Source organism: Vanellus vanellus (genome assembly GCF_965231255.1).
Source record: "Vanellus vanellus genome assembly, chromosome: 4".
Taxonomy (NCBI): Eukaryota; Metazoa; Chordata; class Aves; order Charadriiformes; family Charadriidae; genus Vanellus; species Vanellus vanellus.
In genome coordinates this window covers 57,691,325-57,835,503 of record NC_138909.1, presented here as the reverse complement: position 1 = coordinate 57,835,503, position 144,179 = coordinate 57,691,325, and positions in this window count along the sequence as shown.

Sequence of the window (144,179 nt, the reverse complement as noted above, 5' to 3'; positions counted from 1 at the left end):
ATCACATATTACACTCATAAAATAGCTGGTAGTTATTATGTAGTAATAAAAAGTGACAGCAAAATGCTAGCTATGGAGTGTGTGGGTAAAACTAACATGGCTCTTACATATAGAATCATAGAATCACAGAATCACGGAATCATTTAGGTTGGAAAGGACCTTTAAGACCATCAAGTCCAACCATTGAGTAAACCTAACACTGCCAAGTCCAGCACTGAGCCATTTCCCTAAGCACCACATCTACATGTCTTTTAAATATCTCCAGGGATAGTGATTCCACCACTTCCCTGGGCAGCCTGTTCCAGTGCTTGACAACCCTTTCAGTGAAGAAATTTTTCCTAGTACCCATCCTAAACCTCTCCTGGTGCAATTTGAGGCTTTTTCCTCTCGACCTATCACTTGTAACTTGGGAAAAGCGATGGACCCCCACCTTACTACAACCTTCTTTCAGGTGGTTGTAGAGAGTGACAAGGTCTCCCCTCAGTCTCCTTTTCTCCAGACTAAACAACCCCAGTTCCCTCAGCTGCTCCTCATAAGACTTGTTCTCTAGACCCTTCACCAACTTCATTGTTCTTCTTTGGACGCACTCCAGCACCTCAGTGTCATTCTTGTAGTGAGGGGCCCAAAACTGAACACAATATTTGAGGTGGGACCGCACTAGTGCTGAGTACAGGGTGACGGTCATTTCCCTAGTCCTGCTGGCCACACTATTTCTCATACAGGATCTACTGGCCTTCTTGGCCACCTAGGCACACTTCTGGCTTGTACTCAGCTGGCTGTTGACCAACGTCCCCAGGTCCTTTTCTGCTGAGCAGCTTTACAGCCACTCTTCCCCAAGCCTGTAGTACTGCATGGGGTTGTTTTGACCCAAGTGCAAAACCTGGCACAACTCATTTAGCAAGGCCTGTACTACGTTATTTATGGTTTATAATAAAGTCTGTAATGTACCTTTTGTTCATTTCACCACAAAATCAACATGGAGAAACCATATAGCCACAACCGAGTCTTCCAAATGCACACAAAAAGCAAAGCCTACAGGTACATGCAAAAGTTCTGGCTGGGTTTCTGCTAAGTTCTGAAACAGGGCACAGTGAGTGCTAGTAAAGGACTTCCTACAAAATTTCTCTATCTTACTGTATGAAAAAGTATTTTTCTTACAGCTTTAAAATTGAGATACCTCAATGTCTCAATGTAAATGTTGCGTTTCCAGTCATCCATGAAAAATCCTTTATGGTTTTGAGCGAAACAATTTTTCCAGAGGTTTACAAAGCCACAATACAAAAGTAGTTATATTATCTGTCAGGATTTTACAGATCATGTCACAAAATTCATAGTACATGCATCTGCATACAGTTCTTAAAAGAAACCTCAGTTTCATAGGTGCATTATTGGGACAGGGATGAACTTGCTATTTGTTTATAATAGTCATAAGAGGTCATTCAACCTCTACATGTAGGCAAGCAGCAGTCTCCAGACTCAAAACACAAATCCAAATAAAAATAGTGAAGCAGTTTTGCTTAGCTTGTACATGCATAGATATATGTGTGTGTAGAAGAAACTTCAAATTAAGAAATGGAGCAAAACTCAGAAATAGATTGAAGACATAAAAAGAACCAATGCTAGTATATGCCCTAGGAGAAGTCTAGAGACTGTATTTTTGGTTGGGTACTGACTGGTGGATGTATTATTTCTGGTAGCTTGAATCCTGATGGTTTCAAAAAAGCAGGAATTTCTTTCTTGGAAATAAACCTTCTTAGAAATAAACCTTCTTAGAAATAAACCTTCTTAGAAATAACCAGAAATAGACATCAAAGAAAAATTACCCCATCAATTTCTCCATCCAATGGGAATAACCTACGACATCTCAAAATATGTCTCATTGCTCAGATCAAAAAGGGTAACCATATGTTTCTCACTATCTTTAATTACAAAGAAGAGTAAATTACCGAAAAAGACCTTAAATTCAAACAATTCCAATAGAAGTAGGAGTCTGGTTTATTAACAATTATGTGCATTTAGATACAGCTGTAATTCAGTTAAGCCTTTAAGGTATGGCTGTTATTACTGAAATGAAGTGGTGCCTTAGTCACGGACTGAGACCCCACCGTGGGAAGTGTTCTATGAAGAATGGATAAAGAACACAGTCTTGCCTCAAAAATCATCTAAAGATAAGATAAAGGAACAGGTTCAGACAAATGAGTCAAAGGAAACCAGGCAATATCAGATTAATTTAGTAAAAGCAGTGATAAGCAAAGGTCTCTGCAGGCCAGTAATCTAGCAATTGTCTGATTATCCACACACTACAAGGAAAGAGAAGACTGTGAAGAAGCTGTGTCCTGTTGATGTTTGTGAATGGTTTCTCCCAAGCATAATGGACAAAGCAGGCAAAGGAACAAAGGTACATGTTTTAAAATTTATTATGTGAGTATATACTGCTGAGAGTGCAATGATGTTCCTGTCAATATTTGTGAGCCAATATTTGAAAATGAATGAGAGATACTATGCAGGGTTAAGATATGTGGTCTAAAGGTTTGAAAAGACTTCGGCAATCGTCGTTTCAGTAGAATACAAGAAGTGTTGGCTGGAAGATGTTCTATGATGGAACGAGAGGAAAGTAACTCAATTTTTCTTTCAGTGAACTTATAAAGTAAAAAGTAAATAGGGCAATTGCTGGAGAGACAAGGGTGGGGAGGTGACTGTGGCATAGACTGAAGCAGGATTGTTACTGAAAGGGGCAAGTGACAACAGCTATAGGAAGAGTAATGGATGAAATGGAAAAGGGTGATCAAGTGATGGGATGGGGCTACTGGACAAAGCAGAGCTCTGAAAGGAAGAGAGCCACCATAGCATCTCTGCCTCAAGGGAAAAGGAGAGAAAACTGGGGAGGAGAAGAGAAAGCAAGACAAAGCAGAAGCCTTTGCTGATTTCCTCTCCAAAGATGTCGGTGAGATGCCATTTGAGGAGAGATAAAGGAGGATGGAAAGCTTAAGGAGTGAGTCAGAGATGTGGAAAAAGTTACTGGGATTAAGTAGATTTATGCTGAAGAACATTACTTAGGGAAATGGGAAAACTGGAGGAGAAAACACTTCTGTGGTGCAGGAGGGCATTTAGGCCACCAAGTCATATTGGGCTGTGCAAGATCAGGAAGAGACGAAAGGAGCAATGGGAGTGAGTTAGAGTCCTGCTGTCAGAGAAGGGATAAAAACAAAATGAAGAGTGGAGGACAGTGAGTCACAGAGGCAGGAATTATCGGATCAGCGAGAAAAAGGAACAGAGCGTGAGGCAGAGAGCTGTTTTCCTGCGAGTTTGCTAGTCAGGGTTACAGATTATTCTGGCCTCAGCTTAAGAAGTGGTTCATTTTCTGTGAAGCTAACCACATAGTCCTATCATGCAATCAGTTGGACCTTTAATTATTTTTCCCTGAATACCAGCTCTCAGACATGATTTCTGTAGCACCTTTAAGAGGTCAAAGTTGAAGAACAATAGTTTGGTAAATGGTCATTTGTTGCTGTTTGCCTGGTCCAAAAATGTCTCAAGTAATACAGTTAAGCTTAAATTTGGAAGCAAAATTCTTTCTTACATCAAAACTATAGAAACACAACAGAGAAAACACGCTTTAATAATAAGAAAAATGAAAACCACTTGAAACACATGTATGTGTTTTATTAGTGACTAAAATCAATGGTATGTTGCAATTTAGTTATGCAGGCTGATTTAGTATCATGTTATGTACCAGTTACATAGACATGTGCTACAGGCTTAGTCATAAAAGTGTGGAATGCACCACTAACAAATTCAATTTTTTGCCCTTAACTACTCACAAAACTCCTCTTCTTCTAAAGGGAAACCACACATCATCTCTTATAAAGAGCTCAGTCAAAAGGAACGCCAAAATAAAGACAGTCCTTAACGGCCCACTGGACCCTCACTAAAACTATATATTTTTGGTGAAAAACAAAGAAAAGAAAAAACAGGAAACTTCCCCCCCCATTCTTAGAAGAAACTGCTGTTGTTAACAAAGTTCAAATATTGCAATGAGATATCCATGTCACTTGGAAAAGCTGAATGTGTTAAGTGTCTAAGAAAATGCTGACAGACACTTTTTCTGTCATTCTGGTTAAAGAAGCAAAGTACAAGGCTGGCTCAATAGTACATTGAGGATTTCCCTCTTTAGCTTTGTATTGGGAATTATATCTTCAATTAACTCATTTATTAGGGCAGACATCTGAAGAAATAGGCCGTACTTTGGAATGCAGTGTCACTAATGCCAAGAAAATTAATGCATAGACATTTAAACAGATATGTGCCCAAATGCCCAGTCTTGCCTGCAGCCACGTCCGTCTTTCAACTGCCACGCTGCCTCACGGGAATTGTAGCGTGAGCAACTCGAGCCTAATTCTCCTTCACTGGCTGAACTTCCAATATAAATGGCCTTGAATGTGTCAGACAGTTCCTATGATACCTTGTCCAGTGAACCAGAAGGGAGATGTGACCTTTCTACACCAGGGAACCCTGACTTTAGAGGAGTATAAGACCTCTGAATTTGAAGCATTATGGCAAATGTATGCTAACATCAAATTGATCCCAAAACAAAATGTATGGCCAGAAGAGACCTCCTGGGTGTCTGAATACTGTCCCTGCAGCATTTCATATAAAGGTACTTCATAGCTTATCATACTTCAAGTATGATCAAATACTCTGATTAAAACAGACTCTTAATTCTACAGTGACTGCACACAGATCACAGGCCCTTTCTTTCCCCATAGACCACCTTTCTCCGTGGGAGAAACCAAGCTATAAGTTTATGAGCAGTGTGAGAAAGAAGAATGACTTTTATTTTGCTTTAAAACATATTTGTAAACCAGAAATTTAATGGTTATGAAAAATAAATTGCACAGATTGTTGACTTTTGGTGGAGACTAAGTGTTATGGTTTGAGAAACCCACCACAATTTATTGTCATTTAGACAATTATTCTATCACCCAATGACCCCTCCCCACCCAGGAAGGGGAATTGGGGAAAAACAAGGAAATGCAAGGGTTGAAATATAAACAGATTTAATAGAATAAGACTAAATAATTAACATTAATAACACTAAAGAACCAGTATTGATCCTGATACCAATATAAAATATACAAAGATCATACTCAGCCAATTACACCAGTAGGAAGCTGTGCACTCCCAGCAGTGGACAGCAAATGTCAGACACTGTGAGTGCTATGGCTTCGGGAGGAAGGGAAGGCCTCAGGGGTCTGGCACTGGGGCAAGAAGTTCTCTGGATTGCTGCCATCAGGGAAGAGAGAGCACTTTACGGCAAACTTTCTAACTTATATTGAATGAGACGTTCATAGTATGAAATAATCCTGTTGGCCAGCTTGGGTCAAATACTCGGATCCTGCTCCTCCTCACCCCTGCACATGGCTAACTCAGAAACACTGAGACCTTGAAACCCAGACACAGCTGGCTATGAAGTAAATATTTTCACAAGTTCAGACACTAGAGTCTCCTAAAAGTACAGTTTTCCCAAACATTAGAAAAGAAATTAGTCCTATGTCACTCGAACCAGGACACTAAGTAATCCAGAGCTACCCTGAATTTGAAAATCTGTGTCACCAGTCACAAGTTTACACTGTGACTGGCCTACGCAATTCAGCTAATTCAGACCCTCACTGTGCAAAAATCTGTACTGACCCAAGAAATGTCAGACCGTCTCTCTTAACTTATTTATGAAAACTAAGCTTATTTTAGCAAGGGTTTGGACCAATGCAACTATATAAATTTGTAAATATTTTAAATGTATTTAGTAGATTTCTTATGTAGGTAAGGCATTATACTTACTCAAATTCACTTACATTTAGATTTCCTCAAGTAGATATAGGTGGTATGTCTGAAGATGTTTACAAGTCATCCTTACTCTCATGGGGATAATATGGACACCTTCCCTGTGAATATAACTTCTGCTGAGGCCCGGCAGGATAAATTAGAGCACAAGAGTCAAGACTTAAAATATTTAGACTCAATGTATACTAGTGTGTGAGATGTGCTAACAGGGCAGAGTGTAACTAAAGTATACTTATCTTTTCCCTAGGCAAAATGTATGCACTTAATCTCACAGGAAGGTTGTGAAGAAGCTCACAACATGCAGCATCCATGGGGAAAAGAAATAACACAGGGTGTTAAAATTGCATTATAAACTGTAGGTTTATAAAGCTATTGCTAGTCTATTGCTTACTTAGGTGAAGGAAGGAATCCTCCTAAAGAATAAAAAGATTTGGCAATCCCCTGCAAAGAAGTTGGAGTGTAATCTGTGTGGCTTTGGGTCCTTTAAAAACGCCAGTATTATTACTCTCTTCTTGATGTGTTCGGTTTTGGGTTGGATTTGTCCTTGAAATAATCATGTTTCAGGAATGCCAGCAGTAATATAACAACAACAAAAAATCCTGGTCAATCCTTTTTTAAAAGCTTAAATAAATGTGTCACAGTGAAAGTTAGCTTCATGCACTTCAGAAGTTTATTGAGCTTAGGCAACTGGTCAAGTCAGGCTTGTCATTTAATTTGGTGTTCGGATGCTGAGGTCACAGAATCCACTTACAAGTTTTGCTTAGGCAGTGTCATTGTTTAACCCCAGCCAGCATCTAGGACCATGCAGCTGCTTGCTCATTCGTCCCAGGTGGGATGGGGGAGAGAATTGGAAGAGTAAAAGTGAGAAAACCTCATGGGTTGAGATAAAGACAGTTTAATAGGTAAAGCAAAAGCCATGCACGGAAGCAAAGCAAAACAAGGAATTCATTCACTACTTCCCATGGGCAGGCATCTCAGCCATCTTCAGAAAAGCAGGGCTCCATCACGTTTAACGGTTACTTGGGAAGACAAACAGCATCACTCAGAACGTCCTCCCGTTCTTTCTTCTCCCCCCCGGCTTTATATACTGAGCATGACATCATATATTATGGAATATCCCTTTGGTCTGTTGGGGTCAGCTGTCCCAGCTGTGTCTTCTCCCAACTTTTTGCACACTCCCAGCCTACTCACTGGTGGGACATTGTGAGGAACAGAAAAAGCCTTGACTGCTTAGCAACAAAGAAAAACACCAGTGTTTTACCAACATTATTTTCATCCCAAATCGAAAACATAGCACTACACTGGCTGCTAGTAAGAAAGTCAACTCAGCTGAAACCATGACAGGCAGCTTTTAGCCAAACTTTGACTAACAAGCATTTTGCACAGCAGCAGCAGAGTTGACTCCTGAAATATCTTGCTTTTTGCTCTTCAATGCTTTCACTGTCAGTTTCTGTGACGTAATAGTTACCAGTAAGAGTGATAAGGAAAGACATTTCCTATCTCATGGCAGAAAAAGGTGAGAGAACCAGTAGTTAGGATCTAAGCCTGTTATGAGAAAACCTATGTCATGTTCTGCTTGAGATGCAAAGGACTTGAATCTAAAACAGTGGAGAATGTGTCCTCCAGATCAAGGAACACCTACTGTGCACAATCTCCCTTCTCTATGCCAGCAGAAAGGTAGAGGAAGAATTACAAAAGCACTCTCTAGCCTGTATCCGGCAATATAAAAACACCTATGCTAACAATTTAATTTAACTTAACTGGCTTTTTCTGAGGCAGCATGAACGTGATTCTTTCCTCTAGCAGAGCTATGAGCAATAGTGCGCAGCCAAAAAGGAGTAGTAGCATTTTCATCTTGTCCAACTGTATCTGTGCCCTGCCTCAGGCTTCAAAATCCCCTGTGAATGAGTCCACCATCTGCTTCTTTTGAGGTGGATCTTCTCAGTCTTTTTTATAGAAGCTGTTTAAATCAATTAAAAAAAATATTTATAGATCTAAATCCTGAACCTTATTCTCTCATATCCAACATACTGACTCGTCTAATGTGGGTCATCCTCCTCCTCTTATTTTGGACAAGAATTGCACCTTCATTAGAACTGGTGCAAATATCCCACTGAGAAGTTTTGATTTTGACTAACTGACAGTGATTGAAAATGACATGACGGGAAATCTCTGATGAACTCTAGGTGTCACGTTTGCTTCACAGGCTCTAAAGATTCATAATGATTCAAAAGCAGATGAGCTCGCAGGCTGCCTTCAGGAATTGCTAGATGATAATTTTTCAAATTACTTTTCTAATAACAATAGGAACTGAACCCCACACTCTTTCTCAGTGTGCCTTTTACTAAATGAACCCAGTGGTAAACAAGTGACAATGAATTAATAAGATATTAAACTCCCAAATTATCGTAAATGGAATTTTTACTGCCAAAATAAGGTGCACTATTGATCCTATAAAATCCACACAATAATTAGGGCTTAATTTTATATAAACAACCTTATGACCCTAAGGTGATGAACAGCAATATGAACTAGAGAGTGAGTTTGGGAATCAGAACACTGAAGCTGGAGGAGTTATACACTAGCAATGTAAGAGAAGAATCAAGCACCGCAAAGCTTTCTAACGCTAAAACCGATCTTTTCTGGACCTTGAACATGTATCAAAAGAATACTAAAAGCAGCTTTCACCATGCAGAATGGAGTAATATGCTCCCAAATCAGGGTGTTAAAGCACCTGTGCAAGACAGGAGGCTAATATATCACACAACCTGTCACATATATGAATTATTTTGCCAAAAATGAGGCCGCTAGATCGCGCCCCTACTCTTTTCTACGAGCTTGCTCTTTTACTTTTATTTTATCAACTGTTTAGTATGACTTGGAAATTTGTAGGGTTAACTCAAGTGTTAAAAGTTGGATTGATCTGAAAAAGACTCTTTATAATTATGATCTCTACTAGTAGTTTTTGAAAAAGCAGTGATTCCCCCAATACTTGTGGCATAGAAATGAAAATACAGAAAATCCCTTCAATGGAAAAAATAATAGACAGTATCAAATTAAACTGATATTGACTGTGTAACTTATGATTACTATTCTGAGAAATTGAACACATGGGTATCTAACTTTCAAAGAGTCAACATGCTAGTTACACTAACATCTCCCAATATTTGAATCAAAGTACATTTTAGTAATAATGTACATGTGTACAACCATCAGAGTAAAATAAGTTTTTACTTTAAAACAGTGATTAACAGTTTGACATCTGAAGTGCTACAGTGGTTGATGTGGTTTTTTTTATGTTTCACACCAAAGAAAATTTGTTAGGTAAGTTGGTATGTTTTTTGCATCTGGATTTTATGATGTTTGGCTTCGTAATGGCTGTATATAGAACTGATTCCAGTACTTGAGATTCTGGCTAAATGTAATTAGCTTAAGTGCCTAGATGATGAAAGTTTATTTGCTTTATACTGTATCAAAGTGTAAGTAGCAAAGGTACCATGAACAGACTGTGTAAGTTACCTCCAGCTATTCAAGTTCCAAGGATCTACATACCACTAAATGACCATGGTGGCCAGGAAGTCTAGGGATGTGTGAATTTATTAAATTTGCTGTAAGAAAACATCAAATATGTTCAGGAACTAAAAAATTACAGTGAAACCACAACTAGCATCATGTTTTGTCTGATCATATTCCTTCTCAAATTTTATCACATATGCATATCATACACCAGCGCTTGCAGCTTGAACATTATAGGTACATAACCATGCTGCCAGGTTTTTCTCACCTTCTGCACTGAAGAAGACAGCAGTAATTCTCACTGTCATAAGTGCTAAAGGATTAGAGGAGGGAAATGTACAGGTGATTATTAGCATTAAATTCCACTGTCTCGGCAATGAATTATTTGAACCGTTAGTGCAGGAAAGCAGATATCACAAAACTGATTATTAAGACCCAGACACTGGCAACCTGATTTTGCTTTTTATGAATCATATGTTAAAATGCAATTGTAGCTAACTAAAATAAGATTAAGATGAAGTCAGAATGCCAAAGCAGTTCCACAAAGGAAAGATCACAGTTGATTAGTAGATGTGGAAAATATACAATAAGATAAAACCTCAGCCTTGTAGGCTACTGGCAGATGGAAACTGATCTTTTCAAAAGAGATCAGCATGCATGCTTGGATGTTATTCTTTACTTGCACAAGAAAATTAAATCACTTTTAACAGTCCTGTATTCATGTAAAACACAAGTCATCTGGCAATTTCTTTGAATTCTCTTTAGTGCTACTAAATATTGGCTTATCTATATATTATTTTTCTTCCTCCCCACTTTGATATTGGAATAACCTGGAATTTTTGCACTGTACACAATGATAAGTGATGCGACTGCCAGAACTCCCTGTTGTCTCAGTTCTGCTGGTTTTTTTTCCTGGAATTGAAGACACGTAAAAATGCATAGGGACAGATACAGAAGCTGCTTTAAAATCCAGCTTTCCTGATGGGAAGCATTTTTACAAATTCCACATTTTGATTTTGGAGGAATGTGATGGAAAAAACCTAGGCAAGATTATATTTATGATGCAAGTCAAAAGAGAAATTTTTTAGCTTTTAAACCAGAATACATTACTAGAATATATTTTTACTGAAACCAATTATATTTTCAGAAAGATTCAAACAAAGAAAATAATCCAAACAAAAACGTAAACATTCCATTAAGATGCATTAAAGTGTATTTTTGTACACCTTAATTTTAATGGAATGTGTGTGTGTGTGTTTAATTGTGAAAGCATCGGTCCTTTTGTGTTCTTATGTTGCATCAGAAAGTTTCCTCTTCTTTGACACACTCAGAGTATATCTATACCAGTAAATAAACCAGGCCACAAACTGTTTTCTGGCCCTATGATTAAGTGCTATGACACAACTCACATCTTTATGGTTGAATCCTCCTGTTAGAATCAGGTGGCCAAATCCAAACTATCCATTGATAATGGTCATTGCCCCAGATGCAGTTTGGGAGATTGTTTTTTTTGGCACAGGCCAAAACTATTTTAGGGATTATGCTAATAATTTAACATCATGGTTGACGTCATAGGTCTGCAGCCTGGGCCTGTCTTTGATTCACTAACACAGATATAGTTCTGTAGTTTTCATTGCGAAAAGAATGGATACTCACATATTTGTCAATCCTTTGTACTCTGTGGATTCAGCAGAGTGCGTTGACAGTAGCTTATTTAACTATTTAAAAATCAAGAAATATAATGTTAAGCCTCTGGGTGTTACATTGCACTGCAGATCAAGAGGTACGAATGCTTGACTTGCTCCTAATTTTTCTCCACTATTCATATTTTAGAGGTACTTTAGCGTGTGTTTTCATGAGTTGAAAGAGACTGGGTAGTGTCTTGCACCCTTCCTGTGGTTACTATGGATAGGCATCTTCTGTGCTTCTCCATTAAATTAATGGCAGTACGGTAGCCTCATTAACCACTTTCAAGTTGCAGGTTTCCCCAGAACTGTTTCACAATGTACACCGTGACAGGAGGAAGGTCCTAAGAAGGTGTGAAATAAGAGAAATAAAACTTTTACACTAAAGGGATGGCATACATATGCCTCATGTTTAGTGCAAAGAAGGAAGAAATACATGGTGTAAAAATTGGGTACACATCTTACAAATATATATCATGAAGCTGTCGGCCTCTAATCCACATCTTGTGTACAGCTAAGTCCCTTGACTATTTATGTTATAGTCTGGATTTACGCACAGCCTCTTCTTTTAGCAGAACTGAATCTCTCTAGGCTTAAATAAATGGCACTTTTTTACCCAGCACATATAATACTTCCTTTCAGAAGCTAATTAAGAGACACATTTTATTTGAATGAACAGATCAAAACCAGAAATTATCTTCGGAATGGTGTGTATTATTTATAGATATTCAGAATAATGACTATAGCAGTATATAAAAAAAAAGTAGTTGATGAAAATGAGCTTAGCAGAATAGCTGTTGTAGTTAATTCTGCACAGAATATGAACCTTAAAAGCATAAAACAGGTAATGTGCATAAAAAGATGTAAAAAAATTACAACACAGATGGTATTTTATCCTTCTTCTCTGTGTTTTAGATCTAAACCTGATATCCACAGTATCCTGTGTGTAGTCTTACATCTAGCATTTGCTTTAAGATGATATAGAAATGAACTACCAAAGGGGATGCACCGAGCCTTTCTTAGTCCCTGCCTGTACCTTGACATTTCTTCCTCTGCCAACTATAGCAATTAGATAACTACCCAATGATCTAGATTGACTAGAATTGACATAGCTGAATTTTAATTTACCAAAAGGAACTCAGAAAATGCTGCTTTTTAAAAAAATTCAGTGGTTGTTCTTGCTAATACTGCAAAGCAGTTTTGTTGTATATAAGGTACCTGGTGCAGCTACAATTAGATGCAAAGTCAGCATAAGGGATGATGTGAAAACATATTCCCAGCAGCATGGAGGTTACTATAGGGCTTTTTGGCAGCAGTCTGTTTTTAGATCAAATTAAACCACTTGTAAGACTGGAGTCTGAGGTTCATTGTACTCAAAGCTCTGCAGGCTTCATCCAGAATAAGCTGTCACGTTCCCTTCTCTGGCCATTTTGTATCTTCCCCCGTCTTTGTGCCAGCTCTGACAGAGGATGAGACGGTTCAGTGAACAGATGCAACAGAAAATTATTCTTTTCCTTTTTTCTTTTGGTGAATTACTTTTCCACAGGAACAGCGAACTGTACTAACTCACTCTTAGGTCACTTGGTTGTTAGGTCCAAGGCAAGTGATATGGCAGGGACCATATGAAAGAAGCAATGCAAGAGCAGGACAATGTCCTTTGAGGGTTACAAGTGCAATTTCATGAGATTAGATGTAACATCAAACTACATGAGAGTCATCAAACTCTCTTTCAACTCGCAGTGAACAAGTACATGACATTTAAATTCAGCCTTATATAGTCACTTCCTGGCAAGTTAGACAACCATCTTAGATTATTTCTTCTAGATAATTTTAAAATACTAGATCACATTCAAATAAATCCCTGATAATTTTACCGCCCGTTCTTATGTTTATATTGCAGTGATTGTTTTAACTTTGAAAGCTGTTAACAGTAAGGATTCCTAATTTTTTTTTCTTCACAGCAGCAACTAGAAGCTCCAATCAAGGCAACAAGTTACATGGTGTATGGATAGGCAGTTACTGTCCCATGGAGTTAACGATGAAGATAAGCTTGAATAAAATAACAGATTACATAGTCCCTTAAGACTACAGTCATTCAAGTCATTCCTTCTTCTCAAAAAGTGTTTGCAAAAGCTGTGAATCTTCATTACAGAAGTTACGGAGACTATAAAACCATTTAGTGATCTATGAGGAACAGAAGATGAAAATAGCATGCTTTGACAAAAAAGTTTTCTGTAGAATTCTGCTTCTGCAGAAGAATTTCAGTCTGTCAGGGGGAATGTCTTTATCAAGAGAATCACTGAAGATTTTATCTAGTATTAAAAAGCAACTATATTCTAATCCCCAAACTAGATAACACTAACATGTCGTATTGGTTTTCCCATTTGATGTTAGCTAAGTAAGCCCTCATATACAATGTATTGGGTACCCAGTCTGAGCTGAGAAGTGGTAATTAACTACTGAAAGCAGGAAGGAACAGCTTCTTAAACTGCTTCCTTACCCTGACATTGGTTTAAGTTCTAAAAGTAATTCAAGCTTACAGGCTTGACTTGGCTTTGAAAATGCAAGGTTCTTATGAGAAATGGTTTAAGGAGGTGCTGATTTTCAGAAAGTAGCTGCTTAGCTGAGAAATTTAGCAGTCTTTGTGAAGGCTGTTTAAGGCAAAATCAAACCAACAGGCTGCTGAAATCACGACTAAGGAGGAAGCTTTAAACTTACCTGTTTGTCTGTTACTTAAAATAGAATATAATTACTCATACAGTCAGAGCTACAGTGGAGAGATGGATTAGGAAACTGTTGCATATGGCCTCTCAGCATACGCTCATCTCAGAAAACACAGCTCCCAAATGACCAGACCATGGCTCTGCTCCACTGGTATTTCAATTGCTACAGTCTCATATGCTCAGTCTTCTGACTGCAGCTCTTCCTTGCCCCCGTTAGCAATTTGTGCTTGACTCTAGCTTTAATCATCTCATAGACTGTATCCAGTAACAAAGAAAATCAACAGGGATTCTTTGAAGTTAGAGCATTTGTTGAAAATAAAAGCTAGGTAGAAAAGGCCATACAGAGCTAACCTCACAAACACAGCAGTGTAGGAAGCATCCTGGAGTGAAGTTTTCTGCAGGCTTAGAGAAGTTGGAAGAAACAGGGCATCCTCCATCACATTTTAGGAAAGCATAGCTATACATTCTTAGCTTTGTAGCTGTAGTGTAATAAAGCATCTGAGGTAGATGGAATTTATTGCATAAGAAGATGACTGTAGTTTTTCACTGGCTATACAGGAAGTCTGGGTAAGTGGTGCAGACTAGACTCCTAACCTTTAAGCAGCTGTATATAGGTAAGATAAAACCCATATGCAGTTTCTCACTTTCTCCAGGGAACTGAGCGAGGGAGCTAAGCTGGGGGTAAACTCCTAGCCCTTTTGAAATGACAACAAAAACTTCTCCGTATATGAGCTTCCACTAAATAAACCAAATACAATTATTCAGTGACTACTCCAGTCTTTAGTGCATAGTAACTACATGCTAGTTATATATATGCTAGCTAATAACTATTTAGCTAGTAACTAAAACAAGCTCAGCTACCATTTAAGGATAATTATCATTTTACTGTTCTCTTCTTAGGTTAATTTTTATTTTCGCATTCTTGCATTCTGAGGATATATTTTATGCTTTTCAATCACCCTGAGAGCTTTCTCAGTGTCTAGAAATAAGTGTGAGCTTCATGGAAAATATGTATTTATAAACAAAGTATTAATTTTAATGCTCTGTTATGAATGCCTGAATAATTGTCCTGAATGAACTAGAAAGTGCCTGAAGGCAGGGACAATCTTGGTCTCAGACAGAGCTTTGTCTCAGCATGGAGTATTGGATAGGCTCAGGTTTTAGGTATAATCACTTGCTCAGCCATACTATGTGTTTCTTCCAGCATATTCAACACAAAATGTCCCAGAAACTGATTCCTAGTGCCCAATCAAAGGAAGCAATATATACATCATGGAAAACTCTTGCAGAAACTTTAGCCTAGGAGTAGAGTCATATCCTAGCTCAGAGTATTCTTTGTTTCTTTTATATAGTCAAAAAAGAAGGGCCTCAAATGTTTTAAGGTTAACTCTAAAAGTGCTAAAGTGAACAGAGAATGAGCAGCATGAACAAAGCAAATTGTTACTTATGTGGTCATCACTCTTCCTACTACCCACTCACTTGTAAAATAGTTCTGCCAAGATTAGACACTTTCTGTATAGTTCAGTGAATTGTATTTTGTCATTTAGAGCTTGACTTATTTTTCCCATCCCCTTTATAATCTTGAGATATCACTTTGTTTCTTTTTTTGGTTTAGTCCCGATTCATCAAAACATTAAAGCAAGCATTACAACCAGCTTCACATCCGGCTTGTAGATGGTACCATCTGTCTAAATTTCACTAGACTGAGGATGAATTTCCCCTTTCGAAGTAATGGGACATCATGAAAGTAAGGTGCTATTGTCACAGAGTAGCACAGGCTGGGTTATACTGAATTAGCAATTGTTTTGAAAATTATTATGGCAAAAAGGAAGTCTACATAGGGTTATTTCTAAAAGATTCTTGCTAATGGCTGTATTGTCACCATCATTTTCTTAACTGGGAGACACTGTTCTGTTATATCAACTACTTCCGCAGCCCCCAGAGAGCTTGCCAGTGGTTGCCCTCCCTTTTCACCTCTCATGTCTGCATGACTGCAAGCTCCCCCTCTTGACTGCAGCCAGACCTGAGAGCTAAGCCTTAGATTTTCCTACATTTTCTGTTGACTGTGACTCCACAAATGTAGGTATTGCTACTGCATATCAGGTCTATACTGCCAGGTTTTCATACAAAAATAAAAGTATAACTAGGACAGTTTTACAAGTAAATCCTTCAGTGACTTGTCCTAAAAGGCTGACCTTTAATTTACCGCCTTTGCAAAATGCAGTGCTTGGTCATTAGTCATTCAACATTGATAACAACCAAGGATAGCACTCATTACCATAGCATGCAACACATGCACTCTTAGTGTTTCTTGTTCATGATCCCGTGTTTTTATGCTTTAAACAGCACTCCACTGATTTGTAGCTGTCAATTACATTCCAAATCTTAGGCTGTTGGTAGCCTTTTATCTCTGTTCTTATCAACCTTTACTATTGAGTGGCTTCAAGAAATAGATACAGTAATCAAAGGGTGGTGCTCCTCCCCAGATTTTGATCAAAGGTATTTATTGACAGAGCAATTTGTAGCAACATATGGAAAACTAACCTATTTAGAGTGTAGACAAGATACTTCTAAGATAAAGATGTATATAAACTGCAATTTTGCAGTTACTTACTTTTTGTGTTCTGCTTTCAGAACTGTGTTTAATGAAATATGCCATGTGATCAAATTCCAATATCATTGTAATAATGGGAGATTTAAAAAAAATGAAATAATGTGAAAAACTGTGTTAAAACATTTTTATGTAAAAGCAGATATTCATATTCATATCATACATGAAGATATATCTACTGAGCTATAAAGATCAGTAATTTCCCTGTATATCCTACTGGTAGGATATTGAATTCAACTGAAGTATTTTCTAACATGCTATATGAATCTCTTGAAAAATGAGCTTTTCCATTTATTTAGGCACATAGCTACTCATTTTAGAAATCAATTACTTGGTACGCCCTGATAAAAAACTAGATTAAGACAGTGTTAAAACCAAGAAAACAATAAATTCAAGGAAAAATATTGTACAGATTTGTTTCAATTACATCAAAGTCGAAGCTGGAAAATGTGATTAAACTTAAAAGAGATCCACTCATTAAGGTAATCAATGAAGATTAAGGCTCTGAAACATCTTTGACTGTGGGGTAATTATGTGATTATAATTAAAGCATTTTGTATTTGTGGTCCTGGATTAGATTATATTTCATTTTTAAAAGCATATGAGATTCCCCAATCCAATGTTTTCTCTACTTGTGGTATCACTGAAGGGCAGAGTTAAAGTTATTTAGGTGCCAGACTTCCCTAATCTTAATGTGTTTGGATTACCATTACGTGTAACCAGACTCAAAGAAAACACTGACACTGATGCTAAATTTCTTGAAGGACAGATCCAGTTTTAAACAAATTACGGGCTAAATTAAGATAATGTATTTACCTGGAGATTTAAAAAGACTCATCCTGCACTCCAAAATTGTGTTGCAAATACAGGGTGGATTTGCTGCCTGGATAGTACATTCTCTGCTTTGGGTACACAGTAACTGAGCCTTCATGGCAGAGCTACAGCTTATTTCTCTATAAGTGCAGCGGCATCGGCATGCCCTGACCTAAATGGGTTATTGTACATGCACACACTGGGAATCAAGTGCTGTTGAAGACCACGAAAGTCTTTCTGTTTACTTCAGGGACTCTAGACTAGGTCTGTAAGCAGAGACAGACATTTGTCGAAAGGTCTTACGTTCTACATAGGACAGAAAAAATACAGGGTAAAGGGAGGATTCCCATGAACATTTTATACAGGGAAGCTGCCTCCAGGGTTTCTCTACCACCTCTCCTCTCTGCTTAAATTGGCTTGGAGGCCTATATGAAGACAAACATGCCTATTGGCGTGAAGTGCAGGTTAGCAACGTTAGGCTTGGGCAAAATGGCATGGGAAACACCTTCTGCAAGGCAAAAAAAGCTTTTACCTGATGGCAAGCCCCTGGTTATCTATGTAAAGAAAAAAAAATTAAATAGTCTGATCGATAGTGTTCCAGCAAGCTGCAATATGAGAGGTTTGCAGCCAAAAAAACATCTGCAAGCAAAAGCAGTTTCTTTATACTAGTATTTAAAAATTATTTTAAGTGAGTCTCTTGGCATTATTGTGTGCTGCTGCCCATTTCCCAAATGTCAGGGATTGTTTATTCCATTGGCAAAATGTTTAGAGAGAGCAAAACTTCTTCCACAGTCAGCTTCCACATAACTCTATTAAAGTGATGTCCAACCTTCCCATGCTCTCATTGCCTTATACTCCAACTCTTGTTCTGTTTCTTTCTTGGTTATGCTTATATTTTCACTCTCATTTACAATGCAGTGCACTTCCAAACAGGAATTTCCTACAGCCCAATTAATTTTAAGACTTGTCAGAAGTTGTGATGATACTGAGTTCTGCCGAAGAGTAAAATAAGAATGAAATTAAAGCTACAGATAAAGACTGAGCTTACAAGGCAATATCAAATGGGAAGAATATAGACAGATGAACAGGAGATAAATTATCTTTCTAACTCCTTACCAAGTTGGCAGTTTTTACAGCAATTCCTGATTAAATCTTTTCACCAAAGATTAAGCCCCCAGTTTGCACTGATTTATGAAAATACTTTCAATTGTTATTAACACACTTTAATTGCACCAATATGCTTTTCACTGCTTAAAAAGGCCTTTGTTCTTCACAAATAGTGATACAAAGGTAACAGCAATACTTTAGTGGCTTTTACTGCTTGGATGCAAAATAGAAGTCCTTAAGCTTTAAAAATCTTTTCTCTCAGAGATACCATCTTTTGCCTGGAGCTAAAGGAATTAGGGGATATTTACATGATTTAAGGCTAATTTTATAGCATATTATGTTCCCTCTCTGCCATGGAATCAAATACTAGAGGATTTGATTTTTTTAAAATGTAAATATGGGTAAAATGTAATAAAACTATTGTTTGTATGGGAAACCTTCATGTTAATCTGGAAACAATATGCAATATTGGAATTGTGTAACTTGGTGGTCAGCAACAGGAAAAATAACAATAGTTCTGGGAAGATAAGTACGTGTGATAATGCATACATAACTCATACTAGAAACTTGCAATAAAGTCAGAAATGACATTTTAGCTTTGAAACTTTATTGTTTAGGTGACAGGGAAAAACAAAACAGTCATAAAAACATTATGATAGATATGAATGAAATAGGACTAAAATCTGATAAATATAGTGGTTTAATAAAAACTATTAAACTCATAATTTCTAAAGACAATTTCCAAATCATGTATTCTGGCTATGAATTCCAGAATACTTCAGCAACATTTTGGTGATGGAGACTGTGCAATCGGTACAGAGGAGGAACAGTTGTTGCTTTTCTCTGAAGATAATGTTTAGCTCAAGGCAATTGCAGAGTAAGATCAGGCTGCCAATATATAGAACCACTGGGAGATCTGTTGTTTTATGTGGATGAGAAACAAGAAAATTTACTAAAACAGAACAAAAGACAGTTAAAGATCTTTGAGAATAAAGTCCTGTGATAAATGTTGGGACAGTTAGAGAGAACGATGTGTGGAGAGAACTATTGAACAAGGGACTGTGGGAGGTCTATGAAGAGCCAAATGCAGTGAATGAAGTGAAATCCCGGTGACCTGAGTGGGCAGAGTATGTGGTTAGGATGATGGAAGACAGACCAGTGAGGCTTATTTTGGACAGCCATCGTTAAAAGTTTCAATCCTCAGGCCAATGAAGAAGGACATGGAAAGATATTATTGAGCAAGACCTAATTGCTCGTAATATGAATCACCATCAAAGAGAAAAATATGCATTTGGCTAAAAGAGGTAGGATAATATCCGCCAAAGACATTTTGGGTCTACAGAGATGAGGGATAATAGCACACAGATTCTAGGAAATTTCATATGATTTCTCCTATCTTTAGTTTTGGAATGAATTCACAGAGAAATGATTGACTTCACTCTTGCTAGAACTTCTTAAAGAACGTTTTGAGGAAGACAGTAATGAAATAGTTAGTAGTTGTATATTCAGAGCTTAACTTTTCCATGAGTAGTTAGGAATGAAGCAGGAAGGGGATTGCTTTACAGCTGCATGTACAGACACAGGGCTCGATTTGTGACAAATGAAACATGAAACATTCTACACCAGGAAAAATAGCAAAAGGATGCCCGAGCTTTCAAATTGCATTATAACTGTTCCCAACTTTTTGTATAAGAAGAATCATGGAAGCGACCATCTGCCACAACAGTGGGCATTCAGGTCCAAGTCCTGTAAAACTCCACTAGTAGGACTAGGGTTTTTCTATTTTCTTGTTAAGACCACGCTTCCAGATGTATTCACATGAATAAGGATTTGTAAGAGCTAAGACCAGTATGAGAATCTTTACAAAAGACTGAGATATTACTCTTCTTGGTCTTTAGTCAAAACACTCATTGAAATGAATGGAGGGTCAATAAAAAAATTGCCAACACCTGCTGGAATTGTCTGAAAAGTATCTGTTTGTGTATGGATTTTCTCAGCATTTCAGCACAAAAAGACATTCTTCAAATAGTTAGAAACTAAAAAATGAAATGACATCTTGCAACTGATAATATGAAGCAGTTTCTTCTGTTTTAACTCTAGATTTGTCTGTTTAGTTATGAGCCTCCCAACACGTGTTTATGTCCCCTAATCGTTCCAACCAACGTCCTATCCCTCTCATTTACTTATACAATGAAGTAAAGGATTTTTTAACTTCTGTGACAGAAAATGTTTCAAAAATAATATTTTACTGCAAAAATGGTTGCACGTACTTCGTCAGATGAGACTAGTGTATGACCAATAATGCCACCAGCACCTAAATGAGCAAGTTTGCATCAGAGTAGTTTGCGGATCAGACGTTAAATAAACCTCAAGCATGCAAGCTATAAAAACACGTGCCAAAGCAGCTCTTACTTTTGCTTTAAAGTTCTTGTACTTAATATTAATGCTTTCAAGCCACAGGTAGTAAACCTTTAACAAAATATACTGCACTTTCTGAGTAGTCAGACTTCTAGGCAAAATGTGAAGTTGACACTTATTCATGTGCAATTTCTGATTTTAGGTTTAAACAGCAAAAGAACCTGTTATATACACTATTTTTTCTTTAGTGAAACTTCACTCATACATTTGACTTTTCTTTGTATATCACCATTAAAGCCTTGCAATCTACGCTTGCCTTTCAACAAAATGTCCTTTCACATTTGTCATTTGTCTACTTTGCACTTCTACAATCATTTTATTGTAAAATATAGAATTAGTTTTATTGTAAAATATAGAATACACTTGAAGATGCAAGTATCTTGCATCTTCAAAGCACAGCTGAGATTTTTCTGTAAGGAAAAGCTTTGTCAGAACTTCAGGATTCCTTCTACTGAGATGGTTTTATACTGGCAAAACTTTTTTGCACATTTGAAGTTCATTTTTACAAAAATCTTTACATGGTACTTGGCTTTGTCTTTACATTTAGAGTTAGGATATGTAGTAGTCTTTAAAATATCATTAAGCATTGCTGTAAAGTATTTACCAACTGCAAAACAGATTTCTCCTGTCCCCCTACTGAGCACAGGCCTGCCGTTTTCAGAACAAACACAAGAGGGGGCGTTTAGATGGTATTGTATCCGTTCTTTAAATGCTGCTCTATAAGCTCTCAGTAAAACACTGGGCATGAGTAATGTATTTATAGCTTTTGGCTCTCGTTCTCTCTCACTCACTTTCTACTAGTGTCTTCTCATAACTTCTCAATTAAATGACACCATTTTTACTTCGATGCACGAGCAAGAACCAGACTCTATTTTATTTCCTCTTGAAGAAAATTTGATGTACTGCAATGTATATTTAATTTTACTTTACACCCGCACACTCTACAGACACATGCTCATGCACCAGATCTTCATGAACTTTGAGTCAAGGCTCCTAAATTTCACAGCCCACAAATGAAAACAAACAAGCAGTTAAATCATTCCACACCCCATTTACAGTCCACTGATCAATTCTTCTTCTCAACCCCAACTACTTCCTTTCCATCACCCGCAACCCACATACTCCCACCTCAATCCAGAGCCACCAGCATACAGCCTTGTAGTTTAAACAATGTTTATTGGTTATAAGTTCCTGTGTTACAATGATTACTCTAGGGTTGGTGTGGCTTTCGTGAATTACACTTTAAGTAATTCTGCATGTGGTTTTCTGTTGGGATGTTTAAGAAAGTGAGATACAGTGAAAAATGGTAGCTGTAAGCTGTGTTTCTCTAATATTCAGGGAAAAGTCTGAATGGCTGATCTATGTTTAAGTGATTTTTTCTACATTTGGTATTAATTTTTATGAGGAAATTGCAGGATTGAAACCTGCCAAAGTGTTTGCTTTGGTGTGTTACACTTATGGATGGAGTTATGGCTGCTGTTTGGCTGTCCAGGATGTGAGTGGAGATATATGGGCTGTAGAAGAGGTAACAGAAACCAAGAAGAGTATCCTATTCATACAGTATAGGCGGAGAGACACAGAAGTACTTCTTGTCTTTTTATGGAGTATACTCTCAAGCTACTGCAGCTGAACTTTACTTAAGGGGTTTTGCTGTCCCTGTATTTTCTCGAGTGGGACAATTTGACTACTTTTAAAATTATGTAGCTCTGCTGACAGTTATTCATCTCACAACTGCTGTCAGTGATGAGTTGTTCTCTGTATTGTCCCAACAAAAGTCACGTGCCTTTTGAGTCCTACATTTCCATTACCAGGTATTCTTGGAAATCTGCGCAGGTCTGCTCTCCTCCATCCTCCCTATAATTTTGAACTTATAGGGAGTATCTGTGTTTCCAAACTATGAGATACTGCTATCGCTTGTTACAAGCCAGACTCTGAATCTGGTTCACTGTAAGATAGAGGCCAAGAGAGGATCATGCTCTGACCTGCAGCTGGGCCGTTTCCTATTTTGTGGAGCTCCTTACTTTTAAGTGACTTTACTTAACAACTGTATTTGGTTACTGAGTAGCAAAAAGCACCGCACCTGTACGAACAAACTATGTCTCCTCAGAAGAATTGGATGTGGAAGGATATATATATATACTGGATGTACAAGAAATTAGTGTTCCTGACTGATTTGTTTTTGCTTTTCTGCATTGGTTTCTTGCAAACCTTGACTGGTCACAGTGCTGTGAAGTATACAGTCACTCTTAGCAACAATGCAGTGGCCCTCTTTTGAAGGTTTATATACCCTTCAGATGCAGGTCTGGGTGAACAGGAATGTTCAAGAGCAGCAATAGTTAGCAAGATGAGACTGGTAATGAAATCGGCAGTATGAGTGTTTGTAAGGAACCGGTCAGGCATGAAAATGGATGATGAGTAATGAACAGGTGAACAGACTACACTGAAGAACCTCAATTCAAAATTAGTCAAGTTATTTCAATGGAATGTGGAAATTAATCATGCATGCGCTAGGCTTCTACCTCACTAGAGCAAAAGGATGTAAAAGAAACATTCTCAGGATGTAGGATTTTTGCTCTAAAATCTACAGTGGTATATGATCATAAATAGCATAACTTTTCCTTTGAAACATTTAGCATTTATTGCTGTTAGAATCATGATTCTGGACCTAATTCACTACAGTTACTATTCTGCAACATCAGTGTTTCTGAAAGTGTCCAAAAAATTTTAAACATTCTACTTCCTCTCATAATAGGTAAATTGTGATGCAGCAAGATGCATGGATATTTCTGTACATACTTCAGACAAAAACAGGCTAAAATCTCTGCACTGCATAAAATAAGTTTTAAAAGTAATGCTTCTTAACCCCAAATAAATTATAACACACAAATTGTCAAGAGAATGCTTCTGAAACTCTTTATCTTTCCATGTATATTTTTATACTTTGACTTGGATGGAAGCATCTCAAGTTGGCAACTGTTTTCTATTCCCCGCCTCAAATACAATCTTTGATACATGAAGGCTGGGACATTCTCACAGACTCAAATATTTTCCTCCAAATAAAGACTCTTTAAAATGAAAAGCTGAGGTCACATAGTAGGCCAGAATACATCAGTTTTCGGGTAAATTGATGGTTTCTTACACTAATCCAGTCACTGTTGCACAATTTTATCGAATGTTCACGTTTTCAACTGATAGCTGTACTTGGAAAGTCTATCAAATCAATCACCTGCTTAACAAATTGATGAGTTTTGACAGCAACTTCTCTGTGTACCTGATAGCTATTTCTACCTCTGAATTAATTCACCTGATATTATGGTAGCTCATGGTGCTAACACTTCATCCCCCCTCTGCCTTGAACTTTTTTGGGTGAAAAGGCATGATTAGATTGCTGTCCAGCACTTTTCCAAAGTCACCAAATTCTCTCTTTTGATGCACTTTTATGAGCTACAGGAGTGTCACATTTGGCAAGGATGATTCACCAGTAGTGAGAGTGGGAATAAGCTACAACAGCCAAACAAACTTTTCAATACAGTAGTGTAATTTTAACAAGGGTCACCTGATATCCTCTTTTTGCTCGTTTTTCTAAGTTGTATAGGTTAAGCATATTGCCTAAAACTGTGTTGTTCTTCTGGGTAAATGCATAGATTCATATAAAGGGTAAAGGCACTGATAAAGCATGTTCCCCTGATATGACCCGAGATGATTATATGATGCTTGCAGACCATTCAAAGCTAGACAGTTCCTAACAAAGCAGACATTTGGGGAAACAGCATGCGCTGTGAATCTTTGGGCTGGTAAGTATAATAACAAACACTGCAGGCAAAGTTGGTAGAAAAGGAAAATAAATTAATCTGTCCTCAGTCTAGTCTGGAGGTGGCTCAACTGTGGAGCTCTGCAGTCACAGCCTCTCTGTGGCAGTTGATGGTGAAGTTGTCACACTGAAGGGACTGCAGCTGTGCTGAGACAGTTACCAGACTGCATGCTCCCAACAGGAGTTGTTCTAGTGTGCAAAATGTCTCTAGTTATATTTCATATGGTCAGATTCTGAGTGGGGGATATTTCTTAATCATGATTTTTTTTTTCCCTCGGGTTCACAGCCAGCAAATTCCTCATTCACATCAACATGAAACATTTCTTCCAACTGCAGATATTCATTCAGATCAGCCTACAGGAATGAGGTCTTCAGATGGACAAAACATACTTAAATTTCTTTGAAGTACTGCAGTATGAAAAATTCGTTTCCTTTGATTATATAAAGTTGCTGTCTCCCCTAACAGCACAATAGCAGAGGAAGCTTTGGTCTATGGAGGTGCTGTTGGATCCAAGTGTAATGTTTAGACAATTTCTTCTGCTTATTTAATAATAGACACAGTTGAATCAGTTCTTTGCCTCATTAACTTTTCTTTGACAAAATTTACTTGACATACTCTGCTTAGTGTTGTGTTTTGGCTCTCTTATAAACTTTTATTTCAGACTCATCAGGGGTTTTATGAGTGTGGGACATTAAAGCAAGCCCATTTACAGTTGCATTCTCCTATTGAGAGACTGCTGGCCTCAGTTTTTATACCTCCAGTTCTAATTTCCTTTGAGTATCTCATATGGCTGGATACTAGACTCTGTTGAAACACTCCTTTTATGAAGGAAGAGCAGACTAGATGATCTACGAATCTCATCTCATTTCAAAATACACACACTTGAAAGCATGTGCACTTAAAGACATTATCTCGAGAATGTTCTTGATTTATTCGTGAGTATTGTGCGTTACCAACATGTAACTCAATGTCAGTAAACAGTTTTTCCAATGAAGTCCATGGAATTTTTTTGGTGTCTAGTAAATTATAACCAAATTTTTTTAGGTTGCATGCCAGGGTCAACATGGTGAAGATGGACACTTTTCTCCTGCAAGCTATATCTATGTAATCCTGAGTTCTATCAGCTATGACAGAATGGTATTGTGAACCACAATTAATTTCCTTTACAATAGTGTGGATAACTTCACGGCTCATTAGACTGATGATTTCATTCTGAATTGTTGGACTTGTGTAATCTTGTTTTCTCTTCAGCTAGCTTCCCAGGGTCTCATTGTCATTGCTGTGAAGCTTCAGTAATTCAATAAAATTCTCCTCATCAATCTGATGGTCATGAATTGCCAAGCCTTGTCTACTCTAGTAATGTACGGTGAGTATTATTTTATACAGTGAGCAAAACTGATCTCCCATCTAACATTTCAGCTTGCTTTATCCTTCAGACATGCTGGAAAATGTGAGATTCTGATATTCCAATAAAACAAAACAATTTAGTGGCAATTTAAACAAGTTACTGGCTAGGGAACATCGATGAGTGGCAGAACTTTGACACTGAAGTGGATTTCTCTTCTTCTCCTCTACCACTACCGACTTGATTCCTTCTGATGCTGCTTATGTAAAGCTTAGTGTCAAGTGCAACAGATGTGGCATCAGAAGTAAGGCACTCACTGATCAGCTAACTCCTTATGGATAATGAATTTGTGGTATCACAGCGAAGGACTTAAGAAACAGCCATAGAGAAGTAGAAATCATCAAGACACAAACATAAAAATATTTTATGAATATTTTTATAAGATAATGGTAACAGCTATTTCTGGTAATCAGAAGTTTGAAGAGCATTTTCTTGCCTAAGTCTGCCAGAGTACCATGTCATGACATTATTCTTGGAGTTATACCAGAATATGGTACTTCAGCCTAAACCATTCTATGATTCTATGAATGACACTAAGGTGGCTTGAATTCAGATTTTTCCATCATCTCAAAAAAACCCAGCATGAAAGATAAGGGGAAGAGTGAGAAAAAGTGAGGACCAGAACAGACAATTTTCAGTAAAAAATGCATGATGGAAAACCAAATGCATACCATGGTTAACTGCTGTTAAACTAACATTCAGATAAGGGGATCCATGTATTTTTATTTCACACATCTCATCAGAAACATTGAACTGCAGTTGGTACGTGGGGCAGCAAGCTTGTCATGCATAATTTGCTTAGAACTATTAGGTCTGTTAATACATGTAGAATTTGAGTTAGAAGTTGAGAGTAAGACTTGTCTTGTATTTTCATTATTCATCTATTTGTGTGTCAGTTCTCACCTATGAACGAGAACTAATTTATCATTACCACAGAAACTTTTAACAATAATAAATAAATCAAAGATTAAAAATATTCACATATTAAAGTGAGGGGATGCCTATATATGCCAATTCTAGAACCAAGAGCTCATTTCACTGTCATTTGTGCATAATAAGAGCATAATAAAATAAATGCTTAATGACAAAACACTTCATTTGATAACATTTTGTCCTGCTTTCAGCTGGGATAGACTCAATTTTCTTCCTAGCAGCTGCTGTGTTTTGGATTTAGTATGAGAATAATGTCGATAATATATTATTTTAGTTGTTGCTAAGTAATACTTGTACTAAGTCAAGGACTTGTTCAGCTTCCTATGGAAGCTGAGAGGGAGCATGGCTAAAGGAATATTCCATACCATAGATGTCATGGTCAGTATATAAATGGGGGTTGGCCAGCAGCAGGAATCCATGATCACTGCTTGGGCTGGGCGATTGACCATTGGGTGGTGAGCAATTGTGTTGCATCACAATTTTATGTATTCTTTTACCATTATTATCATTATTATTTTCTCTTCTGTTACTGTTCTATTAAACTGTCTTTATCTCAACCCATGAAGTTTTTTTCCTTTTTCTCCCTCTTCTCCCTATCCTGCCGGGGGGCAGAGGTGCATGTGTGAGTGAATGGCTGTGTGGTTCTAATTGCAGGCTGGGTTAAACTATGACACATTTCAAATAAAACATCTTTTCATATGATATGAACTATGCAGCATGGATTATGAAGATAATTTCAATCATCTGGTATGTTCTGTGTTCTGACAATTTAATATCATAACATCACTGTCTTCCACTGTTATAGTTAAATAATGGAGAGTTCCCAAGAAGAACTGGACAAAAGGAATTAATAAATGAGAAGTGAGAAGGATTTGGGTTACACATTTTAAATTTTTATGTCATAGAACAGAATATGAGAAAATATTGTTTAGAATACATAAATAAAAAACACTGTGGTTAAACTATATTTAGAATCTAACTTCATTATGCTGTGTTTTTTGAGTAACTGTAGCTAATTCTCGGATTTACGTACTGAACATGTAAATACCTAACTGGACTTTCACTTTCGTATTTAGCATGTATTTTTAAATCTGACTGCATTCATTATAACATTTATTCCAGAGTAAACATTGTAGTTATAGAGCTTATTGGTACTTAAATTATAAATATGAAAAAGAATAACCATACAGTGTAGTTGGTGTATTAAAGACTAATTATAGCACTTTTTGGCATGTATCAGCTAAACTGCCATTGTTTAAATACTCTTTTGAATTATATCCAGTGTATACACAGTGGCAATTGCAACGTGGCACCAGCAAGTTTATTAGAGCACCTGAATTCTGCCAAACTCATAGGGCTCGATCTTGAACTTAGTTAGGATGTCTTTATAGTATAGTGTTTACGCAAACTATTTCTATCACTGAATCAGATACCAGCTGGAAATTTCAGTTTGTAGAGAATCCTCTGATAGCTAAAGGTGGTGTCACAGCCACTGCACCAGTTTCACACACGGGGACATGCTGGGAGGAAATATAGAAACCTCAGGTAAGTCTTAAGTAGCAGCATGAGACTGAGAAGGGTCTTGCTATCACATAACAGGTTGAAGCAGCTTTGCTCTTAGCCCTGCCCCCAAAACTATGAATACACAGCCAATGACTTTATGTCTTCACCAAGATACCATCGGACAATATGCAGCCAACTAAGTTGATGGAGGCTGGTTAGTATGTTGGTATTATGTCTACATAATATCAATATCTGTACAGTGCTGGTGTAAGGAGGTCTATGGCCATTAATCGTAATATTCTGCCCCAAGATGTGTACAAAGTGCTCCCATGGAAGCTAGTAGGACCTTGGGAGCTGCAGCACATTCTGAGGATGGCTAGCCAGAAGAATGTAAAAGAACTCCTTTTATCTTTTTCTAAATCTTACAGCAATTCTTTCAGCTCTGCTGGTGCTTCTGCTCATAAATGTGAATGGGCTTGATAAAGCAACTGGTGTATTTTCAAGGCTTATTGGAAATTTTATTCAGATTAGTTTTACTATTTTCTATGCGGTGCAGAGTGCTATGATGATAAATGTGATCAATCTGGTATATGAATCTACCAGCTTTGACACAAGAGGACATTTTATTTCATTCATACAAGGGTGGTGCATTTTTTTTTTTCATTCATACAACACTGGGAAGTTTTGTAAAGGATGGTTTTGTTTTTTTTTTTACTTCTGTATAATTTTGATTTTTGTGAAAAATAAGGGAGGATTTGATTCTTTTGGAACTTCTTCAATGGTTTCTCAACTACTTTCTCAACTATCTTAGTAATTTCAGACATTTTAACACAAGTTGTATAGTGTTTTGTTGTGATCTTAGTATCTCAAATTACACTCTCTGTGGGGCAGAGACTTTTAATACTGTAGCTAAATTGTTGTTCGCAACAGGAAAAAGGGGCCTGCCTGTTTTGTTTGATCTAAGTGGAAGACTGGCCATGGCTTGCATTTTGACATTTGGAAATACTGGGTAGAATTACCAAGTTCTGCACCAGAAGTAGATTTATTTATTTATTTATTTATTTATTTATTTATTTATTTATTTATTTCAAGTAAATTACAGGTATTTTAAATGTATTTTCTTAAAGAAATTCTTCACTTTATGCTTCAGTTCTGTGACAAATCTATCACAGGCTTTTTCTTTTTCAGAGCAGGGAAGAGACTGAGATTTACTACAGATTTCTAAAGCAAGTATATATGCTAAAATGTCTGCCTCTATTTGTGTTAGATATTATTTGTAATTATTTGTAATTATTATTTGTAACTTTGTAGTTATTACATAATAATAATTATTATTGTAATTATTTTTTATTATTATTGTCTTTATTATTTGTAAATAAAGTTAGGTGCTACAGTCATCTTGCTCCAAAATGCTACATTTTATTTACTGGAGATCAAAGGTTTTGTGGGCATGAGACTTCTCAAAGGGCAATACAGGTCACTTACAATTCCCCTATAGCAAACTGTATTGAAGGCAGCACTCAACACTATTTTCTGGATGAAGTTTAAATACATTTTGGCTTAAAAAGCTTACAGTGCTTAATTTGTGGTTGCTTGAGAAGCCACCTCTAGACCCTTATTGTCTGGTTACTTCTCCATGGATAGTTTTACTGAGTTGTCTGCAATCTTGTAGCTACAGTGCCCCCTTCCACAGGGAAGGAAAGAGTACACATTTTCCTGAGCAACTTGAGTTACCATACAGCAATCAATTCATTTGCTACAGATTTTTTTCAAAATCCTTTTGGTTGTTGTCTGTTCCACTCTCAAAACAGGCATGATAGTCATAAACAATGACTTGTGCCCCAAAGGGAAACAATGCAGGCTATAGATGAACCCCTTGATATTAGATCTTACTTCCTGTTAACTATGGTAAGCAATGGTCTAGGGCATGATGAGAAGCTTAACAGGATGACTTTCAGGTCAGACTTGAAAGAAGACGGAGAAAATTTTGAATATGTTTACAGAAAATTTCTCCCCAGCAAGGGAGAAAGCATTAAAGCGCTTATTTGGGACACGTGCAAAGGCAACTTACATGGTTAGAAGAGATAAGTGACCTATTGGTACGTTATGTCATGAAGTCCTTTGTGACTGAGATAAGGAACCTATCTTAGATCTATTAGAGAAATGGGAGCCAACTGAGAGATGCCATCAGAGATGTAACATGATTGAAGTGATGGATAGAAACTTTTTGTGTTGACTTGTATGGGACAAAACTCTGTTACAGTAAAAATAATCCTGATGTTACATAAGAACTTGGATGAGAAATTACCAGTGTAGATAGACAGTTGTGTCTCACAGGTTATGGAAGCAAAGAAACCCTATAACAATTAGGCTTGCAGGTGATCTGAAGGTATGAACATATCTTGGAGAGCTAGGAGAAGATATCAGAAACGCAGTTCAGATTTGGAAGATGGACTGTTACTGACTTTGAAAACATCTTGATGTGCTTACAACAGAGAATAGAATGATGACTATTTTGTGATACAGAATCCATTTTAACTCACTTTACTGGATACATAATTTCAAAAACTTTTGCCTGATAATGAAATAGTCACATACAAGATTTCTTTCAACAAGAGAAAAAACATTTTCATTTTAACAGTTTAATCCAAGAAGCAAAATCTTCTTTTCCACGTAATTTTTTATACAATGCCATTGTTTAATTTTACTTTCCATGTGATGGGCTAAAGGAAAAGAATTTGGCAACCATTCTAGTCAAGCAACTAGCCATAAACCCATCCAGGACTTAAAATCTGTGTTTTCCAACTTTGGACACACTGTTCTCTCCTGTTTCTGACTCTGCATTTTTTTCAGCTTGAATTTCAAGTGCTCTTGCTAAGTGATTTACTAAAAGTCCTTGTTGCTGCATATCCATTTTGTTCAATACAAACTGAACTGAGGTCACCTCTGTTCACCTTAAAGCAGCCTTACAACTATAAGAAAGGCAATTTTTCAGGACACAGACAGCATGATATTCCTGTTACTCAGAACATTTCCTCTAAGTTGTTGCTAAGATATGTAACAGCGGGTAGTTCACAGTGAGGTGGTGTGCTCTACATTTACTCTTGAACCAAACTCAAGCAAAATCAACCTACCCATTGCTGTTTTTAAGAGTGCCACTAGAATATAAACTGCAGGTTTGAGGCTACATATGCACAAGCATTGACGTAGTAGTTCTTATTTAACTAGCGAAGCAAAATGTGATTCAGTGGAGTATTTCAGCAGAGAGATCATTGCTAGTAGCCATGATCTGTAAGTCCTACAGCCAGGACAGTCGCATGCATACATGCTTTAGGGAAATTTACATCCACCAGAGAACATGTAAGCAGTACAAGTCAGCCTGAGCAGTAAGAGATAAAATTCCAAGTTTTGGATGGTTAAAAAGTCTTTGATGTTCTACATGCATAGAGTATACATGGAGACCAAGTACATACTCTCCAAATTTGATTCAATAAAGCTGAAACTCTCTGCCTTGCCCTTGGCCTCACAGTGCACCCCACATTAAAACCATTCAATAAAATTTGATACATTGCCAACTGTTGCCTGCCTGAAGATTAAACTACTTAAGTTTTCAATTACCTATGTTATAATACAACAAAGACACAAGAGTAATGTCCTTAACCCTCCAGCTGAGCAATCAAAAATAAAAAAAAAGGCTATTTACACTAGAGGAAAGCCTGAGTGAAGAGATGGGCTTTACACTGTGCCCTCAAGGTCAATAGAGGGGGACTTTTCTACCCATGTAGCTTTCTAGTATAACCATGTCAGTTTGGGGACTGATTTTAAACATATATAACCTTTGACATTGATGAACTTCCACCAGTATGAAGATGCTTGATCTAAGTAGAGCTGATACAGCTATTTCAATGCAAGTGTAACTCACTGATGAGTGAATGCTAAGGGGCATGTCTGCACTATTTCCTGTTGCAGAGATGTAAGCTAACTAGTTTTTTGATGGAAGTCAAAAAAGTGTATCTGTGTTAAGACAGCATCGAGCCTTCTGAGAGATTGTTATAGTAATCCAACCACAGAATTGCGATAATGTAGTTCTGCTGTTTCTGAGCTTTAATATCTCCTTTAAATTAATGCTGCTCTGTGGACAAACCTGCACACTCTGAATTAATTGGTTGCTCTCTACTGTGGTTCTGACTTACACAATATAGACTTAATCACTGCTTCTCACTGTTTGATCTCTGTAGATCTAATCCTTAAGCTAACGTAAGTATTTTTCTATTTCTTCTCACCGGCTCTAAAGGAAGGCTAGATAATTTGTTCAGCTAGAGAAGTTCACATTGTAAATACATTACTTGAGACGAATCCTATTTTTAATGTTTCAAGCAGAAGAGTAACATAGTAAGAGCAGGATCTTAATTCCAGTATAGCTACATACCCATCACTAGGATATAACAGTAAGCAGATCTAATTAATCAAAGTGGTACAATTTCTGCATGCAGAAGATGCAGCCCAGCTGCTCTTGGAATATGGGGAAGAAAACTCCAGAGTTAAGAAGTCTGGTGAGAATTTGATGTTCTCATGTGCAGCTAAAATACTACTAAATCACTTGGTCTCAGCTATTCTCAAGAGGTATGCAGCAGTGCATGAGGAGAGAACACGTACCTCAGGTAGTTAAGTCTCAGATCATGTAAGGCTCTCAAAGTGAAAAAAGTATGCTAATTTGCACTCTGAAGGGAAGCAGTAACTAAGGTACTGCTGCAGTGTGATTCTTCTGACCAGTTTGACTAAAGAAGCGGGTCACTGCATCTGCACCAGCTGGAGCTTCTGAGTGACTTTCAGGAGCATAATATGTTTAGCAAGCAGCATGGTAATCTAATCAGTGAATGGAAAAGCATGACTGTAGGCAAAATGTGGCAGAATGGGAAGAACTTACTAGTTAAAAAAAGAAAACAAAATTAACTTCCCTCAGCATTTATGAAACTGCATTTGTTTATATATTTCCAGGGGTTAGAATTAATTTGATTCCTATGTTATAAATCTCATTGCCAAACATTTTAATATCATATCAACAGCAATCTTAAGTAACATTTTATCTTACCAGTTGAAAACTGCTGCATTGTAAATTGCTGCTTCAATGGGAGTTGAAGAAACGTGCAAAAGCATCTGGTCTTATTTGCAGTTAACTTCAATCTGCAGACTCATTACTTTGGTAAAAGTCCTAAAAGCAGCTCCTGCTGAAGTCATGCACTGGGACTGAAATTTGTACAATTTCAAAGTCATAACAAGTTTCTATTTAAGATGTCTCAAGTAGGAAACTTACATCCCAATGAAAAGACCGACTCTTTTATTCAGTGGAGAAGCGACTAAATATTGCAGAGCATAATTATGTTGAACAGTACTTTCAAAATGGTTTGATATGAGTACATTTGAATACTTTATTGTAGAGCACGACACTATAACATGTTATGAAATTACAGCAGATGTAAAATTAATATATTACTTCTATTAAGTAATATATCTTCTCTTTGGGCGAGATATGAAATATCTTATGTAAAGATAGTAGGCTTTGCCCTTAAGGGCTCTTATTTAGCTTTTATCTTATTAGGTCTAGCAGAAAGAACAGCATTGACAAAAATGTAATGCTTGTCTCACACACAACATCAAATTATCCATCCAGCCAGCCATATAGTGAAAAAAGCCCTTCTGCTGAGTTTACATACCTTAAAATGAATTAATTTTTATTTCGTAGTAATTGGTAGCGAATCAATAGAACCTCTGCTTAAAGTGTTGGACCAACCTCCAGACTTGATAACACTGGTGAAAATTTGGAATTACTGCCTTGAAATCAGAGAAGTTTCAATGAATGGAATTTGACATGTACAAAGTATATTTTGGTCCATTATCTTTTTGCAGTAAAAGGAAACTTCAAATAGTTTCCCTGTTCTGCACTGTAAATTCTTAAATCATTCTACAGATTGTAAAGGAAGACAGCACTTGGCATATTGGATCAAACTGGTGGTGTAAACCACTTATGTCAAAGGCAACAATATCATTGCTTTAAAGAAAGGTAAAAGAAACAGTGCAAAGAAGAGGTATGGAATAACCTGTCACAAGGGCAGAAATATGGGGAAATAGAGGAAAAGTGTATACATATAAAAAGAAAGGGAGTAATACAGCAAATGAATGCAAGGAGATTAACTCTCTCTTTTAAAAGAAATTTGAAAATGCATCTATGCTATATAAAGTATCAACAGTTATCCCTTTTATTAAATATTTAGAGTAAATTCTCTATCTAAAAAAAATGCTGGGTACTTCTTTTGCATCCAATGAATATTCATTGGGAAGTTCATTGGTGGGTGCCTATTCAAAACTGAAAGATCAAAAGGGAACTGTGTCAATTTTGTCCTTTTCTGGGTTGACTGCTATTTTTTGATGTAATAAATTGCCAATTTTAGAAGGGTAAAGAACAGAAATGGAAACGAGTATGCCTTTCAGGAGACTTTTGACTGTGCCATTATGAATAGTCTCCAAACAAACAGCTTGTTGCAAGCCATTCACACAGTAGATAGACATCCAATTGTTAGCCATGCAAATAGCCATATCCAATGGTCAGACAGCTGTTAGCTGGCTCTTAGAATGATTGGTAACCAGACTGTTGTAGAACTTACTCATGCCTACAGGCTGCTGGGTCTCATCTTTTTCTAAAATCTTATTAATAAATTAAACACGTTTTATGGGATCACTGATGTCTATTGCCTCCCTTCTCACCGTCTCGGTAACAAGTAGAAGACAAAACCGAAAAAAGAACAAGTAGGAAAAACATGTTTACAGGTTATCTTTATAGACCACAGGTTTATCCCATAGGAATATCGTAAGTAAAATTAAAGCCTGTTTTGTGCAACCATTGCAACACCTTTGTACTTCTAAGTGTAATTATGTTATACAGGCACACACATACACACAGAGACACACTCACAGAGACACACTCACGCATGCTGCTTATACACTTACACACATATTTCTTAGTCTCAAAGCCATATTCTGAAAAAGCACATACCAGGAGCAAATTTAGGCTTTTAAAGGTTCATGAACACTGCCACTGATATCTAGGAAACTCTTTTACAGGTGCTTTTCTAGAACACTGGGTAATTGTGCACTCTTTTGATTGTAGAAGGCTTTTCATGTCTTGGTGAAGTTTTACGTCTTGCAACAAGAATTTGTCTAATGTAAATTAACTAAAAAATACTTTGGATAAATAAAAAAAAAAAAAAGGAAGTTGAAAGCTCCCTAGATATCATGCTCCTGGTAGTGCCCAGGACCACCCAAGTGTGGCACAATTCTTTTGCTGGACTGCCCATCCTGTTTGCAGGACTCGATCCATAAGTCAAATTGTAACTGATAGTGGGATAAGGTGGGTTTCTCTCACTTTTAGCTAATTCAGCAGTTTCTGACATTTTGGTAGCCAATACTCATTTAATAAAATTGATTGTGTCTGGGCTGAGGTAATCCTGCCCCTAGCTTCCTCCCCACATTCTCTTAGATTCTCATGACCTTGTCTACCTCTTCCCTGGATGAGGCCTTCATGTGCTGCCTCCTCACTCTTGTTTCTGTTGCACTACACAGCTGGTGTCTCTTGAGTCCACACATTGCCACCTCCCTTTCCAGCTCTGGCAAAAACCAAGCATATTGGTGGAACTCCACTAACTCTTCAAAGACATTAACATGTCTCTGCACTGTGTTGCTTCCTCAGAACTCTCACTTCTGGAGGAGCACAGCTTCTGGAAACAGCTCCTTGATTCTGTACTGAATCTTGCAATTATTTCGTCGCTGAAACCTACAGCCCTCAGCAGGAACTACAGCTCAAAGGTTAGTGGTGACACAGGTGTGTTAAATTTGGCTTCCTTTTCTTTATGAAACAACCTGAGCCTTTGCTTTCTGCTACCTGAGTACTTGAATTGCAAAGTTTTAGACTGAGGTGGAGTCCTGCTGTGCATCTTTTAAAATTGCCAATTGATACAAATAACAGGCAGCAGTAAATTAGAGTATAATTAAGTAACATTCTGAGTTAGGGTGCTCAGTTAAGGAGACAGAAACCAAAGTTTTAGTCCTGCAAATGATTACTGAAAATGTTTTTCAGGTTCAGAATTAATGGTAAGATTATGTGGGTGCACACCTTCCCCATCACAGTATGTTTCTTACCTACAAGGTTATATTGTCTTTTTCTTTATATATGCTTTCTCTGTTTCTCCACATTTCTTTCTGGCTCAATGACATTTTAATCATGCCGAACAAATAGGAACAACGTCATCAACAGAAACAGACAAACAGAAGACACATATACAGCCATCTCACCCCCTTCTCAAGGCTCTGTGTAACCACCTAAGGAGGTCATTCACTGGGAGAACAGAGTTTCTTTCTAGAAGGTAGGCAACTCAGCACAGGTTTGCTGTCTGTGAATGAATACTCAAACCAGACCATGTTCTTAGCCTCCCAAATCTCCCAACTGAATGTAAACAGGATTGAAACACTTACATCTATGGGTTGCAGTAGGCAGCAAAGGCTAGGTACAGCGTTACTTGGCATCATGATGTTCAAGTCCATCTAGGGGTGACCCTCTGTGTAGCTATTTTCCATATCTAAAGTTAGGACAATTACTGGGCTATACCTCACAGAGATGTTAGAGGTAAAAGACCACAACAGTAATAGAATGATTGAAATGAGATCTAGAACTACATAACGTTCCCCCCAAAATATAAACAGCTAAAACAGAATTTGGAGGGACTGGAACCCTTAATATTCCTCTTCCTATTTGTCCCTGAACTACTTCTTTCTGAACGTCATGCATTTAGGAGCTTCTTGGAATATTACTGCTAAAATTGTGCCTTGTCCTGTGAAAGTCCCAAATGGGCTTATGTACTAATAGGTTTTCCCTCTCATCTAGTACATGAACTAATTGCAAGTGTTCATCTTTTATTTTCCATAACTATTTGGAATCTAGCAAATGCTTCCTCAGTTTTGATTACCTAAATACATCCATTAATTACTCCTAGCTGGTATTTTCCAGGTCCTCCAGATTTCTTAACAGCGTATCTTTTATTAATTACCTCAAAACCTGCTTTAATACTCCTTACAAGGTATCTGATTATCCTGTTGCCGGATGTGAGTTCACTAGGTGAAAGTTACCATGAAACAATTTAATGGGAGCTTCGATCTCATTGTTTTTTACTAATTATTATTTATATATCCAGTGCCCCAGGTGTCTATGGAGCTTAACAGGCATTTTAAAAAAAGGCCATAGCCCAATTAACTAAAACAGTAACTATTAAAAAAAGGTGCAACTATTTGAGAAAAGGGCGAGATGACAAGAATTACTGCAAGATTGAAAGGTCACAAATATACTTACTGTTACAGATGAAACTTGCCCTTTTACAGCACACTAAAATGGAAAGACTGGAACAAAGACTGAAGTGCTTAGAACTGGGTGCCTAACTGGAAGCTGAGGGCTTTGGAGAGAGATCTGAAAAAAGGAGAATCATTGTGCAGGGATAAGAAGCATAAAGCAAACAAAAGCACGTGTCTTTTGTGAAACAAAGAGGCTAAGGGAAGTAGAATCTGTCGGGCTGCTGGGGGGAAACAGGGCAAGTCAATAGTGGGGTTAAGGCAAATGTTTCCCTGGATAGTGAGGATGTGAAACTGTTTGCTAACATCCTTTGCTGTGCTTGGAGCTGCTCACTACACGGAGGACATTGTCTGGGCCACAAAAGAATTCAGTATTTGAAAGACTGATAGTTTAGTTTTATCCACTATGGTTCTTGCAGCTACCTTTGCCAAACTGCAGCTATGCCAAAACTTAAGAATAGGCTGACTTCCAGAGTCATAAACTGTTGGACTACTGAGGTGAGATCTGGACCACAATTAAAAATGTTGCATAGAATTTGTTACCCTTCCGCTTGACTTTCATATGGGTTCTATAAAGAAACTTTTTCTCCTGAGTGAAGGTGCAAGGATTCAGTGCTGTTTTCCTGAACAAACCAGCACTTTGGTTTTTGTAGTTGCAGCTTGTTCAAACATTGCTCTTATGTTTAAAATGCAGAGTCTCTTTATATGCAAATGGCATCTTTGATGATATGGGGAATTTACACAACTTCTTACTACCAACAGCAGAGATGATGTAAAATCTTCGACCAGTATACGTTAAAAGTACTGCTCTTAACTTTACGATAACTACCTTGCTTAACCACAGCTGAAAATGTGACTTTTGCCTTGATTTACCATAATATGGCATTTTAGTAATTTCATGTAAGGTTTTTGTAACTATCTCTTGGTTCTGACTTGAGTATGTTAACTGAAGTTCAATTACCACAACAGCTAACCTAAAACAAGAAAGACCTTTAAGGTTAAATTTTTCTCACAGGGACAAAAACCTGTAAAACTTCCTGGAGCTGCCCCTGTGCTGTCTGTTTCTTCAGTTATGCTTCCTCATATTCACTAGGACTGTAATATTTGTTTCAGTAAAACCATCAATGGAAAAACATAGCTGTTCCTTGATTTTGGGTGCATGCACTAGTTAGTAAGATGCATTCCTTGGTAAACTGCTTTTAAGGATGCAGGTCTAGGCTGATCCTTCATGACAACAGTGCTGCTTCGATAATCCCATGTCCAGAGGTGGATGGCTGCAGGCCAGTATCCAGTTAGCTTCCTGGATACAAGGAAAATCAAGCTATCTATCTCCTTTATTTTAAATATACCTCTCTTTTTCTAAGTAGAATCATTAGTTTATATTTATGGACTAATGCTTTGCATTTAGCCCAAATTACAATAGGAAAGGAGATGCTTAAGGGTAACTGGGTGATGAAAGGACTACATTAGAGTACAAGTCCAAGGGCTGCTGTTTCCTATTTGTAATGCTGAATCCACATGCAAGTCATATTTAAGCTATAAACGGTGGCGCCTAGGGAGCATACACTCAGATTGCCTTGAGAAACTAAATACTTTTATCAAATCACCAGATGGACTTGTGTTCAAAAACCACTCTTGAACAACATGTCTTTTCCTATATTCACCGTTAGATAATAAATGGGGCTTTCAGCAACCTTAACAACTTAATGAACTTGTTGGCCCTGATCTTTTATAGTTTTACTTAGAGATGCTTACTACACGCAATTTCAGACTATAGAAAATTTCACACACCATGCGTAATTTCAACTAGCCTCCACTGATCTGCCTTGCTTTAATAATCAGAAATATTTTGCAGTTCTACTACCTTCAACTTTTTCATCAGAGAACGGTTAGGCTGTGCCATCCATTTTCTCTCATCACAGAAATATCATTTGCAGTTGGGCAAGTTTAATGCCATGAAGTTTTAGCTTCCAGAAGAACACGTTTTATCCACTGGTTTGGAGGAAATTTCAGAATAAAGAGACAGGCCCTGACTAAACGGAAGTAACCCAGCCAGAGTGTGTGATTTTCATCATGGCAGTAGAAAGAGGCAGGATTTGAATCTCAGGATGTCTTAATTGGGCAATAGCCTGTTTGGATGAAATAATTTTCATTGTAGTAGGAGGAGCACTGATAAACATGAAGATGTTATTGAATATACTTCAAACCATAGCAGCTGAATAGAGTTCTGTTAACTCAGATGTCGTTATTTGCAAAGTAAAGGGGAAGATAGGGTTTTCTGAAACAAGAGAAGAAGAATAGTAAGGATACATGAGTTTAATTACCTCCATGTCTGTATATATATTTGAGGAATATGTCAAATGATCAAGAGGAATGATACAGCATCTGACAATGATTATGGCTTTGGAGGCATAATGGAAATTCTGACGGGTGGATTGTGAAGTGAAATCTCAGTCTAGCTATGAGAAAGAAATCAACAGAAAGATGAGATGTCCTTAGTGTCCTAACTAAAAACAAGCTCACAGCTATAATCTGACAAGTAGAATAAAATATATAAAGCTGAATGTAAAGCTGAATATAATCAGCAATAGCTGTAAAAATTGAAGGCATCTGAAAACTGTGTATTCTGTATATACCTAGTAAACATTGTGTACCTCTTGTATACTACTTTTGCACCAGCCTATCAAAGAATCCAGAGCCACATGGCCACACTCAAAGCCAAAACAATTTAAATTTCAAGGTAGTTACAAATATGACCAAATTTGAACTGAAGAATGTACATAAGATCTAAGGCACTGGAAGCTGTAATAAATTACACTCTCCATGAAAATTAAAAATTTGAAAATAATCAATAGCTAAGGTTGGTATTGGGTAGGGATGAATATGGGCAGTGATAAGGAGAAGAGGGAAAGAGAAGGAGAAATAAAGTACAGTCCAACAGAAGGTAATTTAAAATTTACAGATGGGGAAAAAAAGTTCTCTCCCTAGAAGGATTCAGAAGAAAATACTTAGCTTTTACAAGTATATGAGGAGAAATGAAGAAAGGATAGGAATTGGTGGTAATTTTCCCAACATTAGCCATGAAACTCAGTTTCCTTGATTGGACATTAATAAGAAAAAAAGCACTCAAAATGGAAGTACCATGAATTTTTAAATTATTCCTTAAAAATAATATGGAAAACATACACAGGAATGAATTAAGGTGGCACTAAAACTGCCAACATTAGCCTAACTTGGCTAACATTAAAGCCAATGGTAAAACTAATACTGATTTTGACAGTACTGGTGGTAGTCAGTGCTGAATGCTTTTGAAAATTCCTCCCTCAGAGGATAACTGAACCATCAACCACAATTGCTTGGTGAAGAGTAATTCTTGCCAGACGAGCTGTTTATTTGTTTTGTTTTGTTTTCTTTATGGGAAAACATAACAAAATTAGTAGATGATGAGAAAAGTGGGGGAGGATACTGGAGTTTTAGTAGAATGGTCAGTGTGGTTCCTCATGGAGTCTTCTCTTTAGGTCAGTTTGGCAGGGAGAGCAGCTCTGCTCCACTGATTGACCAATGGCTGTGATTAAGCGAGAGGGGGAATTTACCCGGAGACAGAGCAAGGGTAGCGTGGCTAGAGGAAAATGGTGACACTTATGAAGCTCGCTAACTTTCTTGAAATTTACTCACACATAGAGATGGACAACACTTCAACACAGTTCTGCCTTAATGACCCTGCCATCAGCACTTACAGGCAAACATAAAGTGATGCAACTACCTAAGAAATACACTGTGGTGGAGACTGAAAGGCTAGAAACACAAGCAAAGCACATATTTACCAGTAGAATGTGATTTTACCATCCAGTAACATGAGCATACTTAATCCTTATATTTGCTAGGGGTTCATCCTGAATACAATTTAGAAAAAAAAACAAACAGCTTTGAAAGTGGTTGTGCTGAGATCACGGGTAGAAATAATACTTAGTGAACCGGATGTTACATCTGGGTTTCTAAGGCAATATTTCAGCAAAAATGAAATACAGAAATTTAATCTTAACCTTCTAGGTTTTACTGAGAAATAACAATATTTGATAAAGAATACAGCAATAAACCCCTGTAAGATCATAAAACTATTGAAATTTGTGATACTGCATTGCCAAAAAGATGCATCAGCTACATAAAGCACAAAGAAAAGAAGAATGATAACCCAAGTAGTGTCATCTAGGCTACATTTTACAGAATATAAATTTAAATGTGCTAAGCAAACAAATTAATTTCTTTTATACTGGCATGCCCTGGTTTGGATTTCTTACAGAAATGATTGTGAAGAGATAATTTAACAATGTATTTTGGTTGATAATTTGTCTTTTTTTTTACTTAACAAGTTAGCTTAAGCCGCTAACTCAGTTAAAAAAACCCCACGCTTTCCCTCAGAATGAAGAAATAGTAAAAACATTTTGGAGAATATCATGCTACAAAGGCAAGGCAAAAGACGCAGTTAAATCAAGAATGAACAGTTAGTTCCTGTTTCTGATGCTGAAATCAGAAAAGGAATTCCCTCATATTAATCCCCTGAGCTTGAGTAAGTTAAAACTTCCCAGAATTCTTTCTGCTAGTTGCCTTCTTTTTGTCTGGTGTCTTGGCAAAAAAGCAGAATAATACCACATGCAATAGGAGTTATCCCAAGATGTTATTGGGACGCCAGCTTTTGCAACACTTGATGGGGTGAGGGCCTTTACATGACAGTAGCTCATTCAAGTCCCTGAGACAATCTCAAAAGGTGTGTCTGTACTGCATGAGCTGTGCCCAAGCACAGATTTTTATTCATTGTGGTTTAAGTAAATTGTGTCTGTACTGCTTAATCCACCCCTGAGTTCCTCTGTTTCGCAAATATACTTCCTTGCTCCAGGCCAGAGCCGAAGTGTGAGACAACTTATAGGAGCAGTATAGATGGCTGGGGAATTTAGTCTTGCATGCTAGCTTGAGCCATAAACTAACATGGCTGTATAGATTTACCTATAAAGTCCGGTATTATGATGTCAGCCAGTTGGTAGCTAGGGATGCTGAGCCAAATGACCTCATAGAGACCTGCATCTTGACACCACAGACACTTATAAATAATTATCAACATGATACAGGACACACAAATAGAACAGCATTTTGCCCATAGACATTTATACCTCAGCCAGGACAGGGATGGCTCAATAACTTCTAAATCCAAGACTGTTAGTCAGATTTAATTGTCCTTCATCCCGTCACTAACCACTAATTAGGAGTATTCCCTGTTCTTGTGATTTTTATCATAGTCATGATATTTGATACTTCTCTGTAAAGTCCCTGTTTTGGAGCCATGTGATTACACCACACAGAAAGTTTCCAGACTGTAAGGTTGGGTGTTTTTTTGGTTTGTTTGTTTGGTTGGTTGGTTTTGTTTGTTTGGGTTTGTTTTTTTTTTTTTTTTTTTAAGAAAAGCTATACGCCAAAACAACAAATAGCCTCCAAATTCTTAGTTTTTCAAGTGTCATTATTTCTGTGGCGCAACATGACTTTAACATCTGAGGTTAAAAATATGAAGTTAATGTCATATTAAAAAAACAAACAACAAAGCTGTGTCCCCCAAGGAACCAAAATAAATTGCTCTAACTTTTGTAACCACCAGCTGGGTTTTGATCTGAACACGGGACATTTATTTACTCGCAGTCTTTTCTTTTACCTTTCCTCCTTCCCCAAAATATTTCTAATTATCTCTATTAATTAAAATTGTTTGCTTCTTTAAACAGCCCTTATAATAATTCAGTCTTGTTGATGTTACACGGTATTCTCCATGTAAATGAAAAGAAATGTTCAGTACAGAAGAAATGTTAAGAAGGGTAGTTTAAAATATTTTATAGTGAGAAATATTTGAAACTTTCCTCGTTGGCTAGGAAAGTGCCGTTTCTAAGCCAAGGGTCCATTCCGGATTATGTAGTTAAACTCTCACTAATAGAAAAGACATGAAGACTTTTCTTTGGGATTTCTATGGCCTGTCATGCTGTTCTCTGAACCAATTGTCATTTTGTTTTGTTACACAATTACTTTTAGTGATTCACCTTTTTAATGAGAGCAGAAGGGAAACAGCAAAGAAAACATATCTCTAAAATGTTTTCAGAAAGACCCACTGGAATTTGAAATGGGTCTTATTTGGTGTACTTTGCATAATTTGTTACACTAAATACGAACCAGATTTCAACTGCAGCTGTAGTGCATGTGTTATTCAGAAGAGCTTGAGTCTCCCAGAACACAACTGTTGGCTTATTCAGAGTTTGTCAAAATTGTAATCTCTGGGCAGAATGACACTGAGTAAAACACCATGCAGAAAGGAAACAAAATAAACAGTCAGGATCAGACACTGTCCGCTGAGGATTCACACAACATTTGCTCTCCCTCACCTTTGCTTTTGGCAAACTACATCGTTACTTCATGTTAAATGTACTGAGGGAGGGAGCAGCTAATACTTTACTGATCTGTCTCATCAGCATTATTGTTATCACATGGGGCATGTGCAATGAGAGAAACATACACCTTGTCCTGTATAGGGGATTTCCCTAGTAATAGCCATCAGGGTACAGCCACAACCACTGGTCTACAGTTGCAAACCTCCTCTGCAGCCAAGTAAGGCTGTGTGAACTTCAATTTGAGCTACTGAAATGGCTTCAATTAGGCGTTACACTTCTTAGGTGCAAATGGTAACTTGCAGTAGGTCTGTTCTGTCTTTGCCAATGTGGTATGAATTCGCAACTCCAACAACAAAAGTCACTAGAACTTGTGTTGCTGTGTTGATAGCAGGTCCCCAACGTTCAGTGTTTGCCTTCTGAAGTGGAGGGTGTTCACTTGTGTCTGCAAGCGCCACCCTGAGATAGCAATCACAGCTGTTTCATATGTATATATGGCTATAGCAGCAACTAGACCTTAACAGTGAAAACCATAATCATAGATGAGATGTAAAACTGAAAGAATTCTCTATTTCTGAATAAAGATATTGATTAAATAACAATAAAAGAATAGAAGATTTACAATATAGCTTTTAGAAAACAGGAGCTGTTTTTTGACAGTGTGTTCCTCTCACCAGATCAAGGTGAGTCTCTGCACTACCACAATGCAAGCACATGATAGAAGAGGTAGATTCATGACATTTCTCACTGTTAAGATGTCTAATATTTCATGTTACAGAAGCCTAAATTTAGTTGGTCGTTATTTTGTTTAATGTTAACATCCAAGCAAAACTCTTCCTGTGATTTTCTCTGCAAAAAGATGGACCATCCTTGGTCCATTATGGACAGCAACGATCCTGTGCACAGGAAGTACATGGGGAATAAGGGTCCTTTTTCATGTTGTTACCTAGGCATGACAGAAAGGGGAATAAGAAAGTGACTTGAAGCTTTGTAGGGTATGCTCAGTGAAGGTTATGATGTTCAAATGGACAGAGGCACAGCACACGGGTAAAGAGACTAAGCGCTAATTCTGTCAGCGCTTTAGAAAATGGAAAGTAATTGTGTAATTAAAATCACATACTTAAGTGGTCAAATTAAAACTATAGAAAAAACTATGAGAAGAATTTCTTAACTGTTTTATTCCTCTTTAGTGCAGTTTGATATAATTCTTACCTATGTTCAAGAAATGCCTTAAGGAATGAAATATGTTACAGCTAAAAATTTAACAATGGGTGACTCAAACTTCAGACATGATTTTATAACTGCTTCTTTCCAATGCTTTAAAGTTTAGTAGTTAAAATCTGCTAAGTGTCTTATTCTGAATGGATTTCTACAAGGTCCATTCTTTGATCTACTACTATGACACAACTTGGGATTTCACAGTATTTGAACCTACGATCTTCACTGAGTAAAACAATAAACTCAGCTGTTGGACTACACACTGGTGGCTGATTAGTTAAAAAAAAAAAAAAAAAAAAAAAGAAAAAATGCTGACCCACTAGTTTTCACTATGGTTGAGCCAATAGGAAAGAATGTATTTATTTTTATTGACAAGGGTCCACTTTGTGAAGCATGAACAGGCATGCAGCTTGAGATGTAAATCTAAGAGCAAAAGCTTTTGCAGAGCTGTGTTATGCCTTTCTCCCTGGTGTTTTGGGGCTAGGTAAGTATTCCATCATCTGAGAAATGTTTAAGTAAGGCCTGATCTTACACCAAAGGAATTCAGTAATAATACTCCTAAGCAAAATCAAAACTTTAATTTCCAAGCCAAACCATTAATTTCCTGAAACACCTTCATCTCTTCTCCTCCTGGCAGTTGTTCCCTTTTTAACCTTCCTTTATCCTAAAGCCATCACGAACAGTTTCAGTCAGCATTATGGAAAATGAACTAGCCATTGCCAGATAGGAGCAGCTGACATGCAAACCAGGATACAGTCACCTGGATCCTAAGACAGAGGCCCTAACAGAAGGGAGGCATTTGAAATGTTGGGTATCCAGGAAGAGAATGAGGAAACAGTTCCTGCATAAACTGTACATATATAGTTACACTCTTCCCACATCCAGATGACAGACTTTGTCAAATGTTAAGAGGGAAGACCTGTGAAGGAAGAGATTCAAATACACAAATGAATCTTGAATACTCATTTTCTATTTAAAAATTTTAGGTCTTTGATTCTTATTTGTAATTATTTTTTATGTCTTTCAAATGTGAAGTGAAGTATCTTTGATTAGTGGGCTTTATAAAAACATGAATCTGAACTTGGAACATCAGAAGTGGTCTTTAGTAAGAAAGGATGAGGTGATGAGAAACAGAAGGATTTAATGGGAAACGTAAAGCCAGACACTGCCTGTCAGATCATGCTGGTCCCCAGTGTTGTGAAAACAGCAGAGCTCTGAATGGCTAGGAAGAGAAAAAGATTCAGAAATTGAAAAATAGAAATATTGCTTTCTAAATGTGATTGATAATTTTCTTTCAACTTATAGAGGACAACACAGGCTATTCTAAGGTTTAGAGTATCAGTATGTTTACATTTGCACACATTATTTTAGTCTGTTCTTCCTGTTGTTTTTCTTAATTAAAACTTACAAGCTGCAAAGTGTAGCTGAGAATTTCGTGTATACCATTCCCAAATGGCTTTTAGTCCCCCAGAAGAAATAGCCAAGTCTATCTCATTTGGGCTGCTCTGTCATTATGGTACAATCATCTGTCCCATATGTTCCTTGCAAAGGAACTGAATGGAGTATTCTGTATAGGAAGCACAGAATACAGAGAACTGATTTTAAAGAAATTTAGACCTTAGCTTGTTTCCCCTGACTTGGTACGTGTTTAAAAATTAGGTGGGTAATTTGATTAAGTTCCCCATCCACTTAGTAAAAAGAAGGCGGTAACTCTAGACATCGATTCATTCCTTCATAAAATAGGATGTTACCTGCTGAAAATGCTCAGCTCTTCCCAATGATTAGAAGATTATCAGGAGTAAGTACCTAACATTTAAGTAATAGTAAGTCCTAGTTTCAAATAGCTCTTGATTACTAATAAACAGAATTATGACCATGATGTGGAGAAATAATGGGCAGATCATGTATTGGTATAAACAGAAAGTTCTATCAAAGTCAGTGGCTCTGCTGACTTCAAAATAACTTTGTGACTTCTAATTTTATTACCAGATACAAGGTATGAGAATCAGGAATAACGTTATAATGGTATATCAGGAGTAATTTCACTTGAAGTCAATGGAAATGCATGAGTGTAAAACCTTGTGGAAGCAAAGAGGAATTAAGAAATGGGATCTGATCCAAAACTCACTGAAATCCATGTGAACTTTTTCTCTGAATCAACTGAACTTTAGATCAAGCTCCTATTTTCTTGGATAACAACAGCAGCCTGGCTTCTTAGGGTTGCCAACATTTCTGTAGTAGTCAGCCATATTCTGCTCCACTGCATCTAGAAGGGTATTGAAAGTAATGCTCTGTGGAATATATCTGTACAAAATAAATCCACATTTTCTGTGGACATTTTCTGTCTCTTTACCATGTAATCAGAGAACTGAATTGTGTATTAGAGCAACCCTAACCCTAACCCTAACCCTTTTTTTTTCTCTTGTACGTTCCTAACACCATCTATTACTATGCAGTAGAAATGATTGAGCTGCCCTTCCAAATAAGAGGGCAAAGATTTAAACCTTCCTTGTGGTCTTAAGATCCAGGCAACTGTTCACGACTCCAGGCTTTAGCAGTTTATAAACAGAAGTAAGTTACTAGTAGATGTATGAATAGAAGCTCTGCATTTGCTTTGTATTTATTTGGAGAACCGATATCCCCTTTTTGTATCAAATTTATCATCACCTTATTTCCTGGCTTTTACTGTAAAGTTTGAAGTTCAAAAAGCATAGCCAACTTTTTCTAAAATTGATGTTGACCTAGTTTGATCTCAATGAGCAGGCTAAAATATGCAATAATGCATAAAGCTGGCAACAATTATAGGAACAAATAAAACTTTTTTTCTCTTAAGGCTTGGAGAAGAGAATAGCAAACAAAAAGAGCTAGAAATTTCAATGGTTTAATGTTGTTTCGATGCTGAGTTTAAGGATAAAAGAATCTCTGAGGCTCTTCAGGATGTGCCAACAGGTCAAAGCATTTTCCAGTTGCTCTAACTACTTCTTAATAAAGTGGAACTGTTTGAGGATTTGACAAGTCCCATGGGTCAGGAAACACATATTAAACAGCCTTAGAGAATTTTTCTCTTTCAGTATTGAACCAATATTGCATGACATATAAAGGGGTCCTCCATTGTCTTCTCTGCCATACAGAGATCTCTTTCAATGTCTTTTTTGAGTGTGAGGGTAGAAGGACATTCCATTTTAAACATAAATGCTACTCAGTTCCAAATAGAAAAAAAAAAAAAAAGACCTTGTGTGGGGAGGGAGAATTAAAAGGAGGAAGTGAAGAGAAATAGAAAAGAGCAGGAAGACTGAAAGAACAAGGACAAAAATCAAGGGAAGGAAAACACTTTTTCTTTTCCTCTTTTCCTGACTTTCACTATTAGTTTCTCCCTTCTTTTTCTTTCATTCTCCACTTGCATTGTTTCATCTATTGACACTTCTTTTTCTGTTCTGTAATCTCTCTCCTGTTTTTCTATTCATTATTACTCATTTTACATAAATGCCTCAAAACAGGCATATACAATGTTTTAAATACTTGTTCCTTGAATCCACAGTCACCAACACGAAAGGTGGTGTTTTCCTGTGAGAGAAGATATTTTCTGATTTTCTATCACCTCTACCAGCAAAAAGGCAGCAGAGATCTAATTCACAGGCTGTCACCTGAAGAACTTCATGTCATCTCCAAGTGTCTATCACTTGACAGTCATCTCAGCAACCACAGAACACTATCATTTGACTAAACTGTCATATCCAGAGGTAGGGTAAAAACTCAGAGACAGAGAAGTTTACTACCATATTTACTTTATAAAATAGCTGAGTAAGTCGAAGCATTCCTCTTCCTTGCCACATAACCCTTATTCTCAACTGTTTTACTTAGTTTACGTTCAAGATTTTATTTCCCCTTTTTTTTTTCTCTTTTTTTTATCGACACCTTCCCATTATGTTTTAAGTAATTTTAATATTTCAAGGGATTCTTCTTTCTTTTTAGAAAAGAATTATCTCCCCATCAATGCTTTCCTATTCTATCTTCTCCAACATCTTTGGCAAGTAGCCCAGACATCAGATGAAATGTCTTTAAAGTCATTATACTTTGCCAGTCACTAAGATATACCTCATTTCTGCCTCTAAGTGATTTTTATGCACTGTTACGTGCCTACTAGCATATGGCTGAAGCTATTGCTTTTTTTTATATATGTATGATTATATTCACAGGCCCTGCACTCGTTTTTTTCCCTAAATTCCGCAGCAAGAGTTTGTATGTGTAGAGCAGTAGAGCCAAATGAATGTCAGAGTGGATGATCAGTTATTCACTTTTAAGGTCTGTAAGTTGTAACATAAAGTAAGGGTAGTAAAAAAAAAAGTCTATTACTTCACTTCTTTTTGTTGTTTTTGTTGTTGCTGGAAGAAGGCAGAATATTCTCATGTACACAAGTAAGGTCAGTTGCTGAGCTAGGTTTAAAATGGATTTAATTTTAAGAGGAATTCTTAGAATAGTAGAATCCTAAAAGCAATTGATATGCAGCACTCATACTTCATACTTCTTCCATGTTTTACCTTTTTGGTATTTTGAATAATTTTATATTGAAAAGTGGCTGATTTTGGCTGATGAAACACTTTGCCACTGTCATCACTCTTGAAAAACAATGTATTCTTTCAAAACTACCTCTTGTCCATTGGGTGCAAACCCTGCTAAATTTTACTGTAAATGAGCCATTTCCATTGGATAACAGTATTTGTCTAAAGACTGGGATTGTATCAGAATGCAATTTCTGTCAATCTATCTACTGTAATTCTGATTGTGATACTGCTATTCTGCTTTTCTCAAGCTATGGGAAGAAAAAAATTTTACACTGAACATCAGGGATTTCTGTAACTCACATCTGAGGGTTGTTATGTGGACAGGAATTTGGCCATTCAACTTATGTTTCTGTTACTTTGTACTACTTAAGCCAATAAATGACTTCTGCAATTGATTATAGACTAAAGATCAGGGATACATCCAATCTACAATGCTGTTAATTGTGTTCAAGGCAGAACACAATGAAGGATGCTCGCAATTACATATGAAGATAGTTATATGATGAATGCTTAAAAAGTTTAAATGTCCTTTTCTTGTTAGGCTTTAATGTCCTGTACAACTTTGCATCAGATTCTAGGGACAGAACATAACTCATTAAGATAAATGAGTGTCAACAATATTATACCTGAATAATCCACTAAGAACATGGCAAATGGAGTTTTACAGGTATCATTCCACTCCTGTGTCTTCTATGAACAAACCAAGCAGCCTGGTTATATATTGTGTGAATCAAGAAGGGTTTACACTATCATTCCATCTAGCTCTCCCTTTATTTGGGCACTCAACACTATGATTGATTTATTTTTTAACAATATGCAACGCCACTGACATAACACAAGTTACATGAATCCTGCATAACTTGCAAGTTTGTGGTTTCGTGACAGCAGCAGTTTTGCATTCACTAAGGAATAGGCAGAAGGATTATATTGGTATCTGTTTTGCCCATCTAAGTCATGAAGGTTATTAGCTTGAGTTAAATAATTGTTGAAGTACTTACATAGGACATCTTAGTCATGTCTCTTTTAGTGACGTATCACAGAATTGTGAAATAAATGAATAGTATTTCCATTAATTGGCATATCACATATTAATTGGATACGAGATCAGTGTGTTTCAATCAATAACACGAACAGCACATGCAATAGCTGTCTCTTGATATGACAGAGAAGAAACAATTATGAAAAAAAGATAAAACAGAGAGACACTTTCTTTACCTGCGGTGGTATAGCACAGACACCCAACTTAATCCTATTAATAGAGCAGTCCTACAAATAGCATGTTAAAACTGTATACAACTTTATCAAATGTACCAACACCTTAGAATGATCAGGTAATTTGTTGACTTTTAATATTTTCCCAAATTAGCTAGTTTTTAGAAATGACCATTTAGCAAGACATCAGCTGCTGAGTGAGAACCTTATGCTTACTTATCTTATTGTATTCAAGCCACTGAGTCTGTTTGTACTAAAGACGTCACTATTTAATGTAACTGTTCTTTATCTTTCTTAAAACAAAATCATTACCTCCTTAAGATTTTCACTTTATTTTTCTCCCAATGTCACAAACAATCACTTTTTCACACCTTTTCAAGACTGACTGCCCAGTTCCTGACAGTCTGCCCTTACAGCGTCCAAAGCCCAAAGAAAGCTGCAAATACAATCCCAGAAAGCTGTATTTTATTTTGACCTGTTCCTCTTTTCCTTTGGAAAAAAACCTGAAGAACAGACGAGCAAGTGTAATATATTACCTCTGGTGGCTTAGCTGGACAGCAGCAAGGGCTTGTAATAAGGATGTGGTAATACACCACAAGGAATCTGTAGACTCATAAAACTTGACCTTATAAATCTCTACGTTTATCAATTCCATACAGCAGCCACTCCCTGTGGTGGAAGTCTCAGACCAATAAACCTGCAGTTGATAACCATACAATTTATCCCCAATTTTTCCCTCCAGACCAGCTAATCATGCTACATTAATAATGTCTGTAAAAAATTGGAATGTCACTTGAAAATAAAGATACCATCTGATTCTTGTCATTACTTTGCATATAATTAAGATGTCAAGCAAACTAGTTTACAGTGATAGCCAGGAGTCCTAGATTTTTTTTCTAGTTCATCTCTCTTTGTTTAAAGTTCTCTCACCTGAAAATGGCTTTCCTGTTTTGGGGGGATTTTGTGGTTTTTTTTGTGTGTTGTGGTTTTTGTTTGTTTGTTTGTTTTTGTTGGGGGTTTTTTGTTTGGTTGTTTGGGTGGGTTTTTTTGTTTTGTTTTTTAAATTCACTTAGCTTCCTGAGGTAGACGATTCCTTTCTCTGGACAGTAAACACTTCAGAAACAGGAAAATGTATTTCTGCTGCAGGGGTCACTCAGTGCTATGCTATGCAGAGGTGTATCTTGTACATCCAGCATCTTTTGGGAGCCTGCTTCACATCACACCTGGATTTGATGCTAAAGACCATAGTCTGAATTTCTTTTGAACACAGGTCTCTATGTACTAGTGCTTCTGACCAGGATTCTGTATTTGCCTGTAAAAAGCACGTATACAAACACAGTAATTCCTTCACCTCGTAATTTCCTCCACGCAGCACTTCACACTCTGTATACGCTTGTTGATGTGCAGTGAGAATGATTTCAGATTAATCAATTTTCTTATTGAAAACTAGAATTAGAGTAAAACCCAAAACACAGAACAAAAACAAATTTAAGATATCCTGATTCAAGGCCAGGCTGGATGGGGCTTTGAGCAACCTGGTCTAGTGGAAGGTGTCCCTGCCCAGGCCAGCTGGGTTGGAACTTGATAATCTTCATGGTCTCTTCCAACTCTAACTATTCTATGATTCTATGATGTATCCTCTGATGCAGCGTTTTTTCTTGATTTGAACGGCTGCATATCTTTACTTGATAGCTGACTCCAAAGAATATTGCAAAATGATTGTGAAGTGCACTGGGATGACACAGGCTATAGAAATTTAAAATAAGACTAATGAGAAAGTAGTAAATGTGGTTTTCTTTCTTAAAGCTCTGCTTGCCTACAGGAACTCCCAGCTGCAAGGAAATTAATTAGCATTACGCAAGGCAAAGTAAAAGAGGATTGATCCTAAAAAGTCTAACTCTAGTACATGACTCCAGAGAAGCTAATGGACCCATCAGCCATCAAAAGGCACTCAAATCTGCACGCCTTACATTAAAGATGAGATTTGAGATCATCAGCAGGTCTTACCGTACTATGGTTTGCAGAAAAATAAAGTTTCTTCTATCAAAAGTGTTGCCAGAAATATAAAACTGAACTAGCTGCATATTTGAGCTGCGTGTCATCACCAGGCAGATCCTAGATCACTGGACAATATTCCGCATTTATTGCCCAAGGAATACGTAGCCAAGGAGAAAACAGAAAAGAACGTCACCCCCACTCCAGTGCACTTGAAGGTGAGAAAGTAAATATACTGCACCGAACAATAAAGAAATGCAGGGTTTTTTTCTCCTAGGAGCAAAAGAGGAGAAAGGAGACATAGAGAATGATTCTTCAAGACGTAAAACTTTCTTGGGACTTTGTTTACAGATGCACTCACACATCTCCTCTTATTAAAGGCAAGACACAGCTCACAAATAAAATTCCAGAGAATTCAGTATATTTAAGGCTTGATTTTGGATTTGAGAAAACTTTGTTCAACATACAGGGCTAAAACTTTTAAACTTGCATGAACAAGGTCACACCAGACCAACAGTCAGTCAGATTGCCAAAACATGAAACAAGACAATGCATTTGGAAGGAAATGTTTTGAGGGAAAACAAATTGAAAACAAACACATAAAAAATCCAAACTTGATTACATTTGTTTTTATTTTATTTCTTTCTTTTTGCTCAGGAAAAAAATTTGCTATTTTCAGGAAATCAGTTCACCTTTGCTATTTAATCACCAGCAAGAACAACTAAAGAAATAATAATGACAGCCCAATATAGAAGTTCTCTTTCCAGTATTATCTTTTCCCTAAAGGGAATGTAGAAGAAGAAAGCCAGGCAAACTCCTTTTTGCTGTAGCTGGGCAGTTTTAATATTATATTTTTTTCAGGATTTATTTCCCTGAAATATTAATTTTTAGTAAAGATTTACTTATATTCTAATGTTTTAATCGTGATCATTTTAAAATGCGTTTTAAAATATATGTTAACAAATTCACAATTCTGCTTATAAAAATAATGCTGTAATACCCTGGTTCCTTCAGTCAGTGACAGTTATGCCACAGATTTTAATGGGGCTACAATTTTTCTCAAAGAATTTTCGAATTCAGCATCATACATAGCATAAAATAAAGCAGTTTTGATGGAACTCGCAAATTATTTCGTAGCAGAACAAGTACTGCATTTCAGACAAAATGGAATGCTCACTAGACTTTTAAAATATATTATATTATACTACATTCTACTATATTAGTTTTTACCCTTCATCAAGATCAGCATAAAAATGAAGTGGTATTCAAACTGTTTATTCAAGCTAGTGTAGTCTTTTATTGTGTGTGTATATATATATATATATATATATATATATATATATATAACAGAAACGGTAAATTGCAAGCGCTGGATCTGATTCTGCAGTGACCACTAACCACAGAAGTTGTATCTCTGCTTTCTTTTACAGAAAGTGATCTGCCAGTCCCTCAGAAAGTAATCCTGCCTCATCAAACCAGTTCCGTGGAGGAATTTTATGTCCAATTATTTGAATGACTAGGATTACATATATAAGATCCTCAAATTCAAATGCTTGTCATTATCATATAATTCTTTGCCAGTTGATTCATGCAAAATACATCTACACTGCATAAGGGAGAGGAGTGAAAAGATCCTGGACATACTACTAGCCTGAGAAAATAAAAGGACTATCTAGTGCAGGGTATTGCTGGTGGACATGCCAGTTCATCTACACAAGGATTATTCTCCTTAGTAAAGTGCCTGGCAAATTAGATAAGATTGTTTTTCTATCTATCTGAGCTGGCTTATGCAGAAACAGTACAGGTACCAGTGCACTATGCTCACTAGTCTTTCCAGTGCTCAGGTTAGCTGTCAGAGATCCACCTCTGTCACCTCTGCATCGCCTTGTGGTCAGACTGAAGCAGCATAATCATTCAAATATTTAAGAAGTCCTATTCTTTGGCAGCGATAATGGGCTTCATGGCCTCCTGAATCATACTTTCCTCTCATCTGCACTTCTGCAAAATTATTAAGTACAAAATGCTGCCATTCCTCTGAAAGGGGCCATTAAGCCCCTGCAGCAGCATATGCAGGTCCTCAGAAGACTGCATGAGTTTAGACTGTTGATGCTAATTAGTTCCCATAGGGTGAAGAGGCAGAGGAAGAAGTTTGGTAATGGTTCTTTTTTGAAAAGCCCCATGTCATTGTAGCTGCAGCCTTTTTTCAGACATTCCAAGTCTTAGCTTTTGCTCTGGAACATCTCCAGTCCCCTGAACTCCACCAGGGCCTGTCTACATAGGAAACCACTGAAATAGTTATGGTAGAATGGCTGCTCAAGGGTAGTCTATTCTAGCAGAAAAGTGATTTAATCATGGAACAATTACTACTTTTCCAAATAAGAGTCAATGTTCTAGAATAAAACTGCTTATTCCAGAAGAGAAAGTCCACATGGGGAGATATTTCACTATAAACGCTGGTCAGTACAACCATATGGGCAAGTTCAAAATGTCACATCTAGGGAAATAAATGCCATCTCTAAAAATTTTGACATTTTTTTCTTGTTATACAGTTTATCGTTTTATTCCTCCATTAAATGTTTTTTTAGCAGATCTTGCAGCGAGATTGGGACATAACTGTGTATATGTTTATATAGTAAATACTCACAATGAAATTCTAGTCAAAAGTGAAATGGTGTCCAAGATTTTATGCTTTTTACAGAGAAACTGACCTAATATCCACACGTAAGAAGAAGGAAAAGCTTTCCACGCGTACTATGATCTTCTGAGTAAGGTGATGCACATGTGTGAAGCTCTGTTTCTTACAATGGACACCACGAAATATGAGAATTACTCAATGCTGATCAAGTTGCAGGGAGGCAAGGAAGCAGAGCTTCCTGGCAGATGGAGCAGAGGGCTGACACTGTGGAAACAGATTCTATTTCTGGCTCCCTCACTGACTTGCTGCACAGGCTTTGTGATAAGGATGATAATCATTGCTTTTGTAACATATTCAAAGACTTCTTGCGGGATGCAGATAACCATCTTTTAAAACCATTTGAGTGTATCTGTGCAATTTATATGTTCATCAAGTCTTAAGGACAATATACATTAAATATTTTTAATTCTGATTATCTTTAAATATGTCTATAATCATTAGACACTTTCTTATTAAATTGCTTCCTGTGATAACAACTGGCAAGTGTTTCAAGATATCTTGAGCCTTCTCAAAGCAGGACAGCTGTTTCATTTATGTTTGTGCAATGGAGATTATAATGAACCTTCATATCCTCCCATAATGTAACCAACTAATAACTGCAACAGCAGAATCACTATTAGTACAATCTCTTGGTGATCAGTTATAGCAAATACTACTTGTAAGTAATTTTGCTAATGAACTAAATAGATTTGTAGAAAAAAAAAACCTAATTCCTTTCAGGGTTTATTGGCTTCTGTGATTGGGTGGGGATACTAAGTCTTGAACATAACTGCTTGTTACTGTTGTACAGAACTGTGTTTTGTAGAAGTCTGTAAAGAGCTGCTTTGGACCTTGACGAATAGAATAAAAATTTGTGCTTAAAGTTAAACACATACTTAAGAGAGCAGCCTTCTAAATAGATGCTGACTCTGAGTTGGTTCATTGGTCTGTAGTTAACCCAGAGAAAGGGGACATACATCATTTCCCTGCAGGAGGAGACAAGGTGGGAGAGCGCCAAAATTGTTGTCTCCTCCTCACTGGGGAGGAACGAGGTAGCAGGAGAAGCAGTCAATACCTGCTACAAGCATGGTCATGATGCAGTGGCACTACACCTGATGGCCGGCATAGAAGAGCAGATTATTGCACAGCAGTGATTCGGCACATGCTGTCGAGAGAATAAAGGGACCATTTCACACCTTCTATATCTTAGAAAGAGTGCAGAGAGGTCTAAAACCTGTCTTTCTGTTAGCAAACACATTGGACTTGCTCTGCAAGGTATGAAATACTGCTGTGACTGTCTAGTTGATGTGCAAAATCTGCATGTTTTCTTCAGATTTTTCTCTCTTACTACAAAATGTAGAAAAAATGTGTAATTTTTTTTCCTGACAGAGTTCTAAGGAAGGTACGTTGGTTTGTTTATTTGCTTTTAGAACCAGGTTACAGAAAGCTATTGTACCAAAATAAAAGAGGCTAGGCACAATTCATGAAGGAAGGTATTGATTCGGGTTGAATGTAAAGTCCTAATTTATTCAGCATATTTTTTAGGTCTTGCATTTTATCCTTTTTTAATTAACTAATTTCTAAGCTTTAAACCTTGTACAAAAAAATTTTATTGGAATTTCATTACCATTGTTTTCCTTGGGAAGGCAGCTTATAATCTTCATGATATTATTCTAAAGCCATCACTAAGCAACATGCTTTGGCATTTGTATAAGCCTTTGTCCACCTCCTTCCCTCCACCCAAATGCAAGCATTTGCATTTACTGTTAAAATATTATGGATGCTGACACCAGTTTAGCCACAAGACCTGGTGTTAGACTGTCTCTAATTGATTTAATTATTCATAATTGCTCAGTTGGGGCTTATGTGTACTTCAGCATGATTAAGGGAGAACATACAAGTCTGCAGCTAATGATGTGTTCCATCATAATTTACAACCGTGAAGTTGCTAGAGCTAAATTGTATAGGCATAGTACATTTCTAATCCTGTTTAGAATGCTTTTTCAGACCTTGCCAAAAAAAAAAAAAAAAAAAGAAGAAAGAAATAACCCAACCACACTTTTGATGCTCTTCATAAATGAGTTTTAAGGAAGGATTGGAACAGCATGCTGTCTTTTGGTTTGTTTAAATTAAAATTATCGGTAGAATCAGAAGATCAACAGATCTGATTCCACTGCATATATGATTTCATTTCAATGCATTTATTTTTGTTGCTTCCTTTCTAATTGTAGTTGCTCATCCTTCCTTTCTACTTGCTCATCTTGTTCTAAATACGATGAAATTTTCTGTGAATTATGTTGTCATTTGTGATTATTAAAAATAGAAGTTACTTCTGTCAATATGATGCATGAAAATGATCACACAGTGGTTTCCTTAATTGTCACCAAACATGTTTTCATAATTAGTTCAAGACAAGCAATTCTGACAATGCCATGTACGTTTTATGAGACAACATCCCTGAATACTGTTACTGAGGGATGGTGTCTTTCTTGTCTTTCAACAGTTCCTAACACATGGTGAACAGCACTGGGAAAAAAACAATAGCAAAAATATTAAAAATGAACATGATTTGCAGTGTAACTGGAAAATTTCAGATAGGGCCTCTTTTTTGCTTCTGATTGGAAAAAAAATATCATTTTTTGGAAGTGTGTGTGTCAGGAAAGGAAAACAAAGAATGCTGTGAATGATGAATATTTCTGAGGTTTCTATAGTCTTAACATCGCTAGTATGAAGTTCAGTGTTTCTTAAGAATTCACTCAGACTAGTGTCTTAATCAGAGAGAGAAAGCACAGTTTACAGGATTGTATTCAGTTTAATCTTAAACTGAATGTTAAACCAGAGTGGCTGGTGATGCAAACTAGAAAATGTAGCACCATTGCCCTGATAGTAAAGGCAGTGTGGCTTTGTCTGGAGCAGCTCTAAATTGCTGCTAACACAGCATTAACTTTCTGCGCTACTTTGTATTTTGGATGACTCTGAACAAAGAAGGTTCCAAAAAAGGAAGTTCTGCCCCAAGTCCTGGTTCCTAACACACACTTTTCTTTTTTGGACCTTGGAGAGACACAACATGCAGCATTTAGAACTGCAATGTATTATCAGAAGGATGTAATTACAATTATTTATTTAAGCTGGTTCTGAACCAGAGAATCCTGATATGAAGCTGGAGCCAGTAAAGGCTTGAAAAACTACTGACAATAAGCAATTCTTCATGGAACAAAACTATTACAATAGAGGGTCTTTGATCTTGCCTGTCTCCTGTTGCCAATTGAACTTTGTCACCATGCACTGTCATCCACAAGGGAGCACTTTTGAATTAAGCAGTCTACAGCAATTTAGTCTGTTCCAGCTTTGAAGTGCCAACATCAGTCAGGCCAGTACTAACTTTTTTCATTAAATTTTTTTTGAGTTCTCTTAGGAGTTTAGCAGTCCTGGCATTTAGATAACTAAAGTCAAGAAACCAAGGCACTAAGACATCAAAAGCAAGAGGGGCCCCTAAAATACAAATGTGAACAATCATTAGGCTCTAATGGTGCACTTCATTAATGTCCACTTCAAAGCAAAAGTTTACTGACTTTGGGATTGACTAATTTACACATTGTGGGAAATTGCTGCCAGCCATGCATGTAACCACTAAATGTTTCTGGAATAAATAGAAACGCCCTCTTCCTTCAGAAATCAGGAACTGCAAACTGAGCCTTTAATTGCAAGGTGGCCTTTCATTTGAATCGGAATGGAAAACCTGTCTAGCGCATAAATCACTAAAGCTGTGCATAGTTATCATACAGACAGATGTCAATCAGCATCCTTTTGCAAATTTCTCTCCTTCCCCACACTCTGCACCTAAATAGGAGTATTACACCATAGTCTGGTTTTCTTTTGGACGTGCTCGTCTATTTAGAGTCTTCAGAAATTCTCATCTTACTTTGGAACCTAGAGCCTGAGTCTCTTCTAAGTAAAACTGGCTACTACACAGCTGAGACTGAGTTTCTTTGGGAGGAGGGAAAGAGCTGTACTACTTTAACTGTTAGTGGTAACTCTTACATGAGTAAACAAAGTACCACTGTGATAACATACTGCACTCACATTCAAAGTTGTACTAATTCAGTTATATCAATTAAAAAAAAAATCATAAACTAACCACCAGAGTTAAGAACATAGTTCAGATAATCAGAATGAAAGCCTACCATGCTAAGAAACTTCTATAGTACGCAACCTAAGCAACACTCTCATGCAGAAAAATCTATGATGAAGGGGGCCAGTTTGTAAAATAAATGAACATGTGCAAACTTTCTTATGCTGTCAGTAAGGATTGCCTACAATACAAAATGTGGTTGTATTTGGATGGAATTGTGATAACTTAGTGAGAGGACAGGAGGCCAGTCACAAGTTAGAGGTCAATGGAAGCCAGGAAAAATTGTGTTCAGCTGATGCTATGGTGAATATAATTTGTCCTTGTCTAAACACTAACCACTAAGAGATGGTAACATCCTGCCATCTAACTAGATTGCTTGCAATCTTGTTCAAGCACAATGAAATCTTTTATCTAGACAAGCCTCACTGTGGCTGCAAAATCTCAGCCCCTTTGAAAAATCAAGCTGTTGGCTCTTAATGCATAAAAGAGCCTAGAAAACGTTTTGTTTAAAACGGATCTGTATACGATTGCCAGAAATCCACACTTTAGTGTGAATGCTTAGAAAAAGAAAACTATTATGGATGTGCACTGGGCAAAATATGGAGAGATGGTTGCCAAGGGTTATGATGAAAAATAGGGAAAAGAGTTATAATGTTTCTGCTTTATATTTCAACTAACTTCCTTAAGTTTTAGCAATTACCTTCTTGTTGCAACATGTTAATAAAAGTCTGTGCCTTCATGCCTGGTAGGGAAGCTAACTTGCCATGGGCAAGAATGGCAAAAAAAAAAAAAAAAAAAAAAAAAAAGAGAAAAAAAACCACTTAGCAAACCACAAATTTCAGAAACCTAGTCACATCTGTGTTTTATCAGCTTTTTCCGGATAGTATTACACCAAACAATTGTCTGCAGATCGGTAGACAGCTGAGACTTTAAAGTGCTGAATTACTGAGAAAATGCTAGAGATAAAAAACAGCACATGTATCCTATCAATGTAATGAAACCAACCTGCTGCTAGCGCCATAGTGCCTTAGTTCTAAGTACCCTGTAGAGGAACGGAAGGCTTTCATTTAACTCTTAAGAGGAAAGCAAGGGAAAGAAGAGTAAAGGTCATCTAATACCAGCCTTAATCACAGAACTGAAATACTCTCAGATACATGAAGGGAGGAATGCTCGGTGTTCAAAACAAAACACCAACTGCAGACAACAAGAGTGTGTCTGATCATACTGGGGGTAGCATTTCCTGTTGGAAATTCCCAAGATTTAAGCTGATGTCAAGTGGAGTTACAGACATGGAGCATGGCAAAAGCTGAAACTAAAAAACCTGGGTACTCAGGCACTGCCACATAAAGGCCAATTCAATCTGGTAGAAAACTCTGCAACAGAAGGTAGATTCAGTACATCAGCCAGAAGGTACACTGGAAATGAATAATGAATATTTCCTGAACAGCGCATGGTTATTAAGTATCAGAGCTCAATGACAGATGTAAAATCTGCAGTTATGTTTAGAACTCCGAAAAATATTCCAGTGTCCTCTAAGTATAAAGAAAATGAAGAAATGCAGATATTAAAATAAAGCTCTTCTGTCACAAAAAGTGACAGTTGAATTTCTCACCTTTTTTTTTTTTTACATTGTGTTTGCCTTTTTTTATATTGTGTGCATTGCAGATTAGACATCAGGTTTACTTGGCTAAGTATGATACTCAAGTCCCTGGGGTGAAATAACTCATAGTACTCGACTGTGCTCACTGAAGGTAGTGAAGATTTCAAAGATTTTTTTTTTTCATTATTTAAAAAAAGGAAAATTAATGGGACTTTGTGACTTCATTAAAGTTCAAATTTTACTCTGCTGACTTCTACTGCAATAAGAGCTAGCCTAAAATGGCTGTATAACATGGGAGAGAACTTTATCCTTACTGTTTCATCCTACAGTTCCACTATAGCAAAGCCCAGAAATTCCAACAAGAACCAACCTGTTGTACCAGATGCTGTATAACAGAACTAAGTATGGCCTTTTCCACAAAGAAATCTTAGAAAATACAAAAGATAACAGATGAGGAAAGAAGCAGATAGTTAATATAAACCTTTTTCTATTCATATTTATTTTAATCAGGTTTTGATTAAATGTATGAAAGTAGTCTTTCTCCATCAGTCCCTCAGGCTCCAAATTACTTTCAATTAGCCATTTAGAGTTAGCTAATTTTTGTCTGTTTTGTGGCAGAATCATAGAAGAGACACATGAAAGAGGAGCAATATTCACTTCGGGCAAGAAATTCCTAGCTTTAGGAGTAGTGCTGGGGAAAGCACAAAGGCCACAGAGACATTTATGAGCAAATAGAGAAGATGCCAGCTGCAGCAGGCAGCATGGGGAAAGTGTGAGAGATGAGAGTTGATAAGCATAAAAAGTGGAGGGAGGATCTTTTTTAATTAAAAAGTGACTTTAATGTCTTTTGCACTAAAACATCTTAACATACCATTAATGTCACAAATAGCCGTAATGCTCAACACTTGATGTAATGAGTGTTTTCAGATTAAATTTCTTACAGGAACACGCATATTCTAGGAACTGGGTGTATCATGGACGCATAATTGAACTGCACTTCAATATATGGCATAAAAGAAACGATGAAGTACAAACCGCTCATTTCATGCATTTCTAGTTTGTCCCATTTTAATTCACTCTACAATTCAATCAAGTGTAAAAGTGAGAAAACTAGTATGTACTAGACCTATAAATTCACTTTATTGTCACCTAATTTAATGCATTCTCAGGGGAAGTATAGTGGAGAACTGAATAGTTTGTAGTTTACTTTTAAAGCTCCTTAATTAAATGTTCAAATTCCACAAAATTATATGGAAGTATATAAAATAGGCTTATATATACCAAAATTCTTACTAACCGTTCGATTATGAGACTGAGATATAGTGCATGACTTAATTCTAATGAATTACTGGGCTCTGCCTGTGCTGAATACTATCTTCCGTAAACCTACAAGGACACATCTGCAACACTTCATAGGTTAGTGGTCATCAACCAAGAGGAAAACAGAACTACTTATAAATTCTATATCAGATAGATAGTCTCTGTTAAGATAACAGAATATTTAGGTATATAAAGACTAGCCAGATATTGAAAGATGGGAGTAAATTTCAAACAGCTTTATGAACAGAATATGACTGGAGTCACCCTGTGTATTATGGTTTCAGGGAATGTAAGTGATGAAATTAGTCCCATCAATACACAAATATAGAAGATTTTCTTTTGTTTACAAAGCTAAGATTTCAAAAGTTTCCAAGCAATAGTGCATGTCATTCACTTATTGTTCCAATTCCTTTCTTCTTTAATGTTGATTGATTTGAAAAGATTGTCTTTAATTCAAAAGCTGTTTTCATTTTAGTTTTCATCTTTCTGTCATGTTCCAAATGAGATGAAATTGAATTACCCTCAAGTATAAACAAAAGAGTTTTGATTTTCTTATTTGCTTTATCCCCCAAAGACTGCAAAGATTGCATATAAGCATCTCTTTATTTCTCCTACCTCCAGTCTAGGGAATGCAATGAGTGGATGAAAATTCTCCAATATCAATCCTTTCTTACACCTGGTGCATCAAAATTATAGTATTTCTTAGCCCACAGGAAACATCTATGTCTTACATTTTTATTGTTAAAGTATCTTGCATCACAGTTTGTGTACTTTGTACTATGTGGTACTTGTAGCATTCTGACATACAGAGGCTGTTCCCTCCTTCAATTTCTATAACTCAGCATTTATCTGTGAATTACCTCGAAAGAACAATTCTAAGGTTAGTAGGCCAGAAAGTTGGTACACAGTCATACTTTTGTCTAGATAGTTTGCTCTTTCAGGCTCTTCAGGGCTCTCAAAGTTGAATATATGAAAATATTAAAAAAATCTGATTTTTGACAACATGGCCAAACATAAATGAGATCCTTCTCTACAGGTTACACAGTTCCCCTTTTAAGCGAAAAGAAAGAAGGAAAAAATATTAGAAAAAAGAAAGTTTCATGAACAAAATATGGGTGGAGTGAAGTATGAGAAATCAAATCTTGGGAACTTGGGGGGTGGACTAGATGACCCTTCCAAACTACTCTATAAATTCTTATCTAATTGATAGGTCATGTCCAGGGAAGGGAAAAGATAGTCATGCCAGTGCATGTGCACTTTTCCCAACTTCATGCTAGGCTCCATGGTGGGAGGTGAACAGAATGTTTCTACTTAATATAAAATAGTAATAACTTTTTACTCACTTTCTTTTGGTGACAGTGCTCTCTTGTATAGTTCTCTGTAACTGTCTCTTTTTTATGTTTTGCTACCACCCCCACTTAATTTCAGCGCCAAGACTCTCTGCTGTACCAATCCTAGCATTACATTACCTAGCCACATTGCATACACCGGCCAACTCACTTTCATTTTATGGTATTTTCTTCCATCAGTCACATTGGCTGAACAGAGCAGTGCTTGGGTTTACACAGGAAGAAATCCATATAAGTATCTTCTGCCTGACAGTCAGACTTTGACTCAAGGGAGTTATATATCCATGTCAGCATGAAAAAAAGAAAAGAAAAGAAAATCCCTTCAAATAAACCAAACATTTTAGCAGTCCAAAAGGCCAGTCCCATCCCCTATGAACTAATGTAAAGGTGCTGTAGGTCAACATTTCTGGCTTTATACCCTTGAAAATATGCTTTTCATAGTACTGAAATATCTCACTCATTCTTACTCCATGTTTAAAGGCAACCTAGGAAAATATGCATCAGCAAATAAGACTCAAGAAGACAGATGGGTCTTTCAAATGTTTAGTGCTTACAAAAGCTATTGCAAATTCTCTGATTATCACTTTTGACTTATGCACAGTGGCTAGATCCCAGCAATGATTTACTAGGATTGGCTCAGTCACGGCACTGATGACATGTATTGGTTGTTATTTTAGCAAATTGTTTTTCCTCCAAGCCAATTAATTCTATTCTGATTGAATAGCATACACTGAGTGTCAAAAGCTTTTACAGTCTCTTTTTTCTTTTTAAATCATGCAGAGGAAAGAAGTCAAAATTAATGTGCAGGATTTTGACATTGCTATGTACAATTTTATTTTATGTATTTTTTAGGCCTATGTTGACAAACTGCTGACTTAATGGTTTCTGGGTAGAATTTAGCTTGATTTCTTCCAGGGGAAGAAATGGCCAAATATGTGTTTGCTTATTTTCAGCTATTTATAAGATTCAGAGCTATTGATTTTGGAATACATTCTTATCCTGAAATACTTTTAAGGTGTAACAGCTAGTACAGAAAGCACAGCATAGATTACCTATTATCAAGACACCGTGAAAGTAAAAATTATTTTACTGGTATATTCTTATCACAGAGAATAATATATATACATTATCTCCTACTAAAACGTAATACCTGTTAATAGAAATAGAAGGAACTTCCTTTTGATTGAAAAGAAGCTAAGAAGCAAAGAGAAGCAATCCATTCACAGTTCAGAGTGCTATTTTATTCTATGACCAGCCAAGTATCATCAGACAAAAAGTTTCTGGAGATTCATTCACTGCCCATTTCAAAGCCTTGAATGAGATGGAATTATGAGAACCAGAAGGAATAAAAATGAAGCAGTGGGGACTTAAGTGACACAGTGACACGAAAAGTTACAGGATGCACAAACCCTCAAAAACCAAGCATAACTGTTTATGTGCTAGAATCCACACAAAGTAGGCTTTCATATAAGCAGCAATAAATATTGCAAAAATGCAACAACTGTGAAGAGGATTTGCATAAGCACAGGAAACAATCAGTCCTCTCTACCCAAATCTAGGAAGAAAATCTTAAATTAGTAAACAATGCAGACATACTCAGTAAATCTAGTGTAAAATGTCCCTTTCTGTCTTACACTGTTTGCAGAAGTGATGTGCATTGCCATCGTTTTTAATGCAAACACTGTGAACTCAAATAGCTGATTTTTACCTTTCTCCTTTCTTCTAAATAATCCAATTTTTTCCAGATTTGCCGTACTGTGTCTAATGTGAATGGCATTATCTGCATGTATCAAAAGCAATCAATATACTAGGTGAAAAGGAGAAGACAACATTTTTACCAAAATATTTGGGCAAATAATATTCTTCTAGTTTCTACAAACTCTTTGATATCATATTCACAAGGGCATGTAGTGATAGGATGAGGGGGAATGGCTTCAAACTGGAAGAGGATAGATTTAGAATAGATATTAGGAAGAAATTTTTCATTCTGAGGGTGGTGAGGCACTGGAACAGGTTGCCAGAGAAGCTGTGGATGCCCCATTCCTGGAGGTGTTTAAGGCCACGGTGGATGGGGCTCTGAGCAACCTGGTGTAGCGGGAGGTGTCCCTGCAAGGGGGTTTGGACTAGATGATCTTCAAGGTCCCTTCCAACCTAAACCATTCTATGATTCTATGATCAGTCGAGCTAGGATATTAGATAAGAAGGTTTGATCCTACAAATTTACAACTAAGTTATTTTTACTATTTCCTTCAAAAATAAGATACTGTGTAGTTCTCAATACAGATATATTCTTTATGTTTTATATTCTATAATCATGTATTTTTTTATTAAAGCATTCAATGTTGCTCTTAACTTATGTGATGTCAAAGAATCTTTCCCTGTGTTAAATTAATAAATATATAAAATGCTGTTATCATAAGACTTTGTCTCTTAATATACTCTCACCACCACAAAATTCATGATGAAAGCAAGATATGCATATTACAGCAAAGAAGGCAAATTATAATTGAATTTGATAATATACCAAAGAATCGTCTTAAAGTAATGGTAGTTACTTTGCTGTCCTACCTCTGAGCAATCTGTTTCAAAATGAAGCAATACTTAACCAAAGATCTGTAGCCGTAGGCAGCTTTCCTTATTTTCTTGCTAATTTCTGCTATTCCTTCTTTCCAATATCTTGCCTGCCATTTTAGTTTCAGCTAAATTGTTCCTCAACTTTCTGGTGTTGATTTGATTCTTTGTTTTCACTATTATTTTTCAGATCTTTTCCTACAAACAGCCTTCTGATTCTTCCTTGAACCTGGGTTTGAAATTGCAAGTTGGAAGCAATTGACAAATCAAACTCTTGGTTTGAATATTCCAAATATTTGACTCTTGGAAGGACACAAATTTTACAGGTTGTCACTTTCAATGATTTCATCCAGAATTAACTTGAAAAAACCCCTGTTTGGACAATCCACAGTACTCGTGTGCTTAAACCTGAGAGCTTTCAGTGAAATACTTAATTCAAGCCTCTGAGGAAATACGGACTGTACAGGGAAAGCTACCTACATTTCCTACTCTGCAGCCAGTTCTGCACTGTAAAGTTATTGCTGTTACAGCAGAAAACAAGGCCTCCTTCAGCTTAGTGGACATTAGTTGTGAATTAAAACACTGAAAGTAAGCAGCCTGCCAGTTTCACAGACCTTAACACATCATTCTCCATGACAACATGGAACTCAGAGGAAGGAAGAATATTCCTGGGGGAAAGCTGAAAAGTGCAAAGAATTTTTAATTTTTTTTTTTAAGTCTGGGATGTGGTGTTTGTTTTTGTTAGCTGAAAACTACTGTTTGAAGTCCATTTGTGTTGGTAGATTACTTTATCTACTCTTCCTCAGGGAACAGACACTACAGTATCACTTTGTATACACTACACTGATAGTGCCTTTACACGGAATTGTATGCCATTACGTTCAAATGCTTTATTTTCCTCTAGAACTCTAGAAACACTAGAGGAAGTTTGCCTGTAAGTGGAAGAGCGCCTTGCTTTATTATTTTTTCTTTTAAACTTTGAGTTTGTGTGTCAAAGGGCTGAAGAGGCTTTTTAATATGTAGAAAAATTAAAGGTGCAAGAGGGAAAGGGGTAAGACAGAAAGACACACAAACTAGCAAAATTTTCTAAATCATACTGTAAAATATACCTTGACAGAGTTATAAAAACACCACACAGAAATCCTAGATAAGAAAGCTCTAAACATAAAAAAGCACATAACATTTTCAGAAGCAATGAAGTTGCTTAAGTACCTAGGACCTCACAACTGTCATTCAGATCAGGGTTCCAAAACCATTGAAACGTCCTTGAAAGTTTTATTTAACAGCAATAACAGCCATGTTTCTGCACCCAGGTAACTCTTCATAATGAAGGAACTCAGCCTTTTATAAAAGATGAAGTACCTCTCAATGATAGCTTCAATCACAATTTACTCCCGAAGTGTTGTTGTACACCCACAACTACCCATCCTAGCCCCAAAGAAAGAGGTTCTTGTACCCACCGTTGATGTTGCCAGACTTTAAATATGAAAGGACTAAGATCAGAGCTTCTAATCTCTCATGTCCATCTGGCATACCAGGAGGTTCCCATTCTAGTTGCTTGTTCTGCTGGGCCAACAAGCAGACAGACACCTCTATGCCCTGTGCATACCACCGAAATGGTCTGTGCCTAGCTCAGCTGCAGTTCACATTCAGGAAGAGAAAAAGGGATCAGGTTATCTGACAGCTTAACAGGACAGACGCAAGCTGGATAATAGCAGCAGCAAGTGGAGAGTAACCCAGGTGAATAAGGTGGTGGAGGAGATTTCTTCCATAGAAAGCAAGACCCTACTTCACACTGTGCATTCACTGTCTTATAGATGTGCAGAGACACAACTCAAACACAGGCATTAGGCCCTACAGCCTCTCATCCAGGATACATAAAGTCAAAATCAGTGGCAGGACAGAGACTTGACAGAATTCATGGCACTTCATAAATGTCCTCAGTTTCCCCAGTTGTCAGTGATGAAAAAGAAGAAAAATCACATCCCATCTACTTTCAGTAAGGGACACAGGATTTGAGACTGTAATATGGGAACTCCCATCTCATGTAGTGCATCTAGCAACCCCTACATCCGAGCACTGAACTTCATCCTCAGGAACGAAATAGGACATTTTTCTCACTGCTCAAGACAATACAATTTAGAAAAATATCACGAGAGTATTAGGCAAGCATACACATAAATGCCTCTATTTTCACATGATATGTTACGCTTGAACCTGTGTTTAAGTCCACACTCGCCTGCATTAATATTATCAACATCCCAGAACATTATCTTGGAGCAAAGCCCATGTTGTGCCCAAACATGAGCCCATGTGCATACCTGTAATGTGGAGGGACCAGCACCATGAATGCCGTTTGCTTTTGTCGCACCATCAGGCAGCCATTGTAAGACAAGTTGTCTTGGGCCATGACATCAAGTACCAACAGGAAAGATGGTAATTGTAGGTATCAGCAGACTAAGGTTACCTGTAAACGTTGAGAAGACACCATGAAGACATCCTAGTGATGCCACCAAAAAAAGCTGGGTTATGGAACGTGCAAGCTCTAGCCTGCTCTGCAAACCATACTACTAAGACATAGCACAAACACTGCTCGCATCTGGTGCTTAGAAGTATTAGGAAGGCAACTTTATTAAACACTGTACTTCCAGCAGAGCTCTGGCAGCATTATGGAGGAGCACCCTTTTTATTAGGTTTAACATAGCCAGCTTTGGTAACATGTGAATTTAATATCAACATAATTTAATTATCATTAAATTCTTTAATTTTATTACCACTAAATTCTCAAATATCTCTTTGCCACAGTAGATCTCAAAACAACTTAGAAAGTAACACTACCCATTTTACAGGTTGAGAAACTGAAGCACACAGTAATTAAAGTAGTGTCACCCATAAAGGCAGTGGTTTAGTCATGAAAATAACCCGTGCTATATTCCATCACAAAAGAAATTAAAGCAAGCCTCTCATTTGCTATAGAGAACTGTGAGTCAGGTATAGAACTTCATTTTCTTTACCTGCTTATCGGAAAACAAGTTCTAAATCAAATGAAATCAAATCCAGGTTTCTTCAATAAGAGGGTTTCCAGGGGTACTTTAGAACAGGTGTGATTGCTTTAGCAGGATTTTTTTTTAATGGGACAAGGCTTCTCAGGCAATAAAAGTGTAAATCAAACATGGAGCAAGCTAAGTATCAGGATGTTGGAAAATTCACTAAAATTTGTAGAACAGTTTTAGTTTTTTTTCTTTTCTTTCTATTGCATTTATTTTTCATTCTAATACAGATGGGGTCATTTTTAATCTCATCTTTCTAGAGAACATAGTCTCACTCTGAGTGGAACTTATCCCTAGGCCTGGGTGTTAGAGGAGAGAGTGGACTCCTGAGCCTTTCCAAGGGTTAGCACCTCTCTAATGGCTTCTCTCTAGCTATCTTTCTGCAGAAACAGGAAAAAGAGAAAGCAGTGACAGAGAGAAGTACGCTTTTCTGTGAGAGAAAAGCCAACTCAACCTGTTGGAGTTCCTAGAAGCCACTGTCTACAGCTGCAGTGTAAAGACTACTGAAAAGTCTGTTGTAAAGACTACTGAAATGCTTTTAAGGTGAAGCACTGTGCTCAATACAGGTCCAAAGGGATAGCTTATGCTTGTATCTAAGGAAGCAAGTTCTGCCTTCCATTGCATCTTACCATATTCAAATACTTCAATGGTACTGGAGGAAAATCAGTGGGAGCTAAATTGCAGGGTAACGTGTGCCTGAACAGTAATCTGTAGTGCAAAAATGATCAGATGTCCTGTTATATGATGGGAGCATCCTGGCACACATCCCTCTAAGACCCCACAGCCCCAAAGGCAGTGATTATTTTTCACTCAATCCAGAGGTGTCAGTCATCAAATGTAAGCACTGCTTATGATCTTGAGAGAAGTTAATAATAGAAATATTTCTCATCAATTTGGGACATACCGCAGTTCTGGAAATTTCACTATCCTTAATTCAGCTTTACAGGCCTGTAACTAGAATCTGAATGCCAGCCTGTGTAATTTTCCTCCTGCTTTGTTTGGCAGGCTGGTACTAAATGTTTAGGTTTTTGTTCACAGTAATCTACTGTCACAAGAATCTTTTCACCCATCACAATTTCAGGAGGGATTTTTGATCATTTGCAAATGTCACTACAATTTGCAACAAAATAGTTTTTTTTCAACATAAATCTATTCTTGTGATCACCCTGCCTTTTAGAAAGAAAGATTCGTTGATCCATATACTTTGTGGGCAGAAAAGTTCACAGCTAATATCTTGTCTGTCAGTCTACACATATAGGTCATTTTTTTCTTAGATTAAAGCACTTAAAAACAGAAAAGCTTGTATCATACTAGAGGACTCCTAGTAAGGACTCCTACTAGAGGACTCCTTTTGTAGGTTGCAGTAAAACATATAGAAAATATAAGGTGTGATAAAGTCAACCTAATATGCCTGATCTCATGACTTGCTGGCTGTTCTTTTCTTGTGCAGGGTGATAGCTAGCTATCTAATCAAAATGCATAAGCAGTGTCTGTTCCTTCCACCCCCAGACCCATTCATTTTCGACTCAGAATCTCGGCTTGGGGTAGTATAATTGATTTCGACATAATTTACTGCTTACTTGGTAATGCAGCATTGCAGTCTCTGATAAAAACCATATCAAGTCACAGCACTGGTCTACAGCTTGAAAGGGAGACAGTGTAATCACTTTCTTACCCTAATGTACCTCCATCTCATTTCTGCTGGGCAAGGAGCTGCAAAGTAATCATTGTTAAATGACGCTGGCTCCAGAGAGGGTCTTTCACTTCTCTGCCTGACCACTTCTCTTTGTCTCTCCACTTTATTTCATGGGGAGGCGGCGGGGAAACTTTTCATTGTTGGATTGTCATGGAAATAAAAGACTATGATTATAGCTGCCTACCATCAGACATCTACCTCGGGCACAGAGCAAAGATACCCGTTCCTGAATTACCCTGGAAATAAGTGGTAGTTCGGGAGGATGTGGAAGAGTGAATACTAAAGAGAGGGAATATTTTGCATGAAAATCTTTGTTATTCCACCCTGTCAGCACACGCCTAAATTTTTATTATTGCTCCCTCCGCCGCCTGTGTTTGGCAATGGTGGGAGGGGGGACCACTGCCCCTCTGTGCCCCCGGGCCCGGTGCAGAGCCTCAGTACCGCTGGGATATGCAGGGGTCTGTCTGCAGGGACTCCTCACCTCCGCCACTGCCGCTGCACCAGCGCCAGCAGCTGCTTCCACCAGGCCCACCCGCAGCAACCCGTGGCCTGGCTGTGCAGAATGCAGCATGGCAGCATGTGAAGCCAGAGTGTTTTGTTTTTTTTTTTAAATGGGTTAATTACAGGTGCTCGGGTGTGTAGAGCACTGCCACGTGCTTTGCGAGGGATTGTGTGTTGCTGTTCATGGATCCGGTCAGGCTCAGCTATTCTCTTTGTAAGGAATAAAGGTCTGTAACTTCACAGAGACCAGCCTCCAGCTCCCTGGCTGCCATCTTCTCAGACCCATTTCTTACAGGGGCCCAGCTGCCTAGCAAAGCTTGCTGTAAAACTCTCCCTGATTGGCTATTTTTCTTGTATGCCCACTCTGTGGGGACTGACAACCAATCAGAGCTGCTGTAACAGATGGTAGCCACTTCCCTCCATCACTGGGGATCGCTTCTGAGGGGAGAGAACAGTGAGGTTCCCAAATGGCGGCTAGCCCTGCCCCTGCCGTGTCCTGTCAGAAATAGGATGGCTCTGCCTCCCCTCTGCGGCACCCCCCTGGTCTAATGGCACCTGCTACATGGGGAAAGACGTGGAGACCCCCGGGAGGGGCAGAAATGCTATGCGTAGCAAATGCTACCACAGCTAGGCTGCAGAGGCCTCACCAAGTGCACTGGGTGTCCCGGTGGGGAGGTGAGGGTTGCAAGGGGGAAAGGACTGTTCGATTTTGATGCCTGGATTTTCCCAGACGTGTTACTGTTTGCTGTGATTTATGTGTCATTTGCATATGTGGCTAAATAAGCACTTGGTTACAGCAGTTCAGACTGTCCAATTTCACTGAGTATCAGACAGCCTAGATCCTGGGCTGTAATCATCTGTTCATTCTCTGGGGACAGCCGGTTAATTATCTTCTACTGGTCACTCCTGCAAGATGGCCAGATATGGCTAGCAGTTTTAGGGAACTGCTCAGCCCTGTTCCTGGCCAGCTGACTCTCTGCAGGGCTTTTCTGAATCACTCATGCCCTCTGTCCTACGATCACATTATTAAAACAAAGGACAGAGAAACTATCACTTGTTAAAGAAGACTCTTACGCTTCCTATAACAGCAAATCTTTTTTTAAACAGGCAACAGTAAACACATTTGCAAAGGTAACCTCATTTTGTTTGAGATTTATTGAGGAAACAAGTAGGCTTTTGGGATGAGGTTTTAGAGTCACTTTTCAAGCCGCAAAATATGTTTTGCCTGACAATGAAAGAAGATCAATTGATATAGCTCATTCTTTTAAAAAATTAAATAGCAGCAACCACTCAAATAGTTTATACAAAAAGAATTCTTCTCACAGTACCATCCACTCAAACTCACTAATGGCAGTGACTACGTACACTGTCTCAGATTATATACTTATCTTTGAGAGTAAGGAGATCTCATCTAACTGAATAACTCAAGCCCAGTCCTGGCAGACACTGAACATCGTTGATGACCAGCATCTAAGCTGGAAGTCTGCATGGGGAAAGTTGTACAACCATATGCAAGGCTGCTGTGTCTGATGGCCAGGAGGATACATATTGTACCAGCGGAGCTGGGTATGATTGATGGGGTGTCTTTGGTACCTCTCTGAATGAAAGGAATGGGAGTTTCCCACCTTATAATAAATCACTTAGAAACAATTGCATTTCACAATTTGATATCCAAACTTTAATTGAGAAGGAACTACATGTGACTGTAGACAGGTAAGCATTCATGCCAGCTGCTTTTTAGATGTTGAGAATCCAATCCAGACCAGCTTTATTCTTTGATGTTGTAAAATATTTTACTTTTACTTTGGCAACAAAGTAAAGCCCAAGCTACTACTGCAGGAAGAGACAACAAGCGTGAAAACAGTGTTTACAGGGCATGAAACAGTAAAATAGTAGGTAGTCTATAGTAGATAATCTATTTAAAAAAAAAAAGAATGAAATAAAGATTTGTTACAGCTGGGAATCAAGAAGCCAAGACACTTTACCTAAAAAAGACTTTTCTTGTACCCAGTGAAAGTTAAATTCAGGTCTACGCACCCATTTTTACATTTAAGACGTAAGTCAAAACTCTTTGCAAGTAGTACTGTGGTGTGGGAAAACTTTGTCTGTTTCAATAAAAAGAGATAATAAATATTTTTCCTGGCTTCTGTTAGTGCAGTATTCTAGTCATATATGGTGAAAAAAACCTGCAAATAACCTGATAGACTATTGACAAGACCACAGAAGCCAGGAAGTCAAGACTGAAACTGTTCTCAGCTTAACCTGTGGTGCTCAACATAGCACCTCAAATGTTGGATACAATCATCTCTCTTAAGTCACCTTGGAGGCATATGTCAAAAGCATGCCAAAGAAGAGCAAGGTGAATTTAAGATGAGATTTTAGCCCTGCTTATGCATTCTTCAAAAACCATCCTAAAGTTGGCAGAATTCCCACTGAATTTCATTGCCTGAAAATGGCTTGTTTATTTTGCTTTGCTTTGGTTTTGTTTCCTTAAATTGGTGCCTTTCCTGCATATGTAATGTAGAAGGTCAGGGCACATGTTTATTTATTTATTTTAACAAAATCTTGAATTCTTGATAGTTTTTGCATTTGTCTAATATATTCTAAAGCTTTTAGATATTTTCTTTGTTCTGAGACCTTAAAAGCACTAAGTGATGGAAAAATCTATGTTTAGGAAACTAATAAAAGGGAGACTTCTGTTTTGGGGGGTGGGATGGAGGTGGCGAACAAAAGGATACCTGTCAAACAGTACACAGGAGTTCAATGAATTGGACTATGCTCTTTTGTATGCTCAGGTTCTAGCCTGGAGTTACTCATGTGCTTGATATTAAGCACATGCATAAGTCTGTGCATGACTGGAATCTATTATTACCGTGTTGACATACATTTGTTAAGGGTTTGACTCTGCTAACATTTCTATTGGCAACACAGGGAGATGGAGTAAGGTCCTGCAGTTCAGGAAGGTATTACTCTGCATGAGGAAGATGGAAGAGATTTCGGGGAGCTGTTAATACACTAAACTTTAGAGACCATTCACAGTAAACCACATTTTAAACAAATTTCCACGGTCATGTTTATTTCTAAAATACCTAAAGACATCAATCAAGTTGTAGATTAAAGAGATATATAAGTATCCAGCCCTGAGAACAAAACCATTTAAAAAGATTTATTAATGGTTATTTATATATTTAAGTCCAGTTCCTGTAAGATGTCAGTAGTGTGAATAAGTGGTTTAAAAACTGGTCCTTATTTATTGGCCTTCCAGCTATAAATATATATTTGGCCTCTAGACTTTTTTGGTAGCTTTAAAATATTTTTTTGTCTGTATTGAGGCCTAATAACCCAAATTTTTGTCCAAAGCAGAAGTTTTGAGAAACACAGATTTCCTTCCATATCTTCACCATGGCAGCTGCTGTTATTTAACTGATAACATTCTGGAAATTTAAAATAACTTCTACCAGGAGCATAAACCCATACTTGTCTACTTTGTCTTGGGACTTGAGTGTTTTTTCCTGGAGTGTTTGAACTACGTGATCAGGCAATCTTAACCTTCTGGTTTAAATCCAAATGTTTCAGTTGTGGGAAGCACTACATTCTGTTTACACATCCATTACCCTGGAGAATTTAATGTGCCATTTCCATCACAATTGGATTTCCAGTAGCTGAAGTTGGATTGTTTTCTTTGGGCACAAACTTGTACAACTTGGATTTAGGAACTGAAGACTACAGAGACTTTATTCTTAGTAGCTCCTCATTTCAACACAATGCTGTATGGGAATGTCATGAAATATGATGGATGAAAGAGGTAGAGTCAGTTTTCTTCGTCCGTGTATCCTCTGCAGTGAAGCCTGGTGCAGGGACAGGATACTGCTTCCATCTCCTCTTCCCTTTCTCCTCATTCTCCTAGCTTAGCTCTGGCTGAGGTAGCCTGCTGGCTGAAAGCAGTGCAGCATAGAGTTTGAAAGAGAATAGCTTTGCTGGTAAAGGTCTTTACTGACTTAGGTGCCAATGCGGCTAATATTGCTGCTGTGGCTATGTAAAGCTTTCAAGCTATTACTTCTGCCTGTCATGATACTGTGCTACACCCACTTGGTTATGTAAACATGCACATAAGCAGATATTCTGCACTTTCAACAGTGTTGAGAAACTTTTGAAATATCTGCCGCCTTTTAACAACAAAAAAATCCCTTATCAAACAAATATGTCTTTGCAGAAAGCCTGTGAAGAAAAATTCTGAGTTAGAAACCCCTTGCTTGACAGTGTATGGTCTGTTTATAAAAGTTATCCTCACCCACAAACTTGAGAAAGTGGGGATTCTCAGTGCCTGCAATAGAGATTATATCTGTCCCCTCCTTCGAGCTTGTTATGGTTTGAGAAAACCTGCAACAGTTTATTGTCATTTACACAATTATTCTATCACCTGATGACCCCTCCCCACCCAGGAAGGGGAATCGGGAAAAAACAAGGAAACCCAGGGGTTGAAATCTAAACAGATTTAATAGAATGAGACTAGATATTAATATTAATAGCACTAAAAAAACAATATTGATCCCAATACCAATATAAAATATACAAGGATTATACTCAGACAATTACAGCAGTAGGAATCTGTGCACTGCCAGGAGTGGACAGTAAACATCGGACACTGCGAGCGCTACGGCTTTGGGAGGAAGGGAAGGCCTCAGGGGTCTGGCACCAGGGCAAGAAATTCTCTGGATTGCTGCCATTGAGGGATAGATAGCACTTTGCAGCAAATTTTCTAATTTATATTGAATGTAATGTTCACTATATGAAATAATCCTGTTGGCCAGCTTGGGTCAAGTGCCTGGGTCTTGCTCCTCCTGACCCCTGTACCTGGTGAGCTCGAAAAACACTGAGACCTTGAAACCCACACACCATAGCTGGATATAAATACTTTCACAAATTCAGACACTAGAGTCTCCTAAAAGTGCAGTTTTCCCAAACATTAGAAAAGAAATTAGTCCTGTGTCACTCAGACCAGGGCATAGCTCCAGCTATGGGTGGTGATGAAGTGAAACCTTAAGTCCATCCCTCCCTGCACCACTTCCCCAGGGTATCCCACACAAATTCAACCCTGTACCAGTCAGAAATTGTCTTTCTTGAGATTAAGAGGTCTTCCTGGAACAAATCAATCAGTCATTAAATCTAAAGAAAAAGCTAATTCAATGTCATTTTGCTTTCTGATTCTCAGCCAGGTACGTATTATAGGTTAGACTCTTCCTGCCAGAAAATTTTTATGCAAGGAAGGTTGTTATATTTGCAACCCTACCTGTCTCACATGTGCCAGACTGTAATTAATGTAGTCATCTTTGCTTAATGCCTTGTTGTTAGAAAGGTGAGGGAGAAGGAGAAAGTAAAAGTGCGCCATAATATCTTGCTGCTTCTTTGCAGAAGCTGCTTCTTAATATTTTTTTGTTTGGGAGGCAGGACAAATCTGCATCAGTTTTATCCCCTCTTTGTTTGCTGTATCCATCTGGTCATTGTGCTGGGAATGATAATGTGGACAGATTGCCCATGGGAAAAAAACTTTATTCCTTAGATGGCTGCACAAGACAGAGCCACAGAAAACTTTTATAATATTAAGTTGGGTGGACAAATTATTTTCTGACATGATCTATTTGTAGAAACATCTCATGTTGGCCAAGAAATATTATTTAGAGAAGGATAGTAGCTTGGCCTATCATCTACTTCAGCTATACTTGGCCCTACTCTTCTGCTGTTTTGTTTCTTATCAATAACAGCTACATAGCATCATGTCTCAAGCGTCTAAGTTAAGGGCACGTGATTGTGTCAGCCTTGGACTCTGTATAGGGAATATTTAGAGCAAACATTGGCCCCCGAGTATCATGGAATGATAAGAAATGGATCTTCCTTCACACACAGAATTTGAGTGTACTTGCTTCTTTGTGTTGTATCAGTTGAACACTTGATGAACCTAAGCTTCTAGACTAACTCTGGTTTTGCTGGTTTACTGAATCTGTTCTGTCCAATAGAGAAAAACAAAGCCATTAAAGAAAGGAAATGTGATCTTCTTTAAGTTTTTTTTTTTCTTTTATGGTCTATTATGTTGGGTACACCACAGCACTGCAATGGATTCACAGTTTTTAGACTGGAGCTGCCTCATTTTCAGCGAGCTTGAAACATTTGGCAAAAGAGCTCAGACCACCAACCACAGGTGTCTCTCGGGTATGTAATGTTTTGCTTTAGTTCATGGGGATTTGTGGCTGTAAGTGTGTTTTAAATGCTAAGATACCTATCTCAACCACCTCCTGCTTAAAGCGAATTGAGAATTTACAAATTAGGAAGCCTGACACTAAATCTTGAATTCTCTGATCTGGTAAATATGCTCAATGAGTAGTACTGGTGTCAAATACGAAGCTGCCCAGAACACAATTGCCACCACATTTTTTATTCAAGAACAGTGGGATGGGAAGAATACTGATCTCCACCTTTGTGTAATAGCCCAGTGGCTTGGGAATTCCAGATAAATGAAGTACTCGAGACTGTGACGATTCCCAGTCTGTCTTTGGTTCAAACATTTGTTTTAATGTTTAACTACCTCCTTATGGTCAGAAAGTACTGAGAAAAGGCCCAGAATCAAGTATTCCCAGTTTTTTAGCGTACTGTCACCACTGCTACAGAGTTACATTGTCTGTTTCTTTGACCATGTAAGTTTTATGTACGTGTCTGCTTAGTTCCCACCTTCACCAGGATGCAGTAGAAGGTGTGCTCATCCCTGTAGGTGTACTATACCTATAGCTGTGAGATAGGCATGCTATACTTAGGTCAGGCTTAGCTGTACTTTGTTACACGTTACCTGTTTCCCGAAGAAGCTGTCCAACTGTAAAGACATTATATAATAAGTAGATAGGCATCTCTCCCATGTTTTCTAAAAGAAACCAATCATCCAGAATCATGGGAGTGATTTATACACCTTTTATCTACCAAGTCCATCAAACTCTGGCTAGTCAACTAATTTATGTCCTTAAATCTAGGACAGATTTCACGCATGACAGTCTATCATTTTCTACTGGTATGTTAGCTGTCAGTGCTATGAATCTCCTACTTTGGTATCTTTGTTTTTGAGTAGTTAATTAACTGTTCAAGAATTAAGATAACGCTAAAAGTGTTAATCTCCATAGGTGAAGGCCCCTAACTTTCAGCCTGGCAACACCTACCTCCATTTTCAATGTAGGTTTTGCAACAGATGTTCACAGAGCATCAATAATTCAGTGTCCTGCTGAAAGACAAACTCTCAGTCTTCTTGCTGTTTAACTTGAAATCCTGGGATCTTAACCCCTGAAGTTTTGAAGACATGCAGCTTTAATATAAAGTTGTTGGGAACTATGGTCTGAACATAAGCATATATTCAGGCATGAACAGAGAATTAAAATATTAATTTTTATTTCCTTTGTGTTGCTTTGTTTTTACAACCCTCTGTTTTTTGCAGTGTGAAATAGAGACTAGGACTTCATTTCTGTTCCAGCAGTCCTTCGAATGCGACATTCCAGAGATTTATTAGGAGCAGGCGTTAAACATTTTATTCTCTTTATCTCATGACTGTATCAGTAACTTACTCACTATAATATTATGACTAGATATTTGCTGAACTGTCTAACATAATTAGTGATGAAAAAGGGATGCCTGCTAACCACCAGTATAGTTCAAGTACATGGCATGTATTTGTTTCCCATTTTTGTTCCAAATTTCCGCCTTGTTACCTTCACTTGTAGAATGTCAAGTGGTGTTGCCTCCTGGCACATCGTGTGCAGCACACTGTAGCCCATTCCTACCTGGCAGTTCATCCTTTTTCACTAGTATTGTTTCAATGCTTATGAAGTACATTTTACAGAACAGACCGATGTCAAACACTTCATTTGCATTTTGTTTGGCACCGTCTTTTAAGAAACCCAAATAGTTCAAAGGAATTTCCAAGATCCAGATTCTGGTACTCAGCTGAACTTCTCTTGAGATTCCCATTTCAATTACAAAAAGAATAACAAAATTGGGTGTATGCAGTTACAGCTTGTTTAATTGGAGATTGTCTGTGGGTTTACTTATTAGTTATCAACCAATGTGTTAGCGGTGAGAAGCATGGTCTTACTTTTAAAAAATACTCACTAAAATTAACGGTCGCAAGTAAAGTTGGAACTGTGGTGGTATGTGGTAATAAGTTACATCAGTAATATATGGGATTAAAGGATGATTAGCATTCTACCTTTATATTGTCTTCTGAAACTATTGTTACAAAAAGTGCCTTTGATTATAAAATATCTCTCCAAGAAACTTCGGTTTGAGGCTCTGCTAAGGCCCAGCCAAGCCAGTGTCAAGTTCCAAACCATGCCTACTCAGTAGTTATATATAGCAGTCAGCTTCCACTATTTAAGAACTACTTTATGAATTATTTGCAGGTAAAACAATGATGTTGACATATAGGGTTTTATGAGTAGCAACATATTCCGTGGAATGCCTAATTGATGGCTTTTTTCTTCTTCCAAGTATAAGAACCTAGCTCTAGAGGACTGCAATTTCTGTTGTGAGCATGAGGATTATCTCTCACTTCAAGGTACAGAATCTCTTGTTTATTATTTCAGAGGCCTGTGATCTTGATTAACTATAGAGTGATTCTCTGTAGAAATATAAACAACGCGTCACTATCTTCTTCTTTGGTAGAGACATACTCCAATCCAGGGATCATCAGTGGCAGACCACCCCAGCAAGTAGAAAATCCCCCTTACTCTTTACAGTTGTCAAGTTTCTACTGCTGGGCTCAGCTCAGAAACAGTACTCTCAGTTCACACATTAGCAAAAAATTTTACTCCTGTGTGGGGAGAAAATCCAAGCAGCAACTTGCTGAAATCACAGGTCTTCATTTAATTTCCTCGGGTAATATGTATGATTTAAATGCTGTGGAAATTCATATTAATAGAAAAATCAGAAGGCAGGCTCCTCACATTTTATCAAACTTCTAATGTAGCATGCAGTCACCATTTTATCCCTACTATTTTTTTGGTACATCCATCTGCCACATTACATTATTTGTAATTTCTCTCCCGGATAAAGAATCAACACAGCATCAGGTTAGCATCAGTATTATTACTGTTCTTTAAACAGAGCAGTTAGCCAAAGTGCAGAGCGTCACAAACTGTTTTCATTAGGCGGAGTGATAATTGAATTTGGCATCTCTGATGCAATCCTACTCATTTACAATGTACAAAGCCCTGTTTCCCTAAGCACAGAAGAAATCAAAGAGGAGACAAATTCTTCACAGATAGCTCCAAACCTCTTTAAATCCAGCCTCTGGCTAAAAAGTTCTCTCATATTTTTGCCCTACTTCTGTGGTTACATCTGGAATATTATTCTTGCCTTTTCTCACATCTTCTCCAGCCAATCTGCTGTGAGTCTCACACCTTTTCAATGTATCCCCATATTACATTATTTCTCCTACATATGTGATTGCAAACACCTTTGCATTGCCTTTTGATCTGTGTTTATGCTTATGGTTCAGATAACAGTAGTCTTAACTCCTTGCTTCTAAAAATGAGCTTAGTGACTTTCTTCAGCTGTATAAAATGACGGGAATTTGGCACCCTAAACTTCATCAAGGTTAAATTCAGTACCTATCAAATTATAAGGCAGGTAAGAATGCTAGCTTTTGAGTATGATGGAACAATTTAGTAGCTTTGCGCAAGAAGGTTAGTGACGACTGCTGGCAAGGGATGTGCGGGAAGGCTTCTAAAGCCCAGTCAACATGTCTGAAGTGATCAGATCTGCAGGTGCCCGATTAGTTTCAGGCCACTCTTTTCTAAATTCTAAAGCCTGTGTTTACCCCTGCAGTTTAAAAGCTGTGGTCTTTATCCTGATGTCTTCAGACAGCTCCAAAAAAAAGTTTAAATGGCATTTGAAATATTATTTCTCAAGGCAGTAACTGAGTCTAGATAAGTTTAAACACCATTACTCAATGTCCAAAATGTGAACTCTGATTCGTATTCTGATGGTTTTTTCCTTCCACTGGCATAACATTTTACAACAGGGAGTCATATGAGGGTGGGAAAACATATTTGGAAACATAAAGCCAATCTAGATCCAAAAGATGCAAATCAGTGTGTTCTACCCCCATTGTGAAGGGGCAGTTTTAGGAGTGTGTTGAAACAGTCCACATTATGGAGCTGGTCAATAAAACCAAAACATTTGAAGTTAAACTTTCTTCCAGTTCCATGATTTATTTCTCAGAAATGATTTCTAGCTGTGATATTTTCTTTATATTTTATTTGACCACAGTTGTTCAGCTTGTCCTTGTACAAACAGTTTGTGGATTTGGATCTGCCTTTCATCGTACAAACCTTAATATACTTCCAGAGAAATACGCATAGATTCATATGTAATAGGGTTAGAAATACTAATCCGCTCATGCAGTCACTTATGTACAGTACTTGTGCATATACAGATGCAAGGATATTTTAAAAAGAAACAACCTTTTCAAAGAAATTTTATCATAAATAGGAGAAAAATATTTTAGAAAAAAACATACTGATTAATTTCAGACATCCCATGAAAAACTTACTTTGCAAATTCCTTCTTGAAAGTCACTCCAGGGACTACTGTCCTTTTCACAATCACCACAGTGGGCTGCAGAAGCAATTGAATGACTGATAGACAGATGGACTAATTTGCAGAGTATTGTGTGAGTTTTTAAGGCCATCACTCTCTAATTCGAAAGATTCCAAATAAAAGGAAAGGGCAGTATCACATGACCCAGCCACAAGTATTCTCTTGGCCAAAGCAAATTTACATCTTATAGACCATCTAGGCTTGGCCTCAGGGTGACCTTGATGTTTACAGATGTGAAAAAATATAGTGATACGGTGTATATAACTAGGGGACAAAGGATGTGGAACAAAGAAACCTAATAGACTAAAATATACATATTTTAACAGACACTCAAAACAAGTCTTGGCTACATTCCCGTTGTGCAAAGATACTGAACGTCACTCTTTATCTCTTCTCTGACTAGGCTGGTAGTTAGCTGTCTTCTGTTGCAATCACTTTTTTTTTTTCTTCTCCTCTAAGAGAACTGTGCATAGGTCTTTCAAGTCTCACTACATCCTCTCATTCTGAAACTGTTTTTCTGAATATCTCTACCTCTGTTCCTAACATCCAGTCACGAGGATGTTGTCTGGTTTTAACTGGAAAGTCACTGGAAAGTATTTTCCAGTCATTGGCTTTATGATGACAAACTTATTAACAAACTATTTGATATTTACATCTGAGTTCTGCAAAGTTCTTTGTTATGAATTTGAAACTTGGTATCATTTGAAATTGAAAACCTGGACTAGATTTTTGTTTTAAATCCCATTAAATCTGAACCAATTTATGCTGTGTGAAAACATGTAGGTATAGCAGTTCTCATAAAGCCACACAGCCATTTCTGCAATTTGTTTGTGTTTGTACCAAAAGCTGAGGTTTTGTGAAAGTCTTTCCTTCTGTCATAGAGATCTTCCTTCTGTTTTATATTCATGTAGACCAATAAAGAGAAACTTCACTAAGCTGAGAGAAACACCAATGTTTCAATGATTAGGGCAGAGGTAGCCATCCAACAACCTGTGGGGCAGGTAGTTTCCTTGCTGTCTTCCTTCCTGAAGGCATCTTAGACTTAGGTAGGGAGTGAGTAAGTGATTTTGATTAAATATTAAACCTGTTTTCTTCCCAACACAGTTTTTCATGACTGTGTCCTACACACATGGCAAAAAGTATGATTATCTGACAAACTGCAGCCACAACATTGTGTGTTGGGCCCAGATCAAGTCACACAATAATCTTTGTATGTGCAATGATTCCCATGGACTGAAGAGTGCCTAAAAGATACAGATATGCTCAGTTACAACAGTTTGGATTTTGATTATCTCAGGGGGGCATCCATGGTCATATGACAGGTTATGGCATGACTGATGCAAAAGTATGCCTTTGTTGTGGCTTGATGATGGTATACACAGTCCTGCAATAAAATCAGAGACATGTGGGCTGTTTAATGGATATATGCCCAACCATCTGATGGGAGACATGCATGCTGCCTTCTTGTAGCTTGGTCTTGTGGAAGAATTAACTCTCACTGAGTTAGAGCACTTATCTTGGATTTGGAGGCTTGGATACTGATTCCTGCTGTACCACAGACTCCTTGTTATGATATGAGACACCTGCCTTAGCGTCCCTCCACTTCCGTTCCATGATTTTTAAATAGGGAAATTTAGTGCTATTCTTGCAGATTGTAATAACAGGGATCATCCAAACAGTTTTAATAGAAGTCACTGAAAACATGTATAAAAGAATAAGGAATTAGATTCTGTGTTTTACATCTTCAGGTTCGGCATTTCATTCCCCACAGAGAATTGATGAAGTCTGAGAAGTCCTTCAGACTGTGAGAAATAATTGAATGAAACAGCAAAGATTATGTTACTGCCCTTGATTGAGTGGCCATACCTGCCATTTCCAATTCATATTCAAAATGTTTGTGAGATATCCTACTGCTTTTGGATAGGTAATGTGCAGTTTTTCCCAGCTTGTATACTTCGTAAGGTTTTTACTACCTTTTCTTTTAAATACAACCCTTTCCACAATGGACCTTGTGTTCGATGCTTTGATGTTACACTTTCCAACTACCCAGAAATTGCAGCTGTTACAGTGTCTGGTTATTAAGTGCAGTTTCACACAAAGTATGCTGCTACTACTTGCTGTGATCTCTATCAGCTCTCTAGTTTTAAAGTCTGTGTTTTTCCAGTAAAGCCTGGTGTAACTTTGACTTGGGCTGCTCATATATACCAAGTACCTAATCCTCCAAAGGTTTTTTGTGCCTAACTCCCTTTGAAACCACAAGAACTTAGAAATACATTTGAGGATCGGGGCCAATTTTTTTTATCAAAGTGTCCGTGAATAGGATTTCTAAAAGTACACAAAGGACTTAGCAGTATAAGTCTAATTGAAAACCATAAGGCTTGGGCTTTTAACTCTCTTAGGTTACTCCTTAGGATAGAATTTCCAAAAGACTTGAGTGTTCAGCAGTTTGTAATGATTTATTTAAGTTATTACATTTATTTAGAAGCTGCTGGGTGTTCAGCACATATAAAACTTGGGCCACTGCATAGATGCCTAAAAGAATTTCTCTATATAGTTGATGTTCTCAGTGTCTCTTCTAATATGACACCATGAGGATTTATGATTAACTACTTCTATAAAACAGTGCTCCTGGAACTACAGACTTCAAAAATCTGGTTAATCCTCTCTCCAGCAAGTGATTGCTGAATTTTTCAGAAGGATATAGTTCAATTGTCAATGAGAAAAGAAGTGCCAAACAGGAAGGCAAAATTATAAATGTATAAATTTATATAGATGGCATGTAGCTAGTGGGAAAACACTCTAGACAAATGGGTCCTGATTTTAGAACTTGTATTTACTGGATTCAAACATCATCAGAATAATACTTCCTCAGGGCTTTTCTCTTGGTACTGAATAGATTAGAAACGGGGTGATGAAGGGGAAAAGAATGGCTTGAATAGTAAAGGAGATTTGTTTGAGCTCTTTGACCAATTTTAGTGCTTAGAATCAAAGGCAGACATCAGGCAGGACTACCAACATGAGAGAGAAGAAGGTTTTGGGAAGGAGACAGGAGACCACCCCCTAGTCACATCATGACTTTGGATCACTACTGGCACCCACAAGTTCTGACATCATTTGAAAACTCTTGAGCTATAAATTTCACTGTTCAAGAAGCCTCTCTGCTTCTTTCACCTACTGACTCTCATTAGCTCACTGCCCCTGTTGCTTGGTAATCCTTCCAAAGCTTATATTGCCTTATTTTATTGCTTGGCTTGTTGTGTTATTGAACACTTGCTAATTAATTTTCCTGCCAACTCACTTTTTGCCTGGCTCTCACCTTCTTACTGAGCCATTGACAATACCCTTCTATTACTTTTCGGTCAGACTTACTACTTCCTTCAGTTATGACTAAGTCCCTTGTCTACTCTATCCCTTTCTACACTTCTGTCTTCTGCAATATTGTTCTTTTTCTTTAAATAGGTGGTTTATTTTTTGTACCATCTGCCAGAGTTCCTTTTCCCTTTCTCTCAACTTTTTGATACCACAACCTCATCATCACGTGTGGTTTCTACTACCCTTCCTGTGGTAAACACTCAAAAATCTGTTTTTCTGTTTATGTCTCTTATTTCCACCAGTATCTTCTATCATCTTTCATCTATACTGATTATATACATCTATACTAAGCCTGTCATTTGTCAAGTTGTTAATGCTTGTCAGAATGTCAAGGAATTTTATTTTCCCTTCTCTTCCTTTTCTGTTGCAGATAATGACTCCTGTATTATAGTTGTCACTATAAAAATGGATGTCAACTGTGATTCCAAGTCCTTTCTGAAAAGTCATTCTTGGCTTCAATTTTTCATCCTTCCCATATCCAAAAACTTGCTATTTTGCTTTCTCTGAATTCTCAACTTTTCTTCTTCCAAAGTCAACCGAAGAACCTGACAACTGTAATCTTCTCAGCTATGGCTTCTTTGGTGTCCACATCATGCTCGCATATCTGTTCAGATAGTTTCTTTATAACTGTAAATATATTTAACATGATATTCTGATCATATTGTCTCTGTCTTTAAATCCTTTTTCTCCTCCAGTGTGTTATACGTAACTTTATTATATCAGTTAATGATCAATGTTGGCAACTCAGCCTCCTCTCAGTATTGCATGTGCTTCTTTTCTTCCATACCATCATCTACGCACAGAGCATGTTGAACTGCTCCATAAAGCCATTGGATCCTCAAAACTTGCTTCTTCTGACAGGATCATAGGGAAACAGATGAGTGATAACTAAAGAAATCCTCAGAAGAGACTTGAGAGATTTCTTTTACTCATGCTTCTCCTCATTAGTTATTCTAGCTAATTGTTGAGTTCTGTCTTGATAGATTTTGGGATCTTTGGCACAAGGTCTTTCATTCATTTAGTTTTGCTTGCATCTTGGTATGGTGAGTATCCGTTTCCTGAATAATAAACAAAGAAAACATCATAATATCAATCCTCCCTTTTTCCTTAATATATGGGCTTCTCCATCAGGATTGCAAATAAGCTGCCCAAAAGTCATTCACTTCACTTCATTGGAAATGAAGAATGCTCAGCAACAACAGGGTTAAATTATGGCAAGTCCAAACTAATACTCACATTAAGGTTCCAATTATAGGACCTTTGCAGGGGTCTTCGGAGATGGAAATAATGGGTGTCACTGCTTTTGTTTCTTATGCATACATGTAGTGCTTGAATTAAGCCATTAGAAAGGAGATAAACTTTTCCTAATCAGCAAAATCTACTTTTAGTTCTTACACATTTAGTTGATTAATGTACAAATATGTTGTATATATATTTGAGTGTGAGGTCAAATGGAGAGATGGAAATCCATTCTCCAGAAGATTCTGAAGCTTCGAGTGAAAAAGTTTATCCCAGACTTTCTTTTCTCCAGACTTTCTTTCTCTTCTTCATTCTAGTAGGAAATTCTGACTGCTTCGATGAATTCCCACAAAGAATTGTAATGTGTTCAAGAAAAGACGTCAGATGTAAAAAGTGCCATCAGCAAATCTTTGACCGATCTTACCACAACATATTTTTTGGCTAGTTACTCAAAGCTGTGTATTATATATAGCAATTGTCCAAACCATACTTTTTTGTTTCCTTTTTTTTTCCTGAGTTTTGCATATGTAATTCTGATGTAATTCAGTTCACTTCAGTGAAGTTATTTCCCACTGGATTAACTCACATACGCAAATTATATTTCTCAGTTTCCAATATAAACACCTCGCTTTGCAGCCCATACATTTCTGGGTAGTATTTAGCTGAACACGGAATCCCACTGATGCCAATACAAGTAAAACCCACTGAAAAGGTATATGGATGTCAGAATCAAGACCTCATAAAGTTGAAGACAGCTATAGAGTTAACTAATCCCTATGCTTGCTCTCTACAGAGGTTTAGAACCCTCCTGAGCAAACCCTCTGTATTGTAATATGCAATTCATTATGAGACTCAAAGTGGGATTATTTTCAAGCCTTTCTTTTTCTTTAGCCCTAACAGGATTTGAATTTGCATTTCATTTCTCACTCATATCTTTCCTGCTTGCTTTCAGATTTCCCCATTTGTCCTCCTTCACAAATGGATCTTTGGACAAACATTTTGTATGTGGGATGGGTCGCCATGTTAAAAAGATTATCTCACCATGGAGTCCATCGGCATTTAGCAACAACAGCACACATATTTCTCAGATCGCCTTTTTCTCTTAATCATTATTAGCTGACTGAGATTTATGACATCTTCTTCATCCAGAGATAAAATCAATTAGTTGAAAACTCTTCAGCTTGTTAGCTATAGTCAAGAAACTAACGGCGGGCTTGGATGTGTATAATTGTATTTTCCAGTTCAGCGAGCATGTGCGCAGGAAAACAGTCACAACCCCCAGCAGGGAATGGTCAGCTGGTCCCAGCCTATTCAGGGCCCTTGGTGCCAGCCAACTTTCAAAGAGGGAGGGGTGGGCTCTAAGGAACCCAAAGGATTTTCCCGACCCTCTTGGGTAATTTACACCAATCTTAAACATGTATGTTTGTCTGAAGTCTCTTTTATCAGCGTGTTAATCCCATTACTGACAAATGAAGATGTAATCACAGTTTATTCAAATCATTTCAAAGCTTTATCCCCTTTTGAGAGAAAGGAGAAAGTACAATTGGCTGCAACTGACTTCTTAAACTCCTACTGGGACACTAGCAAAGCAAAAATGATTTTTAGAAAGCATCAGCACTTGGATATAGGTTGAAAAGTGCAGCCTACAGCGTCCCTGAAGAAAGGCATCTTCTCTTGCTTATGGAATTTACATCGTACTGAGCACTGTTACTACTAATTTACATCAGGGAAAGTGAGAGAATAGTGTTCTCTCCCTGGTTTGTCCTACAGCGATATTTCCTACTAATGACATCTCTGCTTAACTCCATCAGTAGTCATGAGGGTAGAGATGCTGGTCAAACTCTGTCTCCATCACCAGGGTAACCACCTGCTAATACACAGAGATCCTCCATTTCATTAAATGTATACGAGTAACAAGAAGTGCATGGAGAAAAACCTTGAATAGATAACCTTGTGCATTTTCAAGGGGAAGATCATCTATCACAATGTTTCTCCGTCAGCCTTGTTTGTAGCAAAGGGAAACAGAAACAAAGACCCAGGGTGTCTTGGTGCAGAAGTACAGAAGTGAAGCCTGGAGCACTAGCAGCCCCACTGAATTCTAGGGTGATGAAGTGCCAAAGGGGATCCACAGGAGGTCCTAGAAACCCCTTGTTAAAACTTCTTCTTGTATGGATGTCCTGGTTTGGGCTGAGCTGGCCAATAAATGAATGATGGATGCTCTCTTTAACTCTCTCCCTTCAGAGAGAGGGAGAGAAGAAAGTGAGATACTTATGGATTGAAAAGAAAACTAAAACTACTTCAATGAAATATTAACAATAAAAAGGAAATATAATAATATCAAAAAAGAAAATAATGAAACATATACAATATGTAAAAAACCAGTATCAAGCTCCCGGGATGACAATCATGTCACCGGCTGACACTGGGAAAGTCCCAGACTGGACTCAGCAACGGATGGGAGCTGGATTCAGGAATGTACGGATCGGGATCAAAGGCAGACGAACAGAATCCTCCTCAGACACCGGCCATTGAAGAAAGAGAGCTGACCCTTTGATCCCTCAGCTTTTATATTGAGCATGAGGCAGATGGGATGGAATAACCTGTTGGTCAATTTTGGGTCAACTGTCCTGTCCGTTCCTCCCCGCAGGTGGGACCCCTCTACACTTTTCTGCTTCTGACCCTCCAATGGAGCAAGTAACCAAGTTAAGTGGCCGTGGGTGTTATAGCAATAAGTATAAGCAAGGGCCTCTCCGCATATCATGCCTTGGCATCAAGTATAAACACAGGTCTTATCACTCTGGTAGCAAACACTGTCTGAAGAATATCCCATTTATTTCAGGGAGTTAGAAGAGGCTTAACTGAAAAGTAAAATTACTGAATAGAAAATTGGTTCTGTTTTACCTCAAACCGGGACAGTGGAACAACTTCCTTGTCTCAGGTATAATCCATTCACACAGCTCCGGTATGCTGATGTAAAGATTATAAAAATAATCTGAAAATTATATTTCCTTCTTCCTCCCCCCAGGTCACACCAAAGAACAGCTTTAGTAATTTTATGACTAAATGTATACCCAGATAGCCTAAAAAGTTAAAATGCAGATAAAGTTTAGATTATTTTATGTTCGAAACAAGAAAATAAATGCCAAATATAATCTAAATTTTACAGAAATTGTATATAATGCAAATTCCTTTATTAGGCAGATGTCTTTCACATTAATTTCTTGACTTCGTGATGAAATTTGATCTCACTGATAACAAGAATATTATGTACTACAGTTTTCAGTATAGGCCAGTATTGCATGAGGTGATGATTGCTTTGCATTTCCATTAGCTAACGTAAATCCCTTAGGTAAACTGCTTTTGCCCTCAGAAATCATTATTTTTATTTCTTTTTATTACCACAGTTCCCCAACCTAGACTAGGCATTAATTACATAAGTACATAATAAGCAAAACATTTTTGCTTTGAAGAACATATAGTCTAAATAGACTGAAATTGGGAAGAGAGACTTGGGGCAACTTGCCATGCACCGTACAGCAAGTTAGTTTTGTAGCTGGGAGTACTCTTTACTTCTACAGCTCATAGGATCATTTATTTTCAGTTAATACAATCCAGCACTTAGCACTTCCAGTGTAGTGGTGCTTGTTTCTTTCTTTTTGCTGAGCCTTTCCTTTTGCTGAAACAAGTTTTCTTGTGGCCACACAGTGAACCAGAATTGAGAGAAAGCAGAAGTAACACAGCCAGGAGAAAAGAAAAAAAGAAAAAAAAATTAATTTTCAGTTGGATCGATTCCCCACTCTGAGTCATTGTTCAGCTGTACAAACTCTCCTGCTGGCACAGTGGAAGGAATGACAAAGGCATGGAGTGGCCTTCCAGGGAAAGGGAAGGGGGATGCTCCACGGTGAGCACAGCAGCGTTAGCAGCAGTGCTGGCTTTCCCCAGCTTCACGCAGCTGCAAGGGTGGCCTGTGTTTCCTCAGGAGTTTCACCTTAGCTTCATACGGTACTAGGGCTGCTTTACTACCGGTAGTGGCATCTCCTTTTGGCTCTGTGCTGCATGTACATGAGTTCAGAAGGAAGCGTTCAACTGTGTGAGTAATATCCTCCTCTGAAGGACACACATCCTGTGGCTTGGAAACTCCAAATTTAATAGAAAAGTTGCAGAATCTAGGAGTAAGAAGCCTCCACAGGAAAGGTTCAGAAAAGCGACAGATACTATTCTGTTTGTAGGTAGCATCCAGAGTTGAGAGGTACCAGCAATCATTGTCCAAATTCTATTTTATTTTGCCTTTTTTTTTGGTTGGGTTCTCTTTCTTTTGAGGGTGTATGAAGTGATAAATTCCAATAGGTATTTGGAATACCAAACAACACCTGATTGTATGTTGGTTATTGTATGATGAAAACACAAAGCCATTAAAACCAGCCACTTGTGCTGAAGAGATGACTTTAATCCCTAATGAAGTTGCTCTCTGAGAAAACTTCACTTCGTACTATCAAAATGCTGCCTGCTGCTGATCATTTAGTAGTGTGTCCAAGAATACGGGTAGAAATGATCCAGTAAGGAAATATTTGTGAGTCACTAAATACAATTGACATTATTATACTTCATGATGTACCTGAAAGAGTGATTGTTTTTTTTTTCATGTTCGATGAATAACCTATGTATGCTGGATGTTTTCAATTAAACACAAACATGAGCACTTCCTACACATTTTCTGCTGGATGCATCATGTCAGACCATGTTTTGGTCCTGTGTACATTTTCCTGCTCTCAGAGCAAAAAATGATATTTTCAAATTCTCTTTTTCAGCTGGGAGTTCCTTTCCAAAGCTATTGAACTCGTGGGTTGAGATACAAAGCAGAGATCCGGCAGCAAGAGGTACAGAACACTGGGACTATGAAGAAGAAGCCATGCCATATCACAGGACATCCCATCACAAGCACGTCAGACCTTTCAAGAAAGTTCTGACAATTTAGCTGAGCTCCATCGCAGCCTTTGCAGCTGTCAAACACACCCCTTGCCCAGTATTAAGCAGCACAAGCAGAAGACAGGGCACAACCAATCAGTGCATTCACCTGGCAAACTGAATGTGAGGAGATGTGTGAGAAGTAAGTAACTTGGGCTCCATTCGGGTTTAGGAGATGGGTTTCAAAGCCCACTGCATTCTTTCAGTGGCCTTTGGATTTAGTGTACTTGTACTTCAGTATCAGCATCATTTCTTATAGTTTCAGTAGACAACTCCTTTAAGCTTTTTAGCTTGAGGAATGGTTATGTGTCCTGATCTTATTACAAATAGTACGGTCCATGTTACCGATCACGTCTTGAGCAACAGACTTCATTGCAGGTTTATGTTGATCTACGATGAGCAGTACAGATCCTTTCTTTTTTGTGGTGAGGCCTGCTTGACTTTGTAGTGTGATGATACTCCCTCATAAATGAATTATAGTGAGACCTAAACATCAGGAAAATCCAACCTAGAGTCAGAGTATTGGCTTTGTAATATTTGTGCATTATTCTGCCAGAAAATAAGAATGGATATCCACTCTTTCACTCTGTGATTCTAATGTTGGCTCCTTAACGTTTAATAATCAGCTGGTGAGTTAATGCTCTCCTCAAAGCACATTTTAGGAATTCCAAGTAAAGCCTTACTTTTGAGTCTGTCCTTTTATCATGCACACACAAAAAATCAATACCATTCATATTCTTTAATTTAGTGCCAATCTGTAATTTGGTAATCTATCATAAGGCATTTTCTATTTTTATTTTCAAACAGAAAATGTCTTTTCCACCACATAAAATTTTTCATTAAAATGTATGTTTTGGGAAAATATTTTATGTGTTTTGGACTCAAACATATATTTTTCTGCAAGAGGTTCACTTTACTGGAAAAAAGTTTCATTAAAAAAATCCTTTTTTCTTGACACTGGTGAAAGGGAAAAGGGAAGAAACAATTCATCCCAGTATGAAAGGGTTTCTACTTACAAAAAAATGGTACATTGAAAAAAATATCTTTTTTTGCTGAAAGCACTTACTAATTTTTAAAGGAAAAAATCATATTTATATGCAATATATTTTCCAAAGTGAAACTCATACAATACTGTGTTTATTTAATAGTTGTTTTGAGAAAAGAAAATTATGAAAGTCTGAAAATACTGAAATGTACCAGTTCAACTGCTCTTGAGCAAATATATGAAATGTTTTGATCATGAAAATACTTTATTTCTCTTTTAGTTAATACTATATAATATATATCTGAAAAGTCAAAATTAAAATGAACAAATTACTTATTTTTAAATTCAAGTTTTGACCATCACAATTTTTTTATTCCTGGCATTTTCTTTTATGCAATTTGCTTTAATTTGGAGGACTTTCTGGCAAATCACTTAGTGAATATACTGAAAACCTTGTGAAATAAAAACTCTAGCTTCTCCTCAATACTAACAATTATCTTTTTGTGCTAACACAAAGCTCAGAGGTCTGCCAAAGCCTGCGCACCCAATCAGGCTAGCACAGTTACGGCATTTCAGTTTTGCAGGTGATAACATAGAGGCTACAATAGCTCTCGATACATCCCCATTCACTCTGCCTGTAATGATTGTATTTAGGGACCGCCACATGTAGAAATTCTCTGATGAAACAGCTCATTAATGTAAGAAGTTGCATGAAAATTGAATGTTCTTCCTTTTATAAGTAATCAGCTTATCATAGGTTTAGAGAAAAAGCATATTTTTAGCTGTTGGGCCAAGCTTGAGGATAATCTCTACTGCTCTGTACAGTTGTGATTGTTACCAGGTTTATCTTTGCTTAAAAATTTCATGACAGGCGTCCAACTATCTTTAAAATGGTAAAGCTTGTCATAAGTGTTGAGAAACATGCTGACGTTTAGGCTATGGGATAATGTGCTCTAGCTGTATATTGTAGATCCTAAATTAATCGTGTTTTGCAATATTGGATTATTGTGCCCCTTATGAACTATGCCACAGAATAAGAAAGTGTCATAAACAGTGCAATGCCAATTTCCTAAGGTGCTATTTTCAGTTTCTTATAATTCTTTACTTTTAAAATATTTGCTAGAAAAATAGGGAATCTGTAATAATCTCCACGGTTAGAAAGTCTCCATACTCAGATCCGAGTCACACTGAGTGACCTCCAGCATGTATCTAAATGCTGGTTTGTTTAAAACTAGAACACAAAGGAGCCATGTGGGGCCAATCCTCAAACTTGCAAAGCAGAGAAGAGCTCAACTGCAACTCTCTGGTTGTTTCTCTATATAAGCATCTTTTGTTTTAAGGCTCCTTAAAAGTTTTCCCTAGTCCTTTGCATATGCCTTATATCCTCTCTTGAAAATAACCGTAAGTTTGCTTCTCCAATCTAGGCAGCACAGCTAAACTAATCTAAATACATAAAAAAACTAATAATACAGCTGTCATTTTGCAGAAGTTTTCCGAAAGGACGTGAAACAGACTACCTGATGTGTGCCGGGGAATCTGGAATCTGCAAAGAGTGTGGGGTCATTGCTGACAGTCTGACATTCCTGATTCGAGCAGGAAAATGCCAAGTCCAGTTTTTCTTCCTGTTGCTCATGAAAGGACGCATATGGCTGAAGCTGTACTGCTTTTGGCCAGGAGCTTCTCAAATGTTTTTAGTATTCACAACTGTGTTTGGTCATTAGAATAAGTACTGGGATAAAACCAGGTAAAAACGCATTGTTGACTAGTTGCTTTGGTGAACGCACTGGGTAGTTCTCATCCTTCTGAGCAATGAATTCCACAGCAATGCTGTATTCCTAAATAGGTCTACAAAGAAGATTGTGTAGCAGTGTTTGTGAGAATATGAATCTGCTCCAATATTTTAGCTATATTTCACTTCCTGTGTTTTATGAAACAGAGAAGAGGGGGACAGTGAAAGAATCCAGAGTGAAACAGTCAAAGTAACAGCTAGGAAAATGGTCTTTACAGAAGCATTTTAGATATTTAGGTGTAGGATTTTTCTGGTCAAAAGGAAAGGATATAACTATTGAACTATTGGAGATAAAACTATGCTATGGAATGGTACAGTTCTGCGACATGCTCTGTAAGAAAAAAGAGAAAAATTTATATGGATTATACTTCAGCAAGAAATCTGGAAGCTATCATGATTTAATAATGTAAAAGAAAAACTTGACACTGTGACCCAAAGGCCAAGAGTTTACATTGACCTAAGGAAAAAAAATCACCCTTTCTTGTCCCTCTCCTGCAAATGCAGACATACTGATTCTCCTGGGATAAAGCCAATGGCTCTGTCTTCACCTCCCTCTCTTCCCCATGTAGGCCTGTCTTATGCATTCACAGGGCAGCACCACAGCCTCTTCACTATTCCACAACCTCTTACACAAGATAAGGTTGATTGGCCACATCTGCCAGCCAGCTGTGTCTGCTGCGTGAGATCACTAAGCAGGAGAGAAGCCACAGCATCATGTTCAAAACTGAATCCCATCCCGAAGCATTCCTCACCACAGCCCATCCCTGAGGCCACTGCTATGTCCTTGCGTTGGCTGTGACAGGTATATCTCCTGGCACATCATCCAGTACATCACTGGCTCAGGCACCAGGATAGAAAAGATGTCAGCTCTGTGTAAAGATATTAATTTTCAAGGCCGAGGCACTAAACTCAGGAATTGGGAAGGACTGCCCAGCTTCTGGTGGAGTGCAGCTTACACTGAAGATGCTGCAACATCTATCTTGAATCCTAGGTTGAGGACTAGTCTTATCTAGGTTGAGGACTAGTTCGAAAAGTATAGGAGATTTTACTGGCATTTAGTGTCACCTAAACCTAACGAAGGCTTTGTAGCCTCTAAATTTTAGGTATTAGGTGCCCTGGATGGAGTCTAGATTTCATATACTTAGCATGTAAGCTGCCTGTAAAGCCTCTGGGGAGAGTTAGGCAGCTCCTGCTTTAGCAATCAGGCTGAAGATATGTTCTCTTTGTTGTTAGTTGACTCCGGCTGATACGTGTCACTTCAGTCCGGGAGCTGCACAGCCACATCAGCATGGCACAGTGCTTGAACTAATACAGCTTCTAGACAGCATCTGGCTCAAATCCAGCTATCTCACAGGACAGGCAAAGGGACATCACATCTGCCTACAGCCAGTTGTGTGGCTCATTCTCCGAATGGATGGCACGCTAAAGGAAAATTATGAGGTGAAGGAGAAGGGAGAAGAGGGAGGTGTTATTTTCACCCTTCTCTGAAGCATAAATACTATGCTAAGTATATTAATTTTACTAAATGTAAAATTCCATGCTTGCATCTATAGAGAGGTGACTAAAGATCCACGATTCAAAAATCAGTCATGAGATGAGAGCTTTTTTTGTTTCAGGAGGCCCAGGCTTCTGTTTTAAAATGTGGCCAAATAAAGAAACAGAAGTACTCCTCTGTTGATCTCTGCTGCAATCAGCAAAGGATGCAAGATTAATGGGACTGGAAATCAAGCACAAAAGGAATCCTCACCCTGTAATAATGGTTTGGGCACTCAGCAGGGATTAGAGAGACCTAGATTCAGTGTTTGATGGCGTACAGTACTTGTATTCCTGGCTTAAGTATTCACACTACTAGCTTGCTACATGGGGTGGAAGAGAGGAGAGGTGGGAGCAGAAACCACCTATCCTCATCTCATTTTGTTTTAAAATGGAATTATTCTGTTGATGTCTGGTTCATCTGCTGTGAGAATATCTAAGAGATCAGGCCCTGCGTGTGCACAGAACCAGAAATTATAAATCTGACAATCAGTGAACTTAGCAAGATATTGAAATGCAGCGATAATTTTTTTGTATTATGACTTTATTGTCAGGCACCTCAGTCCTGCTTCTATCCTGATTTAGGTACCTAAGTCCCTTATTGGAACTTTTTTTAAAAAAAATTATTGTTCTAAATTAATCAAGTGGTAGAAATTAAGTTTTTGACCAATTCATTTGGAAGACTGTGTTCATTGAAGCATCAGTCAAATTTCAAATACAGTATCCCATAAAAAACAACGGAATCTTTTAGGCAATGAACATTAAAAGGAACAAAATTACTTTTCTTTTTAGCTGCTTTAGGAATCAGCTATTGAATAATTCCTTTCAGAGGCTTAAAAGAAGGTAAGAAGGAGGTTTGGGGCTTTGCATTTGTTACACACTATGGCCTGAATTCCTTCTTTATACTAACTGGTGTAAATCAGGAGCCATTCCAATGAAATCAATAGTTACAGAATTGTAATATTGGTTAGTGATCACAGTCTGGCTGAGTAGACCTATGGCATTAATCAATTTTAAAGATCTGGTCCCTAAGTACTTAATTTCTAGGAAACAGCACAATGTGACATTACAAGGATCCTATTTAGAGACACACACTCTGCAGATCAAAGCAGGGACTACTGGAAATGCTTTCTGAAGGTATGTGTAACTATAAAATGTTTTGAGTGGCTGCCAGTATTTTGTAATCAGTGTTGTAAAGTTTTGTGATACTCTTGATGTCTGCAGATGTTATGTGGCCCATGGCACAGAGCTGATGTTCTGAATTACCAATTATATACCTAATGGAGCCCTGAGAACTAACTCCTGCCCTCCTTTGGGTACTGGGGCAGTCTTTAAATGCTAGCAAAGGACTGATGCTATAAATAAAACTCTGTCTCCATAGCGACAGGCAGTTCAGTGCTCAGCTTTCAACACTTTAAAAAGGTAATTACTGTCTTTTTTCTTTATATTTTTCTATTCTTGGTTTATAACAGCAGTAATAACCTCCTGAGTTGGGCATTTCCTGGCAATTAATGACTGACAGTGTTAAAAACACTTGGCTTTACCTCAAGCCCTCAAATCCTCCAGCCGGTCATTAACTGCCAGGAAATGCCCTTCCCCATGGTCATTATTGCTTAATTATGTAAACCTGGATTAGAAATTTAATTAGATGACTTTAACATTCTCTGATTCTCTCCCTCTTTCTTCCCCCACGTTCCAAGCATCAGTATTTGCCACAGTTGTTAGCTGTCATGGCTGATGTTTGCTCCAAAACAGTGCCAGTATAGCAAATGCTACACAGAGACTTTGTGGAACCAGACTGATTCCCTTTTTAGCCCTTGGTGGACGGAATTCTTCTACATACCTACTTGTAAAGAATATATTAGATTAGGTTGAAACAAACCTCCAATTCCTATCTGGTACTGCTTTTAGGTGGTGACTAAGAAGAGCTCCAGGGAACTGGGTGACTCCCCAGTCTGGTGAATGAAGGAAAGCTTGTGATGGAGGGCTCTCACTCTGTGCCTTAGCTTCCAGATACCAACTGTACCTGCTTCAAGCAAGAGTATTCCAGGTATCACTACATTTTGCCTCATTTCTCTTAAAAGCCCTGGTGTATAACTGCTGTACGCAAATGCTTAAAACTGTGATTAGTGTCTCGCCGATTTCTAACCAGACAACCCTTGAAGCTGCTTTCACAGATTTGTTTCTTTTATCTGGACATGGGGCTAAGGTTTATGTAAATAATAGCTAATGCAGCATCCAAGGGAGGGTACTAAATAAAGCTGTTTCTCCCTATTTAAATTGACATTTTGTTTATTCATTGTTCTTAAAGAAGATCTGCACAGCACAGTTACTGTAATACTGAGCCCATCACACTACAGTCAAACAAGTTGGCTTCCAGGAACGTATTACCTCTGTAGCCAGTGTGCCATTGACTCACATGGATACTTGCAGCACATTATTATCACCATCATCAGTGTCTTATCGGTAGATTAATAAAATCACCTGTCTATCCCTTCTGATTTTTAGTCCCAGAAACTATATTTGTTCACTAAACAAAAATAGCAACTAACATGTACCATTCTCTTATATTTGAATAAATTAGCAGCCAACCCCTAAAATTCATACTTGTGATTCTGGAAGATCTTCTCCTAAACTGTTAATTTGTTTCTGACTTCTGTGCAGGCTGTATGGCACCATTTAATGACTTTGTGTCTCTGACACTCCATACAACTATAACTACTCATATACTTCATAAAGTACTTCAGTGTTAATTGTTTTAATGTACAAAGGGCATGTAATTGGATCAAAGGGCATTTTCTATGAAGTCTTATGCGTTGTAGCACTGGTACAAAATATTACTTCTTGACATGTAGGTCATGTTCTAATAAACAGAGAAGCAGCAATAATGTGGACATGAAAAGTAATTATTGTATTACTGAATCATCTCTTTAATTTGAAGTCCTTTCAAAAAAGCACACTGTGCCTGACAGCAGCCTTCACCAATCCCCAACAAAAACAAAAGCACAAGTGTCTTTTGAAACATCTTTAGTTTTAAGCATTCCATTCATTTTTACTGTGTATTTTAAAAGAAACAGAACCAAAATCCCCCTCAAATGCAAAGCTCCTAAAAAAATGCAAAACAATATTCATTTTTAAAAGCCTTTCCTCTTTTTTTAAGAATTTACAATTTTATAGAAAAATCCATTGAAATCCATATCCATTAGAAAGATAAGCTATGGATGGTAGAGCCGAAGAATTTATATATGACTTTAATTGAGCTATTAAAGTATAATATTTCTTTTTGAGTAACATGTTATACTTACTGAGGTATGCACATTTGTATTATGTAACTTTTTCGGTGGTAATTAACTAACAAAATAAAGCTGAGGCTAGCCTGTTGTGCAGGTGGGGGAGGATTTTCTCCCCATAAAAGTGGTAGACAAGGTAACTGATTTCCACCTGTCTTTTTAAAGGCATGCTAAAAGTGAAAAAGGTGGCATAGGGTGGCGTTCCAGTCCTTTGCTCACATGCCAGTGGAAAAAAATGGGACACAAAGCTGAATACTTGCTGTTTGGGGTGGTGGTGTATTTCTTTATCTTCTCCGCACGCTGTTGCTTTTCTCTGTGTCTGCTCTGCAGAGCTGCAAGGCTGTGCTTAAGAGGAGCCCCGTTCATTTCCGTAGCATTGCAGGTGCACAAAGCCAGGGGCCTCCAACCCAGCTACCTCTGCAAAAGTAACACAGAAAATAAAAGTGGCTTTAAGGCGGCTTTTAAGGAATTCACCTATAATCACGATGAATAGGTTTAATCTGTATTATCAAGTTAAAATATATGACAGAATTAAAGAAGCATTCCCTCCTTTCCTGAGATAGGGTGAACCAGAGGATGGAGCCAAAGTCTGGAACATGATAGGCCCTTGTTCACGTCTTGGCTCTGCTATTGACCTGAGGCTTCAGTTTTGTGCCTCAGTTTCCCAAATATACAATTACACTTGCTTCCTGTGTAACAGTGATGTTGATGTGCCCTGACAAAAAGTATGGAACACCTCTCCTATGAGGACAGGCTGAGACAGTTGGGGTTGTTCAGCCTGGAGAAGAGAAGGCTCCAGGGAGACCTTATAGAGGCCTTTCAGTACTTAAAGGGGGCTTATAAGAAAGATGGGGATAAACTTTTTAGCAGGGTCTATTGTGATAGGAACAAGGGCTAATGGCTTTAAACTAAAAGAGGGAAGATTTAGGCTTGATACAAGGAAGACATTTCTTACAATGAAGGTGGGGAAACGCTGGCACAGGTTGCCCAGAGAAGTGGTAGATGCCCCATCCTTGGAAACGTCCAAGGTCAGGCTGGATGGGGCTCTGAGCATCCTGATCTAGTTGGAGATGTCCCTGCTCATTGCAGGGGGGTTGGATTAGATGACCTTTAAAGGTGACTTCCAACCCAAACTATTCTATGATTCTATGATTAAATAAACATTGGGTTTTATCATATTGAGCCTTCAAGGGAGTCAGCCCAATCTTTAACACGCTATGGATGGTCAGTTATTTTGATGATTCACATCAAGGATTTGAATTTAATTTCAGAAACCTCATCAGCTCAGGGGAGGGAATGAAAAGGCAAAAAACCCCACTTAGTTTACACACCAAAAGAGGTAGATCCTCCTCTGTTGAGAATCTTCATAATCTACAACAGCTGAAGTGCTGAAACCTCAGAAATACAAGTTCAAAAAAACCCTGATGGTTAGCTTCATTGTAACAGTGTATATTTCGCAATTTGATAGTTTGCTAAAACAAAAAATGTGAGGTAACATTTCCTCATATTTACCTTCTATGCACTTTATCTTAGTTATTAAAGAAAACATAAACCCATGTTCTTTAAACAGTGTATTTTGTGAAGGTTGAGTGGCTAAGTATTCGGTAAACAGAAGGAAACTTAACAGTTAATACTAAAAGGTCATTGCCAAGTATATCAGAGTAGACAGACAAATTCAATTGCTAATGAGATTGCCAGTCTAACTTGCCACTTCAGAATTTAGAGCGAATAGTAAAGGTTAGGAAAAACAGAAAAAGCTCTGAAATGTATTACAGAAAATGAAGATTTCTTGATGAATATCATTTACAGGGAAAAAAAAAAAAAGGAATAAATATTTAGAAATAGTTTTGTTTTCTATGGTGAAAGACTGCTTTTCTTTCTGTTCTCCCAGGACAGGTTTTGAGCTCAATGGGAGCAAAGAGCTGTTGATTTAGCGAGGATTACAAGACTGATCCTCACATTGTACAACAGAATCTATCCACCTCAGGAATCACTTCAGACTCTCTCTTTTTGCAAGACTCGGCGATGAATCAAAAGGCTATTAACTGCTGTAATTTATATAATCTTCTACCTCTCTTGTGTTGCAAAAAAATGCATTCAGCTAAGACTATTTAAGCATTTCTTTGCACAGAGGAGTATTGTCAGCATAACTTATATTGCTTTAGCGGAGTCGATGGTGCTCCAATTAAGCACATTCATGCTGTTGTGTTGATGTCCACACAGCATTATACGATAATCTTCTCATTGCAGACAAGGTGTCTGAGCCTTGCTGGCATTGTTTGGAGTTCACTGTGTTGTGGATAGTTTTTATGATGTACTGTGGGATACCTTTCGGCATCTGAAGGAGCAGTGGTTGCAGTAGCCACTTTCTAATATAAATTCACTTGGAATGTTATTTCTTTTCCAAGTTGTTCTTCAGTTGCATGGTTGAAACACAGAAGAACACAATACTTGTCCTTTATCTAACAAGAAAACAAGCTGCTTCATGAGGAGGCTGCACTGTTCATGGATAGCCTTATTTCTCAATCAGTCTTTAGATTCTGATAGTTTGGGGGAGAAGATTTACAGCTGGATAAAATGAAGTAATCCATGATGTGAGACTGTTTTTATGTTGTAATCTAGCTGAAAAATCACAGAGGAGAAGTTTTCCTGTACAAAGCCCCTAGTAGACTTTAAGGGGTAGTGCTGCCACATTTTAAATTTTTGTGCAGCCTTCATTTCTTTGATGTCTGATGTCCTCCACTGACAGACTCTGATGCAGCCACAATGTATGTGCAGTAGCTGTGAAGCCAGGTTTCATAGCCTCTGCATCATGTAACCCAGAGTACGTGTTCCCCATATGTGGACCTAACCAGGGAGCAGTGAGGGACCAAGGACAGCTTCTTAGCTTTACTGATAAATTACTGTAGAAAAAAATAGAAAAATATTTTATGGGGTCTTAATTTTTTTTTTTTTACTTTGATTAACACTGAGAAAAAAAAAATTTCTTTTATTTTCACTAAGTAAGATTGGAAAGATTTCTGTAGTATTTTCAGTGTGTTTTTCATCACAGTTTCATGGAACTGTTATTGGGTTTGTAGTTTTAGGGGTTTTTTGGAAACACTTCTAATCTTGAAAAGCCAGTAACATAGTCATGGACTTCACAGTTTAAGCATCACCTTAAACTGCCACGAAAGTTTCAGGAATAACGTTGACCTCTGTGCCTCTGAAATAAAAGAAAGCTTCCTATTTCTTGCCCTTCCTTTCAGCGTGAAGGAAGTTTTCTGTAAAATGTGAGTCATGTAGAGAATGAATGGTACGTCACACGAGGCCCATGCATCGGAGCCAAACTCAGTGTGAAGGAGCAGCGTGTAGGCAGGGCTGTATGTTGTGAAAGGCAGGCAGGGAGGGGTACGAGTAATGTCCTGAATGGAGAAGGAGCGGGAAGGAGCTAGCTGATTAAACTGATAGGAGGCAAACAGTGCCGTGGAGCCTTTGATGAGTGTCAGAGGTCATCTCCATACAGTTCCCAAAGTCCCCAGGACACACAACCTTGCTGACCTAGTCCCTAGATCAGACAAGAGCGTTGAGACTTCATCAGCAAACAACAATCAAACAGATTTAGATAACTGATAGACTGACTAAGCAAATGCTGTAAAAAGGAGCAAAGGAGAAGCAGCTTGTCAAGATGGAAAAACTGGGTGAGAGAAGGAAAAAAAATGTTCAGAAAATGTCTACTTCTGTGTCTAAACAGCAGTACCAGGATGTACGAGAAACTCAGGGTAAATGTCATTGGTGTAAAGGTACCAAAACTCCTGTAAATTGGTGAAGTCTGTATTCATGCTAATTCTTCATCTGCTGAAGAATTTATGGAATTTTAGGTATTTCTTTATCTGTCTGGGGGGTTTCAGCATTTACATACCATTTCAAAATGAATGAGGTATCAACCTAAAAATATAGTCAGCTGCACTGTAGGCACTCTTCCACCCTTTTATCCTTATTTTGTAGGGCTGGTTTGCTTTGCGTTTCGCAACGTGATGCAAAAGAGACAAAGTCTACCTCCAAGCAGATGTTACGCAGAGATACTAGCTTAGATTGCTAAAGCAGTAGAGCTGTATTAGTATAGCACTGTGCCAAGCTACTAAGCTCCATCTGTCAGAATATTTAGTTATTTTGAATCCAAAATAACACTGATATGGCTAGAGTGTTTTTCGGTGCGACGCTTTTACATAGCATAAACACTCCTTGAGACTTCGGTATCCTCAGAATCTGCGCCTTCCCATGTGTTTGTGCAACAGTCAATGAAATGTTCGCCTGTTTGGGCTGGTTCTGATATGATCACAATAATGAATATATCTGATCTCAAAGGCTCACTATAGTCAAAAAGTGATAGAAAGCAATGACAGCTTCTTATTTGTGTTTTAGGAGACAACTGATAGGTTTTACTGAGGTGTGCTGTGTATGAATAAAGGTGTGTATAAATAAAGAGCTATGTGAGACATCTCAGGATACTTGATACATTTACACGAGGCTGGCAGATACGACACAGGACCTGCGTGAGACCCACATCTTTCTGGAATGCTGACTGAAGGCCCGAAAAGATGCCTGCTGTCATTTCAGGTGATATTAGGAAGCTGTTTTGGGTAACCTAATCACTGGGGCAGGAAGGTTGTCTGTGATTTCTCTTCAGTATCATATTGCCAGCAGAACTGAGAATAGAAGATCCACTCAGGTGGCATGAGCTACCTCTCTCTCCCCCGTGAGCTGACATGCTGCAAACCAGATGTGAGCTGGAAGCCATTTAGACAGGTTTGGGTCTTGCTGAAAGGTAACGTAATGTTGAGAAGCAGGACTTATTTCCTTGGGCACACAGTACCGAGCTAACGCATCTAAATGGCTTCCAGAGTACAGCTGGCTCACCGGCAAGTCTAGCTGGCAATTGCTTGCACATGGCAATGTGGTCGGACCCTAAGAGGAAAACATCAGTCCGGGCTCTGCTCCACCTCGTGCGTTGCCATCAGAATCGTTCACTGAGTTCACATGGCAGATTGTGATCGTGAGCGAGCCAGGAGGAACTGGACTTGCAAAAACTCAGCTGGAGTTTGTAAGGGTCAGTAGCAAGAAAGTAGCAATTCTTATGTATAGACTGAGAATGGCCGAAACAGGTATGCGGAAAGAAAATTAATGGGATCCTTTTTACATTTTCTCCATATAATATAAGACACCATGCAAGAAGAAAATTTGAAAAACATTATGAGGGAAATTAAATTGTACAGATGAGATACAGACATTACCCTGCACAGTCCTTCCATTCACTATCACAGATAAAATAATTCTTCAGAAGCTTATGTGGTGTGTTTAGTTAAACAAATTCCCTTAGAGACATGATTGACTATTTTTAAGCTGAACACTCACAGTAACAATTACCTGCGTTCTCAATGTCCATGAGCCTCAATAAACAGCCCATGGATTTATGTCTTAGTGAGAACCAACCTATTAGTTTCAGCCATAAATCTCATGTGCCTTGTGTGCAAAGTGAATTTTAATAAAAATCATATAAGGAGCCAGACTTGCTAGGCAGGGTTTCACATGGCTGCCAACATTTGAAAACAATTAATAGAGACCTTTTGGGGGAGGGTAAGTAGAACCATGTCTTTAGCTCCTGTTGAAATACAGTGGACTCAGTGAACTTGCCTGAAGGACAGAATAAAGAGTTTTTTTTCTATTAAAAAATAAAATAAAAAAAAAGAAACGGAGGCCATCACTTCTAAATAAGGGCAGAAGGAATGGAAAGTCATTCCTTTGAGTTTGCAATCTCATCCTCTCCGACACCCTGCTGCCAGGGAAATGGCAGTAAGTATCTTAAAATTAAGCAGCAAAATAAAATAAATATACATCTGCACTCCCTGGCCTGAAAATAGCTTCTGTCCCCTAATGAACAGAGGCAGCATATGTGTTCAGTTTCAAAACCCTCACCTTCGGTGCTCTTTGTGCACTCCCTGCCTGAGCGTACAGAACGTGTCGTGTCGAACAGAGTCCAAAAGACAAAGCGAGGAGTCACTGCTCATTTTTATTCTGCTGGCCATATTAGGTTTATAAGCAAATAGTTCAGGCATAGAAAAATAAATACGAAAAGTTCAAAGAGAAAAGGTTAGGTCCCGAGCTTCAGATGCTTCGTCCTGTCTCCACGGTGCTGAGGGCGAAAAGGTTGCTCTAAAGGGGAGGCCAGGGATTTCTGTAACATGCGAGGAGCCTCCCAGGGTCTTGGTGTTGTGTCTGCCCAGTCCATATAGGACTAGTTCAGCTGTTGTAAATTAACCCAGCTCACAGGCTATAATATACTGCGGAATGGATGTCTTATCACCAGGCTGGTAAAGGACCTCGGGATTGAAAGGTACCATTTATACCAAGTTTAACCAAATACAGCTGAGGGCAGGGCCACTTCATGTCTAATACCAATAAATATGTAGGCTTGGTTCAGGTAGGGAACTCTGGCAGTGATAAGGGAATAGCTGCACTCTACCTGACTGCTTTTAAGAAACACATGACATATGTTTTGAGTTACTGAAATGGCATGTACCAGTGCGTATGTGTCTGTGCTGCTACTCACATACGTTTAAATCTAGGTTGGGATGGTTATCGTAAAATTAATACTGTAATTGCAGATGGAGTCAATCTCTTCCCTTTGGAAGTTCTTGATGAAAGAAAGTGATTGGCACTGGTTTTATGGCCACTTTTCTTAAGCAGTCAAGGTGTGGATCCCATTATCCACTGCTGTGCATATATACGTGTTACACTGAAAACGCTGAAAACACTGAAGCTTGAGTAAATGACTCGGGAGTAAAAAGCTTGAATCTAAACAGACTGAATTTGAGCCAGCTGTACAGTGTCCAAACACGAAGAGCTAAATCCAGCTAGCACATCGCTGTGGCTGCAGGTATTGTCAGTCAGTCAAAAAGTGCCTTGAGTTCAGATGGTCCCACTCAGAATATAGGAAGAGGGATGAAGCTGTTTGCCTCCCCAGCTAACTCTTCTGTGATACTTCCCTATTCTTTTAAGAGTGTGATAGGGTATTTGGCTGACTTTGATGTTTTCAAACGGTCGCAATGAAGATGTCTTCGCATCTTAAAGCTCTTTGAGGATTAATTTGACATACATAGAAAACCCGTACTCCTTGGTGAGGAAGTACTAAATACTAGTTTCTGCCTTCAGATATGGGTACACCGAGCTGATTTTAGTTACTGCCAGCCCAGTATGTGTAATTAAGCTCGAACTGGACTGCAGTACTGCATATGAGGAAGACAGTGGGAGCAGAATGGTCAAAAGCACTAGGAAACCTTGAGGAACAGAGTTGAGAATTTAATCCCATTTGTGCATCAGTCCAGGGTTTGCTTAGTATTGTCACATATATTTTAAGACTATTAAAGGGTTGGTCAAAAAAAACGGGAGTTGTCTTTCTGTCTACTTCTGTGGTCTTTTGGACCTGTGACTCTTTTGCTATGTTGCAGCAAATGCTCAGGTACAAGCTGTAGTTTCAGCCTTCCTTTTCTTGCCTCTGGAGATCCTCCAGAGACTGCTCAAATTACCCAAGAGGGTTGTGATAGTATATTGTTTTCTTGGACTTAACTTTGTGTAATTACACACAGGTAATCCTGGTTTATTTCTGTTATCCCTTAATTGAGCTGTAAGATTTTTTTAAGCTTGAAAAATGCCACAGGCTTTTTAAGGGCTTTAAATTAAAATGCAACAAACCGAAAAAGAACTCTCCCCAGTTAATGCTATTGACAGATAATCTGCCAAATTTAATTGTAAAAGAAGTGTGGCGTTTTTAATTACAAAATCCCAAAGAGATCCTTCAAAAAAACTATATGGATTTTATTTTATTATTTTCAACTGCCCTGGAGTGCTGTGTCTCTTTTTTCTAACTCTCAGCCTGAGGTATGCTTTTATGACTAAAGTATCACAACCCTGCAAACAGAGCTTCGTAACCAAAATCCTGACAGATCTTTAGCTGCATGGGTGGGCGCAGCTCTAGCAATTGCATCTTATTCACCCCATCGCTGCTGTAACAGTGGCACCTGTTAGCGGTGCTGCTGCAGTCCCTCACTGTTTCCATTATAAACCTCTCTTTTCATGAGTTCATTTCTTGGCTAATAAAAGTTTCCTCACAGCTGAAACTTGGCTGAAAGTGACTTTGCCTGGGAACAATTATTATTAATATTTTTTTAATATAAATTTCCTTTTAAAAATCTTTCTGTTAGTTTTAAATTAAAAGAGAGAGAGGTTTACAGGGTTCAGATGCCTACTCTGTGCGTACACGACCAGGTCTGGTGGCCCCATATACAGTTAGATGCCAGCCAGAAATTAGGGCATCTGATTGTCCTGTGGGTGACAGGGCACAAAACTAACGGAACTGCTGTCAGTTGAAGAAAGAGGTGATGACAGACTGCAAACTGCGCGGAAGGTCTGTCGCTCCTGACTCCTTGGATGACACCGGTTCCTAGCAAGGGTGCAGACCTCAGGCCAGGAGTTTTTGGAAGTAAGGATATCCAGGAATTTAAGGTTAAGTAAAAGAAGTGCACAATGGCAATAGGTTCTCCCTCTCAGAACTGGGTCGTGCACGCTAAGTTGCTCGAAGAGAGTAACTTAAAGCAGCCTGAAGAGTGTAACCTTTGCATGCGGTGCCCACCAGGTGCAGCCGCGCTTCCACTGAACGGGTAATATCAAGTAGGGCCAAGGACAACGTGCATCCTGCCTTCTTATCACACATTACTCAGGGTTTGCTGATCTGTTTTTCCCCTGCTGTTCCCACGTATCCTTATCGGACGCCGAGTTTCCAACAGCCCTCTTCTCCCGCCAGCGGCACTGATTTCCTCTCCTCCCCCTGCCGCCCACCACCGGGCGAATGCAGCCCAGTTCCCCATCTCCCCGGTTCCCCAGGTCCCCAGTTCCTCGTCTTCCCAGCTCCCCGGCTGTGTGTGCTGGTGACAGAGCTCCTACGTCCAGCGTTTCTCATACCCTTGTTGAAGGAAGGTGTCCTCTCCTTCCCTTCCAGAAAGCTGGGCAGGAGGAGGTTGTCATATTCAATGGATGACTGGCGTAGAGCGTGTATTTGGGAAAACAGTATCTCCTCGCGCTCTCTCAATAATTCCGAGCTAGAGCATGTACATGGTGCTGAAATATTTAGCAATATTGACAAGCTCTTTGTTCCAAACAGGAAACGATATGTAAATAGAAGATTCCTATGAATCCACAAGGGCAAGGTCCCCACCAAGGAATTTTGGACAATCATACTTTGCTGGAATTAGAAAATTATCCCAATTTGAACTGGGGTATGTGAAGAAAATCTCTGACATTGTCTTCTCATTATAGACAGCATTTGGGTAGTAAACAGGCCTTGTGAGGATGTGGGTGAATTTTATCCTCTTTGAACAATACAAGCATAATCTTTTCCTTTTATTATTATTATTATTTTTAAAAAGGAGCCAAGTATGAAGTGACTGAAGATCAAAGTAGCAGCCTCGAACTTTTGCAGCAGTGGGTGTAACCATTTTGTATATAGTCTTTCAGCTTATACATTTCCTGGTGCGTAGCTACCGGGCATACCTTCGGCTCTGCCCCATCCTGCCCTGGCACCGGTACATCGTCAGGCGCAGCAGTAGCTCTCGCCGGGCAGGAGCAGGGTGAGCATTGGGGTGGTTGGGCAGGGGGTGTGAAGCAGCTCACACACATACCGTACACACGTATATGTGGGGCTAAATGGCTCAGGTGAGAGGCGGAGTACTGGTTTCAGATCCCTTCCAGCCCTCATTAAGGGTGGATATTTGAAATAAGGTCTCAGACCCAAAGCCCAAGTTAGCTCTCCCTGCCCACCTGGAGTTATCCTACTTGCTGTAGGAGAAAGAGAGGGCGAATAACTCTCTTGCAAGGCAATGAGGATGCTTTTCCAGGAACCAGGATACCCACTTTCTCCTCAAATGTCACATAAGGTACGTACTCTAACACAGCATAGCATCCTGGGCTGCAGGATCCTGTGCATCTGGGCAAGGGGAGGTCTTAGAGCATGCAAGAAATCAAATTCCCCTGGCATCCCCTCACCTCCGAACTGCAAACCTACAGCACCCCAACTTTCCCCTCAGTGGTGACGTGAAACTTGCCTGCTGTTCCTTTGCTTTTCCTGCTCGGCCCTGAAATGCTGCACATTGAGTGCAGCCATTTAGCAAAGAGAAACTCAGTTTTCCCGTTTTTCATTTTGGCAAGGAAGAAGGTAGGGGCCACCTGAATTTTCATCCCATCTTCTTTGCCATCCTCCTTCCCCCTCCCTGTTCACTGTAAACTGAATAAAAAGCCCAAGCAAACCCTGGCCTCAGCTCCGATCCGATCTCTCAAAAAAGCTGCTTCTCTGCCTTGGTTTCCCCATTGCTAAAATGAAGGTTATGCACATCATAGGAGAAATTGCAATCCACATCCAAAGGAATTTGCTAATTTTTGCTAGCTGGTGTCCTGGTCCTAATATGTGTAAAATGTAAATATTGCATATTGCATATTGTGGTTTTCTTGAAGGAGAGGGGCTGAACCCTACAATGCCTAGAAGAAGGATCAGCATTTTATAAAATCTTTACCAAATGGGGTCCTCTTCCTCTTACCCAGAAACCTCTTCTGTTCCAGCGTTATGGACATGGACTTCCTCAGACGTGCCTCTGATTTACAGCTCAGTCTGTGGAGGAAGAGGAATCCGGCCCAGAGACTTCAGATTATGCTATTTTTAACCACCAACAATTAGATGCTATGCAGTTAACTAACAACAGGGTGAAAAAAACCTAAGAGGAATTGTAAATATATCCTAATAATTGTATTGCAGCATAGGATTTATAATTACTAAATGTGTGATAACTGCTTCCTAAATGCCCATGCTCTTTAAACAACCTAATTTATAATTTAAAAAGCTGACAACTCTTAAAGTGTTTTATTTTATCTTGTCTGAAATAATTGAAGAGTAAGTTATTGAAAACCTTTATTTTTCATTAGCCTTAAATTCAGCTACAATTAATGTGCCCAATTTGATTATAAACTGCACAAATTAAACAATAAAGAGCTGTCTAATGAGAAATTAATTATGAGGAACAGAAGAGGAGCTGGGCTGGATAAAAGCAATAAGTTATGGCCTATGGCAGGATGTGTCAGGTTTTAAAGGAGACAAAGGGCTTTTTCCTCAATGTGTGCCAGTGCTGATAGGGCTCATCACAGATCAGTAGATCCAGAAGCCATAACAGCACGGTAATTGAAACTGCCAAAATCAATAGTGCTGACAACCTTAATTAAATTAAATATGTCTCTGATGAGCTCAAACAGCATGGCAGCGGACCACTTGACCCTTTCTCGGAGCCCCGCTTGATAGAGTGCAGCGTGCAGCATGATGGATTTCACCCCCGAGGACCGCTGGAGCCCTCGCGCTACTGTAGAAAATTGCTCCAGGAGCGATGGTCTCCCCAGCGCAACTCTGGCTTTGACTCCAAAGCGCAGCCTGGAGTTTGTCGCCTGCTCCCGCTTTGGCTTCGCCTGCAAGGCACGGGGGCTGCTTTGCTGGGCGCAACCCGGGGAACTTTGTCACGCACGGTGTCAGCTTTCCGCCCCCCCCCCCAGCAAAAATAACAGTTTTGTTTGCTAAACGGGCAGACGACTTCCATCACAGCTGGCTGGCTGAGAAGCAGCTCCGGCTGTCCCTTTATTGCAAGCAGTGTAGCCGGGAGGTCCGCTTGGAATTGGGTCCAATTCAGGCTGGGCTTTTAGGTTTTGTCCTTTTAAAATAAAAAGCATGGGCTGAGGCACCCTAGAATTATCTGAAAGATCATCGTGGGGTTATAAGAGGGGGAAAATGAGCTATAAATGGACAGGAGACAAAGAAAAATTCTTGTCGCTTAAACCACAGGCTGGAATCTCAGTTCAACTGTACAGTCAGCAGTTGTTTTTCTCGCTAGGAAATTGCATGAGTAAATATTTTTGCAGAATGCTGTTCTCTTGACCATGTACTGCTGACTTCCTAAACGACATGAAATAATTGCACCTCTAAGTTTTCAAAATGTTTATGTCAGCATTAACAAACTGTTCCTTCATTATAAGCCTGTCAAAGATCAGAGGCTTAGATTATTGAAGTAGATTCCTTTCAAATGCTGAAGTTGTTGCTGTGACAACTGGGGGAGAGAAGAGATTGTTGGAGGTGGACAAAATGTGGGTTTTCCATACCAAAAGGGTTTAAATAATCTGCCTCCCTGTTTGGAAAAATACCTCAATCACAGTAAACACCCTCCAGCTAAGAGGTCTCAGGAAGGTAAAATGTAACATAGTGTCTAAAACCCTATGGGTTTAAATCATGCTGTTGAGCTTCATATATATATGAATTAGGCTAATCTTAAAGAAATGTGATCCAGATACTGTAATTCTGTTCCATGTACAACATTTTATGAAACACACCTATTCAATATATTTTGGAGCATTGCTATTCTGCTAGGAGCTCGGGCAGAAATTTATGATACTGGAAAAATTATACAAAAGACGATGTCCTTGAATCACGAGGAGGCCATCCCTCGCAGTGCGGTTTATGGCATTGCTAATTTAAATATGGTTCTGTGTCAGGCAAACTGTTTTATAGCAGCCTCTTTAATCCAGGCTTCAAAACTTTGTAATCCAGTGCACAGGAAAGCAGTTTGCAGCGGGTGGGAGGAGAGGTTGCATTTGGATTTTGGAAAAGTCTCAGCCCAAGTTTTCCTTTTTTCCCTTTTCCTTTTCCATTTCCTTTTTTTTTTCTTTTCCCTTTTTTCTTCTCCTTCTTCTTCCCCTTCCCCTTTCTTTTTTTTTTTTACCTTGAGTTAAACTAAAAATAAAAATAACCTTGTAATGCTCTATGAGCTGTGTATTGTTTTCATTATTATTAGCGGAGAGCTATAACACTGCAGGGGTCAAACAGATGCCAAACTCCCCATAAAAATCCGCAGGGGCTGGTGCAACCTCTGTCTTTGAAAACTACCCGCCTTTTAGTGACAGCATCAAATAATAACAAATTATTAGTAAAATAATATTAGGAAAAAAATATTAGTAACAGTGTCAGCAGTAACCAATGCCTTTACCCTCCCTCCTCCTCACAGGCAGGATGAAGAGCCTTTTTGCCTGTGACAGCGCTGCTAACATCGCTGGGTTATGGAGGGAGAAAAGAGCTTCTAGAGCAAAAGGGACTTCCCAGAGGGTGAAATGGAGCAGAAATTTCTCACGTACAGTGCAAGAGCTGTGGCTGCAGCTCTAGAAGAACAGCTGAGTGGAAAACAGATTTTTTTCCCGTGGCCTGACAGCCGGGAGGGCTGCTCACCCTCGGCAGAGAGCCAGCGTTAAACCCTGAAGCCGTTGAAGCACAGATCCTGCTTGGGTGTCTCCTTCGCCTTCCATGTTGGTTTTTTGGCCAGCTGCCTGGTTATCCGCTCGCTGCCTGAAGCACATCCTGCCGGCCTCATCCAATCCCTCAAAGCTCTCACCATTTTCTGTCTTCTTTTTTAACTTTCTTTTTACCACCCTTTATCTCATTGCACCTGTGCCCTGATGGATGCTTTAGCCCCACCGCGCTGCTTTACTAAAGAGGGTGCTGGTGGGACGCATGCAGAGAGTGGAGCGAGAGGGAGCATACGCAGCCAGTACAACCCCTCGTCTTCCCAGCGGTACCAGGGCTAGAAGCCAGTAGCGTTTCACGGCCTGAAAAACAATTTACTGGGGCAGGACGCTTGGGACACGCTGCTTTTGGCACACCGACGTAACGCATGGGTGGAGGGTGATGAGCTGCGCTCACTGGTGGCTTTTACCCAAGTCCCTCTGCAAGGGGACATGTTCTCTGGGCCTTGGTGGAAAGAGCTGAAGGAGTGTGTCCCATGCCCCAGCGCGATGAGTCCCCGCTGCACTGGACCGCCCCCATGTCCCTGAGTGACCTCAGCCACCCCTTCCCTTGGATGGGGTGAGAAGCCCGGTCCCTTTGGACACGATGAGAGTACTTTAAGCAGGGAGAGGAGGCTGCTGGACATTTCTGGAAGGATTTGTGAAATTAGTGGAAGTCTCAATGCTCGGATCAGACAACAGTGTCAATTTTGCATTTTTCTGGAAGGTCGATCTGACAAAACAAGAATTTAAAAGCTTCATCCTTGAGGTTTTGCGCTTTTCGTTTCTCCTGACCAGTACATCTGTAGCAAGCCAAGCACTCAGAGCTCACTCTTGTTGGGAAAACAGTTTAGAATAAGTGATTCTTAATCTGCTTATTCAAGATAGAGATACGTTCTGGAGCCAAACTTTTCTGAATGTTCTGTTATTTTTGGCCAACCATACTATATCCCCCTAATCTTAAAGAACCCAAAGTATTTACTTGTTGCCAAAGAAACACTTTATGTTTAGGAGAGATCTGATTAGCTACAGGCACCTTCATCATTCTATTTTCAACCCTCCATTCCGTCCCATGGCCTCCAAGTGACCACGGAGGGTGGCCCTTGCCACCGTGATCAGGATACACATACCACCTAATTGAAAACAAAAAAGTAGAGCAGCATAAAGGTTTTGAATTGAATCTCAGTTTGCGTATTCTACTAATAATTTGGCCTTTGTCTCCTGTATTGTTCCCTGTACTCTGAAGCTTCTGATTAATCTCAAGTGATGTGTCTGAGCTAGTCTTGTGTCACCAGCCTTTGCCGTGGGGAAGAAAACTAAGATAGTAAGGCAGATATCTCGGAAGGAGCAATTTGTATAAGGAGGAGACCCACATTGATCATGTCATAGCATTACTACCAGTAACAAGCAGAAAAGATCCTCATTTTCACAAAAGAGCCTTGGCTTGAATAGCTGTAGAGAGTAAAAGCCATGTAAAGTAGTTTCCGAGAAGTACAGTTTCGAGAAACAAAAGAAAGAGGCAAATCTCTTTAAAAGGGTGCATGGAAAATCTTTTACGTAGCAGATATAGGGATGGCTTTCCCAGCTGGTCAAAAGAGAAGATGCTGTGAGGACTGTAGATCCAGGTCATGCCACTACAGCCAGTGCAGGTGTGTGGCTGCACATCCTCTTTCATAAATACCCTGGCTGCAGCTGGCCTTGCCAAAGTCACTTCATGGTCCCAAAAATGCTTCTCTGCCCTGACACCAGCAAAACCTGAGCAGTGGCCGGCAGCTGGGGTTTCACCTGCTGTTTACTGTACTGATTTCAATCACCCCGTTTTGGCTGTTGTATTTACCCTACCCATGAGTCTCCAACCTAAGTATATATGGTTTATGTTCTTCTCATACAGGACCAAGTTCCTCCATTACTGACCTTCAAATCAGAACTTTCTTTTTTCAGTCAGTGTTTGAACGTATTCAAGTTTTGGGTACAGCTGCGTGGAAAGTGAAAACTTCCATACTGGTCCCAGTCACCAAATGTAATGACCCGTTAACATTCCACTCCAAGCAAAATTTGGCTTGAAAGACAGTTTCAGGTGCTGATGGAAGACCGTGTGGTTGGAAGGGTGATCTTGCAGTCTTACACAGCTGAAAAAGGTGCTTGACGTCATACACATTGTATGTCATCAGCTGAATCCATTTTAAATAGAGTCACAATTCCTTTGCACACTTCTAGTATTTTGCATATTTCTTGTGTTCCAACATTATTAAAAATTAATACCACTGGACCAGAAACCATCAAGAAATTCTAAGATTGTTGAGTGCAATGTTAGGGACTGCTCATGTGAGAAGTTAGTCTCTACTTAACCCCTTCCTAGCTGCAAATGGAGCAAGAAGGCCAGCATCATCCAAGCCATGTATGACACACGCACTCCAGGGAGTTTGGTGATTTTCAGATTTGGTGGGGTTTTTTGTAAAATTTCCAGTCTTTCACAAACCACAGCTTTGTTACCAGCTTAACAAAGCTGGTATCGCCTTAAAGCTGTTAGCACCTTAAAATGTTTTTTGGTACTTTCCATTTCCCACCAGCTTGTCCCAAGGTACCAAACGGAGCAGCAAACGGGAGATACCAGTCCGGTAGACATTCAGAGTATAGGAGACTCTTCACGTACCTTCCTGAAAACTTGAAAATTGCAGTAGGGCAGAAAAGGCAGGGTCATGGAGTGAATTAAAAATGCACCGCTGCCAACAGTCCCCGGCCAAGGGCTGTGTGCCTGCTGATCTGTAGCTTTCTGGGAAGAGTAGTGAAGAGCCGTCGGGGTTTTTAGCTCTGGGCTGGGCGCTGTGACACCCACTCGGCTCCACCGGAAGAGCAGAGGGAAGCCCGGCAGGAGGCAAGCTGGGAGCACTGGTCTTTTCTTGTGACACCTTTGGTATCAAACAGATGAAGACTGCAAGAGCAGCTGTGTCCCTGCTAGGTATCACTGAGTTCGGGGCTGTGACTGGGCTCTTGCACTGACTGTCTAGTGAGGTAACAAAACCAATGCTGCAAAATTAAATATTTCGCTAATTACATCAACAAGAACAGAATGCTACGGTATATCATTTTGCTGGACCTTCTTTTTTTTTTTTCTGAAAAAAAAAACAAAAACCAAACCACAATTAGTATATTTTGCTGTAGAATATCGTGATGTTTGATTATTCATTGTTTTGTTGCATAATGATGGAACACTATTTTCCTGTTTCAAGAGGCAGAACTGAAATGCTTTTTGTATATTCCTTACTTTTCTGCTTTGGAATTGCTAAATAGAAATGGCAGGATTATTAATGGTCTTCTGTTATTGCTAAGATATTCTTTTGTTTTACTGTTGCTAATTAAATCGTATTACTGTCTTTAGTTTTGTCTGTATATAGACACAGATAAATAATGTCACTTTTGTCCTTTCATTCATTTTGATTTAAATTCTAGAAACTTTTGGTGCCCTGATAGTATCTTTTGACAACACAGAAATGTAATGAACTGTGAACGCCCTGAAGCACAGACTTTCAAAATTTAGAATAACATGAGTTCACACTGAAGGACATTTTATTGCCTTATTATTATACTATTATGGGAAATAGTCTTAGGAGGAATGGGAATATTAAGAAATTATTGTTCATTTGAGTCATAGGTCAAATCGGAGGCCTTATTGCAAATGTATAGAAATTATCTTTACAGCTCCTAGAAGGTTAGATGGAGTTCAAGGCCAAGCATTCATACAACTGAGAAAGGTCAAATTATACATATGATAATACTTGGTGACAACAAAGCCAAAGGTCAAGTCTGAGGTATTATCGTGGCACATACAGAGAAAATTACCATTCAGATATCATATGGCATTCCTGCTGGCTCCGGGGCCAGATTCGCATCTTGGTTCTGCTGTTGTAAAATGAGTGGTCCTGGTTATGCACCTGTGCGTTTAAAAGGCTGGTTTTATTCTTGAATCTTGAGCCACAGTTCAGTGAAGTTTCCAGTAGAGAAAGTAAACAAGCTTCCCTTGATACTCTGCCATTTCCATATTTTAAGACACGGAGACTTCTTTTCAGTAGATAAATCGGCCCCAAGAACTTCCTTTTGGTTATGGCAATATTTATGCATCCTGAATTCCTAGACAAAAAACAACCAAAGCACAGTCTTGTAAAATCTATATAGTTATTAAGAAAATTATGCATTGTAAGTTACAGGAAAAATACAGACATGCTTATATACTTTTTGTTGTACATTTCAGACAACCGATATTTTTGATATGCTGCAAACTGTTTTCCGTCTGCTATCAGAGTAAAACTTTTAAGTATATTCATTTTGAAAAGGTTTTAATTTAGAGTTTGTTGCCTTGGATAAATGGAAGAATAAACACGTGGCTTTTAAAAGCATTTGTTCTTCTAAGTTGTTTAAGATCTTCTGAAAATAGCCCACTCAGCTAACTAGTTGGAGAGTTTAAGGAACAAGTTCAGCTTTTAGAGCAAACTTACTTTTGGTGTTGTAAAAATATGTAGTGTCAGCACAAGACCTCCGCAAACCAACAGGAGAAAATGTTAACGTTTCAGAGTTATGCTTAAAAGAAATGACCGTTTAGGAGCGTATTCAAACAGCAGGATAACCTGTAAACTTACGCTAATACACTGTTCTTGGCAGTTGGAACTAATACAGTGATATTTCTACTGAAAGAGTTAATAAAGGCCCAGACCTGAAATGCAGGAAAAATAAATATCTGTGTATGTTGCTTCTTTTTTGTCATGTTCTGCACATGGCACCACAATGTAAATGTTTCATAATAATAATAATACAATGCAAAAAATGTTTCTGTTAAACGGAAACTGATTCCCTATTAATTATCTTGTCATTTATTCAAATGTATTTCTCATTAGTCTGGGGAGAGTCTCAATGAGACGGATAAAGACAGAAAAATTCCATTGCAAGAAAAATGTGACGTTTTACTTCATGCCTGATTGAATGTGCACCCTTACAGGGATAATATTCTTTAAAATTGCTGCACAAAGCTGTATATTCAGAATTACTTAAAAATAGTGTCTGCTGTATACTACATGTTAAAATGATACGGACACAGAAAAAAATGAAGCTACCTTTTTTTGATGTATGTATATACACACAAATGCACAAACATAAGCAATCGATATCAAAATCTGTATGAGTCACTTGTTTTATTTTTAGTCTTTGTATTAATAGTAAAATACTCTTGACCAGAAATAGGAAGACATTTTCCAACAATGAAAAAAATTACAGTATTAATGAAGTTGAATCCAATATTGTGGATTGTGAGTGAATGAAATGCTGTGTCCCAGCAAATGCTATTGGATGTCATACACTGATTTCTGCCCTTGCTGTGGCTTCAGCAGGACCCGTTGCACGGTATGCCAGCAGACCAGCCCGTCTTATTTAATATTTAGCTGGAGTATCCGTTGAATTATATTCCCTTCTGTTCCATCCTCTGTAAATATTTTTCCAGCCCACTACATAGCATCAGCTGGTCCCTGTATTCTTGTGGCACTGTATAATTATATAGTGACAATGATCATACAAAACCACTCAGCAATTCTGGTACAGGGTGCCATCACAAACCTTCCCGACAGTATTCAAATCACGAGGGATGTACCATTCTCCGAGCAGGAGTGTGTTTTTTAAATACAATACATTAGTGCATCTTTGGTGAGGGAATTTGGATTATTTGAGTAAAAATAGCAAATAGCACTCTGTGGAGATTTTACTCCTTGGACATGTGATTAAAGATTGATGAAAAAAAAAAGAAAAAGATTGTTACAAAGATAAGTTCAACTATTCAGCACCCAAAAACAGAAAATGGAACTATTTTTCCTTTCCCTGACTTGCCAGCTCTGGTGTTTGTACCTTGAGTCTTTTTTTTTAAACCTAGCTGTTGCTATCAGTAGATGGTATGGGAATCTCAGCTTTCACTTATTTTGAGTCCTCCTAGGAAATATGAGTGAATACGAAATATGAGTGAATAAGTGCAACTTAAAGCTTCAGAGGTAGTCTCTCATGATCTTTGTGTGAAGGAACCCTTGCTGGCTGACCTCTTTGTGCTTCGGATGGGCAACATTATGTCAGTCTGCCAGTAGTTATTGTGGTCTAAATTATACCTCCAGCTTTGATTTGGTTTAGGCCAATTTCAAATACTGAGTCAACTTAGTGATGAGTTAATTGAACAACTGCTCTGTATTCATTCTGGTATGAATGACTCAGTGCTTGACCATCTTCTCCACCAGTTGTTGCTGAAGAAACATCCCAGCCAGCAGCCAGTGGACCTGGTGGTGATGCTGTACTTTGGTGGACACAAGGGTCACATTCAGTTGGGATGTGAAAATTATTAAATATCCCAAGGATTTTTATTTTTCCTAAAGGAGCAAAGTTTGGATATGATGATCTATCCAAATTCCAACTCTGCCCCCCAACGCTCCTCAAGTTTCAACTAGATCTTCCAGCCACCTTATCCCTCAATTCCAGGCCCAAAACAGTGCACATTGCTCCTGGCTGTTACCCAACACCAGCATCACCCTCTCTCTTAGCCTGTCTTCCATGACAGCCCAGGAACAGGGAGCGAGGAGAACAGGGCAGCAAACCAAGGTTAACGTCCCTGCTTCCCCCCGGGGCAGAGCAGCCGTCCCCTCCTAGCAACACCCAGGATGCTCAGTCCTTGTTGCCCTCCGTGTGCAGGAGGAAAAAACAGGACAGCCAAATTCCCACCTGGTGAGTGTGGCCACAGGGAGAAGCCCTTGCAGGAGACCTGTGCCTGGTGGGGCTCAGGCGAGGGTTTCCCTTTCATGGGTGGTGCTGCCCACACCAGCCCTTGCAGCCCTCGCTCCCAGTCGGCCCCCGCCGCCGCTGTCCTGGCACAGCTGTTTGTGCAGCTGTGCAGCCAGCCAGATGGGAGAAGTGATTCTGGCTGGAAAGAAAAACAAGTTGCTTTTTGCAGGGTGTGTTAACTTTTTTTTTTTTCTTTCCCAGCCAGATCCATTCCCTGATCCGGTTGGTCGGGCAGGCAGAGAGCCGGGCTTGGGCAGCTGCGGGACAGCGAGGACGGGTGAGCCAACTACCTCTGCCCTAAGCGCTTTGTACCACTGGAGATGCACTCATGGGACTGACGCTGCCATTTGATAAGCATTTATATCAACAGTCAGGAAAGCAATCCACCTCCTGACTTCTCTTCCCTCCCCATCTGAGCATTTCCAGCTCCTGCTGCTGCCCGTGCATGGAGGTGCTCACCCAGCCAACAAGCAAGGGGAGAAGCAGGCTGGCTAACGAATTGGGACGAAAAATACCCCTTATCCCACGGGATCTTCCTCTGGTAGGTCACGTTCCCTACTCCTCTCCCTGACAGAGCTGCACAAACCTGTTCCTGACAGCAGGGTGGGCAGCACAGGGAAGGTGAGGAAGCATTAGGTCTCTTCCTGCTGTTCCCTACAGGATGTGTTTCCCACTGTGTAAACGAGAAATAATGGGGATTGCTAAAAAAGTGAAGGTGCTGCCTACTGGCCAGTATCACACAGTGTTTTCACAGGCTCCCTTCTTTTGCAAAGACTTGGGACTGACAAAATGCTTTTAGTTCTGCTCTCCTGTAGTGTTTGAGGCATTTGGTGTGCTGCCATCAGACACTGCAAAGAGCTGGGGGGGGAGGTGAAGAGCATTTCTGTGCCAGTGTGGACCACTGGTTTCAGTGCCACCATGGCGTGGGACAGCCCTTCCCAGGGCAAGCGACTGTCCCCGTGCGGGGTGACCTGCGCCCTTGGCAGGAGCATCAATGGGGCCAGCCTGGCTCGCACATGCAGCAGCACGAGCAAAGCCAGTGTCTGACAGTCCCCCGCATGCTGCTGCCTTACTAAATTGCCTGTTTTGCCTAAACCTGAAGTCACCTATCAGAAGCAATATTGTCAGGCATCAGTCATAAAGAATGTCCTCTCCCATATCAGCCTAGCTGCTTGTTTCAGGGCCAGCCCCGTGTTTTTGTGACTGGTTGCACTAGTCTGAAAGCCCAGGGAGCAAACTAGAGTCCGTTCGACCTGGCCAGGAAGCTGTGGGTGATGTCTTGTGGTGCGGAATTGTTCGCTGGCAGTGAAATCACCTGAAAGCTAAAATCACTGCAGGGTTTGAAACACGTTTAGGTGAAATCCAAATCAAACCAGGAAAAGAGCCTTGCTTCTCTTCTCAATCTCAGAGAGAGTTTACAAAACTCATGGTTACAAAATCAACATACAATACCAGACCTTACCCAATATTTAGGATTTTCAGCCTACTTTGAAGCTAGTGACCCAAAGCCACATTTATTGCCAGGTAGGGCTGGGGTGTCGGCCTGAGACAGGTAGTGATTTGGGCTTCCCTCACACTTCATGGCTAGGTACTGAAATACCTTATAGAAACATCCATACTCAGGAGATATTAAGCACCTGCTGCCTGAAATTTTATTATCTTTGGTATGGATCAAGTCAGTTTCCCAAAATCAAAGTACCCCCAAACTCAGCTATGGATTAAGAAAAAGAAAAGGTCAGTTTTGAATAGCAAACAGCAAATCTTATATAAAGAGGGGCAGAGAAATAAAAATGCCATTTTTCCTGACTACTCTCATGTATTTCATGTGAAGTTTTAATATTCTGTTTATCCTTTAACTATAATTTACCTATTTTTAAGACTAATAAACATCCAGTAAAGATGTCTGAAAGTTCTCTCTGTCTTTCCTTAAATGAGTATTTTGAAAGGGGCTTATCCTATATCTAGCAAATTCTAATCCCTATTAGCTAAACTTTGGAAGCGAGTGAGGAATGTAGGTAGAAAGCTTTTCCCTTTCAAAGTTGAAGGGTAATAGCACGTCCTTTCTATTCCAAAGTCAGAGTGAAGACAAGTTCCTCTTGATGAAAGCGCCACAGTTAATCCGTCTCAGGATTGGTGTCTCCCTGTAGCACCCTGGGGAACTAGAATAAAAAGAAGTGGGTTTTGCCTGGTGAGCTGTAGAGTTACAGTGCAGGAAAATCCTTGTTGTACAGTACGCTATATTGTTTCGCTAATGTATTTTCTCTGTGCTCTGAATGAAGCGCTTATACGCAGGGAAATTGGCTTTGAGGCGCCGGATGAAATCGTAATGGTGTCAATGATCCGCCTCGCAGCAGAACAAGCCATCAGCTGATGGATCATGTTAAACCGCAGAAGACTGGATCCCGCAACCGTTTCTCATGGTAGCGAACTCGTAAACATCGGGAGCTGTTCTGTTAACATCTGCAAGCCTGCTCCCAGAAAGGAGGGCGATTCCGACACGTTTATTAAGGAGTCGGGCTCTGTTCCTGTTGATGAATTGTGATCGTTTGCTGAAGAGAGTAAGCTTTTATTTCCCTCCTGACCTATTTTAATCACATTGCAAAATGCTCCCAAACCCCACGTATTTCAGTTCATTGCATTGTTCAAAATGTTCAGGGTGGAAAAAGGCCAGGTTGGCTTCTTTGGTGGAAGTTGTCCGACAGTGATTTTTCTCCCTTGTTGCTGTTGTGTTCTTCAAACAAGCTGCTTTTGAGGCTGGGACCTGATTTATTTCCACAGTTCTGAACATGAAAGCTCTTTATTTATCGTAGAATCATAGAATGGTTTAAAGATAAGAAAAATCATATATGGTTTAAAGACCTTTAAAGATCACCTAGTCCAACCCCCCTGCCATGGGCAGGGACGTGCTACAGAGTTTTTGCTGCGGTGCTGTGAAAGTGCTTACCAGACACCCGGGACCATGGTGCAAGCAGCTTGCACTGACATGCACAACGGGAGAGTTCCCGTTTCGCTGATTTTATCACTTTGTTGCTGAATGTTATAATTCCTCTCCACTCCAAATGAAAGCTGACATTCTGTTGTGAGTTTTTGTTGTTTGTTATTTGTTATTACAGAGCTGTTCAGATGCAGGGAGTGAGAGAGCACTACAATTTTAAAAGGCATAATTGCCACAAGGTATTTGTGTGGTTAGAGGATAAACAATAGCCAGGCTGTTTCTTCCAACTTCAGAAAAATTTTTTCTTTGAATACTCTCTTTTGCTTTCTGAAGTGTCACCATTATATACAAACCCAGACTGTATACAAGAAGGTCAACGCTAGATGATAAAAGATTTTCACGATGCAGTTCTTGGGGACTAATGGGAGAGTACTTCATCAGTGTTCAGTGTTAATCAGTTTAATCTGGCCTTGCAACTGGTGCGATAAGGTTTCCAGTCAGCTGATGCCGTGTGTAATCAAACTTCATGTGAGGCTCAGACTGACGATACAAACTGATTCCTTCCAAAGCACGTATGGCACATGAAATCCCAAATTAATGATCACCCAACTTTAACTAACCGGCCTTAAGTCCATTTCCATTAAAAAAAAACCACATTTGTCAGAGCAGGAATATTTGTCAGAGCAAGACCATGCTTTTGCACGCTGAAGGCTTATGGAAAGGCCTTACCACTCGATGCTTCAAGGAAGCGTCAGACTCTGGCCAATCTTTTCTACCTTTCCTTCCCCTCTAAGAATCCCGTTTGCCCAATTCAGCTTTTCCGTCAAATTGTTAGACTAGCATTCATTCTGACGGCAGGGAAAGTTAAGTGGCTTAATTTGTTCATAAAAATGGGGAATTTCCTCCTGTTTTGGGCCTGTCCTAGTAAACCTGGCTCCGTCTCAGAAAAATCAGTCTTCCCTATTTTGCAAACCTCATTACATTCACTATTCAAAAGAGCCGTCTGTGTGATGGCTGGTGAAATCAGCTACTCTTACATGTCATTACCATAGTACAGCTGTTAAAGCGATTCCTTTTCTTTCTGTTCAAACCTTTCTCTATCCTCTAGAGCCTAAATTTGTCTGGAAAAAAAAAAAAATTGTTACCACTCCATTTATAGATGCCAATAAGCTGCTGTATTTTTTGAGACATAATCACATTAATCACATACATTATCCTGAAGACGCGTTTGTTCTTACTCTCACCTGCCAATTGCTTCCTATACATTTATTAGTTTAGTAATAGTGTCCTCTTCATCTTCTTACGATTATGAGTAAGGCAACCTGATCTGCTCCACTTATAACAACCAGTCCAACCAAAAAAAAGTGACGGGTGACAGTAGTAGGTGACTTTTCTGAGAGAGGCACCCATTTGCTGACCTGACACACTGTCTAGAGAAGTGTGCTGCTTACCTGGGGCTCCTATCAGGGATGTCACCAAGAAACTACCAAACCTTCTACAGTCCTCTGACTATTATCCGCTGCTGTTGTTTCACATGGGCACCAGTGATGCAGCCAGGAGCAGCCTGAACACTATCAAGAAAGATTACAAAGCCCTGGGAGCAGCAGACAGGGACTCTGGGGCACAGGTAGTTTTTTCGGCAGTCCTCCTGGTCAAAGGGAAGGGGGTTGATAGGACCAACCAAATCTGGCTAATCAACAAATAGCTACCGGACTGGTGCCACAGCCAGGGGTTTGGCTACTCAGACCATGGGACTTGCTTTGAGAAACCTGGTCTACTGGGGCCTGAAGGGGTCCACCTGTCAGAGAAGGGGAAGAGCATCTTTGGTCAGAGGTGTGCCAAGCTCATGAAGAGGGCTTTAAACTAGAGTTGTTGGGAGAAGGAAACCTCAATCCATCCTACTCCTACCAATAAGATGCCAATGCCAGTAATGGATGCCCAGAGCCTGGAGAAGGGTTGCAGATCAGCAGGAGAGCACCTGGAGTGCAGCACAGAGGAACCCTGGCCACTCCATCCAGTAAGTCAGCTCCATCAGGGGCCCAGCTTAAATGCCTCTCTGCAAATGCAGGTAGCGTGAGGAATAAACAAGAGGAGTTAGAGATGTGTACACACCTGCTGGGCTATAATCTCATTGGCATCACAGACATGTGGTGGGATGGCTCCTATGACAGGAATGTTGGAATGGAAGGATACAGGCTCTTCAGGAAGGATGGGCAGGGAAGACAAGGAGCGGGTGTCACCCTCCATGTCAATGACCAGCTGGAGTGCATGGAGCTCCACCTGGGGGATGGATGAGGAACCAACCAAGAGCTTATAGGTCGGGATTAAAGGGAGGGCAGGGACCGGTGATGTTACAGTAGGGGTCTGCTACAGGCCACCTGACCAGGAAGACCAAGTGGATGAGGTCCTTTATAGACAGATAGGAGCAGTCTCACATTCACAAGCCCTGGTTCTCATGGGAGACTTCAGCAAGCCCAATATCTGTTGTAGGGACAACACAGCAGAGCAGGAGCAATCCAGGAGGTTCCTGGAATATGTCAATGATAACTTCCTTCTCCAAGTGACAGAGGAGCCAACGAGAAGAGGTGCCATGCTGGACCTTGTTCTCACCAGCCTTGGCTGCTGTGGAGTTCAAGATCCTTAGGGTGGCAAGGAGGGTGCACCGTAAGCTCACTACCCTGGACTTCAGGAGAGCAGACTTTGTCCTCTTCAGGGATCTGCTTGGTAGAGTACCATGGGATAGAGCCCTGGAGGGAAGAGGCTCAAGAAAGCTGGTTAATGTTCAAGGATCACTTCCTCCAAGCTCAGGAGCAATGCATCCCAAAAAGATGAAGTTGGGCAAAAATGCCAGGTGGCCTGCATGGATAAACAATGAGCTCCTGGAGAAACTCAAACTCAAAAAAGAAGCCTACAGAGGCTGGGAGGAATATAGAAAGACCATCCGATCAGCCAGGGATCGGGTTAGGAAAGCTAAAACCCAGATAGCATTAAATCTGGCCAGTGATGTCAAGGGCAACAAAAAAAAACTTCTATAGGTATGGTGGTGGTAAAAGAAAGACTAGAGAAAATCTGGGCCCTCTTGGGAAGGAAACAGGAGACCTTGTCACCTGGGATATGGACAAAGCTGAGGTGCTCAACGACTTTTTTGCCTCAGTCTTCACTGGCAAGAGCTCTAGCCACACCACCCAAGTCACAGAAGGAATGGCCACTGTAGGAGAAGACCATGTTCAAGACCATCTAAGGAACCTGAAGGTGCACAAGTCCATGGGACCTGAAGATACATCCGTGGGTCCTGCAGGAACAGGCAGATGAAGTTGCCAAGCCACTATCCATCATATTTGAGAAGTCGTGGCTGTCTGGTGAAGTTCCTGCCAAGTGAAAAAGGGGAACATAACCCCTATTTTTAAAAAGGGAAAAAAAGAAGGCCCAGGCAACTACAGCCGGGTCAGTCTCACCTCTGTGCCCAGCAAGATCATGGAGCAGATCCTCCTGGAAACTCTGCTAAGGCACATGGAAAATAAGGTGATTGGTGACAGCTAACGTGACTTCACTAAGGGCAAATCATGCCTGACAAATCTGGTGGCCTTCTACAATAACACTACAGTTTTGATGTATAAGGGAAGAGCAACCAACACCATCTACCTGGAGTTGTGCAAAGCATTTGACACTGTCCTGCACGACATCCTTGTCTCTAAGTTGGAGAGACATAGATTTGACAGATAGACCACTTGGTGGACAAGGAATTGTCTGGATGTCCATAGTCAAAGATTTGCGGTCAATGGCACAATGTCCAAGCTGCAAGCAGTGACAAGTAGTGTACCTCAGGGGTCGGTACTGGGACCGGTACTATTTAACATCTTTGTTGGTGATGTAAATGTTGGGACTGAGTGCATGCTCAGCAAGTTTGCTGACAACACAAAGCTGTGTGGCATGGTCAACATGCTGGACCTGGACAGGCTTAAGAGGTGGGCTGTGCGAACCTCATGAAGTTCAACAAGGCCAAGTGCAAGGTCCCGTATGTGGGCCAGGACAATCCCAAGAACGAATACAGGCTGGGCAGAGGATGGATTGACAGCAGCCCTGAGGAGAAAGCCTTGGGGGTGTTGGTTGATGAGATCAACATGAACCAGCAATGTGTGCTTGCAGCCCAGAAAGTCAAGAGCATCCTGGGCTGAATCTAAAGAAGCGTGGCCAGCAGGTCGAGGGAGGTGATTCTACCCCTCTACTCTGCTCTCATGACACCCCACCTGGAGTACTGCATCCAGCTCTGGAGCCCCCAACATAAGAAGGACATGGATCTGTTGGAGCAAGTCCAGATCAGTGCCACAAAGATGATCAGAGGGCTGGAGCACCTCTCCTATGAGGACAGGCTTAGAGAGTTGGGGTTGTTCAGCCTGGAGAAGAGAAGGCTCCAGGGAGACCTTATAGCAGCCTTCCAGCACCTAAAGGGGGCCTGCAGGAAAGATGGGGAGGGACTCTTTAGCAGGGAGTGTAGTGATAGGACAAGGGGTAATGGTTTTAAACTGAAAAAGGGTAGATTTAGATTAGATATTAGGAAGAAATTCTTTACTCTAAGGGTGGTGAGACACTGGAACAGGCTGCCCAGCAAAGCTGTGGATGCCCCATCCCTGGAAGTGTTCGAGGCCAGGTTGGATGGGGCTTTGAGCAACCTGGTCTAGAGGAAGGTGTCCCTGCCCGTGGCAGGGGAGTTGGAACTAGATGATCTTTAAGGTCCCTTCCAACTCTACCCATTCTATGATTGTTATTCCAGACTATTTCTCAGCTGGTGTAAATATATCTAGGGCGAGAAGTTAATAATGTTTTAGGATCAAGCCCCTAGTGCTTCTAATCCAAGGAACTCAAAATGCTGGAAAGATGTTCACCGGTTTTGCTGAAGAAATATTCCAACTTTTTCCTGAGATACTCAAGTCTAAGCATATTTGATAATCCCCCTTTGTCACTCACACAGCTTACTGAGCTAGGCAAATAATTTGCAGTTATGTTAGGTAATTAATTTAATTAATTGTTTAAATATTGTCAATAGCATATGTGAAGGGAGAGAAACATTTGTGTTTTATTATTTGCCGAACAGTTAAGACTCCCTGAAATAGGAAATATGACTACCAGACCTTTTGAGGTCAAGTCTTCATATTCTAGCCTCAAGTCTGCTCATTTCCTTCTTTTCTGCAAATGGAAACTGCTATGAGAACAAAAATTTGACTTGAACTGACTTTTATATTGTGGCATGTGTGATGAAAGCACTGTCATATTCCATTTTTATCAACTATTTTTGGTTAAAATGCAACTATTAGACTGCTAATTAGCACGCCTGTGTCTTTATAGAGTCTCAGTCTTGAAGCAGTATATGAAATATCAAGGAGGTAAAGGCAAAGGTTAAAAATGCTTGGTGTCTTTCAGTTAAAACAGTGCCAGAATAAGTTTTGTATCTTTTTGAAGAGGAGGTTGCTACTTCTTTCAGAGCAGCTGTATGATTTTTATTTTTTTTTCATCGCAACTCTGCATGCATTAGTCTCCTACGGGGCAATTGCTTTATTTAACATGCCACAGAAAGCTACTGCTGTTGCATCAGGGAGATGGAATGCTTCTCTTAAACTGTAATGCCAATAATTGCCTTTGGACTTCCACACAAAGAAAGTTTTGGTCTTCGAACTGTCTGGAAGGGTTTGTCTGTAATTGCTGTAATGTACAATCACTCCTACAATGAAAAGGAAAATGACATATATTTAGAAAGTTCAATAAGAACAGTGCAAACAAGTAACGCTATTATCCAAGACGGTGAATGAGCCCCATGCTCTGAGGCTGAGCCTCAGAAATTGTTTTATTGCACATGGTGAGCGGACACACTGTTAATATAACAGTATAATGAAAGCAGTTGGAATAACCACAAGAACACCCTCTGAAGCAGCCATGTTTGGTTAAACATATTTGTGTGAATTCATACCAGGCAACTGGGCTGAGAGATTATTTATGTCTGGATTCTTGCCCTCCATGCTGATTCGTAGCAAAATAGGTATGTCCCATTTACACATGGAAAAGTTCATTGCCTTTGACCTTCAGGGCAATTAAAAGGCAAAATAGCGTTTTGTAAGCCTCACAACTGTTAAAACTCTAGATACGCTTTCAGGGAGATGCTTTGGCCAAATCTCTTAACGTTTGTTGTGGTGCTTCGTGAGTTTGACCCACTTTCCAGCACAGTAAGTCACGGCCCTGCCACTGACCTGCAAACCTGAAAATCTGCAGGTCTTCAGCTGTCTGCATTGTCCGAATGAGAAAAGCAGAGAAAGAAGTTGCTGGTATGGATGTAAGACAACAGTGACCTAAAATGTTCACTGTTGCTTAACAGAATTTAATATCATTTCCTCCGAGCAGTGGGAAGTTGGCTTATTGGTCAGCTATACCATAGGTAGCTCTTAGCAGGCTCACCCTACAGGAGTTAAAAGCTGGGGAGATGGAGACTTCTTTCATGATATTGTATAGCTGCAACAATAAATGGAAACTCCAAAAGGAGGAAGGAACAATATACCTTTTTACACTGACAAAAAAAAAAGTAAAAAAAAAATATTTCATGCCCATTTTTACAGGGCATGAAAAGATTTGTCAAAACTGTCTGCAAAATAATCTTTTGGGCAGGGAAGAAAATTCTGGATCAGATGTTTGCATACAACATTTACTATTCCCTTACCTTTTACCCACACAGAAAATGATGATTTTCTTGTCATCCTATTCATAGCCAAGAAAAAAAAAACACTGTGTTGTCATAAATGACAAGCTATCTTCAAATACAGAATAATTGAGTGAAGCATTCCAAGACAGAGATCTATCATGGCTTTTCATGAAAAAAAAGTGTTCTTAATATTAAAACTAAAGAGAGATTAAAAAAAACCCCAAACATGTATCAACATATGTCTGAAAATATCAGGGTACTTCTTCAGAGTTTTTCTGCCATGTTCCCTTCCAAACTTGACTTTTTAAAATAAAATGTTTGTTTAAAAAATGGCTAACATTGCCTCAATGTGTGTGTAGCTCAGACTAGCTAATTAATAATTCTCCTGCTAACTGAAGTTTCATTTCTGCATGTTTTCTGGTTTTGCCAAATCAAAGCACTAAAAGCAAAGTATAGTCCTTAGAGATACCTAGATATAAATCCTACTACACTGCACTTGCATCTATGAAACAATATCTTTTCCTGGTTCTTCTGTGGGTGCACGGTAGGGATTTGTGTCATACAATAACAATAAAAAAAAAAAAAAGATTCTCAATTGGATTATTAAAGAAATAACAATAATCTGTGTAAAAGAAACTCAGTCCTCAGTTTCAGAAGGCACTGCCCCAGAAATTTTCAACTTGAAATACATTTATGGAAATGCTGTAGTTCATATCTACATGCATTCTTTAAATCATGACATAGCTAGATCAGAAACTGCAAATAATTTTTCTCTCTTTGTTTCTTGATTTGCTTGAATTAAGCTGGTCCCGCTGCACAGCTGTCCTGTAGAAGGAAATGGAGAAGCAGGTAATAAACTTCTTGATAGTTCAGCTCTCCTTGCTTCCCACTCAGCAGTTTCCCTTCCCAGTCTCTGCCATCGCCTGGTCCCATTCACGGAATCACAGAGTTTCAGAGTTGGAAGGGACCTCTAGAGATCATCTAGTCCAACTTCTCTGCCAAAGCAGGATTGCCGAGAGCACATTACTCAGGACTGCATCCAGGCAGGTCTTGAAAATCTCCAGGGAAGGGGACTCCACAACCTCCCTGGGCAGCCTGTGCCAGTGCTCTGTCACCCTCACCGTAAAGAAGTGTTTCCGTGTATTTGAACAGAACTTCCTGTGTTCTAACTTGTGCCCATTGTCCCTCGTCCTGGCACTGGGAACCATTGAAAAGAGCCTCCATCCTCCTTCAGCCCACACTTTAGATACTTGTACGCCATCATAAGGTCTCCCCTCAGCCTTCTCTTCTCCAGGCTAAAGAGTCCCAGCTCTCTCAGCCTTTCCTCATAAGGGAGATGCTCCAATCCCTCAATCATCTTAGTTGCCCTTCGCTGGACTCGCTCCAGCAGTTCCCTGTCCCTCTTGAACTGGGGAGCCCAAAACTGGACACAGTATTCCAGTTGTGGCCTCACCAGTGCAGAGTAGAGGGGGAGGATGACCTCCCTCGACCTATTGGCCAGACTCTTCCCTATGCAGCCCAGGATTCCATTGGCCTTTCTGGCAACAAGGCCACATTGCTGGGTCATGGATAATTTACTGTCTACTAGGACCCCCAGATCCTTCTCCTCAGAACTACTTCCCAGCAGGTCCGCCCCTAACCTGTACTGGTGCCTAGCATTCTTCCTCCCCAGGTGCAGGACCTTGCACTTGCTTTTGTTGAACCTCATTAGGTTCTTCTCTGCCCAGCTCTCCAGCCTGTCCAGGTCACGCTGGATGGCAGCATGGCCCTCTGGGGTGTCAGCCACCCCACCCAGTTTAGTATCATCAGCATATTCCCCAGCTACATCTCAGCACCCTCATCCCCCACAGCCAGAGGAGCCTCTCAACCTCTGCCAGTGTTTATCGATAACAAGTTCCAGTGTTTTGGCAACCGATAAGGCATGTTGTGACTTTTGTAAATTATAGTGTAGGTAGCTCTGCTTGCAGTTTTGTCTTTCTAAGAGTCCGTGAGGTACAGGGGCACATCACAACTGGTGGCTTTGAAAAGTGTTTTCTGTTCACCACCTGAAAACATCAGTGTCTGTGTGATCTCTGGTAGAGGGACCATCCTAACAATGTGTGTTTGGCGTTTTGTCATAGAAATGACAGTACTGAAATCCGAACATGTTGTGCTCCTAGATTATTTGAAAGGTGAAAGATGCACACAGAAATGGAAGTTATGCTGGAGAAGGAAGGGTCTAGGGTGTTGTGAAAATAATTTCTTATTTGCCTGCAAGAATTCGGAGGAGAAGGAGGAATTTTAATTTAAAATTTCTCTTGGCATCCAAAAAATTAAAATCTGCAATTTGTTCAAACATAAAATTTAGTTTAGTTTTTTAGTTTCTCTTATGTTAAAAAAGAGTGAGAAGTGTTAAAATAAAAAGTAGTTTTGGATAGAAAAAATATTCTGATATCTTCTGTACTAGAAAGAGAATAGTTTGGCTGAAAAATGAAGTAAATTTGATAGCATTTGATCTTGGCTGATCCAAGTGTACATTTTTCAGCGAAAAAGTGTTTCAGACAGCAGTTAGATCTACTCAGAGGACTATTACCGTATATGCAGTTTTTTCCAGCTCAGTTTCCTTATTAAAAAAAAAAATAAAATCCCTACAATCTACATTTCCCTTTTCCTCTTCCCCCATGAAACCAAACCTACAGCACATCCATATTAATCTCTTTTTTTTTGTTCAAAAATTCTGCTCAGCCCATCTTAATCCTGCCCTAAACTCTCTTTATATCTGTGTCTTCCCTTCATTGCCTCAAACCCTGCGCCCCGATTTTTTGCAAACCCTTCATGCCTCCTTTTAGCCACCCTGCTTCTCTCTTCAAACAGGACATTTGGGAGAGCAGAACAACAGAAAACAACACAGCAGCTTGGAAAACTTGAAATAACTTACACATACATGTTGCTCCAAAAGGGACAAGTTTTCATTTGGTTTAAAACAGGATAGTTCTGTTGACATGGTAAAATTAGCACTAATTTAGAAGTTTTCCTATCACAATTTCAAACCGGCTCACACTTGAGATGTGAACTGCACGTGCAAGAGAGAAAAACAAATCTGGAGTGATGAATATATTGGTCTTTCTTTCTCTCTGAAACATAAAAGTCGAGCACTGCCAACACAGAACGCTGGTTTTAAGTTTTATCTGAAAAAGCCACCAACCACCTAACTGCACAAAAATCCTACCTCCAAAAAAGTAATTGCATTTCCTGGGGAAGGATACAATACCAAACCAGAACAGAAAGTTCCAGGCCTGATACACAGCTTTAGTTCACCCTGAAAGCGAGTCTTGGTGCATCCTGACTTATGGTGCTGTGACTAACACCTACGTGAAACCAGCTGCTGGGCATAGTTATATCCTTCTACTTTTTTTGTTTAACCTCTGTATCTCACATTAGCTGCAATTGCCTATATAGCTGGTTTTGCTGTGTCCAGTGGAGAGAAGAGCAGACTTTCTCTGGACTTGGCAGGCAGAATGAGTCACACTATAGACCTAAACCCACTTAACTAGAGATGATAGAGTGATGTGCAAAAAAATTTCTTCAACTCGTGTGTTCCACAAATACACATTTTGACTCCTGTTTTCCTCTTTTGTTTTGCTAAAAATCCTTAAGGGTCTTTACTTCTTTCCTAGGATTATATTACGAAACATTCAGCATTTTGCAAGATTGCACCCATACTCAAAAAATTTCTTCCCATCAACCCCCCCCCCCAAATTTACACAGATCAAAGCTGATGAAAGAGTAGCAGTGGTAGTTCCACTGCTTGGTTAGGCACTCTGATCTGCTAAAATCTAGATGTGGAGCAAAGGAATCTAAAAAAAAAAAAAAAGTCCCAAAGAGTGGTTCTCAGGCAGCTCTTTTGTGTGGGGATCATATACTTGACACCATGCCTTATGTGGAATGCACATCAAATCACCTGGAGACTCCACATCAATGGTAGTTATGTGCATGCATGTACCACAAAGAGAATAGACCCTTAAACCAGTTGGGTGCATGAGACACAAAAAAAAAAATCTAAGGAGTGTAAATCTAGAGGAGTACATCAACTTTTTCTTTTGATTTACCTCTCTGCTCTGCCTTATGCCTTTGTTTTGTTTTGGTTTTTTTAATGTTTTTAAGGGATGGACTAAAAAAAGGACATTCCCAGTGCAGCTAGCGCTTTGTTTCATAAGGTTCTATCCTTAATCTAACACATCTGTGTTATCTGATCCAAGACTGCCCATAGGATAGAGGAGCAGATTCTTAGCTCCAATGCATTCGTCCCGTAGACTTCAAGGGGGTTACACTAACTGCAACAAGTCAGTGACTTGCTCTTGTTTGTTGTTGAACTCTTAAGTGTTACCATATTTTTCCTTTAACTGTTATTGAAGCCCATACCAAGTACCACTCAGATAAAATGATTTCCTCTGTGCCGAGCTGATTTTTGCTCCAGGCTGGCATTTACTGATTTCAGGGAGGTTTTGCTATCACAGTTAACAGGACCAAAACAAGCCTCTTCTAGGAGTCAGTGGGCTTCAGTACTTAGAAAAAGGACTTTTGTATCTCAGAACTGGGTCCTGGGTTAAGGTCCATTTGCCTCTTTCAACCTAGGAAAGGCAGGGATGTTATATTAGAAATTGAAAGAAAATAGAACAAACAAACAAACAATCTGCCTGTTTGTATTCCAGGATGAAGTGGGTAAACTCTGAGTTTACCTTCCACTACACGCTCAGGAGTGAAAGGCAGTGCCTTTCCCTCATCCTGGCTATAAGCCCGATGGACCTGCCCGCTAAACTGAGTAAAACCTCAGTGAAGCCAAGCGTGTGCTCACACGCTCCATGCATTTCCTGCTGCTCCTCCATCAGCTGCTACTAGACCATTCCTGGGGTTTTGCCCACCCTGCTGCTGGGCAGTCCATCTTAAACAGAGATTTCCGACAACATCAAGGAGCAAAATTTAACCGGTCTTTCACTGTGACATTGGAAATCATCTCTGCTGCTGCTGAGTATGGCCATCCTCTCCCCTTTGGGAGTCCTCACCTTTTCCTCCCAATCCTCCCTCCCCACATTGCTTTCTGAGATGCAAAGAAATAAGGATGACAAGCAAGGGCAACTAATTCCATACTGCATGCACCAAATCCCAGCTTTGTTTCCATCCCACACACACCCCCTGACCCCAGGTGGCAGTAGCCCGTGTGTTTGCAGCACACCAAGATGGCTTTGTGCCCAGCTGGGGCTGAACACCCACCAAGGGAGGCCATGGAGACAGACCGAGGACATGGTCCTCTGCTGCTGTGGAACATATACCTCCAAACAAGCTGTTGGTCTCAAATCTTGGGAGAAGAAAAGCAAAAGGAAGGTATGAGGCCTGCAGTAAATGTATGTTTCCACAGAAGTGGATAATGTGGGCATAGTGTGCTGTGTGGCTTTTAATCAGAATCTCTGGTATTACAACCTGTTTAACGGTTACTGTCCACCCAGTTGGCAGGTACACTAAGCATACAAACTGCATAGACATGTTAAAAGAAGGAGGAAAAGTGATGGATAACTCCATGCAGGGTGTGAAAGAGAGCGTAATAGATTAGCTGTTGACCTTAGCTCAGACATCTACAAAGAAAAAGTCCTTTGTCATGTCTGCAAGCTACGGTGCAGCCCATGATTTTTTTTAGACATGCATGAGGAGCCAAAGTGACTCCATATCCAAACATGGCCTGCAATTGCTTCAGGGTGTTCCCCTTCAAGGCTGGTGTCAAGGGCAGAGGGAAAGCCCATCTGTGGAGAACTGGCGTGCCTCTCCACCTCCCAAGCCCTACGGATGACTGCAGGAACCCTGCAAGCCTAGGTCCTTGAGTAAATCAGGATAGCACCTAAATAATTCATAAACACAATCCACATGGATGCTCCTAGGAGGTTGCCCATTTTGGGGGCAGTAGGATGACTGCTCAGTGACAGACCTGAAGTTTACTGATGTTGAAACATGGGGACCATAAGCATGGAGTAGCAACAAGCTCAAACAGCATCACTGTACCATCCAAGTGAAGTTCAAACTGTAATAGCAAACCCAGGTCTCATTCCGTACTTTAAGAAAGATATGATGATGTTGGAGGGAGTGTCAACAAGACCTACACAGACGGGTCTAGAGACTGAGGACAAAGGCAGACAGCTGGAGAAACAGCTCACGGTGGTTATATGTACTAAAAGGAAGCAGAAGAAAGGGTTTCATCTCCTTAGAGGAGGAAAGATCTTGCACCACTTCCTTTATCAGGGATAGTCACAGGGAACAACAGCCAGAAGCTGAGTACGGAGAGTTAGGCTGAACTAAAACAAGCTTCTTACTGCATGGGTAATTAACTACTAAAACGATCTCTGAATTTCAGTGATGACTTTTTCATGTTTAAGTATTTCAAGTTTAAGAACCACTACCTTTTTTGGAAGCTATCTTTAATCCAAGTACACACTTCTTTGAACTCAATACTATTGTAAGTGGATGAAATGAAATGGCCTGTAATGTGTATAGGAAGTCATATTAAGCAATCTGATGTTCCCATCAGTCCTTAGACATTATAAATGAACCCAGAAACTTCTCAGGGTGATGATAGATGTGGAGACTGCAACTCCCAGAGCGAAATCCTCCGTTTCAAGCAATGCAACCGGAACGCTGTGATCAAGCCTGACCATTGCATGGTTTCACTGCCTGCTGCAAGATAGCATCGTCTGCAAGCTGGTCTCTTATATGCAAATTAAGAGCAGCCCTTAGGCCCTGGCACTTTGCCAGTTCGACCCTCCTTTAAGCGAAGCCGGGCTGAGGTTGGAATAAGCGCTTGGCTCCATATGGAGAGAGTGGTGAGTGCTCTCAGTTATTCCGTTCCTGCTGATCCAGGCAGGACCGCGGAGCACTCTATGTTTGAGGATTGCACCCTGCAGAAGGGATTTTGTTTTGTTTTATACTGTATTTCACATCAGTAACTGAGTTGAGTAATTTCACCAACTCTCACAAAGGTACCCGAAAAATGTCATTACGAGGTAATCTTTAAATAACGCGCTGCCTTTATGGTGTAGAGCCAGGGACTGCGTCCCAGCTGGTTCCTACATCCTTGTGTCTGGAGAAGCCTCTGACTGACTCTGCTGTTAGTATCTCTGCTTCTCCAGTTTGCTTCAACATGTTCACAAGTTTCTTCCTCTCTCTGTAAGTGATTTATTTTAATTCAGGAAAAAGTAGGGTTTATTGCATCTTTACAATGGAGGGTAAAAAAGGGGTTAAAGGGGGTAAAAAGAAGGAAATGAGTAGAAAATATGATCTTTCAAAAGCAGTGACTGTTTATTGTACTTAATTTGGCTTTCTCAATGTTTTACCAGTTCTGAGCATACTTTAGCAGATAATGAATTTTGTCAAGTCACTAAAGATAAGATTATTGCAGATTCTTAGAAAGGGAAAGCGTAAGAATACTTAAAATCCCCAAGGCCTGTTTTACATGCTCCACTCTTAGTGTTGCCATGGATTTCAATGAGACCTAATCCCATGAAATTATCAGAAAGTTGAAAAAGTCTTTTGCAGGCACCCGGGGACCAATCTGAAACCTGAGAGAAGAGAAGGGAAGGGAAGGGAAGGGAAGGGAAGGGAAGGGAAGGGAAGGGAAGGGAAGGGAAGGGAAGGGAAGGGAAGGGAAGGGAAGGGAAGGGAAGGGAAGGGAAGGGAAGGGAAGGGAAGGGAAGGGAAGGGAAGGGAAGGGAAGGGAAGGGAAGGGAAGGGAAGGGAAGGGAAGGGAAGGGAAGGGAAGGGAAGGGAAGGGAAGGGAAGGGAAGGGAAGGGAAGGGAAGGGAAGGGAAGGGAAGGGAAGGGAAGGGAAGGGAAGGGAAGGGAAGGGAAGGGAAGGGAAGGGAAGGGAAGGGAAGGGAAGGGAAGGGAAGGGAAGGGAAGGGAAGGGAAGGGAAGGGAAGGGAAGGGAAGGGAAGGGAAGGGAAGGGAAGGGAAGGGAAGGGAAGGGAAGGGAAGGGAAGGGAAGGGAAGGGAAGGGAAGGGAAGGGAAGGGAAGGGAAGGGAAGGGAAGGGAAGGGAAGGGAAGGGAAGGGAAGGGAAGGGAAGGGAAGGGAAGGGAAGGGAAGGGAAGGGAAGGGAAGGGAAGGGAAGGGAAGGGAAGGGAAGGGAAGGGAAGGGAAGGGAAGGGAAGGGAAGGGAAGGGAAGGGAAGGGAAGGGAAGGGAAGGGAAGGGAAGGGAAGGGAAGGGAAGGGAAGGGAAGGGAAGGGAAGGGAAGGACTGCAAAGACTTTAGATCACTGCATTTTGGGCAAACAACTGGAATACTCTGTTTTTGTGAGTGGGACAATGACCTCCCTCGACCAGCTCGCTATGCTGTGCTTGGTGCACCCCAGGACACAGTTGGCCTTTTTGGCTGCCAGGGCATGCTGTTGGTTTATATCCAATTTTCCATGAACCCAAACCTCCAGATCTCTTTCTGTGGGGCTGCTTTCCAGCCTCTCATCCCTCAATTTGTGTGTATAACCAGGATTACCCCATCCCAGCTGAAGAATCTGGTACCTGCTTTTGTTAAATTTCAAACGGTTGGTGATTGCCCAGCTCTCTAGTCTATCCACATCTCTCTGTAAGGCTTTTCTACCTTCACGGGAGTCCACAGTTCCTCCTAGTTAAGCATCATCGGCAAACTTCATGTACATTCGATTCCTGCATCCAGATCACTTATAAAAGCATTAAAGAGAGCACTGGCCCTAAAATTGAGCCCAGGTGACTGGCTGCCAGCTTGGTGTAACCCCATTTACTAATGGGGGATGCAGCAAGCCCAGGCTGGAAAAGGGACTTCTGCAGGGCCAGGCAGGTACCAGCTCGGCAACAGGGTCAATCTGGGTGGGCAGAGGTGCAGGAGCATGCTGTGGAGGTATACCTGGCCGCAGTTGTGTTTGGTGGCCAGCTGGCCGAGAGCTCAGTATGTAGGGGACATACTCCCCCTTGCCCCTTCCCTGCCTCACCCAGCTGGGAGTGGGCTGGGGGTGGCCGCCATCACCCGGCTTGGGGCTTTCAAGGCAAAAATGCTTTTTGAACTCCTCCGAGTAAGATTACAGAAAAGTCTCACGGTGCCTGTTTAAACAAGTGTGCCTGAACAGGAAAATCAAACAGACAGGGAGCGACTTCAGTTTCTCCGCTTATATGATGTTTGAAATGATAAGCGAGGATATATTTTCACATAATTGGGCTGTGTCAAGGTACTGGCCGTTTGATCAGATAGGGGCTCTCTATGTAGTCTCACATCAGAGGGCTAGTAAACTACAAATTAAGGCAGGCTTTAGATTTTGTCTGCAAGTAGCCAAATAAATTGAATTTTATCCTCAAAGGTCATAATGGGGTGTGGGGGGGAATACAGAAAAAGGGCAGAATAATGTACCAGGATAACTGAATTGGAAAGAGTAAGGGAACGAAATCATGGGAAAGAGCTCCATCACTCGTGAAAACCTGTGAGTATTGGGAAGATGCTGATTAGCATCTCTGGATCCAACAGGGAGCTTTAGGAGCCCACATTTTCATCACCCTAAAAGAGGTCTGCAGGAAGGCAGGGCTAGAGGGGGCAGGGGAAATATAATGCACCATTGCTTTGCTGAAGGTGTTTGGTTTTCTTTTGTTCTGTTTGTTGGCAATTTTTCATTTTAGTTGGTGTTTGCCTACTTGCAGCAACACCTTGGGAAGAACAGGACACCCTGGGACGCCTCACCCAGACCAGTGGGGTGAGGGCCAAGAGGCTCAGTCTCCTCTATCCCTCCATCTGACCCCATTTGCTCTGGCATCTTGGGCATGGGGACAGGCTGCCTGCCCTTCCTCCTGCTCCCCTGTCCCCTCACCTCCCCCCAGCCTGCCCTCAGCTGCCCCCAAAGTGGGGAGAAGCTCCCCTGCCCGCCCACCAGCCCTAGGGGAGGACTCCCAAAAGCCTGAGGGATGCAAACCCCCTTTCCTCTACATGGCCACTGCTTAAGCCGATCCCTCCTGCAAACCCAACTCTGGTCCCCCAAGCCTTGTGCTCTAGACAGATTCCCAGGCTCCAGACAAAAAGGCCAGGGGGGCTCCTGGGGACCTGGCTGGCTTGCAGCCAGCCTTGCTGAAAGGGGATCACAAGAAACCAGATTTACTCCTAAGAACAAAGTTTCCGGTGACTTTCCAAGATGCTCATCGTATTCCTTTCTCCTTTTTTTTTTTCGCCTCCCTCCTTCCCTCTCCTTATTTTTCAATATCTCAGCTGGAACAGAGGTGTTCCCTGTCACTGCCAGTGGACTTACTGCTCCCCTCCCTTGTCAGCTCTCTGTACGATCCTGTGGCATTTCTTTTTCTGTCTCTGGTTTTATACATCACCAGTATTTAGCTACTTGTGTCAGCAAGCGAGAGGGACCTGAATTTACCTGTGAGGCTGCTGCACGTGATTTTTCCCTCTAAATAGCTACTGCTGGGTCAAGCGGATGGTGACCTGCCCCCACATCCCAACCCCAGCGGCAGCGACCATGGTGCGGGAATCAGGATGTGAAGTGTGTGAGTGTGCGTGCGTGTGCAAATATAACCTGCAGCCAGGGCTTACAGCTACACTAGTAACAAGTGAAGGGGGCACTCTGATGGGAAGTGTCAGAGTAAAAGGTGAAAAGGTTAGCAAAAGGCCACCAGCAAACCTAAGAGGGAACTCCATGTCCTGAATGCACCCCTGCTCTGCCTGCTGTCACTAAGCCTCGACTTTGTGTCTCGGTGTTATTAATGTTACACCATTAGCTCATTATCTCTCCCATGATTTTATAGAAAAAGAAAAAGGTAGGAGCACTTTGTTGGTATTCTTTAGTCTGTCTCAGAAGTAAAAATCAAATCCCAAATCCAGCTTAAGTGTAATGGGACTATTAACAAACAGCAGGGGACAGACTGAATCTAGTGCCCCCCCAAATCAGTAGAGTTCACACCTGGTGACAGGATCTCACCCTGCTCCACAGTGTGGTCCACACTGCTGTCGTGGGAGGAGGTGGGCAGCAGCCTGCACGCCTGGGTCAGGCATCCCTGCAGCCACCCAGGGACCTTCACTGGCCAGCCTGGGCTTGGCCCTGTGAGGGATGCTCAGCTGCATGGAGGGTGCCAGACCTTCAAGCCATGGATTGCAAGGAGAAGTCCGATGCTGTTTGAAAGGCTGAAAGAAGTTATGCTTTGACTGACAGAAAAAACCCAGCTGTTGAAAAGAAAAGTGACCCAACACCAATAGAAAACCCACACTTGCTACATAAATAATGTCAAAACCACATATGCAGGGAATAACATGAAGGCAGCTCAAGGCAGACCGATGTCTAGAAATGTTATCTCTTCTGTTCCAAAAGCTAATCAGCCCAGCAGTGGGCAAGCCAGGAACTTTTTAGATTATGTCTACGCTTGCGGTTGATGGAAAGTCTGAGAGGAACATAAGCTCTCTGAAAGACAAAGTCAGTTCCCCTAGAAAATATTTGGGATTTTTTTCCCTCCTCCTCTGGCAGTGAAATTGTTTGGTTACATTGATTTATTAGAATGACGTAACTCCCAGTATCATATCTAGCCACTCAGCAAAAGGATGGGGTGAGATCACATCACCAAAATAATAAGGCGCTGGGGTTCCTAAGCAGGAGTTTACATATGACCAGGACAGTTTCAAATGTTTGCGGATGGCTTTGATAGTTGCAGGAGGGTGATGCTGTTTTGTTTTTCCATAGACAGAGTCTGGAAGATACCTGACACCCGTTACTCTGCTGTTCAACGGTAGTTTCCTTTGCACAGGGAACTTAAAATACTTCTATACGTATGTATATACATGAATACATATTCTCCTGACTGTCAGGTTTTTGCTTAAGGCAATCACTTTCTAACCATGTTAGCTGAGGAAGAAAAGAAATATTACCTCAATCCTGCTTCCTGCAAGTTTAGAGGGATATTTTTGGGCCTCGGGTTTTACAGACACAAATTAAAGGAGGGGCTGGAAATCTTGCCTTGGGAAGCTGTGTGACACCAGCAGGAAGATCCAAAAAGGGGTGCTGGAAAGATTAGACCTGCCAAGTTCAGCTCCGGTGCCCACAGGTTGAGCTGCTGTCTGCCGCCAGGACCACAGCTCCCGGCCCTCCTCCAGCTGTGCAGCTGGAGGCAGCAGCTGGAGGAGAAACGCTTCTGCACAGACACAGCCCATAGGCATTTGCTCTCGCTTGATTTTTCTTTCTGTGAACTTTTTATTTTTTTTTCCTCGGGAGCTGATTATTATCTAGCCGAAATGTATTTCCTTCTGAAAAGTGGGTTTGGTTTGGGTTTGGTTTTTTCCCCCCTATTCACATAGACATCTCTATTGGGAACAGATTTAGATCTGGACTTCTGCACTTTGCAGTTTTTTCAAAATGTGGTGACATTGCGTTTCTTCTGCTCTATATGTTTTCTTACTGTCCTTTCCATCATATTTTCCAGCAATTTAGAGAGATGTAAGGAATAGCTTTTACACAATAGGCAAAGAAGCAGGGGATTATTCCAATGGTCTTGCAAGTTCTTCTTCAAAAGAGGAGGAAAAAAAAAACTGTGTCCTTGTGAGCAAATGATTAGAAGAAGACTGGGAATACAATAATTACCCCAAATGGAAACCCAGACCGCAGTCAAACAATACAGCTTTTGTAAACCGGCTCTGCCTGTAAAAAATCTAGGAAATCTCATAACAAGAGCTGGCGAAATCCTTTTCTTATGCAACGATATGTAAAAGGGTCCTGAGAAATGAGGAGTAAACATGGAAACGCTGTAAAATAGCATGATAATGAACTTGCTCTGAGCATCAGAGATCGCCTTGGCTGTACCAAGGCATGAATTCCTTCAACCACAAAGCATTTTCTCATGTTAAAGAATTTGGGACAAATTACATTTCGTGACATTTCACCAATAAACAAGCACGTGAAGACAAATAAACTGGGACTCGCTATAATCTACCTTGATCGTTGTAGAATTCAAGGGGGACCAAAGGAATTAGGAGCGAGACAGAGTGCAGCTTTGAATGAATGTCCTTTATGAGGGAGCGGAGAGAAGATCATTTATATCCTTCATATTTTATAGTTTTGCCTCTAGGAAAGAAAAGACCAGCGGAGCCCCGACTATCATTTACTCATAATGATCGCATTCAATCTACTGATTCACAGTGAATCATATAATAAGGTTTCCATTTTGCGCATGGGGAGAAGAAGGAGGGGTGGTTAAACTTTGTTTAGTCCGCATTCATGCCCCCGGCCTCCTGTTTCCCTTGAACTGTCCAGTTCAAATGACTCACCCACGGGGCGACGCTTTTTTCGGCTTTTTTTACTTTATCGCTCCCCCCCCCCCCCCCCGAGCCCCCCCATCCCCAGCCCGATTACCCCCTAGCAATAAAACCCCCTGGAAGGCAAGCTGGCGGGTTAATTGTACAGTCATGCATTTCCCTACGGCAGCGTTTCATCCGAGGGTGGCTCTGCTGTCGCGGCCCCTCGGGGACATGCCGTGCCGTGCCGCGCCGTGCCGCCCCGGGGGTGGCTCTGTCGCGGCGGTGGCTCTGTCGCGGCGGACCCCACCGGCCAGCCCGGGTCCCTCCGCGGAGCGCCCGGCCCGGTGCAGCGCCGCCGACCGGGGCACGGGGCGGCTGCGGGCGGGGGAGCGGGAGAAGCAGCCCCGCACGCCGGCTTGCAGCGGCACCGGGAAAGGGGGCAAAAGTTGCTTTTCGGCATTTTGGCCTAAAACCTACACCCACCGCCCCTGGACACAGCGGGGGAGGAGGAGGGGGGGGGGGGCATCTCGCTCTGCGCATCCCTCCTGCGGGTTTGGGTTAAGACGAGGGGATTTCGGCACCTGGGACCCTGCTCCCCTTCTAGAGGTTATTGCAGAGCCCCCTCCGCACACGGGTAGGCACATAAATAAACCCTCCGGGTCGCTGTCCGTGCAATCGGCAGTCGGATGCTCTCTTTGCTCTCCGGACCTTTGCCATCTGCAAGCGTTTCAGGTAAAAACGGAGGCGAGGGCAGGGTAAAGCTTTCGGGGTTGGGAGGAGGCGGCGGGCTCGGCAGGGAGGTCTGCGCCGGGGCTGGGAGTCGCTCATCGGCCAGTGCGCCCCGTGAACGGCTTCTCCTACCGACCCCCGTGAGAAATAGTCAGAATCACCCCAAAAAGCGAACGAAAGAAAGGCGCCGAGCGGGGGAAAGGCTCGGAGAGCAACAGCATCCCGGAGCGAGCGGGACGAGGAGGGGCAGAGGTGATGCCACGCAGATGCCGGTCCCAAATGCGCCTGGAGAAGCGGGGCTCTTCTCGAGGAGAGCCAGCACCTTTGCAAGAGCTTTAAAAAATATATGTCTTAAATTAAACAGGCGTGTTGCCACCGAAGGGAAACCACTGCTTTAGCCATGGGGCTTTCACCAAGACAGCCGAGTTCCCTCTTGGGCAGAGCAGAGAGTCTCGAAGACTGCTTGACATCTTGAAGCTTAAATAACCGTAAGGCATTGTTACTCCCTGGCAGCAAAG